General features: G+C 41.0%; 1 protein-coding gene across 1 annotated transcript; it reads left to right on the top strand.

Annotated features, from left to right (window-relative positions):
• The first annotated feature begins 69138 nt into the window (after window positions 1–69138).
• LOC148033687 (E3 ubiquitin protein ligase RIN2-like) lies at window positions 69139–124134 on the top strand. Its single transcript, XM_087681646.1, has 12 exons — window positions 69139–69886; window positions 78612–78689; window positions 79784–79870; window positions 79977–80098; window positions 80222–80318; window positions 80407–80512; window positions 100544–100701; window positions 100960–101097; window positions 101192–101259; window positions 102921–103190; window positions 121320–121635; window positions 123210–124134. Exons 1-12 carry the CDS (start codon window positions 69653–69655, stop codon window positions 123258–123260), a joined length of 1725 nt encoding a protein of 574 aa, XP_087537772.1. The 5' UTR covers window positions 69139–69652; the 3' UTR covers window positions 123261–124134.
• The last annotated feature ends 20045 nt before the right edge of the window (window positions 124135–144179 follow it).

Below are 144179 nucleotides of genomic sequence, written 5' to 3'. Positions count from 1 at the left end.
GCAATTACCCATCAATCGCGCAATCAATGTGATGCACGTGAATATGATTTTCACCATGATAATTATAATCTAAGATTTAATAATAGAGCAACCTGGGTTTGGAGTGATGTCTTGATTCCATGGTATTTACGCCTAATAAACCGTTCGCGGTTGCGGTGCCATCTTGACTCAAACCACCATCCACACTTGCAAGGTTTCCGGCCATTCTTGTGGATCTACGCTTTGGGGCCATACTCGAAGACGCGTATACGAGAGATAGAATTCTCGCACTCTCCTATGTAAAATTCTCACCGCCTCTCCTTGAGTGGAGAAAAGATAATGAAGGGGAGTGTAATTTCAAAAATAATAGAGGGGGCGTATGACCTCTCTTTAAGGGGGAGGGAATAAAAACCCTCCAAAACTTCCCTCTCTCTCTCTCTCTCTCTCTCTCTCTCTCTCTCTCTCTCTCTCTCTCTCTCTCTCTCTCTCTCTCTCTCTCTCTCTCTCTCTCTCTCTCTCTCTCTCTCTCTCTCTCTCTCTCTCTCTCTCTCTCTCTCTTTGTGCAATGATGATGGGGGGGAGGGGTGGTTTATGGCGAGGGAGACGGCCGTTAACAGCCGCCACCCCTCCACCTGGGGGGCTGCATGCCCCCCTCTCTCTCTCTTGCATGATGATGCTCTGCAAGGTGGACGTGTCCTCCACCACCAGCGCGAAGCCATCGCCTATGAGCCTGAACACGCACTCCATCTCTCCCTTACTCCCTCTCTCTCTCTCTCTCTCTCTCTCTCTCTCTCTCTCTCTCTCTCTCTCTCTCTCTCTCTCTCTCTCTCTCTCTCTCTCTCTCTCTCTCTCTCTCTCTCTCTCTCTCTCTCTCTCTCTCTCTCTCTCTCTCTCTCTCTCTCTCTCTCTCTCTCTCTCTCTCTCTCTCCCCCTGACATGCTGTCGGTGGGGAGAGAGAGAGGGAGGTTTAAAAAAATTGTATTAAAATTAAAAAATTTTAAGGGGGGTTCTTATGGGGAAGTTACGGGGGGGAGATATTACATCCTCTCCCCCTTAGAGGAATCGAGATATCCTCATCTCGAGAAGACCTGGGGGTATTGTTGGTTGAGAGTATTTTCATCCATCCAGGTGGCATCCTCTTCTAGATAATCTTTCCACTAGATGAGGTATTCTCTCAAGGTCCTTGATCTCAAATGCCTCTCCTAACATCTAGGATTCTATCAGGCCATAGCTCAAGGACTCCTTGGCTAGGCATTACAATTTGCTGATCATCAAGTACATGACTCAGATTTGGTAGATACTTTTTCAATAGGCTAACGTGGAATACGTTATGAATCCTTAGAGTTGCGGGCAACTGTAGTCTGTAAGCATTAGGCCCTAGGCACTTGATGATCTTATAAGGTCCACAATACCTTGAACTTAGCTTCTTGTACTCTCCCAAGGACAGCAAACTCTTTTTAGGGCGTACACGTATGAAGACCATATCACCTTCAACAAAGGATTTGTCTTGTCATTTTGAGTCAGCATAGGCCTTCTGTCTATCCTTGGCAGCTTGAATGCTTTGTCTTATTGATTTGATTTGATCATCCATGTCTTCCAACATCTGTCTTGAAGAAGGGATACGACAATCATGCCCATACAATGCTTGGAAAGGGGTCATCTAAATACTCTATTGGTACGAAGCATTGTAGGCAAACTCAACCAGTGGTAAGTATTGAATCCACTTTTTGGGTTCGCGACAGCAGTATGTCCTAAGCATATCTTCAATGACTTGATTGACTCGTTCTGTTTGACCATCAGTTTGAGGATGGTAAGCTGTACTAAAATAGAGTTGAGTTCCAATAGTCTCAAAGATAGCCCTCCAGAAGTGTGATGTGAAAAGAGAGTCACGATCACTAATGATTCTTCTAGGTAACCCATGAAGTTTGAATATTTCCTTGATGAATAATCTTGGATGTCTGAAGCTTTATAGTTCGTCTTGACATGGATGAGATGTGCGACCTTGGTGAGCATATCTACTACAACCATAATAGAGTTATATCCTCCTTGAACTTGGGGTAAGCCAACAATGAAGTCCATACTAATGAACTCCCATTTCATTTGTGGAATGTCAAGTGGTTGCAATTTCCCAGGCATTTTAACATGCTCTGCCTTAATGCGTTAACAAGACAAACATTTCGTGACATATTTGAGTATGTCTCCCTTGAGCCTTTCCCAAAAATAGCTCTTTCTGATCGTGTTAAGGGTCTTGGCATAACCAGGATGTCCTGAGAAAGGGGAGTCATGGGCTTCCCAAAGTATCTTCTGCTTGAGAGTTTGGCTTGCAGGGATACATAATCTTGTCCTAAAGTAGACAAGTCCACTACTGATGGAGAATTCTTGATACTTCGTCTTTAGCTTCGGGCCTTGATCCTTGATGGAGATCTCCCTTAGCATTTTCTGATAGAGTGGGTCATGATATGCCCCTTCTTTTGCCAGCTCAAGAATCAGGTTGTTTGGCATTGATACCTTTGTGGCTAGAGACCTTGCTGTTGATGGATCTTGCAAAATAAGAGAATTTAGAAATGCCTTGTGACTGAGTGCATCGGCAACTACATTCTCTTTTCCAGGCCTATATTTGTTTTCAAAATCATATTCTTCCAGCACTTCGATCCATCAACGTTGCCTCATATTGACCTCATTCTGAGTGAAAATCCATTTAAGACTCTTGTGGTCCATTACTAAGAAAAATTTGTATGCAAATAATGTCTCCAAAGTTTGAGAGCATGGATGACAGCCAACAACTCCAGGTCATGGGCAGCATAATTCCTTTCATGGCTCTTTAATTTTCTTGAAGAATATGCTACGGGATGACCTTCTTGCATAAGTACACATCCTAAAGAAAGTGTGCTAGCATCAGTTACCACTTCAAACTCCTTACTAAGATCAGGAAGTTTCAGGATAGGTGTTGATACTAAGCTTTTCTTTAGTATGTCAAAGCTGGTCTGTTCAGCAGGTGACCATACAATTGCTACTTGCTTCTTTAGTAGATCAATCAGAGGTGTTGCAACCAAGGCATAATCTTTGATGAAAATTCTATACCACCCTGTCAACCAGAGAAAACTACGTATTTCTTTGACAGAAGTTGGTGTTGGCCATTCTAGAACGTCTCTGACCTTAGCTGGATCTACTGAAATTCCTTTTAATGATACAATGAATCCTAGATATTCAATCTGTCGCTTGAAAAATGCGCACTTCTTTTTCTTGGCATAAAGCTTGTGTGCTCTCATTGTTTCAAGAACAATGCGAAGCTGGGGTTCATGATCCTTTCCCTGTTTTGAGTAGACTAGGGTATCGTCAAAAAAGATGAGTACAAAGTCATCAAGATAGGGCCTAAAGATATCCTGCATTAACCTGTTGAAGGTAGCAGGAGCATTCGTCAACCCAAATGACATCACTAGGAATTCGAAATGTCCATACCTTGTACTGAATGCGGTCTTCGAGATATCTTCTTCTTTGATCCTTATCTGATAATATCTAGATCTGAGATCTATCTTTGAGAAGATCTTCGCCCCTTAAAGACGGTCAGGTAATTCATCTATTCTTGGAATGGGATATTTATTTTTTATGGTTGCTTGATTTAACCCTCTGTAGTCAATGCATAGGCGAAGTGTTCCATCTTTCTTCTTTTGGAACAACACTGGAGCTCCCATGGTGAACTGCTAGGATGGATGTAGCCTTGATCTAACAGTTCCTTGAGTTGCTCTTTCAGTTCGATAGCTTTTGGAATGGACATCTTATACGGCCTCTTTGCGACTGATGCAGCTTCTGGCACAAGTTTGATTTCGTGGTCGACTTCCCTTTGGGGAGGAAGTTCCATCAAATCTTTAGGGAATACGTCTGCGTATTCCTTTAACCATGAAGATTCTTCTCCAAATTCCTGATTCTGATCTAGCTTATTCAGTTTAATCAGATAGACAGGTAGACCCTTTTGAATACCTTTTATTATCCGTATTGCTTTTGCCAATTGTATTTTTGGCTTACCAGCCTCACCTTGAGTCGTGACTAGTTCCCCTTTAGAACTTCGGGAGGAGACTTGGCCCTTCCCACAGTGGATGTGGACATCATTGGGTATTAGCCAATCCATTCCACCTTAGCAGTTTGCCTAGTACAAGTGACCTCACAACCATTTGTTAATTCCACAAGTAAGGTAGGTGCATCTATTGTGGCTATCCCTAATCTTTTTGTACAGATTAGCGAGATGAAGAAATTTGTACTGCCACAGTCAATCAAGGTTTTGAAGCTTTTACCTCGATATTCTGATGGAGTTTGAATCACCGAGAATTGGCAATTTGGACCCTTCTTGTGAAGAGTGGCGTGAACCATTGCCCTCTCAATGTCAGCATCCATGGATGGATTTTCTTCATTGTCCAGCTCCTTATTGGAAACACTGGAGGTTCTCCCTCTAGCCATAATGGTGGTTCCTTGGCCATGAGCGGCTCTGTTTTGACCTTGCAATTGCCCCTGGCGATGCCCTCTGCCAAACTTGGGACACTCCCTCTTGAAGTGTCCGGGCTCATTGCAATGGAAACAACGTGGGTTGCGATTATTGCTTTGTGTTGGAACAAAGTTGTTGACAGCATTGACCCTAGCTTTCTTTCTTTGGCCCTGATTCTGACCCTGTATTCTCTTAGTTTGAGCCTTAGCCATGCCCTTATTCTGATCTTTGTAAGGCCAAATCCTGTTGTTCCTTGGTTTGGTCTGCACCTCTTGTATTATTGGAGCACCTCGAATGAGTGCATCTTGGGCGCACTGATTCCAATCGAGTGTTTATGGGTGAATTCAATCGAACACAGAATTTTGACACCTATTGTGTCATATCCATTGGAGGTGCACACTTTAGGAGCGAAACGAACTTCGAATAATATGCTTCAAGGGATAATCCTAGCTGCTTCAAGTCATAGAATTCATTCATCTTTTGTGTATGGTAGGCAAGTGGCAGATACCTCTCTCACACAACTTCCTTAAGCTTATCCCAAGTGGCTGTCCCCTCCAAGATTGCTTGGTCTCTACACCATTGTTTCCACCAAAGTCTCGCTTCGCCTGTAAGCTTAAGTTTGGCGAGCATGGCTTGGTTAGCAGGTGCAATTCCTGTTGCCTCAAAATAGTCCTCCATGGACTCAATCTAGATCTCGGCATCAACTTGAAGAGTCCTTTCCTTGCCATCAAACTCGGGTGGCTTAATTTGTTTGAGAAGGAATTTCTTCTCTTGAGCCGCAGCTGGACTTAGTGCAAGAGTCGGACTTGGAACATGCACTTGGGGTTGCATCTGAATAATAAGATTCTTTATGTTAACATCTTATCATACGTTCCCATATCACGTTAATATGAATAGCACAGCTTTTTAGCTAAGTGATTTAATCACTTAACACCTCAGTTAACATTTATGATCAAGATAGATAATTGTAAAAAGTCTTATTTATTCATGAAGACATAACCCCTTGAGTACATTTATTTTGGATAAGTAGGACAGGCTGATTGATACATTAGTTTGGGAAAAATAGGACTGTGTTACAATCGGCTACAGGGACAGAATAATAATATGGAGTGGGGTCATGGATTTTTAGGAAACGGTAAGTCATAGGAAGCTTGGGGTATCCCTTCCTTTGATACCCGTTCTTCTCATAGCGCCCTAACACTTTGATTCTGTCAGTAGAGACCACCCAAGTTACTTCTTCATAGACATACTTGTTCTGCTTGACTTTTCGACCGCTAACATGCAAGGTTGCGTTTACGCGAGCTTCGACAAAGATGAACAGCTTCACGATCCATCCACTTGATTCTCTTCAAGTTGGTTTGAAGGTACGCGAGTCGGTGGACTGCTATGTAATATATTCCTGAGTCTCTCGTCCATCTCCGCTAAGCATATAAGGGTGAAGGATTATAGATGCGGTCTAGAATATTCATCATGCCAAGCCTCTGACGATAATTTGAAGCATGCATTGCAGTCATGTACATGACCTGGAACACCAAGAACTTGCTCTATGCTTTGTGACTCTGCAACCCAACATCCATAAGTGAGTAAAGAAATGTTTTCAACTCCTCTATTCTACTCACCTTATCCCCTTATTCCCTTTATTTTCCTCCATTAAGTTCCCTTGTGGAGGGGAGCTACGGAGCTCTACCCTGAGACCCACGGACCACTTATTGTTTCAAGCGTTCCAAGCCAAGTACTAATGGCTACCTCTCACATAGCCGATGTGCCATCCATATCTATGAGTGTAGTGAGCTTACCTCCATGCTGATCAAGTTACCTTCTCTCCCGCGCACTCCGATAGCTCCACGATCCAAGTGCAAGCTTCAAGCAAGCTCCATCCTCAAGCTCCACGCTCCAAGCTCCATAGCTGCGAGTATGACAAGAGAAGAGAAGAGAAGAGAAGAAGAGAGGAGAAGATGGAGAGCTTCTCCTCCCCAGTCCCTCACCCTCACACACTCTCACACTCCCTCACTCAAGCACAAGCTCAAGCAAGCAAGAAGAAGAAGAAGAAGAAGAGGAGGAGGAGAGCCACTTTTGGCCACACACAAGAATGAGCTTCTCATTCACTTTTCAAATTTATATACAAAACCCTAAATCCCTTTTGGGCGGACATCCCCTTATCCTCTTTTTTATATGGCCGGCCATGGCCTAGGCCCTTTTTCCCATTGTCCTCCTATCTTCCTAGCCTCCTTCCTACTGCCCATCTACCTTTACAAATTGCACGGGTGAGAGCCCGGCACTCCTTAAATTAAATCACGATGCGCTTGCGCTCTTTTACAAAAGTATTGACTTGCATTTTTCCTTGTGCGTCTTTTTCCCTTATTTAGGACTTTTCTGCACTTCTTGTGTTTCTAGATTTTTCTTGGCACGCCTTCGTCTTCCGTTTCACTTTTGCCTTGGCCTTGTCTTCTGCTTTATCTTTTCTGGATTTTCCACCTTTGTTCGTTTGAGGATTAACATTACCCCCCTCCTAGATGAGTGCCAGTCCCATGGCACTCGTCTCACTGTCATAGGTAGAAGGCTTTGGCATGCATTGAAGACATGGGTGGAAGGGACATCGGTGGTTGCCGTGGAGGAGTGTTGGTGGTGGTGTGGAGGAAGGTCGTTGGGGGCATATTGGTGGCCTACGTGGCTGGTGTAGGGTTGTTGGAGTTGGTGGTGTTAGATATGATCAATGCCCCACCCTCATTAGGTGCTACCAATGATCCATGGTGCTCAAAGTTGTAAGGCCCCCATTATGAGGAGAAGCCAAGTGTGAGCCCGGACATTAGTGGAGTCCTGACTTGTATATCAGATGAGGTCTATGTGACCGGATGGCAAAAAGGTGACCATTGTGGGTCTAATCTTTGGGTTAGACGAAGAGGTTAAGTTGGTAGCAACTTGAGGCACATTGCATTGAGTTGTGTGGTAAGGGAGTTAAAAGGGGCCCCTATTGTGGGGTCCGGGGGCCGTGGAAGCGGCCCCTGGCTGGGGGGTCCCAAGGGGGCCAGCGGCCCCCCTGGCGGGGGTCCGGGGACAGCGCCCCCGACCCGATGGTAAAGGGAATATTCCCTGGAATATTCCCTGGCCGACTAGTGGAGGCTCATATGGTAGGTCGGGACCTAACGACCTTCGTAGGCTATAAAAGCTAAACCCCTTCGTAGCCATCATACACTCATCTTTCACCCAGTCAGAGTTATTGTTCCAGCTAGCCTTAAGCTCTTCACCTATCTTCTGTCTAGATCGCCATCTAAGCTTCACACAGAGGAAGCGCACGGGTGGACAGAGCCATCTTTGTATCAGTTGTTTGAAGTTAAAGAATTTACTGATTCTCCTCTTATCTGTTGTGTACTCTCTATCTCTTTCTCAGATTCTGTTCGTTGCGCCGTGTAATATTTTACATGGTATCAGAGCCCAGGGGGCTCTAGAGATCGGAGAGCGTGCAAGAGGAAAAGGCTTCAACAGTAAAGAGAAACTATGTCGACTTCCGGAAGCGGTGCAGCAAGTGGTGTTGCTGTACCGGCTATTCAAACACTGAGGATTCGTCCACCAACCTTCAGCGAAGGCAAGTTAGATGGTACAAACTACACCTTGTGGAAGTTCAAAATTACAACTATCCTTGATTCTTATGAGCTTCTGGAGACTGTGCTGGGGACTGACGCAGAACCACAGCCTACCCCCGACCCATCAAATCCTAGTGTGATGATTCCTCCGAATGCAGATCTTCTATGAGCTTGGAAACAAAGGAATGCAGATGCATTATGTGCCTTAGTTACAAGCTGTTCTGACAGTGTTTTTGACTCTGATTCATCATACAACCAAAGCGTCAGAGGCTTGGAATGTACTAAGGAGCCAGTATGAAACACGAAACCAAACAAGGATTCAAAACTTGGAGAATCAACTACCAGCAGAGAAGTTTGCTGAAGGAGAGACGGTTGAAGCATTCATCACTCGGATTAAGAATCTGCGCGACCAGATGGCTGGCGCTGGGATACAAAAGACTAGCGAAGAGCTAGCTCGGAGGTGTCTTCGGATTTGTCCACAAAAGTTTGATGGACTAGTAACTACCCTTAATACTCAGGTGAGACCTCAAGCTTTGACTTTTGAGGAGTTTTGTGCATTATTAATGGAGGAGGAGTTGAGGCTGAAAGCCCGAGAAGGAAGCAACAATGGAGATGCTGCATTCTCTGCCAATGCAAAAGGCAAAGGTGTTTCCTCCACCAAAAATGATGGTGACAAAAAGAAGAAGGGCGGCAAGAAGAAGTTTCAAGGAGAGTGCTTCTACTGCAAGAAGAAAGGACATGCAATTGCAGATTGTCGTGTCAAGAAGGCAGATGAAAAGAATGGTACCCTTAAAAGTAAAGGGAAAGAGACAGCCAATACGGCTAAAGCGGAGTTGGAATTATTCATGGCAACCATTGAGGAAGTGTGCTCCTCGGCGCAAGAAGAATCTACCACTGACTCATGGGTGTTGGATAGTGGGGCCTCCCGTCACATGACCAACAAGAAAGGTCTATACAGTTCTATGCAGCCTCTACAAGAATCCATCACTATGACGGTTGGAAATGATGCTAAATGCCCTGCTGCGGGCACAGGTACTATTTCTTTTGTTGCTGCAAATGGTGAAGTCAAAAAGCTTTCAAATGTGTTGTATGTTCCCGAAATTAGGAGAAATCTCTTATCAGTTTGCTGCCATAACTGATCTTGGTCATGAAGTGAGGTTCAAGAAGACAGGTGCAGAAATTATTGATAGTGCTGGCACAATTGTTGGCAAAGGAGAAAGAAGGAACAACCTGTATGAGCTAAGTGCTCTTACAGCCACCGCTGGAGTGGGCACAAGTAAGCTTTGGCATGAAAGGTTTGGACACATCGAATTTGCAGTATTGAAGGATATGTAAAAGCAAGGTATGGTTGCTCACCTACCTACAATAACTGAATTGAAGGAACCATGTGAAGCTTGTATGATGGCCAAGCAACAGAGAAAGGCATTTCCACAAGAAAGCAAGAATAGAGTACAGGCTCCTCTAGAGTTGGTGCATGCTGACTTGTGTGGTAAGATGCCTACACAGGCCTTGGGGGGATCTTCTTATTTTATGTTGATTGTCGACGACTACAGTAGGAAGATGTGGGTGTACTTCCTTCGTGATAAGGCTCAAGCTTTTGGTAAGTTTAAAGAATGGCTAATACTTGTTGAGAATGAAACAGGGAAAAGTGTGAAGAAATTTAGAACAGATGATGGTGGTGAGTTCAACTCAAAGGAGTTTGAAAGCTTTTGCAAGAGCAAAGGGATCAAGCATCAATTGACGACGCCTCACACACCTCAGCAGAATGGTGTTGTGGAACGCAGGAATCGTACCATTGTGGAGATGGCAAGATGCATGCTAAAGAGCAAGGGATTGCCTAACCATTTTTGGGCTGAAGCTGTTAATACTGCAGTCTACATTCTAAATCGGAGCTACACAAAGGCTCTCAAGGGAAAAACACCTCATGAGGCTTACACTGGTAAGAAACCATCTGTTTCACATTTCAGAATTTTTGGATGTGAATGTTATGCACATATTCCAGATGAGAAGAGAAACAAGTTACAACCAAAAAGCAGAAAATGTATCTTCTTGGGTTATAGTGATGAGCAGAAGGCTTACAAGTTATATGACCAAGAGACAAAGAATATCATCGTGAGTCGTGATGTGGTGTTCAAGGAGGAGCCGCATACAGTGGAGGAGGAGAAGGCAAGTTCTTCCACTTTATCATCAAGCGAAGAAGTAGTCCATTATGAACCTGTCCCGAGAGCTATCCCTATCCTTAAGGAGGAGGAAGCATCATCTTCAGATGATGAGGAAAAAGTTCACCAACCTGACATCACCCCACCGGAAAAGCCATTGCCGCGCTGGGTGAAGTAGCTCTATGACCACAATAATCCTATGCCTGCATCTGTTGAGGAGAAGGCAGACGGACCAAGGAGGTCTCAGAGAATAGAGGAGCAAAGGAGGGCTTCTGCTCACATAGTCAATATGGCCTTGATGGTTGAGATTATGAGAGAAGTAAAGGAGCCAACTGACTTAGAAGAAGCACTTGCAAATCCATCATGGAAGGATGCTATGCAGGCGGAGTATGACAGCATAATGAAGAATGACACTTGGGAGCTAGTGGATCGACCAGCAAAGCGGAAGGTTATTGGCACTAAGTGGATCTAGAAGGTAAAGTACAAGGCTTATGGTACCTTAGAAAAGTACAAAGCTAGACTGGTTGCCCAAGGATTTTCACAAGTTGAAGGGTTTGATTTTCAAGAGTCATTTGCCCCAACTGCCAGAATGACCACTATTCGCACGGTACTTGCAGTGGCTGCCCACAAGAAGTGGCCAGTGTACCAAATGGATGTTAAGTCAGCGTTCTTAAATGGTGACCTCAAGGAGGAGGTGTACGTGGCTTAGCCACCAGGGTTTGAGGCCCCCCATTCTGAGAACAAAGTGTGTAAACTGAAGAAGACATTGTATGGGCTGAAACAAGCCCCCAGAGCATGGTACCAGCGGATAGATAGGTTCTTTTTAAACCTAAACTTCAAAAGATGTGCCTCAGATGCTAACTTGTATGTTTACAGGGATGGTAAAAAGTCTGTAGTGATTGTCCTATATGTGGATGACCTTCTTATTACAGGTGACTATGAAGATATGATCAACCAAACTCGAAAGGCTTTGAGTTCTGAGTTTGAAATGACAGACTTGGGCTTGCTGCACTATTGTTTGGGGATTGAAGTCTGGCAAGAGCCAGGAAAGATATTCATCTCTCAGAAGAAGTATGCATGGGAGATCTTGAAGGCATTTGGCATGACCGAGTGCAAGGAGATAGCTACACCTATGGAGGTGAATGCAAAGTTATCCGTCGAGGATACATCAGCACTAGCAGACATTGGGAGGTATAGGAGGTTGGCTGATCTACTTGTGTAACACCAGACCAGATATCAGTTTTGCTGTTGGTGTTTTGAGCAGGTTCTCAAACAAACCTCATGAGAGTCATTGGAAGGCTGGGATGCGGGTGCTCAAATACTTGAAGAAAACTCTTGACTATGGTATCACATACAGTTTCGGAACTTCTCTTGTGGGGAACTGTGACTCAGATTAGGCAGGAGACATTGATTCCAGGAAGTCAGTTTCTGGTTATTGTTTCTCTTTGGGTTCAGGAATTTTCTCTTGGATTAGTAAGAAGCAACCAACAGTGGCATTGTCTTCTACCGAAGCAGAGTACAAGGCAGCTTGTTTTGCTGCATGTGAGGCCGTATGGTTGAGAAGGATTCTATGGCATATGGGAGTGCAGGATGAAGAACCAACTGTGCTGAGATGTGACAATCAGAGTTGCATCGCCATTGCCAAAAATCTAGTGTTTCATGCACGCACCAAACATATAGAGATCCAGTATCACTATGTGCGTGATTTGATGGAGGATGGGATAGTGGAATTGATCTACTGTCCAACAGAGGAGAATGGAGCAGATATCTTCACCAAAGCACTTACGAAGGATCTGCTTCAAGTTCATCTTCAGAGACTCGGCATTGGGCCGAGGAGATAGTTCACCTATGGGTGGACATTGAGGGGGGGTGTTAGATATGATCAATGCCCCACCCTCATTAGGTGCTACCAATGATCCATGGTGCTCAAAGTTGTAAGGCCCCCATTATGAGGAGAAGCTAAGTGTGAGCCCGAACATTAGTGGAGTCCTGACTTGTATATCAGATGAGGTCTATGTGACCGGATGGCAAAAAGGTGACCATTGTGGGTCTAATCTTTAGGTTAGATGGAGAGGTTAAGTTGGTAGCAACTCGAGGCACATTGCATTGAGTTGCGTGGTAAGGGAGTTAAAAGGGGCCCCTATTGTGGGGTCCGGGGGCCGTGGAAGCGGCCCTTAGCTGGGGGGTCCCAAGGGGGCCAGTGGCCCCCCTGGCGGGGGTCCGGGGGCAGCGCCCTCGGCCCGATGGTAAAGGGAATATTCCCTGGAATATTCCCTGGCCGACTAGTGGAGGCTCATATGGTAGGTCGTCAGCAGGCCGACCTAATGACCTTCGCAGTCTATAAAAGCTAAACCCCTTCGTAGCCATCATACACTCATCTTTCACCCAGTCAGAGTTGTTCCAGCTAGCCTTAAGCTCTTCACCTATCTTCTGTCTAGATCGCCATCTAAGCTTCACACAGTGGAAGCGCACGGGTGGACAGAGCCATCTTTGTATCAGTTGTTTGAAGTTAAAGAATTTACTGATTCTCCTCTTATCTGTTGTGTACTCTCTATCTCTTTCTCAGATTCTGTTAGCTTACAAGTGGTAGGGTTGTTCTTTGTTGGGGATTGCACTGATGGCCAGCACAAGTATTGGTTTGTTGGAGATTCTGTACATGACGATTCTTGCTGGGCTTGCAGGATAATAAAGGATAAGAATTCAGAGTTGGATGTCAATGAAGAGTTTTGACACTTTCGTTGGAGTCTTCAATACCTGCAATTGAAAACCTCTCATAGGTGGTCTCTCCCTAGGGGTAGTGCTAGTCTTCTCTATCGTGCACAAGACATAATTCAATTAGTTTGGGAGACAGGTCGAACTCTAAGTGAGATAAGAATATTGTCCTGCACTTGAGGACCCAAAGTGTGTATATATTTCGATGCAGATATTATGTGAGTGCTCGTGCATACTTAGATATTACATAGTTAGAAGACCGCGGGATGGTTTCTCGTAACAATGTGTGGATGAAGCAAAGTTGTCCATGTTGAGAAGAAGTACACATGAAGGTGTATGAGACATCATTTGCATTGTGACTGCATGACATAGCATAATTGAACACAGGGACATTGTGCTTTTGGTAGTGGGAGCTAGTGGACTTGCTTGATGAGGACGGTGTACTTTTCATGGCCATTCATGCGGTGCTTACCACAATTAAATGCAATGGTATTAAGGCAAAGTGCAAGAGGGAATCGTGCGAATGGGTCAGGGTGACAAGTCTAACCATAGGCGAGACAAGCTCCCTAGGTATGTCCTACCCTTGATGTGCCCTGAACAATTGTGGGTGATGCTAAAGGGCTAGGGGACTAGGGACGAAGCCAGCTGACCAAGGTCACTCGACGAACCTACTTTGAGGACCCCTAGGTATTGTGCTGTGATCGTGGGTGCTTCGTATATTTTCTTCTTCTTTTTTGCTTTTCCGTTTTCTTTTTCTTGTGCTTTTTTTCTTCTTTCTTTTTTTTTTTTTGGACTTGCCTGAGTACAATCATTGCAATATGTTGAGGCTATCAGCCTTTCAATGGGTTGGGGAATGTCAAGCTTCGAAGGCTCAAGAAATGGATATTATAGTGATGATTGTGCCCTAGCCTCGTTGTTAGAGAAGCAGTTGTTGAGATGGGGAGATACACTTGAGATAGTGCAACCCTCTTTGGAACGTGCGATGTTGGTATAATTGGGGTATCAGCTGTCGTGAGTTCCCGGTAGAAAGTGGAACCCAGAAAGTGGAAGTGGTTAAGATCATGCTTTGGGCCATGCAATGTGGGCACTCGCTTGGGTGATTTTTGCTTTCGGCAGCGTGGCTTTGTCGTGGCTCTTTGTGGGGTCTGTGCTCTCGCAGCGACTTGGGCATTGAACACTTTCGCACAAAGATCTATGTCATCATGCATATCCACTTGTCACTTCATGAGAGTACATGCACGGCTCATGCCACAACTATAATAAACCAGTGCAACACAAGGAGCATCACTTATCTGAATTCCATGGTGTTGACTTAGATACTTATCACATGCGCTTGATTATCTTTTTCTTTTGCTAAAGACGTGAAACATAGTAAACACAAATATGAAAAGTTTGTACAATTGGGGAATATGTCAGTACGTAACCCTTTTAGAGACAAAAAGTCATGGCTAGGTAGCATTTGATAACCCTTTTACATAACATGGGGCTACTCTATTTGTACGACGCGGGGCGAGTCCGAGTGATCGGGCGACTGAGGTTGTGCTAATGAGGGGCTCTTGTGAGGCTGGGCGGGGAAAATGTCGGCTGGGACCTGAATGGTGTAGTCCCTGGCTGCAACTATTTCCAAAATGCTTTTATACAATGCGTCAAATTCCTGCTGGACTCGAGCTGCCCTCTCCTCTTTTGAGCACCTGGTGCTCGAGCGTCTGGTGGGAGCCTGCACGATCGGTATTGCCATGCCCCCTGTGCTCCGTTGAGCTTCCATTATCTTGGCTTGGGGATTTTTTGGCCTACATCCAGGGCGGTGTTGCTCCTTGGGGCCTCATTTCTTTGCATACCTTTTAAGGCTAGGTACGCAGCATTCCGGCAGAGGAGCTTGTGCTACATGCTTCCTTCGACAGCCGATAGCATCTTTGCAAGCCAACTACACTGGGTGCTCCATGTCTGCTACCGTAGGGGGACCTGCAAAATGCGAACCAAGGATTAGGCCTTGGGACAAGACAAAACTATTCGCATGGAAGGGATTATACAGTGGGTTATCAAGCGCATATGACGAGGAGGGGAAAGGTGAGGCATGCAGTGTTTGTAGTAAAGGGATGGCCCCTATGATGATGTTCATTTGGCCTCCAGCCATTAGCAGATCTTGGCTTATGCTAAGTTGCGTGGTCTGGTGGTCATGGAGTGGGGCAGGGCTCATCCTCGGAAGGATAGACCAGAAAGGGGGGAAAGGTGTATAGAAAGGGATGGTACCTTGTCTACACCCTCAGAGATGTTGGTCAGAGCTTCCTATGGTGGTGATGAGGGTTGCATGCCCTCCATCTAGAGGCAGGAATGGTCACACAACTTCTAAATGTGTGGTGAGAGGAGGACCTGAGGAGCTTAGTGTAAAAATTACACGGTGTAGCGAACAGAATCTGAGAAAGAGATAGAGAGTATACAACAAATAAGAGGAGAATCAGTAAATTCTTTAACTCCAAACAACTGATACAAAGATGGCTCTGTCCACCCATGTGCTTCCACTGTGTGAAGCTTAGATAGTGATCTAGATAGAAGATAGGTGAAGAGCTTAAGGCTAGCTAGAACAACAACTCTAACTGAGTGAAAGATGAGTGATCGATGGCTGTGAAGGGGTTTAGCTTCTATAGCCTCCGAAGGCCGTTAGGTTGGCCTGACCGACCTACCATATAAGCCTCCACTAGTCGGCTAGGGAATATTCCCTTTACCATCGGGCCGGGGGCGCTGCCCCCGGACCCCCGCCAGGGGGGTCGCTGGCCCCCCTAGGACCCCCCAGCCAGGGGTCGCTTCCACGGCCCCCGGACCCCAAAATAGGGGCCCCTTTTAACTCCCTTACCCTGCAACTCAATGCAATGCGCCTCGAGTTGCTACCAACTTAACCACTCCGTCTAACCCAAAGATTAGACCCACAACGGTCACCTTTTTGCCATCCGATCACATAGATCTCATCTGATATACAAGTCAAGACTCAACCAATGTTCGGGCTCACATTTGGCTTCTCCTCATAATGGGGGCCTTACAACTTTGAGCACCATAGATCATTGGTAGCACCTAATGACGGTGGGGCATTGATCATATCTAACACTTAGCCTGCTAAACCCAACTCTTCTCCCTGCGCTTGACTATCATTGCTTGTGTGTGTTGACATTGTCTATGCAGGGTCACAAAATTCATTGTTTATTTATGTACATATTTACGAATTATAAAATCCATGTCAACGCTAGGATTTCTTATGCTCTTGGGGTTTCTATGTTTCTCCTGAGGCTTTGTTATTGCGTCATGGTTCTCCTTGGATGTGACTGGTATAGATTTGTCACCCTGTTGTGACAACCTTGTATCCACTCTTGATTGGTCAATGTGAGTTCTATTGTCGGTGGATTGAGTATTGCAAGCAGCCGTTGATGGTAACGACTGCTTTGACTTTTCAGAGCACACGGATGTGTTTGAGGTTTCACCGCTATTAGGAGAGGCATCAATGGGTTCCTTGGTGGATGGACTTGATGCTTTATTCCTCAGCTCTCCAGCGCTCTTGGTCTCGATGTTCTTGGGGTCCACAACCACCTATAAACTGTTGTTGTTTTCTCTGTTTTCTCCTCTTTTTCTTGGTCAGTGAAGGTGCATCTCTCAACGACTCAAGACCCTAGACTAGGTTAACCGTTGAATAGCCTCGCTAGATTGTGAGGGTACAACTGCCTCCCTTTTCGGAGAGTCTAGCTCTTCCCTTCTGTTTAACTCCTCCAACCTAGACTTCAGGCTCTTTGGAAGTGTTGGAGTTGTCAATGAAGTTGGTTGCGACACCTCCTCCACAGGTGAACTACTAAGGACACATTCCGCAAGGGGCATTGTCACGGCCAAGGGTTGTAACTGCTGTGATCCCTGATTGGAAGTAGTAGCAGCTAATTCAGTGGAATTGCTATTATTGGTAGATTGCAGTGTCCAGTCCTTAGGTCAATTGGAAGTGATTATGTATTTTATTACCCTTAAAGCATTCACTTGTGTAGATCGAGCATCAGTTGAGGTAGCCCCAGTGGATTGCACAGGCATATCCTTAGGGTGAGAGCTAAGGGTGGTGTCATGTCTTGCCTCTTGGACATTTGGAAGCTCAGATGTATGTAGAGATTTGGATTGAGTAGCCGCACTTGATGATTGTTGTGCTTCCTGTGTCTGTTTAGGGGAAGAGGGTGTATGACACTTGGGACTCCTAAGTGGCTTTGACACTGGATGGGAGATTTGCTCATGGCTGTTAGATGATTTTGCTATTTGCTTGTTAAGCATTTAACCTTGCCATGAGCAATGTTGTGCCTATGATGCATATTATCCTCGTGGGAAATCAAAGGCTTTTTGGACACTAATGGCTTTTTCATATCCTCAATGATTACATCTGATATTTGCTTGTCAAGCACGCTAGGCTGAGGATCTACTCTCCGATTGGTCCCATTTGGTTTCTTGATCTCGACCATGAGGGGCTCGGTCACTCCACTATTGTTGACTCGAGACTTGATTTTTCGTTTATTCTCCGCCTACACTTCTTTGCTCTTGATACAATCTGGCCTTCAGTCCCGACAAGGGAGGTTTACCGGGGGTTTTGGCACCCAAATCCATCGGTTACCTGCGTAATACCCTTGATCACGTAGCAATGCTTTGGATATCCATCTCTGTGTTGTATTGGCTCTCCATCGATGCCTTCGTCTATAAGGCTTGGGCTTCTTTTGGGGTCTTCTACGATATTTATAAGTCCAAAGCCCGTCCTTGGCATTCTCTTGACCTTCTTGTTTCAGGCATGGCCTCACTTACTGGTTCTCGTTGTTCGACCTGTGCTTGTATCAACTCTTTCAACAAGTCCTTGCTCTCGTTAACAGGCTTGAGTGTTATGTCAGCACCCTCCTTGACTTTCCCTCGAGGTTCGATGAGGTCACCCTTGCTAAAGGTTGTGGCTATCCTCACACCCAGTAGTGTCACGTGTATCCTCTGTGCTACATACTTGGCCTCACACTTGGTTGCCCTTTTGAAGGGTCTTCCAACAAGGAGGGTTTCCTTCCCGTAATTAGCACTATTTGGAGGAACATGAAATAGGATAGGCAAGCTTTCAGTTTCAATTGTCACAAGGATTTTGCACTTCCCTATGAGTGCTTGTGAGTGTCCCCCATAAGGGCTAAGAGTTGCATTAGTCGGTGTGAGCTCTGGTTGGCCTAGTAGGGTCCATGATTTATAGGTCAAGATATTAAAATATGCTCCTTCATCAATTAGAGCATCGATAGTATACTCTCTTTTCGCGATGAGTTTGACCCTAAGATAAGCAGGTGGTACTATGTCTTCGTCTTCCCGGTCTTGGCTTGTAAATTTAAGCCTTCTGACAAATGCCCTTGAGTTCCCAACTGCACGACCAGATGTGAATTCTCCAGTGATGTCTTGGATCGTCAGTGCAGTGCTATTCAAGGAGCATCTATCATCAAGACTATCATATCTAGTCATTCTCGCTATTGTAGCTTGATGTTGTTGCTTTCTGGTTTGACTAGATGCAGTCTGAATGCAACACGCATGTGTTTCTGTAGTGTGGTCTTTTTGCCCTTGTTGGCTAGATTGGCCCATTGATGTTCTAGGGTCTCTGTTTCTCTCTGTTCGGGTAGGGGCTTTTGGTTGCTCTTTTGTAAGTGAGAATCCATGCTCATGTAGAGCCATTACTACACTTGGGTCCAATTTGGAGGACCTGTCACGACGCATGTTTTCTCTCCAACCTACTTGGGGGAGGTGCAGAGGGGGTAGAGCCCCCTCTACAGGGGTCCCAAGGGGGGGGGGAGACAGTCCCCCCCGACCCGTAGGGCCATTATGGTAAACACCATGCGCAATTTGGAGGACAGTTTATAGCCAAATTTTGAACTACTTACTCTACATTTCAGCCTAGTGATGGATCTGTGATGTGCCTTTAGCTCTACATAGCCTTTGGAGTCAATTTCGAGGTTTAGATGTGTCAAAATTTCTGTTCTAGATACATGTCCGATTTTGACAGTTTTCTGTCCGATTCTCAGATGTCCGATTTACAGGAGTCCAATTATCAGAATCGGATGTCCAATTTCGGGTTGGTCCAATCAGTCCAGTGGTCCGATTTTGGTCACGTATGATTTCTGGGATCGGACGTCCAATTTTGACAGCTATCTGATTCTGATCTCGTCCGATTCCTTGCGTCCGATTTTCGTGTGTCCGATTTTGAAGTTTGATTTTCAGTGTGTCCGATTTTCAGGGTCCGAGTGTCCTATTTTGAGACTGGGTCCGATTCTCACAGTGGTTCGATTCTGGGAATCGGATCAAACAAGATGGTCCGATTCTAGCAGTCGGACGGTCCGACCCCAAAATTGAATGGTCCAATTTTGGGAATCGGATAGACTAGTTCAATGGCACGAACGATGGCCCGCGGGTTGCGTGCGATGCCGCAAGGTCAACGCCTACTCCATGGAATTGTGTCGTGCCTTCCAAATAGGTACAAAACAATAGAAGGAACTACCATGCATACCTTGAAGCGATGTGGTGCTCGAATCGATCAGCACTTCGCGATCTCCCCACAGCTCTCTCTCTCTCTCGCTCGCTCTCTCCTGGCTCTCAAGCTCACTGTGGTCTTTCCTGGTTCCCTGGGCCTCTTATTGCCCCATCCTAGCCTGCTGTAACCTCAAAAATTAATCCCTCATACTCTTCCAGTCAGAAATCTGAATCTGTGCCCCTATTTCCCTATTTCAGCCTGTTATACAGCAATAGAAAACCCTACTATTTGCTCCAATTTTTTGCTCCTATCCTTCCTAAATGCAAGAAAAAATTATACAAAAAATACCTACACTACTTCATCATGCTTTCCCAAGTCCAAAACAACAAAAACCTACTTGCTAAGGAGATCGAATACCTCTTCAAACTCCCTCGCTTCCTACCTATCTACCTCAAGCACCGGTTCGGGGAAAATCCTACTTCAATGCTTGATTCGAAGTGCACAAGCGCTCAAGGCTTGAGTCCATTGGTCCCGGCAACGGAACCAAAATGGAGGGGAGCTACGGAGCTCTACCCTGAGACCCACAGACCGCTTATTGTTTCAAGCGTTCCAAGCCGAGCACTAATGGCTACCTCTCACATAGCCGACGCGCCATCCATATCTACGGGTGTAGTGAGCTTACCTCCATGCCGATCAAGTTACCTCCTCTCCCACGCACTCCGGTAGCTCCACAATCCAAGTGCAAGCTTCAAGCAAGCTCCATCCTCAAGCTCCATAGCCACGAGCAAGACAAGAGAAGAGAATAGAAGAGAAGAAGAGAGGAGAAGATGGAGAGCTTCTCCTCCCTGGTCTCTCACCCTCACACACTCACTCCCTCACACTCTCACACTCCCTCTCTCAAGCACAAGCTCAAGCAAGCAAGCAAGAAGAAGACGAGAGCCACTTTTGGCCACACACAAGAATGAGCTTCTCATTCACTTTTCAACTTTATATACAAAACCCTAAATCCCTTTTGAGCGGTCATCCCCTTATTCCCTTTTTTACATGGCCGACCGTGGCCTAGGCCCTTTTTCCCATTGTCCTCCTATCTTCCTAGCCTCCTTCCTACCGCCCATCTACCTTTACAAATTGCACGGGTGAGAGCCTGGAGCTCCTTAAATTAAATCACGATGCGCTTGTGCTCTTTTACAAAAGTATTGACTTGCGATTTTCCTTGTGTGCCTTTTTTCCTTATTTAGGACTTTTCTGCGCTTCTTATGTTTCTAGATTTTTCTTGGCGTGCCTTCGTCTTCTATTTCACTTTTGCCTTGACCTTGTCTTCTACTTCAGCTTTTCTGGATTTTCCACCTTTGTTCATTGGAGGGTTAACACCTTGTAATCTTTAGATTTTGTTGGTTCGCTCTGATACCAACTGTAACGTGTCTGCTTGACCAGTTGTGGGACACGTCTTAGCAGTCCATCAGGAGGGGAGTCTAGAAAGCGCCACCTGGCACTCACAAGGAATTTCACAGGGTTTGCGATCTAGGGCTTCCCGAGTCTGCCCCGAAGCGGAAGTATCCAGCCTTTCCCACGTAGGATCAACCTGAAGTCAAGGTTTCTTTCCTATCAGCCAAGTCTCTAGGGAGTAGCTAGCGTCGAGCTCAGATGAACCACCTTGCGTAGGAACAACAGAGTCCAAGCGGATTTATGCTGCACTTGGTTCATGGAGAATGGGAAACGAGAGGGATGCGAAGCTCAACCTTTCTGCCCATAAGGCATAGTCCCATTCCGCTCCCCTAAAACAGCATAAATCGGGATTCTAACTCTACTGACTCTAGATCTTCGCATCATCATTATCACGTCTTTTGAGAAAAGTTCCCAGCTCACCGGGACCACCCTTCCGTAGGATGAACCCAAGTCACATCCACCGCACTTTCCTCAGTTTGCTTAGTTATCTAATTACCTACCACATTATGTTTGACATGCAAAGGCAGCTTTCTTAATTGATCAATTTAAACACGGATCCATTCACGTAACTTAGGCACTGACACAAAAACAATGTCAAGCAAGTTCCTTTTTCAAATATCTGATCTGTATTTATCATAGTCTTGGAATACATCAAGTATCATGCCCGAAGGCTATCCCAGTAATCAACAGGATTGCTGCTCCAAGTTTCACCCGTAGACTAGTACACGGGCCTCAAGATCCCATCTCAAGTCACGTCAGCCTCTTGTGCGGGATCCAGAGGCAAGGAATTTACAGCCAGAGCCTCCCCTGGCACCCAAGCATCCTCCTACCTCCAAGCATCACCCACGAAGAGACCTCTCTCAGCGGGTTCGGTCTATATACCTGGTGTGGCTAGCAACCCCCTTGGATAGGGCCATGCAAGTAGTCGGAGGTAACTGAACATGCCTCTCCCTCCAGGCTTTTAACCTAAAGTATTAAGTGTTTGGTCTTGAATTAGTTCCTTGAGCAAAGAAGTTTAAACAATGTACCTAAGTGTACAATCACGATCATTTCAGAGGTCGTTCATATGACCAACTGCTAAGGTGTGATTCCTTCTTCCCGAATGCTCCCAGCATTCGGTCTTGGATCATTCGCAACGACTAGGCGAGATTCCAAGGGCTTGGCAAGCTAAGTTGCTTGTTTCCCCTTTTTCTTTGGGTTAGGGTTTGTACCCTACCGACCCTAATTGTCCTTACCTTAGGTCTCCTTGTAAAATAGATCATGGATGACCCCGTCGTCCTCGGTTGGTCAACTTGCTGGTTATCTCCTAGATCCCTTGAAGTACCTATGTACCTTTATCTTTGATCTTAATTGATTAAGATTGTCTATCCCCTTGACCATGGTTGGTCAAGATGGTTTTGTTTAGAACAGTTCCTACTCTGTCTTAAGTATAATCTTCTTAAGCCCTCTTAATAATGCTCACATGCACTAAGCTTTTACCTATCCCTCTTGAAGTCACCAAGGACTTTGACATGGGACTCATGGATCTCAATCCCATTTGGTAAATTACAAACAATGTTAAATTTTTTCAACAACTTTAATGCACGCAACGTAATGCCATGCCTTCATTTCAATGCTTACAATTTTGATATAATCCACACGATATTTTATGCCACACATGTAAAGGTATTTTCTATGCATGCAATCTTAACATTATCCTCTATGTAATTATTTACATGATCCATAACCTTCTTGAAATAATTTGATCTTTATAACTTTATGTGATTATTGTATGAGTCTAGTTGCACTTTAATCTTTTCTACAGTACCTTAGAATCCATCTTGCGATATGGAGATGCACTTTGCTTCTTTCAATGTCCTCTGAAATGTATTTTTGCAAGAACTTGTGCAAGGAGCAATGCACTTTATGCAAGAATTTTTTTTGGGTAATTTATGATGCAATTACCTAATCAATTTCACCTATTATGATGTCATCTTACAACAAAATTTATCTTGTTTGTTACAAAGATCACAACTAAATTCATACCAAGGCAATTACCCGCATCAATCGCGCAATCAATATGATGCACGTGAATATGATTTTCACCATGATAATTATAATTTAAGATTTAATAATAGAGCAACCTAGGTTTGGATTGATGTCTTGATTCCAGTGGTATTTACATCTAATAAACCGTTCGCAGTTGCGGTGCCGTCTTGACTCGAACCACCATCCACACTTACAGCGTTTCCAGCCATCTTTTTGGATCTATGCTTCGGAGCCATACTCGAAGACGTGTGTACGAGAGATAGAATTCTCGCACTCTCCTATGTAAAATTATCACCGCCTCTCCTTGAGTGGAGAAAATATAATGAAGGGGAGTGTAATTTCAGAAATAATAGAGGGGGCGTATGACCTCTCTTTAAGGGGGGGAAGAAGAACCCTCCAAAGCCCCCTCTCTCTCTCTCTCTCTCTCTCTCTCTCTCTCTCTCTCTCTCTCTCTCTCTCTCTCTCTCTCTCTCTCTCTCTCTCTCTCTCTCTCTCTCTCTCTCTCTCTCTCTCTCTCTCTTTGTGTGCAATGATGATGGGGGGGGGAGGGGTGGTTTATGGGGAGACGGCCGTTAACGGTTGCCACCCCTCCACCTGGGGGGCTACATGCCCCCCTCGCTCTCTCTTGCACGATGATGCTGTGCAGGGCCGACGTGTCCTCCACCACCTGCGCGAAGCCATCGCCTACAAGCCCGAACACACACTCCATCTCTCCCTCTCTCTCTCTCTCTCTCTCTCTCTCTCTCTCTCTCTCTCTCTCTCTCTCTCTCTCTCTCTCTCTCTCTCTCTCTCTCTCTCTCTCTCTCTCTCTCTCTCTCTCCCTCCCTCCCTCCCTCCCCCGACATGTTGTAGATGGGGAGAGAGAGAGAGGGAGGTAAAAAAAAATTGTATTAAAATTAAAATTTTTTAAGGGGGGTTCTTATGGGGAAGTTACCGGGGGAAGATATTACATACAGGGTCCCAAGTATCGGGCATAACACTTGAAACTAGCTAGTCCGTGACACTTAGCATCAAAGCCTCCTTTTCTTGACTGTGATCTTTGAGGGTGGAGATTGGGAGTGAACCATAGTAGTGAGCTAGTCTTGAGTAAATCTTTCAGTGGTGTACCTTGGATGAGATCTACAAGCATGATCAATGCCATTGGTTTGGTGAGAGTGGCGTGTCCCACTAGTAACTTAACTATGATTGCCTCTCATTGGTGGCAAAAAGCCAATATTCCATGCCAACACTAGCATGTCCCACTAGCGACTAACTATTAAAAAGGCTTGTGAAGCTTGTAGACTCGAGAGTTGCTTTTGCCTCCTTGTCTTCAAGAGACTTCAAAAGGACCAACACAACCCTCTCACAACAAGAGGATAGAGATTTGTTGCACTTCAGCATGTTGGCATGTGGTGCCATCACACTTCGATGGACCCCTATTCACCAAAGTGTGGGAAGCAGAGGTGGAAAGCATGCACAGAGGTGGAAAGTAGGCTCAAAGGACCCTACCAAGGAGTGAAGAACCTTATGTGGGAGAATGCCACCCCATGTGAGTTGAAGCACTTCTTCAAATCCAATCACCCATGAGACAGTGATACTCATCTCTCAACCATGGGGTTCCTCTAGTGGATGGAATAAGTGGATTGACCCAACTGGAAGTGTCATGAACTAACCACTCGTGTTTTCTAAAGGAAGGTGATATGTGCAATTTTTGGAATGTGGGACACCCATGAGGAAGGTGGTGTTGACCTCTCATTTCTATTGAGCCTCTAGAATGGGAAAGTTAGTCTCATCATAAGAGGCTTGGACCTTGCATGCATATTTGATGTGCATGCAATGTGCCCTTCACCTATAGGGGAATAATAGGTGGTACCAATAAAGTTCATGTCCAAGCATGGAAGCTGGTGTGAGAGGGATTCAGCAAGATGTCCTAACCTACCAAGTGGTGGTGGGGTATCTAGTTATGTGGTCCATGATAAATAACGCTTACCCCTTTGCAGGGACCCCTCTATGTATTGTGCCTTAACGAAATGTTATGGTTTCAATGCCAGTGTGCATAATACTCACGAACTTGGAGTGTGACTAAAGAAATTGGGCCCAAGACAACTCTCCATTTTGATTCAAAGAAGCCTAGTCAAAGGAGATGAGGTGAGGAAACAATAGGATGGGAGTTTAGAGTTGGGGTATGCCCCTCACTTCTTTGGAGGTCATGCAATATGTCAAGGGAAAGCAATTCAAATTACAAGCCTGGGCAATGGTAGCTTCAACAGACCAAATCAAAAGCTAGGAGCAAGTTGCTCTAATCACACCTTAAGTGGAAGCCACTTTAAAGCTCGTTAGAAATCTCATCATAGGGAGTTTGGCCCTTGGTGATATGAAGGAAAGGACCAAGAGAAATATTTGGAATCATGTGACTTGGACTGGGACCAAGAAGCATGCTATCAAGCCCTCCTTTCCAAAGAAAAAGGGAAAGTCTAGAGGTTAAGCAATAGGAGATGCTGCCTTTGCAACAACCCTCTATGTAGTTGATAGGCTTGTAAATCTGGGAGACTTGACAAGTTGCCTTTGACTCCTTGTCTCCTAGTCACCTTTTGCTAGAGTTGGTTTCAAACTGACTCCCTCTCACAAAAATAGGCCAAATAGTTGTTGCACTTCAACAAGCAAGCATGCGGTGCCATTAGAATGATGGGTAGGTCTAAACATCAAACAGCTAGAGATGTAGCCTTTCCTAGGACTCTCTATGTAGTAAAATGGCTTGTGAAGCTTGAAGGCTCAAGGGTTGCCTTTTCCTCGTCTTCAAGTCAACTTAGAAGAGTTGGTCCCAACATGACCCCCTCTCATAACAAGAGGATAGAGAGTCATTATGCTTCAACAAGTTGACATGCAATGCCATTACACTTCAATGGGCCCCTCTTCACCAAGTGTGGGAAGCAGAGGTGGAAAATAGGTTCAAAGGAACCCTACCACAAGAGTGAAGAACCTTATGTGAGAAAATCAGTGAGTTGGAGCACTTCTCCAAATCCAATCACCCATGAGGCAATGTTAGTCATCTCTCGGCCATGGAGTTCCTATAGTGGACAGAATAAGTGGATTGACCCAACTAGCATCAACATGAACTGGCCACTCATGTTTTCTAAAGAAAGGTGATACGTGTGAGTTCTAACATGTGGAGGCGCCCATGAGGAAGGTGGCCTTAATCTCTCATTCTTGCAAAACCTCTACATTGGGAATGTTAAGCTTGCCTTAAGAGGCTTGGAGATCACCGGCCTATCTAATGTGCAGGTAGTGTGCCCTTCACCTATAGGGGAACAATACATGTCTGGGTAAAGTACATGTCACAAGCATGGAAGCTAGTGTGAGAGGGATTCAATAGACATTCTAACCAACCAAGTGGAGGTTGGGTGCATGATTATGTGGTCCACGATGAATTAACATTTACCCCTTCACACTGACCCCTCTACATATATATCATGCCTTGAAGGGATGCTATGGTTTGAATAGTGGTGTGTGTAATGCTCATGAACTTGGAATGAACCTAAAAAAATCAAGCCCAAGAAAACTCTTCATTCCAACTTGAAGAAACCTAGGTGAAGGAGCTCAGGGCAAGGGATTAGTAGGATGGGAGTTCACAATGGGGATGCACTGCTTACTTCTTTGGAGGCCATGTAGTATGTTGGGGGAAAGCAATTTAGATTACACACCCAAGCAATGGTGGCTTCAACAAGCTAGATCATAAGCCAAGATAAAGAGGCTCTAATCACATGCTCAAGTAGAAGCTAGTTTAGAGTCCACCAGAAATATCATCACAAGGAGCTAGCCCTTTGGTGAGATGAAGGAAGGATGAAGACAAGGATTTGGAATCATGTGACTTGGATTGGGACTTGAAAGCATGCTACCAAGCCCTCCTCTCTAAAGAAAATGGGAAAGTCTAGAGGTCAAGCAAGAGGAGATGCTAGCTTTGTAGAGATCCACTGTGTAGCTCACAAGCTTGTAAAGCTAGGAGACTTGACGATTTGCCTTGCCTCCTTGTATCCTAGTCACCTTTTGTTAGAGCTACTTTTAGAGTGACTCTCTCACACAACAAGCGGCTAAAGAGTAGTTGTACTTTGGCAGGCCTACATGTGGTGCCATTGGAAAGAAGGTAGTCTAGACTTGAAGTAGCTAGAGATGTAGCCTTCGTTGGGACTCATTATGTAGTGGAAAGGCTTGTGAAGTGTGAAACACGATATTAGGAAAATTGGGAATTCTCATATAGTTTGGAAATTCCCAATATAGTTATTATTTGGCCACATGGTCAAATCTTGCCCCCTTACTTAAAAGTGGAGCCTACCCTAATTACTATATATATTGTCTTTCCAAGTTCCACTTTGAAGCATGGTTAAGATTTAGCCACACGGCCAAATCTTTACCCCTTATTTGAAAGTGGGACTTGGGAGATTCCCAAATTCTCTAACATGGGGTTATGAAGACTAGAGAGTTGCCTTTGTCTCCTTATCTTCAAACCAGCTCAGAATAGTTGTTTCCAACCCAACTCCATCATGCAGTGACATCACAATCTGAGGGCCCATCTTCACCATAGTGTGGAAAGCGAAGGTGGAAAGCAAGTTCAAAGGACCCTACCAAGGAGTAAAGAACCTTATGTGGAGAATTAGATGCTATGTGAGTTGAAATACTTCTTTAGACCCAATCATCCATGAGGCATTGATGGTTGTTGTTGGGGGTAAAGGCACCTCCGCCTAGCCACCCATGTATTACTACACTGACAGTACCCACCACTGCACACTGCAGGTGGTGGGTGCCCATCACAGTCACTTATTATTTATTCTTTTAGTGACAATTTGAATAAAGGAAGGCCTGACCACACATTGGGGTTGTTGGAGTTCCCATTTCTTGTCTCTCTCTTTCTTGCTCTTGCTCTCTCGCCATAGCTCTCACGTGCAAGCTTCGATCATTCTCACCTTTCAACTGGTATCAGAGTCGGTCCTTCACGAGCGCTTCCCGGCCTTCCCCGGCATCTATACACAAGGTACGAGAGCTTGCTTCTCACTCAATTCTCAACCATTCTGACATGAACAGCAGGGTTTCATGAATAGGCTACCATAGCTTCCATCATTGAAGCTTGTTCTCTTCACCTCTTGCTTGGACTTATCCTAGGCTTGTGTAGGCCTATTGTAGGCCTTCATTGGTCTCTTGCTTATCCCCTACCCACCCTAATTTGGCCCCTCAAGTACAGCAGCATGCTCACGTTTTATTTGCACATGTTTGCAAAAATGACTCAAAAATCACTCTTTTTGTCATATCTCGGGCATTTGGAACCCGATTCAGGCAAGGTAAGAGTCTAAGTTGGGGTTTTGGCATGCTCCAGATGCAATGATGATGTCAGGTTTACCAAATTCTGATGATAGAATATTCTGCAATAGATTTCAGGTCTGAGACAACATGTATTTGTATTCCTATGGCTTATGTAATGCTTCTACTGATGTCTATTGATATCGTATCACCTGTGGATGTTATGCCTCTTATGTGAGATGCATTTGGAGCTGATTTAGCTCAACCATTGACTGTTTTGAACAGTCCCAAATCTGGCCAAAACAGGGCATCACTTATCTCTTGAAGTCTATGCTTACCAGGATTGATCATTTGATGCATATTGATGCCCGGATGATGTCTACATGTATGGAGATGCTATGTTAATGGATTGCTATCATTTTTTACTAATTTGAGGCCTGAAATACTCAATCTGGAGCAGTGAATGTCTACTGTAAACAGTTGGGCTGAAGCTATTCTACTCATGTATGCTTATGCATATGCTATTTGGGTCATGTCTTGGAGATGTACATTGATGTATTGACCATCGGGGATTGGAAAAGAGTTCGAAGTTGCTTCTTAATCATTGGTTGAGCTTGAGCTCTGCTTTCCATAGCATTTGGATATTTATCTTGGATGTATCTTGGCACTTATCTTTCTATGCTTGACTGCTTTGGACATGCACTTATGCTCATGTCACCTACCTATGTCAATTACATTGTTTGAGCTTGGATGCTATTGGAGCTTTACTTGGGCTTGACATTCAATTGTCTGGAGCATATTTTGGAGATTTATTGGCTTGCGAGAGTTTATTTTGGGATATACTTGATGTCTATGGATGCTACATATGGATGTCACACCGCCTCCATGTCTGGGATGTCTCATTGATGCTTGATCTTGGACACTTGTCACTGGTGCTTGTACATGCTTTGTTCGAGCTTTTTTGCTTGATATTTACGGCCTTTGTGCCAGTGGGAGCATCTTTGGGCTTGACAGACATTGAGCAGGCGGTCTATGCTATTTGAGCTTTTGAGACTATTTGGGATTTCTTACCCTTTGGGATGATGCATGGTTCATATGTCTTGGTTCCTTCCGATGCTTATGAGCTAACTCTTTGACTTGGGTCCCTTTCCTTGTGAGCTAACACCTACTTGTGTCAAGTCTTGGTAGTGGCATGCACACTTTGCTTCATTGACGGGGGGTGTGCCTACTCAGTGGCAGATATTTCATGACATGTTTGGGTGTTGGATTCATGCTTATCTACTGTCATATGCCTATGTTATGCCCGCATGATGTTGGTTATGGTCTTGGCAGTATATGATTGACTTGGGATCCGCTTCTGGCACAGTTAGCTCTCATTTACTAAAATCTATCATTTATTACAGCAAGCTAAAATCTGCAGATTTTGAGCACTTCTCTGAGGGTAATGCTTACTATTTGATGTTATCTTGGTCTTCTCTTGGTAAAATCCACTCTTTCAGCTAGTTTTAGCAGTGGTTTTAGTGCATTTTTTGCTAATTACAGCAACCTACAATTTTGCCTTTTTTGCATTGATTTGGGACAATATGGCTGGTCATCTGAAAGACACAGCTCTCTTTAACATTGCCAAGTTGGATGGTACCAACTATGGGTATTAGAAGTCCCAAATATGGCAGGTTTTGGTGCACAAGTTGTAGATTAAACCCTTGCGTTTCAAAGGTGTCAAACCTAAGGATATGGATGATGATGTTTGGATGGAAGTTGATGAGCTATGCAAGTCTACCATTATTTTGTCACTCTCAGAAGAGGTCCATCATAATGTTATTGAAGATGAGAATCACAGTGCATGGGATTTATGGGAGAAGATTCAGGAGCTCTATGCACAGCAGAGTCCTGCATCACAGATGTATTGGCCGAAGCAGTTAATGAACCTTCGCATGAAGGAGAGGTCATCCCTGTCATCTCATTTCAGTCAGTTTCATGCTATCATGAAGAATCTGTTGTCATAGGGTATTGAGTCCAACAATAACTTGCACCCGTTATTTATGCTTGGCACCCTTCCTGAATCATGGGATGTATTTCGTACTACCATATGCACGAACAAGCTTGATGGGCTGAAAATCAAAGATGTTGAGAGTGCTTTATTGACTGAGGAAATCAACAGGAGAAACAATGATACTTCCTGCTCTTCACATGCATTGACTATTAGAGGTGGCAGAAATGGCATGCATGATAATGATCATAAGGGCAAGCACTCTCAGAAGTCCAGGTCCAAGTCACATGGTCGTAGCAAGTCCCATGGACGGAAGTCTGATCTTACCTGTCATTATTGTGGGAAAGCATGACATATTAGGCCACAGTGCCATAAAATGTTTGATGATAAGCGCAAGGAAAAGGGAAAAGAAAAAGTGCAAGTCAATTCTTCTAAGCGCAGTATTGTACCTGCAAAGTCTAGTGTGAAGATAGAGAGGTTAATGTCATGCATGCCACCGATTCAGGTGATGATTACATACTTGCAACTTCTTCATGCAATGCCTTGCAGACTTTTGAGATACATTCTATGTATGCGTAGTGCTGGCTCTTGGATTCGGGTGCGTCCTTTCATGTGACACCCTATCGAGATTGGTTTCATACATATTGTACCATGTCTAGCTCTGTACGTCTTGGTTATGATAGGTCTCTTGACATTGTGGGCATTGGAGATGTTCGATTGCAGTTTCCTTCTGGCAGCTCTTTTGTTTTACATGATGTACGCCATGTACCTGTGTTGACACGCGGCCTTATGTCAGCTGGACAGCTTGATGATGTAGGGTATTTTGTGTCTTTTGGAGACTCTACATGGAAGATTACTCGTGCAGGCTTGTACTTGCAAGAGGTGCCAAGTCTAGCAGCCTCTATCCCTTATTTGTATCAGAAGCTACATTGGATCATGTTTTGTCTATGGGTTCTATTCCCCATGTATCCCTTTGGCATGCTCGTTTGGGGAATATGTCTCTTAAAGGAATAAAAATGCTCCATGCTGTGTAGTATCTTCCGCCTTTTGACTCTTCGCATTTTGATTCTTGTGATCATTGTTTGTATGGAATACAGACTAGAAATATGCATAAAAAGTCTAGTAAGAAACTCATGGGTGAGCCCTTGGCTCTTATGCACTCAGATGTATGTGGGCCCATGCCCTGTCAGTCACTTTTGGTAGGGCAAAGTACTTTGTTACTTTCATAGATGATTACTCACGTAAGGTTTGGGCTTATCCCATAAAGAGAAAATCCGATGTCTTAGACACATTTCAGCATTGGCTTGCATTGGTAGAAAACCAATCTGGGAAAAGGATAAAATGCCTAAGATCAGATAATGGGGGTGAGTATGTATCACGTGCTTTTGAGCAGTTTTGTGATGAGCGGGGTATTAAGCGTCAGTTGACCGCCCCTTACACCCCACCCCAGAATGGTATAGTTGAACGCATGAATAGGACCATTCAGGAAAGGGTCCGTAGCATGCTTAGCCAGGCTGGCTTACTGCAGCACTTTTGGGCTGAGGCAGTTACTACTGCAGTCCATCTCATTAACAGATCACCTAGCAACAATGGCATAGACTTTCAGGTTGCAGAGGGGGTATGGGCAGGCAAACCTCTTATGATCATTTTCATGTCTTTGCTTGTGAGGCATTCTGCCATGTGCCCAAGGACAAACACAATAAGCTAGATCCTAAGAGTGTCAAATGCATTTTCATTGGCTATGGAGATGCAAAAGAGATGGGTTACCGTCTATGGGATCTGCAAGCGCGGAAAGTGATCCGCAGCCATGATGTCATATTTCATGAGGACAAAATGCATATGCAACCTGAGAAAGTGGTTGAGGTACGCAGAGTTATCTTTTAGGGAGCCACCTACTCCCATTCAGCCCGCTCCATGGCCAGCTAGACAGCATGCAGCATCACCTGATGCTCATGGCCCAGATGTTAGACATGCTGATGTTAGGCTGGATGTCGGTCAAGCAGCAGAGCCTAGGTTGAGGCATTCTACTAGAGATAGGCGACCTCCTGACCGTTTTGCGCCCTCTATGGATTATGTATTGGTTACAGATGCAGAGAGCCTCTTACTTATGATGAGGCTATGCGCAGGGGTCATTGTCACTCTTGGGAGAGGGCTATGCAGTCTTTGATCTTGACTCATTGCATAAGAATAAGGCTTGGGATTTGGTTTCCTTGCGCAGGGTAAGAAGGCTTTGCCATGCAAGTGGGTGTACAAGCTGAAAAGTACCCCTGGACACCCCAAGCCGACAAACAAGGCTCGATTGGTTGCTAAGGGTTTTAAGCAGGAGCATGGTGTTGACTTTGATGAAGTCTTTTCTCCTGTGGTTAAGATGACCACCCTATGCTTAGTCTTGGCCTTGGTAACACATCTTGACCTGGACATGTACCAAATGGATGTCAAAGACGGCTTTTCTCCATGGGGACTTGCATGATGAGATTTACATGGAGCAACCTAAGGGCTTTGCAGACCCTATCACGGAACACCTAGTGTGCAAGCTAAAGAAGAGTCTATATGGCTTAAAGTAAGCACCTAGGGAATGGTACCATAAGTTTGATGCATTCATGCAGTCACAGGGCTACAGCCGCAATGCTATGGATCCATGCTTGTACACGAAGAAAGCCCCTGACGATTCTTTACTGATTTTGGTACTGTGGGTATCACTTCATTTGCGAGGTCGTTGAGGACAATTCTATTGACCTTATCAAGATTCCGACTGAGCAGGATCCTGCAGACTTGCTCAGAAAAGCCTCACTACCGAGCGCTTTGCCTTCCTCTCAAGAGATTGATGGGAATTGGATGAGATGACATCTTTTTCCTCATCCTGTTGTACATGTGCACATGTTGTACTATCTTTTCTTTTTTCTCTCTCACTGGGGCAGATTCACCTTTAAGCGGGAGGTTGTTGGGGGTAAAGGCACCTCTGCCTAGCCACCCGTGTATTACTACACTGACAGTACTCACCATTGCACACTACAGGTGGCAGGCGCACGTCACAATTACTTATTCTTTATTCTCTTAGTGATAGTTTGAATAAAGGAAGGCCCAGACACACATTGTGGTTGTTGGAGTTCCCATTTCTTGTCTCTCTCTTTCTGGCTCTTGCTCTCCCGCCATAGCTCTCGCATGTAAGCTTCAATCCTTCTCACCTTTCAGTTGTCTCTTAGCCACGAATTTCATGTAGTGGAAAAAATAAGTTGATTGGCCCAACTAGTGTTGACATGAGCTAGCCACTCATGTTTTCTAAAGAAAGCTGATACTACCAGCAAGTTTTGGAATGTGGATCCAAGAGGATTCACAAGCCCATTTGCCAAATTCTCAGCTACCACCCTGGCAAAGTGTTGAGCAATAAGAAAATCATCTTCAACACCTACCAAAACTTCACCGATACCCAATAGAGAAAGGAAATCTACAACCACATGCCAGACTCTGGGCTTGTAAACAACTCAAAACTTAAACTCTTGAAGCAGTACAATCCATCAAGCCATACAAGTAATAAAATTATGTTGCTTTAGCAAGTAAACTAATGTTGAATAATCCACATGAAAGACAAAGGGATGATCCAAAAAATAATGTCAAAACTTCTTAATACAATAGACCATCCTTAAGCATTCTTATTCTATGATGGAATAATTATTTTCAGCTTGCAAACTAGCATTGTTAACCGTCAGATGAACAAGGTGGAAAATCTAGAAAAGTTAAAGCAAAAGAAAAAGGCCAAGGAAAAGTGAAACGAAAGACAAAGGCATACAAGGAAAAGCACAAGTCAATACTTTTGTAAAAGAGCTCAAGCGCATCGCGATTTAATTTAAGGAGTGTTGGGCTCTCACCCATGCAATTTGTAAATGTAGATGGGCGGTGGAAAGGAAGCTAGGAAGATAGAAGGATAATGGGAAAAAGGGCCTAGGCCACGATCGACCATGTAAGGGGATAAGGGGATGACCGCCCAAAAGGGATTTAGGTTTTTGTATATAAAGTTGAAAAGTGAATGAGAAGCTCATTGCATGGTTTTAAGTTGTGAGTTGTGTGGCCATAGTTGAAAAAACGTGTTTGTATTTCTAGTCCTAAATATTGAGTTGAATACTCCTTGAAATAAGCTCAATGTAGGCTCAAGATTGCCTTGAGATAGCCCTAATAGGTCCTGAGAAGTCCTAGAGCAATGGGAGCTCAATATGAACCTCAAGAGGTGGAGCTATGGCTACCAATGGTGAAACCCTATTGTAGGTAACTCAAAAGAGAGCTGAAGCAATGCCGGATTAAGCTCAAGCTCATGGAGAATGCAGCTCTAATACCAGTTGAAGGAAGAAGCTCAAGTGGAAGCATAAGCAAGTGGAAGTAAGAGAGGTGTGAGCTATGGCTGATGGAGCAAGAGAGTAAGGGAGAGAGACTCAAGATATGGGAACTCCAACACTCACAATGTGTGACCGGCCTTCCCTTTATTCAAATGTCACTGAAAGAATAAAGAATGAAGTCAGAGTGATGGGTGCATGTTGCCTGCAGTGTGCATGTGCAGGTACTATTAGCGTAGTAATAAATGGACAGCTAGACACATGCGCCTTTATCCCCAACACTTGGTTCTTTAAAGACAATGGGAGTCTCTTGCCCAACTATATTGTTTGTAGCTTCACTTATAAAGCATGGGAATACCAACCTACCCATAAACATTTTTCTTTAAAAAAAGAACTCCACATTTTATCAAGTATATTTCAAATACATGAACATAAGGCTAACCATCTAAGACTAGCTAGGTAAGAGAAAGAAAATATTTTTGCTCAAAGTAAATTTCACAAGGTGCAATGAATTTTTTTGTGAGGTAAGCCATACAATGAAAAATATTCACTTGACCAATGTTTAAAGTTGTATCGAAGATCCCCTCTTAAGTTGAAGCTAAGTGGTAAAATGTGAGTGAAATATTGAGTAGAAGAGTCTTTGAGAATGTACTTCATTCTTCAAAATGGACACAAGGTAGAGTAAGCATCTGATGAAATCAAACTCTCAAAAGATAGCATTAATTTAAACCAAGTAGGGAAAGAGCGAGCAAAGGTAGAAATCAAGTAATTGGTTTTCATTTCAATGCCATGGATAGACAAAAGGATGAAGAAATCTAGTAGTATTAGAACAACACAAAGAGAAATACAAGGTGGGTTGCCAAGTATTATTTGTTGTAAAGCTTATAACATATCCAATTTTTTTTGTAATGTAGCTTAACACAATACCTTTCTTCACAAGCCCACTAACAAAAGCAATCCTCCTTGCTCTCATCATCTATACAATTTTGGCCTAGTTTGTGTCACAACTTCTAGATGTCTATTTGACTATGTCATAGCATGCGTCCATGCTTGTCATGGTTGCAACTAGCTTAGCATAGCATGGCAATGGACTACATTAATATTGGTAAAGTTTCCAAGCTATAAACCTTATGTAGAGATGTAAGAAAAGTGATTGTTGCAAGAACAACAAGCATGCCAATGCATCCATGGATGAGAAAATACATTTTCACACTAACAAGAAATGATGCAGTGGAGCTATGAAAAGCCAACTACATACCAAACAACTACCATGTGCATTGCATGAACAACACTAACTAGCAACCATCCAGCTCTACTATGAGAAAAATAAGCATTCAAAAAGATAGGTCATACTAATCAAAAGGACAATCATAGGCCTCATCCTCCTTATAACTCAGATCAGGATCACAATCAAATGAGTAGCATGGATGCCTAGAAGCCATGCATGCACATATCAATGGGGCTATACCACAACATATATCAAGAGCTAATCCCTAAGGAGGACACAACACATCCAAAAACTCCATACAAAGATGACATCATGCTACACATCTCTATCTGATGATGTATCTATAGGGACAATCCAAGAGAATGAAGTCAACAAATCAAGGCATGACAACCCTCCTCTTCTTATACTCAATCCCAAGCTTATCTATGTTTAAAAGGAAGGCATGGATCTTTCCAACTCTTTCTAGTGGAAGATGTGAAATCCCTACCCACGGTCATGTAATCACTAATTTGAAAAAAGTAGAGAGAAAGATCACCATCATGATCCACATGTTGTAGAGAGTATGATACAAGCACATGGTGAAACATGTAAGGATATATGGATTGGTGCTCTACAAAAGTAAAAGAGAATAGACTAATCCAAAAGCTTGATTTTGGGAGTGTTGCACATAAGCAATAAAAAGGAAACTTGAGAAGCATACCTCTATCACTACTCTTACATGAAGGAAACTCCATCAAGGTATCAATGAAATCATCATGCACTCCTGCTATGAATTGAAAATGTAACTACGAAATGATAACCTTGAATCGTTATCTAGGGCTAACCTACCTTGCACTACATGTTGGTTGTATGTTGTTTTGTTTATCAAACAACTTGGCTACTATTTTCCTATTATTGGTTGTTTATTTTCTTATTTATTGTATTTACTTGGTTTTGAGGCATGTTCTTTTATGAGTTTGATAAGGCACATGTTTGTGCCATGTTTTACTTAAATTAATACATAAGTGTTATTATAATTGTTGGACTATCTCTTTCTCACTTTAGATGTTAGCAGCATTAGAAACATGAATGGGCTCCTCTAGTTTTAGCATATCACATGAAAATATGATTTTCCAAAGCACATAGGTATACAAAGCTTTTGCAACACTATTTGTAACTATTTGGCTCATTGCAACAAGTTTCCCCCATTCATTAGTTGCACACTATCCTATTTCCAGTCTCTATATATCAACAGCTTTACATTACACCCTATCTTCTTACACACACAAGATAGGGTCCTTGTTAGCCTTTATGCTAATGACCTTTTGATGAAGTTGAAAGATGTACTCAAGGGCAACAATGGACTAGCAATGGTGAGAAATGTAGCAATGGAGAATCATCTTGCAATCTTAGCTTTGTCCATATCTTTTGATGTCTCTTAGTCATTTTTATATTCTTTAGGGTATATGCTTTGTTTCATCCTTTGTGATGTTATCCTGATGATGAAGCTTACTTTTCAACTATTCCATAAATCTAGATATATAATTTCATATAGAGATAGATCCATCTATTTATTTTGAGTCCAAGCATGCCTCTTCCAATGTAGCCTCTTCATAAAGTCCCAACCTCACTAAAACATCCATTCATCCTAGTTTTAAATATGTTTGCGTATGTGCTCATGCATGCCCATGCATATATGCATGTGTATGCATTTGTTGAGTGATTCCATATTTTTTGGGGCGTTCTTAGATATAGTTGTCGAGCACTGTGAATCTAGACAATGCTAGACATGCCATACCTTGGTTCTCTTTTTTGATTGGATTGTACCCTATCATACGATACATATCCATGCTGATTCATACCCAAAAAAGCCTATTTTTTGCCTATGCAGTAGCACAAGTAGATGAGTGCCATTAAACAATTAAATGTTGGGAACAGGGAAGATCAAGCACTATCACTTGCCATGGAGCACACATAATCTCAACCACTAGTGCTTGCCATGGATCACAACCATACCATCACCCTCCCCAACTCTAATTGCAAAAATAGCCTCCTTAACTTGTACATAATCTCAAGTGTTGGCCCTTACCATGGAGCACATAGATCACACAAGTAGCACTGCATTAGTGCTTACCATGGAGTACACATGGATCACAACTTTACAATCACACCCCCCAAATCTAGTTGCAAAAATCACCTCATTAGCTTGCGCATAACCTTGCCCACATAATCTCAAGCACTAGTGCTTTCCATGGAGCACATATATCACACGAGTAGTTCAAGTGTTGTTGCTTGCCATAGAGCACACACAGATCACAACTCTACCATCACACTCCCCAACTCTAGTTGCAAAAATGGTCTCAGCTTGTGCATAATCTCACCCATGACCTCTCTCATTTGGACCACAATCAATTGATATAAACACTAAAAACCCCTCCAGCACATCACTATGTGTACACTCATTCTCGACCTATCAGCCAAAATCACTAATTATGCCACCGCTCATCTAATGTTTTAATGGTTCGCTTCAATAAATAGCACGTCTAATGTCCAAATTGAGGCACTCTATTAAAAATGGTTGAGGTTGAGTTAAGTGTAAATATTAAAAACCATCTCTTATCTTTAAATCTATGTAGGGTGAGACAAGGAAGATGGAGCAAAACACTAAGAGAAATATGAATAGAACCAAGGATCTACAAAGAACAAAAGCATCATCTCGATTTAGATCATATTGCAAACTTGGAGACAGCCAAAGGACTTATGAGAAAAAAATCACTTGGAAAATATTGCAAATTTGAGAACACCAACCCTAGAAATGTGATTTGTTGGTTGGATACCATGATGCAAAAAACGTTTGAATTGACATGCACAAATAGAACTTTCTTCTTGCATCTAGGTAAGAAAGATGAAGATGGAGAGAGCCAAAGGATTTATGAACAAAAATGCCATCTCAATTTTGAGTATATTGCAAACATGGACTTGTGAAAAAAAATACACTTGGAAAATATTGCAAACTTGAACGTACTCCAAAAATGTGTAGTAGCACTAGGATATGCCCTCATGGCTTGGAATGCCCCCTAATTATGATGAAGATGGTACTCCAGCTAGACTCATGTACATAACAAGCAAACTATATACCTTGATGCATAGCTCCAAAATATAAGAAGCTCTTCCAACACATTGATTAACACGGCATTTCCAACTCCAAGTGCTAGTGCTTCTATGGACCTACATGTGTGATGTTTTGAGTAATCCTTGCTAAGTGAACTACACTCAAGGGAAAAATTAGAACACTTGGCCAACTCTCCTTATCCTTGTGTTGTCTTCAACCCTTGAAGCATTGTGCAAGCACACCCTTAATCCTTCAACAATTGTGTTTCCAATGTGTTTCGAATGCACTGGAGGGAATAGCTCCTTATGTTTCTCTCAAAATTGTGGTTTAGTACATTGTTTTGTATGCTCCAACATACTCCTCTTGATGGAAGGAGCATGACCTCTCCATCTAGTGCATCACATTTCTCTTTCCTTTGTTGAAAATAGTGGGCATTGCCAACAAATTTTCTTGAGCCTCATCAACCATGAATCCGATATATTGGGCATTTGGAAACCTACATTGAGTCATCGTCTCATTCAACAAAATACAAAAAAGCATTAGTATTTTTTATCGTCAATCAAAACAATTTTCAACTCTCTAACATATGGTTGATGCACATGAGCACTCATGGTGGTCCACCCATAAGTACAATGAATGTAATCAAAATGCATGAATTTCCACTCTAATGGGCCTCCATGTCTCATTTGATTAACTAGGTCCACTCAACTTCTAGGACTTATAGTAGATGTTTTCAACATATTAGAGGAGCCACACATGTTGAAAATATCATTGGAAACACATTGGAAACACAATTGTTGAAGGATTAAGGGTCTGCTTGCACCATGCTTCAAGGGTTGAAGGCAACACAAGGATAAGGAGAGTTGGCCAAGTGTTCTAATTTTTCCCTTGAGTGTAGTTCACTCAGCAAGGATTGATAAGTAGATCATGCATTCTAGCATCACTTATGTGAAAGGTAGCCAAGGGGACATGGTTAATTGTAGAGGAAACATCTAACCTAATTTTCTTAGGGTTTCATTTAGAGGGTATGAACATAATGTGCCAAATGTTTAGATAAGGCCTTGGAATGTGAACCCAACAAGTAGAGAAGATGATCATGTTATTAGGTGGAGAGAGAAATTAAACGAGGTAAATAATGAGTGCATTGATGGTCATAGTATTAGGTGGAGAGAGAAATTAAACAAGGTAAATAATGAGTGCATTGATGATCATATTATTAGATAAAGATAGAAATTAAACAAGGTAAATAATGAGTACATTGAATATTCTTATCTTTTGTAAGAAAAAGTTACCGGTGAGACTAAAACACCCATGGTGAGTCCCACATTTTTTGGGTTGCCACATTGGAATCAAAGAAGACTTTGTTGATGAATCTATGTGAGTTTCAAGGTGCTCTTGTCCGAATTCAGCTCTATGGGAATTGAAGGAGTCCTATATGCCTTGCACGAATTTAGATGTTGTGTTTATTAGGGTTCTTGGATTGGATCTCTTAGTTCACAAACTTATGCATCAAGTAGCTTTGACAAAGTTGGAGATCACCTTAGCATTCTCGAGGTGTCATAATGTAGCCTTTATGGGGTAGTGTTTAGGTGATGGTTTGTGTTTGGTAGTGAATTTTGGACAATTAGTCCACATTTTAGTTTTATTGGGCTCATTGATTGATTTTGAGAGGAAAGCCTACAATATCTTGTTTTTTCTTTCATTTATTCATAAATGCACACTTCTTTAAAAAGTCGAGTATGAAAAGAGTCAATATTGCATCATATCCATGTGCACAAAGCGTTTGGATGTGAGTTTGGATTGGTAGAGCTAGAATAGACTCTACCTTATTTTTGGCCATGATAGTGTCCTCGTAATTGTGGCCAAAATGTTCACTAGCTAGTTTGGTGTAATGAGTTTGGTCTTGGAAGGTATAGGAGAGTGAATACACTCTTTTTGATAAAAGGACAATATGAAAATAGTTTATCTTCCATCAATTTTTGTATATGCTCAGTCCATTCATGCTCACTTTCTTACATTGCTTGCTCTAGCTTTGCTCAATTTATAGTAATCCTCACTCATTTTAGTAGCATATATTAATACTCATTAAAGTGCTAGAATGTTGCTAATTAGTTAGTGTATATATCACATAAAAGAATCATCTCAAGTGACTTGGAACTAGTAGATTATATACTTAGTTTATTATTTCAGCTTTATATTAGCCTCATAAACTTGTCATAGCCTAAAATTGTTTTGCATATGGAAATGACAAAAACATCTTAACTTCTTGAACCTGAAATTGTTTTGCATATGGAAATGACAAATACATCTTAACTCCTTGAACCTTATATATTAAAAAAAGGTGCATTGATTATTAGATGGATATGATAGTCATTAAAGTTTGATAGTTAAATCTTACAAGATAGAAAACTCTCAATTTTCAAGGTTAGGATACCTTCTACTTGGTCTTGTGGTTTATTTATTCATTGGCCATTTCAAAGCCTTTATTAGTGGAAGTTGACACCATTACTCTCACATGTTGATGTCCCTAGCATAAAATAGTTGAGTATGCAATTATGTATTCAAAGGTTCATATTTTTGGCTTGAAATAATTGAGTATGCAATTATGATATACTTCAAAAGAAACATATGAGTCAAAATGTGTCATAAAGTATAACTCACATAAATGATCAAAAGCTATGTAAACCTAACATGGAAGTGTAATAGCCCACAAGTCCCCACAAAGTATCTTTGTGTTTATGATACTGCAAATCACCACACCTATTGAACTCAATGAGTCATTGTTACATATCCAATCAACTCATGATCCCAAATTATAACACATTCTCAAGAATCTCAAGTATATTTTTGTTTAAAGAAAAGTTTTTGAGAGTGTTTCTTCAACATTGATAAGCATGAATCCTTTTCTAGAGCATCTAATAAAAGGAGCAATCTCTCTTGAGAATTCTTGTATAGAGATAATTATGTGCAACTTGCAAGAATCTATTCCATATATTATTTATGGCTTTGCCTTAGGGATCCAAAACTAACTAGAAAGCTTATAAGCCTATGTGGCACAAGGAGGAGAAGTTTGCATTCAAGAAATAAAGAGGGTTTTTTCTTGAAGGGTTAGTGGGGGTTATAATCTCTCTCTCTCTCTCTCTCTCTCTCTCTCTCTCTCTCTCTCTCTCTCTCTCTCTCTCTCTCTCTCTCTCTCTCTCTCTCTCTCTCTCTCTCTCTCTCTCTCTCTCTCTCTCTCTCTCTCTCTCTCTCTCTCTCTCTCTCTCCCCTTCATCCAGTATAATTAGAAGCCTTGATTTTTTTAAATTACACACACACATGGCCACCACTACTACCCGCTTTCAACACTACCTCCCACATGGTATTAAAGACCCTAGAGAGTTGGAATCTACAGCCCAAATAGCAACCAAACAAGGCAAGTAATCATGATCATTACTTTTTTAAAAAGTAAACTCAATCCAATAAGTACACCCAGCCAAAAATGTAAGCCTAGCATTCTTGAAAGTGGTTACTGGGAAATTATTACCCAAAAATGGGCTAAAAAGTAGTTGCTTCAAAATACCTTAGAACTCATTATTTCAAACATATGTATAATATATGAAGCAATGGTTAGAAGCTTTGCTCTTATGTAAGAGGTTATGGGTGAAAACCCTTGAAATTTTTCTCTTTGTTATTTATTTAAGGTTTTTATTTTTTCCTAAGACTTTAAATCTTTAAATTTTGCCTTTTACAAGTTTGCATTTTTTTCATGAAGCCCTCTTTTGAACTTTCAAATCTTAAATCTCTTCCAACATATTAATTTTATTTTTTTAAGTAGCTTGTTTCTTATGATAAAAACTTATAGAAAGAAATGAAAAACTTAAAGAGATAAGAAAAAAAGAAAGAGAGAAAACGTTAAACAATTTGAACCCATTACCTCTTGCTAGAAAATCAAGCTCTTCACCATTACTCCATATACTATACACATGTTTGAAGTGATGGCTTTTAAGAAATTTTCAAGCAACTACTTTTTGGTAGGCCATTTTTTGGCAATAACTTTCCAATAACCATTATCTGACGAGTTGGGTTTACTCTTTTGGTTTGATTTACTTATTGGGCTGAGTTTACTTTTTTTTTAAAGCAATGATCACAATCACTAGCTTCTTTTGAGTGCGGTTTGGACTATAGATCCTAACTCTCCGGGGTCTCTAAGACCGCATGGGAGATAATATTGAGGGTGGCCTACCATCTAAACGTTGTCATGGGCCCACCCATCCACTACTACTACCACTACCATCAGATACCCACTATTAAAGCCTGCTCACCATTCTGTCCCCTACTTTCCACTGCAATCACTATTGCTTAGCGCTTGCCTAAGCCACATGACCACTATGTCATTCCCACATTCCCAACTAGGCTCACTATGCAAACCATTAGGCCAAGGTCTTCGTTGTCCCCAGTAGCATGGCCACATGAGAGAGAGAGAGAGAGAGAGAGAGAGAGAGAGAGAGAGAGAGAGAGAGAGAGAGAGAGAGAGAGAGAGAGAGAGAGAGAGAGTGAGTGAGTGAGAGAGAGAGTGAGAGAGAGAGAGAGAGAGAGAGATGTGTTGCACACGCACACACACACACACATACAAAGAGAGAGAGAGAGAGAGAGAGAGAGAGAGAGAGAGAGAGAGAGAGAGAGAGAGAGAGAGAGCTATTGTGCACATAGAGACAAACACAAAGAGAGAGAGAGAGGGGGAAGCACATTGTGAGAGGAGAGAGAGGAGGCCCTCAATAAAAAAATAGAGAGAGAAGCTGAAAAAACGGAGGGAATTTTTTGAAATGATAGGTTTGGATGATGGCGTAGGTTCGAGAGGGCCCCTGGAGATTTGAAGCCTCTTAGCTACAACGAAATGATATAGTATAAAGGATCATAGAAAGGGAAAATATGAGTCTTTGAAAAAATTATATGCGCCCTTCTCTCTCCCTTTCTCCTAGTGAGAGAGAGAAAGAGAGAGAAAGATATGATTTTTTTTATAATTAGACATATGAAATGATATGATATTTTTCTCTTCTCTTTTTTTCCTCTCACTTGTCTATCTCCTTTCCCTTTCTCTTCTTCTTCTTCTTCTTCTTCTTCTCAATGTGTGTGTATGCATACATATATATGTGTGTATATATATGTATACATGTGTATTTATCCTATATGTATATATGTATGTTTAATATATGTGTGTATTTGTATGGTCTTGTAAAAGCGTGTCCTCTCTCTCCCTCTCATCATTTTTATTCTCTCTTTTCTTTTTCCTCTTGTATTTTATCTTTCTTAACCTCGTGTGTGTGTGTGTGTGTGTGTGTGTGTGTGTGTGTGTGTGTGTGTGTGTGTGTGTGTGTGTGTGTGTGTGTGTGTGTGTGTGTGTGTGTGTGTGTGTGTGTGTGTGTGTGTGTGTGTGTGTGTGTGTGTGTGTGTGTGTGTGTGTGTGTGTGTGTGTGTGTGTGTGTGTAAAATAAATATATTAGTGTATAGATATATTATGTATTATGTATATAATTAATATATAGCTATAATCTATACAATGTTAATTAATGTATTATTATGTATATAATTAATATATAGCTATAATCTATAATGTTAATTAATGTATTATTATTTTAACTAAATATTATTATTCTTAATTATTTTTATATTAATAAAAATTAAAATATACATACTATAATTATTAATACTTTGATGCACTTGATTACATGTATAATAATTTATATTTATACTTATATGATAATGTAATTGATTAGGTATTAATCATTAATTATTAATACATCAATTAATTATTAATAAAGTGCGCACAATATATGTCAATTAGCATGCTATACATATATAAATTTGCACATATATTATTAGTTATTAATTTTGTGTGTGTGTGTGTGTGTGTGTGTGTGTGTGTGTGTGTGTGTGTGTGTGTGTGTGTGTGTGTGACGGTTGGGGACGGTTGGGGGGGAGAAGAAGAAATCATTCTCAATATAATTTATGGGTTGTGATTTATGTAATGTTGATGTAGGCTTAGTGTGTGAGGACAATATGCATGCCATGATAGGCTCAATGTGAATACAAATTACCATTAACTTTGAGAAATAGACATAAGGGTTATTTGGAGATCTAGTTTAAGCTTGATCCTATTAATGTTGGTCTTCCACACCTTATATGATAGTGAGCACTGCATTACCATATATTGCATTTTCATGCATTCAACATTGTAATAGTCTAAGATGCCAAAGCTTTTGAAGTTCCAATTATGTTCCTCATATCAACCTCCCATGAACCCTCTTACCACATGAAGCATGCTTTTGAACCCTAGTGCAAAGCATCGAGTCAACACTTCGTGCCGAGAGAATTTCACCTCATAAAACATTTAAGGAATCATGTCAATAGTTACATGAACCCATCTCACTACTAGTAGTAAACTCAAGAAAAGTGTGTGTAATTTGCATGTTAGCAAAGATTATATATGCATGTAATGTTGTAGGCTTAGTGTGTGAGGATAATATGTATGCCATGATAGGCTCAATGTGATAGAAATTACCCTTAATTGTGTTTAACATTGAGAAACTTGAGAAATAGACAAGGGTTATTTGGAGATCTAGTTTAAGCTTGATCCTATTAATGTTGGTCTTCCACACCCTATATGATAGCGACTACCACATTCCCATATATTGCGTTTTCATGCATTCAACATTGTAATAGTCTAAGTTGCCAAAGCTTTTGAAGTTCCAATTGTGTTCCTTGTATCAACCTCCCATGAACCCTCTTACCACATGAAACATGCTTTTGAACCCTTAGTCAACACCATGCCGAGAGAATCGCACCTCATAAAACATTTAAGGAATTATGTCAATAGTTACATGAACCCATTTCACTAATAGTAAACTCAAGGAAAGTGTGTGTAATTTGCATGTTAGCAAAGATTATATAGAGTGCATGTTCCCTACAATGGAATCACATAAGTAGTTACACAAACCCATTTCACTGATAATGGTGCAATCAATATTTTGTATTGAAAATCCAAGCAAATGAAAGCATAAATAAAGCCTTTTCCTAAAAGCAAAATGATGGTATAAAAAGGATGAGTGCCACAAACAAACTTAGCACAAAAGACTAAGGATAGAGATGGTTATGTCTATGAAAAAAACACAATCCAACAAGCCATTGTCTTGATTTGACATCCTAGTCACATTTGTATTACAAACAAAGTGAAAGAACCTAGTTTCTTTGCTCAAACCTTTTAAGGTACATAAAGATATCAACATAGGAAAATAGTGGAAATTTTTCATGTAGACAAAAGCTACAATACTTTTAAACTAATACTTGAAAGCATCTAAAAGAAAAGCATTAAATGAAATGTGAGTTTAGCAAAATCAAACTTTACATATAAGGTAGGATTTCGATGAAGTATTCACACAAAGGGTGTCTTTATTGAGACACTATCAAATATTTAGTGGCTTTTAAGACTATTTAGTTTCTTGACATACGACATGTCCTTCCTCTTGCATGCATGTAGGAGGGAGCTCACCACAAGCACCCTTCTAAAGGGGTGAAGGATGTTGAAAGCCATGAAGGGAAGGCATAGAAGAATAAAGAGAGGATGGAAAAGAGCTATGCATTTTCTCTTCTAGATGGTATGGAGCATGTGAAGTTGGAGAAGCTCTTTCATGAAACCAAAGAGATCTTACGAGAGGAAACAAGCTCCAATGACACACCCAATAAGTAGATCCTAAAAGTGCAAATGGCTTTCTTATTGCCTAGAATCAATCTAATTTTCTTTTTTGAGACTTTATGTGTATTTCACTAGGTGTCCTCCTTTAGAGGATGATTTCTCCAAATGGTTGTTACAATATCAAAGTTGCAACATAGAGGAGTGTGCACAAGAGGGAGAAGAGATCTCACAAAGTACAAGAAGAATATCTTAATTATTTAGTTGCTCAAGAAGTACAATTGGTACACTCTCTCTTCTCTATTGAGAGTGACCTTTTGGCCATGTATATATAACCTTACAAGAGCTAGGATTAGGGTTTCCCATGTCCTCTAGTCCATTTACACCTCACCTTCCCTCATGTGCCCTTGCTTACACAAGGTTCCCATGCTATACTTCTAACACCCCCCTAAATGCCAAGGTACCATTGGATTACGTAGCATGGAAATGGTTCCCTTCCTCAATGAATCAGTGCAATGCCTTTATAAATCAGGCTACAATGATGTTTATGGAAAGATGATACGTGGCATCAATAGATTTTGGAGTGTAACTTCTCTGACTCAAGAGATGAGATCATCTGACTACATTACTGATGTCTCTTATTCAGTGATATGCATAAGCACTTAATGATAATGTGCTTACTCTTCCACTTAAAGTAGAACTTGGGATGATGTCTCACATATCTTATTGTCACCTTGGCTCTTTTGCCACAAGAGCCTTTACAAGATTGCCACTTTTGCTTGTTATAGTGACTTGATAGGTAAGTTCTAGTTGCATTGACCATGTGGATTAGAAATCTTTTCCATCAGAAATGATAAGGTGAAACAACAGAGGGTCTTACCTCTTACCTTATATCACTGTAACAAGGGCAATGTCTACTCCATGTTTACAAAAGATTTTAGTCATGAGATTTACTTGTATCATCATGATTAATAAACCTAATGTGGATAGCTCATTTGTATACCTATGCTTTTCACAGTTGTCCATTATAGGAAGGTCTTACCAATTAATGGCAATGTCTATTCCTTTACAAAGTGGGCACTTAAGAGCAGAAGTAAACTGATATTTAAACCAATAGATATTAGGCTAAATGTGATTTAAGAGATAAAGTGGTCTATGTGTTTATAGCTTATACATAGCCTTATAAAAGGAAGATAATGCTTTAGTAGTGAATGTGCTTCAAGACTTAAAAACCTTTAGATTTTTGAATAACTAGCTAGCAAATAATGCTTTGGATTACCCTATGATTATACTTTTGCATAGCTTTTACAATGGTATAGAAAAATTGATGAGATGTAGGTTTAGATGTTGACAATACCTTTGAAACAAATGCTTGTCCACTTGTGCTTCTTTAAGATCTTCTTCCAAGTGCTAAAAAGTATTTATTTGAATAGCAACCAATAGTGGCTCCATGTGCAAACACGCTCTTGATGCTTAGAAGCACCACTCAACCAATCTTATTAGATACTCGTTGAAGAAAGGTGATTGAAGCTAAAGTAAAACCATCTGTGCTCTCCATTGCTTAAGAAAGACCTTCACAAATGAGTCTTTAGACTTGCAATGGGATCATGAGATTGCTTGACATTGATTATAATCACTGATAGTGACATCAGGGAGAAAGAACCTCAAAAAACCAAGCTTTCACCTACTTGGCTACGGCTGCCATGAAGACTAATGGTTATGGTTTTGCTCTGTGTGAGCAATAGAAAGAAATTTATGCCCAACCCTTTTAGGTTGGGATAGCCCACTTGGGAGGCTGCCAATGCCCCATGGAAGCTTCCAACATTATGCCTCCTACAACACATGGCCAGTTGTAGTCTGATGAGATGTTATCCAAATCTGCACTTTGTCTTGAGAAATGACCAATGCCAAGCCCTAACATCCATAATGTTGAGGTTTATCATGCTAGGATGGAATGCCTTGAGTTGAGGAAGATATCTCTAGAAGGAGGCTAGGGCTAATATGACCTCCTTTGGCCACACTAAGTCCTCCAAGTTTAGTGGATTGCAGATAGCTATGCAGGTTGAGAAGATAAGATGAAGAAATAAAGGTCACTTGTGCACTTAGCTCAAGATGTGATTGTGGAAAGCTCAATGGATCACTGTGTTGAAAACATGAATCTAGAGCATGGTAGCTATGGAGGTTGGAAAGTGAAGACTAGGTTCATACTGACATGGACAATGACCAAACCAAATGTTACACAAGTGAATTAGGTTCCAAGATGGAAGCTTGGACTCATAAACACAACCTTGTGCAAGAGACTGATAATGACAATGACACTAACTGAAAGTACAAAGCATCATGATATTGCATTACTCATCTTGAAAGTAATAGTCAAGTACAATGCTTTATAATAGTTGGGTTGTTTCATTCTCCTCATTGTGCATTTGGGATTCAGGATATCTCTTCCTGGAGCATACATCATTTGTCATTTCTCAACACCCCCCTTCAAATGATGAGTTCTGACACTTGCTAGCTTTCCCCCCCCCCTACGTGATGACATGGCTTGGGAGACTAGCTCATAGGCAGCCTAGTCAAGTAAAAGCTTGAAACTTTACATCTTTGGCAAGGGTTTTATTTTACAAAGTAAATCCACTAAGGGAAACAAAATCCACTATGGAAAAATATAATATCCACTATGGGAAAGATAATTTCTTCAAAACAATCTATTGGAGTTGTTGTTGATGGCGAAAGTATCTTCTTCTTCTTCTCTTTCATTCATGAACTGATTTTGGTGGTTACCATTTTGCACCTGTTGTGCTCTTTTACAGTGGAAACATTCACTGGCTATATGGCCAATCTTACCACAATAATGACACATCGTTTGATCTTTGTTGTCGGAGTTGAATCCTCACAGTCTCGGCCTTTTGCTCCAGCAACTCCTTTGGTGTATAAGAGATTTTCCCTAGATGGTGGGACACCATCTTTTGCATTCTTGTTCTTCTGTTTATTCTCTTCATCAAGAAGAGAGTGCTCAATATCTTTATGTGCAAATTAGGTACATTGCTGAGAGTAGAGACAAGATTTTCATAAGGATCCTAGTTTACACTAGCAAGGAGTACAGCAATGGCTTCATCTTCATCTATTGTTTTTTCAAAGTGGCAAGTTGGATTTTTAGAATTTTGAATTTGTTAATATGCATAGTCATTGAACTGTTGTTTTTTATGTCACGCTTATAGAACCACATTAACAACTTGACCTTAGAGTTTTTGGCTTGACTTTCAAAGATCCTGTCAAGCTCATCCCAAGCATTTTTAGCATCTCTGATGCCAGAGATATGGTGCAATACATTGTCAGATAGTCCTTAGGCAATGATGCCTAGAGCCTTGTTATTCATATTTTTCCACTCCTTTGTCTTGAGCTAGTCTTCTTCAACAAACACTCTTCATCATCTTCCTTCTTGCTATCTGCATCATCCTCAAACAGGTCCCACAAGTCCTTCTGCATAAGGTGGTAATACATGGTCTTCTCATTCCAATCATGAAAGCCTTCTCCATTGAACTTGGCTATTTTCTCAAGTTTTGCCATGTTGATAAGCTTCAAATAGCTAAGATAATACCAGAAAGTGAGTTGCCCAAGAACATAAGCAGATTAGTGCCAAATAACACTAGCTGAGTATCAATAGATACTATGCTTGAAGATTTGAAGATCTTTATGTTGAGCTTGATGTTGCTGATGATTTCTCCCCTTCTTTCTAATTTGATGGGAAGGAACTTGTTGAAAACTGAGTGAATCACCAAATCAGAGTTGCAAGAACTTCATTGAGCTAAGAGAGGTGTGAAAATGAAGTGAAAAGACAGCTTGAGGTGAAATGGGTATGGAGTCGTGGTCTTCTCTTGAATCTTTGAGGATGACTTCTAGGCTTACTTGGGCACTTCCAAATCTATAGTGAGCTTCAAAGAGTATAGCTCAATGATTAAAATCATTGTCGATAGCTTCAGTGAGAAGAAATAGTGAAAATGTCAAGCTTTGAAACTTTGGGCTATGGCTTCCACAATTAGGGTTGCAGATAGGCGACTGATTTTTCTTCAGGTGCAGCTCATACAGGTGATCATCTGGGGAACCCTTTGAGTGGGAGAGAGCTCAGGTGTGAAGCTTCAAATACCCCATGATAATCATCATCATCACAAAATATAGGCATGGCACAGGCTATATGAATAGGCACAAGCACCGATTGGGCAATGATTGAGATTTTTCAAAATGTCGGGTCCTACTGCAAGACACAATGTTGAGCTTTGATGTAGCATGAAGGAGCGCCTCAAGCTAGGCAACAATCTCTTGAAGAGAGCATGAATAAATATGCTCTAGTTTGAGAGATCTAAGTGCTCAACCAGAGATGGGTGCAAGCTAGCTATGGCAGACACAAGGTCAAGATGAAGGTAAAGTTGAAAAATGGAATCATGAGCTAGGTGTGAGCTAGATAGAGATGACCAGAGATGAAGAGAGACTAGAGAAGTAGTGTATGGATTTGTGCCATGCTCAACTAAGATAGAGATGACCAAAGATGAAGAGAGACTAGAGAAGCAGTGTATGGAGCTATGCCATGCTCAGCTGAGCTCTGATACCATGTTGAAAACACGAATCTAGAGCATGGCAGCTATGGAGGTTGGAAAGTGAAGACTAGGTTCATAGTGACATGGACAATGACTAAACCAAATGTTACACAAGTGAATTAGGTTCCAAAATGAAAGCTTGGACTCATAAACACAATCTTGTGTAAGAGACCGATAATGACAATGACACTAACTGAAAGTACAAAGCATCATGATATTGCATTACTCATCTTGAAAGTGATAGTCAAGTACAATGCTTTATAATAGTTGGGTTATTCCACTCTCCTCTTGTGCATATGGGATTCAAGACATCTCTTCCTGGAGCATATATCATTTTTCATTTCTCAACACAAAGATGGCTCTAATACCATGTTAGAATATCAAACTTGCAGTATAGAGGAGTGTGCACAAGAGGGAGAAGAGAGCTCACAAAGTATAAGAATAATATTTTGCTTATTCAATTGCTCAAGAAGTACAATTGGTATACTCTCTCTTCTCTATTGAGAACGACCTTTGGCCATGTATATATAGCATTACTAGAGCTAGGATTAGGGGTTCCCCTATCCTCTAGTCCATTCACACCTCACCTTCCCTCGTGCTGCTTACATTGGGTTCCCATGCTATACTTCTAACAATGGTTGTATCATCCATTTAGTACAAAATCATCTCTCAAGAAATACATATTTGTATGAAGAAGCTTCTTCCTAGCACTTCTACCTACACCCTTAAATCACTAAAAGAAGTCCTCCTACTTGAGTGCCTCCTATGGGTACCATTTCTTAGCCTTCCTGTAATGCTAGATAGGGAAGTCACTATCTAGATAAGACCATGGATACAATCTTATAGGTGCATGTTCTCACAACTAATATTGGCATTATCAAGCCATAAATATGTGCTTGCATACTTTGGGATTGTCATAAGGATTTGCTTCTAAAACTTGAAGTTTTTTATGTAGATGGCATTGAGTTGTTCATTGAAATTGAATTCCTAATGTTCCCAGATTCCTCCTTCATCTACAAATAAGGGGATCATTTTGCAAAGGATGTCCAAAGAAAAACCCAACTAAGGACAATCGAATGCATGACGCTTTATGTGGCATAATTAACATTAAAGTATTACATTGGGAGGGGGGGCTAGACTAGACTAGCATCTACTTTAATCATGGGGTTGGTGAGTGTCTTTGTACTACATAATAAGTTGTTTTCTAATGTGGCCATTTGACCACACACCTCTATTATGTACTTTTTGAATAATTCAAGATGGAAGTACAATGAGTACATTGCTTCCTTTTTGCTTCAACGCCTCCTTTAAAGAAGACACAAATAACTTCCAAAGCTGACCATGTCTCAGATTTCACTATCATTTCATTTGCAATAGCATGGCAGTAAGCATTTATTAGTGAAAAGATTATGTCTAATGCTCATTAATGCTTTATGGATACTCAGTGGATGTACCACTACTTTGGTTGTTATGTATACTTCTCGATATGCTATGGCATGCTTTTGAGCTGAGATTTGAGCTCCAATTACATTGACCTTAGATGTAGTTACATGACTTCATTACTTTAATGGCTTATCTAGTTACAAACTTGAAGAATCTATTAGGTTTCATGCTCGTGACTTATGCTTCATGTATCTTGGATAGTCAGATGTCATGTGCTTGATGTTTTGAGCTTGCATTTCTCATTTGGAATTCAATTTTGTTCCAATGGGAATTACTTGTGCTACTTTGGATGTTACATAGAGCTTGGATTTATGTAATTGGGCTTGAGTTTACTTTCACCGAGATTGTGGGACACTTACTTCATGTATATGCTCCCTTGATATGTATTAGATGCAGTTACTCTACAATAGATTGACTTGATCACTTGCTTTGGACCTCGCACTTATGTATGTAAATGTGTTGTCAGTAATATTTATAAGCTTCAAGGTTATGTATTGAGCTTTGCTCAATGGGCTATGGATTTGACAACTCTCCTCTCATTACCTTGAGATCTTCTATGTGCTGGATATCTATGCCTAACACATGTATGGTTGCTAGCACACTATAATTGTGACAACCTTCAATGCTGGCTGTTCTTGGTTGCTCATGCCTAGTTGTTGGCATATTGTTGTAGTTTATTACAATAGTCATTTCAATTTTATGCATTCTATCTAAGGGCAGTCACTTAGATTTGATAGTTACTTGATTAGAGTTAGTGGATGGCTTATCCTTTTGGCAGTTTCTCTTACTTAGCCCTTGATTTGGTTATGATTTTGAGACTGTTTTGCTATCATTTACAGTAGCACGTTTATCTTGGATTATACATTCATCTCTTGGATTATGGGGGACTAGTGGATCTAATGACAATGTTATCTTTAACTTTGAGAAGTTAGATGGCACAAATTACAGCCATTGGAATGCACAAATCTAGCATGTTCTAGTGCAAAAATTGTAGATTAAGCCATTGAGACATGAGGGTGTAAAGCCCAAATGCTTTGAAGTAGAGGATTGGGCTAAATTGAATTAGTTATGTAAATCTATGATCATTTTGACACTCTCTAAGCAAGTCTACTATAATGTTGTCTCTAACAAGTAGACTGCATGGGAGTTATGGGATAAGATTTGAAACGTTAATGACAAGCAAAGCCATACCTCTTAGATGTATTGGCTAAAGCAACTCATGAACCTTTGTATAGAAGGGACCTCCATGTTCGCCTACTTGAATGAGTTTCATTCTATGTTTAGCCACTTGTCTTTGCAAGGGAATTAATTTTAATGGCAATCTTCCTCCTTTATTCTTGATGATTATATTGTTTGAGTCATGGGACACATTCCATACTATTATGTGTGCAAATATGCCTACTGATGGACTGAAATTGCAAGATATAGAGGGTGCACTCTTGAACGAAGAGGTTAATAGAAAGAATATTCATGCTTCCCACACCTCTCATGCTTTGACAATCAGAGGTAATAATGAAAGGAACGATAATGACTGCCATGGGAGAGACTCTCAAAAGTCTCATTCTTAGTCATGTGGACAGGTCTCGCATAAGTCCTTTGAACAAAAGTCCTCATTAACTTGTCACTATTGTAGAAAGCAAGGTCATGTTTGGCCATACTACCATAAAATGCATGATGACAAGTGCAAAAAAAAGGAAAAGGATAAAGCATAAGAAAAAAATGATGATCATAGCATTATGCCTAGCAAGTCCAGTGTCAAGATCGAAAAGATTAATATCATGTAAACTAATTTTGATTATGACTACATATTTAAAACTTCTTCTCTTAATGCTTCACAATTGAGTGATACCTCATCTACCTATGCTCAGTGTTGGCTACTTAATTCCGAGGCTTCATTTCATGTCATCCCTCATTGTGAGTGGTTTCACTCCTATCACAACATGACATTATCTATCAGATTGGGTAATGACCTGGGCCTTGGATATTATTGGTATTGGAGATGTCCAGCAGTAGTTTTCTTCAAGTAGTATATTTACTTTGCATGATGTACACCATACGGGCACTGCCCTTTATCCCAACAACCTCCCCCTAAAGGCAATGTGCCCAAAGGTGGAGGAAAAGAATCAGCTAAGTCTAAGTATGTACAAAGCTGAAGAGACTATACCTATCCCATACCCATCATCTGATGCAGCAATGGGCAAACCTCTCTGCTAGAAGACCTTTCCTGAGAAGGTCTACAGGGTTATCATCAGTGTGCACATAGTAGATAGTGCAACACACTTTTGTAGCCTGGATATCCAAGAGACAGATCCCCCTGTGAAGTTAAACACATACCCTATGATGGACTTCCTGCAATCCGTATGTCCAGCATAGTCTGTATCCATAAAGCCAACAACAGATGTCTTATGCTTACCAAAGTAGATGCACAAATCCTTTGTGCTTTTGAGGTATCTCATAATACATTTCACTACTTCCAACGCTTCTTGCCAAGTTTTGCCATGTACCCGCTAAACACTCACACTGTAAAGGCAATGTCAAGACATGTAGCAACCATAGCATACATCAAACTGCCAATGGTTGAAGCATATGGAATCTTGGTCATTTCAGCCTTCTCATCATCAAATGTAGGGATGTCCTCTACACTAAGTTTCACATATGGAGGCAATGGAACTCCAATTGCTTTCCCCCCCCTCCATATTGAAACACTGCAAAATTTTGGATACATAATCCTGCTGAGATAGATAGAGTAACCCTTTGATCTTTCTTTGAGTATATGCATCCCAAGAATGTGATTGGCATCACCAAGATCCTTCATGTCAAAGCTACCATGAAGACTTTGCTTCAATGAATCCAAGCCATTAGTAACCCTGTCAACAATCAACATGTCATCAACATACAGAACCAATATAATCAACATACAAGTAGTGATCAACTTGACTTCTTTGAAAGCCCTAAGATTGCATGAAACTATCAAACTTATGATACCATTCCGTCGGTGCTTGTTTCAACCCATACAAACTCCGTTTGAGCTTACAAACCATCTTCTCTTTGCCCTTAGCAACAAAACCCTCAGGCTGGTGCATATATATGTCCTCATGCAGATCACCATGTAAGAATGCAATCTTTACATCCATCTATATGAGCTCCATATCTTTGATTGCAACCAAGCCCAAAATGGTTCTTAGAGTAGTCATCTTGACTATGGGAGAGAAGATCTCGTCAAAGTCAATTCCATGTTCCTGCTTGTACCCCATTGCAACCAACCATGCTTTGTACTTTAGCGAAGAACCAGAAGTGACCTTCATCTTGTAGACCCACTTGCATGAAAGAGTTTTCTGCCCTTTAGGCAGCTGCACCAAGTCCCAAGTACCATTCTTATCAAGTTATTCCATTGTTGATAGCATAGCCTTGAACCACTTCTTGCTGTCTGGTCTAGTTATTGCTTCCTTAAAGCATGATGTCTCACCGCAGTCAGTAACCATGGCAATCTATAGCATACTACACACCAGGAATAAACCTATTTGGCTACCTTGAAGGTCAGGTTGACCTATGTAGCGAAGGTTCTACATTTTCTAGGTGATGGGCCTACAAATCTGCATTTACAGAATGTGGTCCTGAACTACGAGCCTGTAATTCTGGATGTACAGGTTGATGTTTTGAAATACGAGCCTATAATTCTACATGTACAGGTTGCTATCTTGAAATTCCAGCATGTTGTCTTAATAGTTCAAGCTATCCTAATTCAATGTTTTCAAGCTGAAATTGTGGTGTATCATAGGCAATACCTTGTTAGTCATTTCCAGTACCATTTTTTACATTTTCACGAGTATTTACAGCAGGTATATATTGTTGTCCATTGGGCACAAAGGGTTGTCTAAAAGGTACATCCTCCCTGAAAACAACCCTCTTGACTTCCTCAATCTTCTCGGGCTACTTATGCATGCGATCTTTAAGAAAGATGATGTCATTATTGCATACTATCTTTTAAGTCTATACCCCATCTCACCCTTGTCACCATATCCTAGGAATATGCATTTACAGGACTTTGGTTCCAGTTTGCTACGTTCTTCTTTCCGTATGTGTACAAAAGCCTTGTAGCCAAACACTCGCAAATGCGCATAAGAAGGTGCCTTGCCTCGACCACTCTTCTTGAGGGACTCTCCCTCCCAAAGACCTGTTCAGTGACCTATTAATCATATGAACGACTGTTATAACAGCCTCTATCCAAAAGCCATGGGGTAATGTAGCATGAGATAGCATCGTACGGACCTTGTCCTGTATGGTCCGATTCATGTGCTCTGCAACTCCATTTTGGGGTGGATTATGAGGGGCAGTGAGCTCCCTCTTTATCCCCTTGCTGTCACAAAATGCCTGAAAGACTTTGGACACATACTTCCCACCATTATCAGAGCGAAGACACTTAAGCGTCTTATCAATCTGGTTCTCAACCAATGCCAAGAATTTTTTAAACTTGTCAAGCACTTCGTCCTTGCTACGAATAGGGTAAACCCATACCTTCCGAGTAGTATCATCGACAAATGTGACAAAGTATTTCTTTCCTCCTAGAGATAACCTTGGCATCTAACATATACATCAGAATGTACTAACTCTAGAGGCAAAGATTTTAGTGAAAGTGACTTTTTATGAGATATCTACGCATGCTTACCATAAACACAGTGCTCAAAATTAGCATAACGAAGACAAGGCAAGTAACCCAAACGAGAAACTACTTTCATTCATGTTTGACTCATGTGTCCCAATTGGCTATGCCACAAGGAAACACTTGGCGGCTCGGACATGACGACAACATGGTCACGCACACTAAATACATGAAGTGGATACAATGTATCACTCTTGCAACCTCTGGCAATAACCATAGATCCCTTATAGATCTTCCATTTCCCATCACCAAAGGTGGTATGAAACCATCATCATCTAGTTGACCAGTACTAATTAAGCTCTTCTTGAGCTGCGGTACGTACCTTACATTTTGAAGAGTGAAGACAGTGCAATTGCATACTGCCAATGTCTACAATGTCACGTGCATAATTGTCCCTAAGATGGACAACACCATGTCAACCCCTATGTAGTCTTAAACCACTCACGATGAGGGGTGACATGAAAAGAGGCACCTGAATCCAAAATCCAAGTGTGCATGTCATCATCCATATCGACTATCAAAGCATGTGCACTCGAGACAAAGAGTATATCATTCCCACTATCGCTCTCATGGCTAACTACATTCACCTCTTCGATATTTACACTACTCTTCTTAGTAGGCTGACTCTCTTTCTTCTCTTCCTTGCTATCATCCATCTTCTTGCCCTTCCCTTTCTCTTTCTTCCATTTATAGTAGTCACATTTGAAGTGATCCTTCTTACCACGGTGATGGAATTCAACATCCTTACTACATGATTTAGTATGTCCCTTGCTATTAGATTTGCCTTTCTACTGTGATATGCCTCTAGCATGCAAAGCACTGGAAGACTTACTAGATGCATTGTTCTACCGATTCATTTCTTCCACGAGTAGAGGACTCTCTACATTAGCATACAAAAGCATAGCATTAGAATTGCTCATTAGCAGTTCTGAAGGTATCCCAGCTCTCTGGAATAGTGCAAAGCAAGAACGTAGCTTTGAACTCATCATCAATATTGAACTTCAGAGCGGCAAGTTAAACTCACTAAGGTGGCTATCCTGCAATTAAAGAGTGCAGTTCTAACATTCAGGAAAAATCTATTCTAAAAAATGAGAATTGAAATAACCTCTCAAACTGATTGAGATTGAGCTCCAAAGATCATGTAAAGTTGCTCAAAACATCACCATAATGTTATAGCATAAAAACATATCAAATTTCATGACAGTGAGCTATGTTGTCTTAAATATGCAGAAAACTATCCTGAATGTATAGCAGTAGACCTATAGGTAAAGCTTATCCAAAAATGAGCTTTAATCACCGCTCAAATGCATTCCGGAATAAAATACAAGCATGTAACATCAACCATAAGCATGAATACATGGTTTAGAATGCCCGATACCAAGTCTAGAAGCAAGACATAATGCATACGCAATCAAAATGTCATTCAACCCTATTATTCTAGCAGCTAAATCTCTATCAAAACCCAGCAAAATGATGACTCTAATCACCCCAGAATGATCTCTAATCATGGTCATAACATCTCCAAGTCATGTAGCACCAAATAGACATCAGATAGTCATCACATAAGTGAATCATAAGCATTATTCACTCAAGAAATAGTTGATGCTATGTTTCCAACCACAAATATATCTGCAAAATGAGCCAAATCCTTGCCAAAATTAGCTCAAAATGGCCTCAAGACAATGCCACATGGTTCCCAAAGCATCCAATATCAAGATACATCCAAATAGCTATGATATGAGCATCAATCTCAAGAGAGCAAGTGTTGCCGTGTTTATTACAGATCTGAATATTGTCTATTTCAGACTTGAAACTGAATGTATATCTGTCCCAAGTGTAACACTACACTTCAATGCTCAATGCTAAGCATTATATGCAAAATATGGAGCACAACCATGATGCCAAATGAAGAGGACCAAGTGTTGTAGGTCCTGAGCATGTTGAAAACCAAATGTGCACACCCACGCTATTGGCGCCTTCAGCCCTAAAGAGATTAGAATGCTGGTCGAAGTGTTGGAGATGATGGGGAGGGTCCCCAAGTGGCCAATGATGGCTACCAACAAGCTTAAATGAAGAGGGAAGCTTCAAGCTTCAAGAAGAAGCTTCAAACCTTGCTGCCATGCTTGCAAACTCTTCATAGTGCACTCTTCTTCAACTTCAAGCTCCTGCACACCAAAAGAAATGCCAAGCTCTTGATTGCCTGAACCAAGCTGCTCTAACACCACTTTGTTGAGTTAGCTGCAATAAATCTTATGTGTAGAGATGCATGTTCTAAGATATCCATTGTGATTTATATTAGAGTATGTTATGCATTATACACAAATATTTTTGGATATTTATCTATTGACATCTTATACTATTGTGGTTTATTGTGTAGATAGAAATTGAAGATGCAAACAACTTTCTTGGAAGAACCAAGGGCTCGAGGCCATTGAAGCTTGGAAAAAGTCAAGGCCTCGGTCATTATATTGGAAACTTAAGTAATCAAACAATTGCAATTTATCATAGCAGGTTGCCAAGCTCTCCAAACTTACCAATAATGGCTTTGAAAGCTATCTCCAAGGTGGTTGGATCCCAAGCTTTCAATAGAGGTTTAGACAAGATAATTTTGGTGGAGAAAGAGTAAGCTGTAAGAGTTTTTGGCTTCATGCCTGGATACAGTGGATCTAGGGCAGGATACTTTGGAGTTCTTGCCTCTTATTTGGTCTCCCATGTAGGAGATGCCAAGAATTTGAAGCTCCTTCTAGGCTATAGGAAACAAGAGTTCCTGGAATGTAGAGGTCTCATCAAGTGGGATGAAACAAAAGATTCTTTTAGAGGACCTAGTGAATTCCTGAAACTAAAGACTTGAGAGAAGAGATAGAGACACACAATTTGTGGTACTAAAGAGTATACCTCAATAATGATTTTAGATAGGTATATGTACTATGTATAGCCTGGCCCTTACGGATGGACATGGGCACTGCCCTTTATCCCAACATCTTTTGGTGATTCCTCATGGAAGCTTACCTATGGGAATCTTATCCTAGCATGAGATGCCAAGTTTAGCACTCTTTATTCTTTACTTATATTTGGTTCTATCAACCATGTTTTGGTAATGATTGTCGTATCACATGTATCGTTATGGCATCGTCGCCTTATGCACATGTCATTAAAGTGAATGAAAATGATTACCCATTGATAGTATCTTCTGCCCCTCGCTTATAAGTGTTTTTATTATTGTAATCATTGTCTTTATGGCAGGCAAACTCATAACTTGCATAAGAAGCCTGGCATTACGTACATGGGCAAGCCACTCATTCTAATGTTTGTGAACCTATGCCCTGCAAGTCGTTAAGGTGGTGTGCAATATTTCATTACTTTCATTGATGCTTACTTGCATAAGGTTTGGGCATACCTCATAACACAAAAATTGGAACTTGGCTACCTTTCAGTGTTGGCTTGCTTTTGTTGAGAACCAGTCTGGGTATAAGCTGAAATGCCTATGATCTGACAATGGGAGCAAGTATATATCTAAAGCCTTTGAGTAGTTTTGTGATGGGAGGGGTATTAAGAATCAATTGACCACCCCATATACCCCACCCTATAATGGTATGGTTGAGCGTATAATTAGGACGATTCGAGAGCAAGTTTGTAATATGTTTAGCTAGGTAGACTTACCACAACACTTTTGGGTTGAGGCAGTTACTACTGTTATACATTTGATTAATCAATCCTCATGCATTACTCTTGATTATCAAGTTATAGAGAAGATATGGTCTGGAAAACTTCCATCATATGCTCATTTGCACATCTTTGGTTGTGAGGTTTTCTACCATATTCCCAAGGACAAGTGCAATAAGTTGGATCCTGTCTATGAAATGAATATTTCTTAGTTATGGGGATACAAGTGAGATGGGCTATTGCTTATGAGATTCATAGGCTTAGAAGATCATCTATAGCCATGATGTTATTTTCCATGAGGAGAAAATGCATAAGCTGCCTAAGCAAGTAGTTGAGATACGTAGAGTGATATTTCAAGAGAAGCCTCTTATTACTATATAGCAAGCTAGATAGCCTACAGTACCTAATGCTCTTGCGGCCAAGGACCTTGATGTTAGACAAGATGTATAGGCCCCCACATCCTATTTTGTGATGGTCTAATAGAGATAGACATTAGCCTAATCGATTTGCATCCCCTATGGATTATGTTATGGTGACAGATGCTAGTGACTCTCTTACCTATGATGAGGCCATGCACAGAGGTGATAGTCACCTTGGGAAAGGGCTATGTAGTCAGAGGTTGACTCATTGCTAAAAAATCATACATGTGATTTAGTTCCTTTGCCTAGTGGAAAGTGTGCTTTGCCATGTAAGTGTGTGTACAAGTTAACAAGTACCCCTGGATGTCCCAAGCTAGCATATAAGGCTAGATTGGTTTCTAAGGGTTTTAAGCAAGAGCATGGTATTGACTTCAATGAAGTTTTCTCTCCTATCATCATGATGACAACCCTACGCTTGGTATTGTCTTTAGTTGCACACCTAGATATAGGCCTCTATTAGATGGATGTCATGACAGCTTTCTTACATGAGGACTTACATGATGAGCTTTTATAGCCTAAGGGCTTTGAGGAAAAGGGTAGGGAACACCTAGTGTGCAAGGTGAGAAAGAGCCTTTATGGCCTTAAGTAGGTACCTAGGGAATGGTACCACAAGTTTGATGCCTTTATACACTCGCAAGGATATACCTGCAGCAATATGGATCTATGTTTATACATAAAGAAGGCCCATGATGGTAGCCTTATGATTTTGGTACTTTATGTGAATGATATATTAATTGCTAGGAGTGCCCATGATGGGTTGGATGCCTTGAAAAGTCAACTCAAGAAGAGCTTTGAGATGAAGGACATGAGACATGCCTTGCATATTCTTGGGATATGAATCACACATGATCACTCTAAGGGTCTCCATTACTTATCACAGAGAAGGAGTACATCCAAAAGGTTCTTGAGCAGTTTCATATACAAGATGTTAAGCCTATGGTTGTCCTTTGCCTTCTCATGTGAAGGCTAATTAGAACCATCATCTATAGTATGATGAGCAAAAGGCCAAGATGGCCAAGATTCCCTATACATTCACTACCTATGAGCAATTTGATGTATACCATGATAGCCACTCATCCTAACATAGCATTTGGAGTGGGAGTTGTGGTACACTATATGGCCATACCTGGCAAGCAGTATTGGGATTTCGTAAAGGGTATCATGAGGTACCTTAGGGGCATTGCAGATATGTGCATATGTTATGGTGGCCAGGGTACAAGAGTCATGATGTACACTTACTCTAATTATGCAAGACATGTAGACAATAGGAAATCCACCTATGGGTATGTATCCGCCTTTTCTAGAGATGCTATTTCTTGGATGTCTAGGGTGTAGAAATGCATGGCCCTATCCATCAGAGGCAGAGTATATTGCAACCATGGAGGCTTGCAAGGAGGCTCTCTAGTTAGGCCATTTTGTGTTGTAGACCTTGGTATTTCTGATGTGGTCCCTACCCTGCATTCTATGAGTGCTATTTAGTTGGCTAAGAATCTAGTCTTCCATGTGAAGATAAAGCACGTTGAGGTGTGTCACTACTTTATCCGAGAGGTCGTTGAGGACATGACCAGTCGCATATTATGACTATTGGAATTCCCATATATGGTGTCAGTCTCTATTACTTTCTTGCTATATCCACCATAGCTCTTGCTTTGCTCTTATTTTTGCTTGTGTGCTTCCACTCGAGCTCTACCTTTCAGGAAGGTAAAGGTGGGCAAGTTGTCAAGACTAGACAAGGTCCCAATGGAGATATCGTAACGTCTTTAGAATGAGTGTTTTTTAGACCTTTGTAAGCTTCTTTAATAGAATTATGGAAGAAGGGGAAATGTAGAAGAGCATTAATATAGGAATTATTAAGTTGGTCTCCAAGTCCTTGGATAGAAGAAAGCTTTCACAAGGGAGACCATTGTTAATGCTCAATCCTTACGAGATAATTATTAAATTAATGATATTTAAAATAATATTTCTATTTGATTAAAGTGATTCATGGACCATGCTTGCAATATAGAAAATGACATTGTGGTTATAAAATATGGACTTTGATAAGACATACAATAGGATTGGATGGAAGTTTAGAGTCAAGGTTAGGAAGGTGTTTGGATATGGAGTTGGTTTCATTGGCATGGTAAAGAATTTGTTCTCAAATGCAAGCCTAAATGGATCGACCACCACTTCCTTTCATTTGGAGATGTCATTGTGGTAAGGATGCCCCTTTGGCACCCTTTTTTGTGGTGATTATCAATTTCCTACTTAGAAATCTAGGGAAAAAAAAGGCAATAAGGGACAATCAATGGTGTTTTTTAACCTTAAGAGAGTAGGTTTCAGACTAAATTCTTCTCGAATAATAATTCCAATATAGTGAAAGTGGAGAAGATTTAATGGAGGTGTATGAACAATTCTTTGAACTATATGAATCAATTGTTAGATAGAAAAAAAATTTGGTTTACTTAGGTTGGAGTTAAAAAGAAGAATGATTAATTCAACTTGACTTTAAGTGGATTCACCTAGCCTGAGAATTGGTACTTAGGGTGTCCATTGGGAGTAGGAATCGTGATGAAATGGCAAGCAAATCGGATGGAATCAAGGACTTAAATAGAGGCAAGAAATGGAAGAATTATCCTCTCAGTTTTGCATGTATACTATTGGTAATGAGAATGATGCCAATATCAATGCTGGCATACATGCCCATGGTTTTCGATTTTAGTGCTACAATGTGGTGCAGAATGACGTTGATGTCAATGCTTATATACATGCCCATGTGTTTTAATTTTAGTGCTGTAACGTGGTGGACATTTAATAAGAAACTTGTGGAATCAAGAAGGCAAAAAAGGATGGAACTTGATCTCACAGGCCTTGGTCTCAGTAAAAAAGAGAAGGATTGATTGGGCATGTAATAATTGAAAGATAAATCATAGGGCTTGATCTTTGTATACTTCAAAAGAGTTGACAATAATAAGCAGCCATGGTTATTGCTAATCAAAGAGTGGTTCACCAAGGTTAAGATACATTAAAAATGCATGTGGGGATTGGAATGGTTTGATATGCTTATCTCCAATTGAGAAATCAGAATCTCAATTTCAAAGCTGCACAAGCAATAGTGGAGTCTTGGAAGGGCATCCTTAACTCTATAGAGTGGACATAGGCAAATAATAAAAGGGAAGATATATCTCTACTTCAGTCTATCTAGATCTTTAGACATGCATATGACCCATCTTTTCTCCTTTCAAGGAGAATCTAGGGATAGCCAATAAGATCATTATTAAAGGGGTTGGGAGATGGTAGGACTTTTGAGATGGTCAAAATAAGAGCTTTGGACTAGAGAGAGAATAAGGATGAATAATGATGCACTTTCAACTCTTTAGCAACAAAGCCCAATGGCTTGAGATAGTCTTGGAAAGTAGGAATGTAGACTCACCAATAATTGTAAGGATATTGGTAGATAACATCACTAGGCATCTCATCTCCCAAACTAGAAAAGGTGACCTGGAAGTGTAAGAGGATAAGATATTTCTAGGTTGAAAGGAAAAAATGTGTGTATATCATGTGGATGTAGAAAGAAACACCATCTCTATGGTTGAACTTGGTACTATGGAAGATGACAATAAACAAGTTTTTGAGAAAAGATAGGATTAGCATATCAATGGCAATATGCTTGTTATGCCCTCTTTACAAAAGGGAGGAAGAGAATTTCCCTCACCTTTTTGGAGGATATCCATTTAGCCAGTCGGTTTCTCAAGTGAATCTAAAAATTTGAGCAAAACTTTCAAAACTGCCTCAAAAAAGATGTGTGTTGCTATTATAATGCTAATTAACATGGTGGGAGTTACATTACTAAATCTTGAAAAGGGCCTAATAACTCTAAAAGGTTGGAGTTTTATAAACACTTCTCACTAAGGTCCTACACAACATAATAGTAACCTCACATCCTTCACAACACGTGACATAGAACATGGCTTGTCATTAGCAATTCTATCCCATCTTCAAAGGCTCTACCACCACCAAATAGAGAATCCTTACACCTACTCCCCTAACTTATAATCTTGCTCATGACAACCTCATTTATTGCTTTGCCTTCCATATCTTCAACTCTCCCTACAAAACTATATGATCCAAATATCTCCTTGTACTTATCAAATTTGGAACCTTTCTAGAAATCATTCTAAGATTGAAATGATTTATAACCATTGTACAATCTCTCTCTCTCTCTCTCTCTCTCTCTCTCTCTCTCTCTCTCTCTCTCTCTCTCTCTCTCTCTCTCTCTCTCTCTCTCTCTCTCTCTCTCTCTCTCTCTTTATGGTGTGTTCTCCTACCCCCTCTCTCTCTACTCACATACGCATTCTCAAGTAGGTGTGTTTCCAAAGGCCCACCTATTTTTTTCATAAGAACTTAGGCTAAGTACACATTCATTCAAATGGAAGCCTTCCTTTAGGTGGTATTGGGTGGGATTTTTTCACACAAAATGGAGGGGCCTAGTAAGTAAGGTTGTATAGTCACAACCTCACATTCTCATTTGTTTATTGGAAACTCATTTCACTAAGGCCATTGCTAAGGAGCTCTAGACGTAAATATCCCTAATACCTGTTTTGTTATTTTTGTCTTACAATAGTTTCTCACTTTCATCCCTATTTGCAAAGATCTCATACACCATGTTCTTACTTTTTGTTTGTGAAAGCAATCTCACTCTTATCCCTAGATATGGAAGGTCTCATGTACGCATTATGTTTTCATGTGCCAATGACAAAAATAAGTACCCGAAACAAATATATCACTAAGGAGATGCATTGCAGTTTTGTCTCAAAAAGCACAAAATATGTTCCCTCTTTTAAGAAGATTATAGGTATAACTAGGTGGAAGGAGAGCATGAAGGCTTTGATAGTTCCAAAAGGCATGAATCTCTCAAGGCTTGTTCTTATAGTACAAAGCCAAACATGTGTCGCGAGTTGTAAGAATCATTTAAGGTCCACATATAACCTTGGCAAGGCATGAAGCTCTCAAGGCTTGTTTTTATATTACAAAGCCAAATGTGTGTCCTGAGTTGTAAGGATCATTTAAGGTCCGCATATAACCTTGGCAAGTGTGGCAAAGATGGTTTTCACATAAATGGATTGTAGAAAAGAAAGACCTTAGGGAAAATATGGTCTCCACATGAATGTATCTCCCTAAAAGAGAAAACAAAGCTCTTACAAAGGAACTCTAATTGATGATTAATTAATAAGAGAGGCACAAAATGGCTTTCCCAAAAATGATATTTTTTGAGTTGTTGCTTGATTTTTTGGGCTTCCTTGAAAACACACTACTAAAAAGTAAACCTCCTTGTTTTGAAAGTGGAGGGATGTTAGAAGTATTTAGAAGCTCTCTCAAGCTTAGATGGAAGAGTAGGTCTTTTTGATGACATTATTTTGAAATTAATAGTGTTTGGAGATGAGGGCATTAGAATGAAGAATCTTTCAAGATGAGGGATTTAATATAGGAAGTGGCCATTAGGTTTGTTTAGAAAACAAGGAACAATAAGATATATAGGAGAATCCTAGCATTCAAAAACTCTTAAAGAGTTGTGGCCCTATGTGAGGGAGGAGGTATTTGTAGCATTTAGGAGAGCTACTTAAGGGGGGGGAGGTATTGGTAGGATTTAGGGGAGCTAGGAGGAAGAGTTGGATCTATAAAATAGTTCATAAAAGGCTTTGTGAGTGTAATGCCCCAAATTTGGAAAGAATGGGGCAATTTTGAGATCCTTTTCCAAATTACACCTTTTGTGAGGGGTTGTAAATATTCTTATTTCATAATTTACTTGCATAATATAAAAGACTCTACATACAAAATTGAAACTTAGCCCCCTTCCAAGTTGAATGTCTATTATGACATGCAAACAAGGGATGAGATCTTATAGCTAATGATGCGATGTTCCAATCACCAAGGAGTAGAGCATTCCTTTGTTGATTCAAGAAATCATGTTTTATGGGACCTTGATTCCTTCTACATGTATCAACACAAAAAACATATGTTGACATTTTCCTAGTATTAGATAGCCTTTTGGATTACCATAATGCATATTTTTTTACCATCTTTCCTATTTCACTTTAATGCATCACACATGATAAAAGTCACATAACAACATTACTAGAGATAAGGCTCTTTACATATAAAATACGATCATCCAATCAAATAGTTAGGAAAATGACAAAATCAAAAATGAAAAACCCATCAAAGGAGGACCTAAAATATAAGGAATGTGAATCTATATCATAGTCAACAGATTCTGTGTAGTGTAAGCATTAAAATGTTAATCAATATTGCCTTTATGGATTTGGCTAAATAAGTGACATGCATTATGTCTAGCTATGAGTCATAAAAAAAGGTCCTAGCTCATGGGTCTACCCATAAAAATAAGAACCTATAGAAATATAAATTCCCACAGAATGTTCAATAAGGGCAGTTACACACTTGCCTTAGATGGTTGGGACAATGAGAAAAAACTCCACAAAAATGTTTACACATTATCCATTACCAACCATGACACAAAGGAGCACTTGGCCTATTGGTTAAGGTTGGTTACACACAGTGGCATACATATGGATTTCGATTTAAAAAAAGTTCAACATGTCAAAATATCATATTTCTCATTTCATGGATGTTGGATCCCCATTGAGAAATCTCTCCATTCCTAACTTGCTAGAGCACAATATATACATTAAAATAAAAGGTTTGCACACTCGATAAAAGGACACACCCAGTCCTATGTGGACATGCGGTGCAATGCTTCCCCTTTTTTTGACATTGCCTCATTAGTTCAAGGTAATGTGTAATTGATCTTAGAGAATCTCTAAACACATCAAAGTTTTTGTTATCATATGACAAAAGCTTAAATCTATAGCAACACAAATGTTTAAGCCAAACAATCAAACATAACAAAGATGATGTACATACTTACTCGATGATATAATACATAACCTTTTCACATTTAAAAATAAAATCAAACATAACTTGCTACTCAAGCAAGTAGCGCCACATGTATTTGAGCAAGTAAATGAAGATATCAATCCCCTCTTAATGAGATATTCCACTAAGGGTTTTGCTTTATCAACAATTTGATGGTACATTTGGCACATGAGAAACCTTGGTAAGTCAAGAATTTCATAGTGCATTGTGTGTTTGGAGGAGGCCTTTCTAGAAAATTTTTAGTCTACATGCTTTTGTTTAGGATCATAAAATTTCTATTTAGCTTGCTTAAACGTAGTAAGAAAATGTGAGGGTATTGTGGAGTAATGTATGTTGATGTCACATGAAGGACTATTAAAGAAAAAGGAAAAGGGAGAAAAGGAGTGCATCATTAATTCTCTCTTCCTTTAAGCATGGTTTTTGAATGATCATGCAAGCCTTACATTCCAACTTTCCACACACACACACACACACTCTTGGTAGGGTCATGCCATGCCCAACTCTTACTAGATGTGGTGGGACTCTTGAATGTAAAGTGAACACTGGTGGCATGTTCTTTTGCCTCCTTACTTACTATAAATGTACTACCTTTTACTTGCTAAACTTTTGAAAGTCTAGTAAAGTACATGGGAATGACACTACACCCCCCTTTTGCATTTTGCTTTGGCACTTCAGATGACCCTTGTGTTAGTAGAATGATGTGTCAAACCTAGCTATTAGCTAGATCTAGGACTTCACCAATTTTTTGTTGGCAACAATATTACAACATGTGATTTGGAAATTAGTGGTGAGAAAAAGGGCTAGAAGAAGGCAATGGGGACAATACCATTGCAAAAAAGAACGTGTTAAACAGAAATTTGTAAAGGAAAAAAGTTTGCCTTGGGATTAGGCTTTCTGTCCTTGTTTTCCACTGTATTGCCTGTTTTTAGATTTTATGGTGGGGTATTCCAAGACATGTTGAAAGGCCTAAAGCCTTCTGGTAAAGAAAAAGCCAAGTCTCCCATCATCATTCTTTGTTTTTGATTGTTGTTGATCTGCAGTTCATCAAATCCAGTCTTCTTGAAGACAAAGTATCTCTCTCTCTCTCTCTCCTCTTCTGCTTCTTCTTCTGCTGCTGTGCTTCTTCTTCTTCTATAATTCTATATCTACTATCTATCTTTTCTCTCTCTTCTTTTTGGCCTGACAGCTTCTTACCCAGCTCTCTATCTTTGTCAATGCGGACATCAGAGCTACTGATAGGCTAGATGCCATTCCCCTTCTGTCTCTCTCTGTGTTTGTGGCTTTCTGTGTCGTCACTCAATCTCAATTTCTTAGAGACAATTAGATTCTTTTAATTTTAGTTTTTTTTTCTTTCTCGGGCTTCCTCCAGCTGTTTTTCATCGGTCAATATTATACCTCATCATAGGCCTTTTGACCCTTCGCCTTCCCCCGTTTTCCAATTTGATCTGACAAGGTCCAGAGAGAGAGAGAGAGAGAGAGAGAGAGAGAGAGAGAGAGAGATTATGGGCAGAGGTTATGGCCCCCTTGTTGTCCTGTACACTGCCATCAGTGTATGTGGGCTTGCCTGGAGAATGAAGCCCACCTTGCTCAAGGTCCGCACCAATCAAGCTGCCGGCTTCCGAGAGCAGGCTCTACCTGCTGGTTTGCTCCAGTCGCTCTTCCAATCCACCCTCACCACCGCATTGCTGGTTAACCTTCTGCTCAACTTCCTTATCCTGGTGACTCTCTGCACAAAGGTATGGCTCTGTTTTGCCCACTCACCTCTACTTGTCTCGATTCGATGCAGCTAATTAGGAAATGCGCTTCTTTGCTTTTTGTGGGTTTTCTTCTGCATCCAAACGAATGGTTGGTGAGTGTGTTTTCCGATTCGGTGTACGACTGCAGTTGATGTCCTTATGGTTATCGTTGGCTTTGATAATAACTATCTATTGAGGGACTGCTGTTTCATGGGTGCATTGATGAATTTTCAAAATATCTATTGATACGCTGGACTACTGTCCATGGATGCATTGGTGAGTTTTTTGGATGAAATGGAAAATCTATTCCAGGACATGCTGAAATCAGTCAGTATAATGTTCTGATTGCTGTGTTTAGTACATTGCTCTGAAACTCAGAATGAATAGTTCAAAGTGGGTATCTCTAGCTTTTTCTGGCAAAGATCAGCAAAAGTTCCATTTCCGACCTGTTTGTTTATGTTTCAAGTGCATAAGTTACAAAACAATTTACCAGCATTTAGATGTTGGCTCGTCTGTCATGGCTTCAGCAGAGCGTTTCATGTGGGGACACAAGACTTCTAGTGGTTGGGCTGGCAAGACTGACATGTCTGAGGTGGTTCTGTCACAATTTAGCTCAAATAATTGCAGCTGAATTATGAGGGGAGTTCCGTTCCTCTTTATGGTTTGTGTCGAAAGCTAGACAAGATCCAAAGTGAGCTCTTTCCCATGTGAGAATATCTTACAAGGGTCAAAATGTTAGATGATTTGCATGGTAAACATCTTGAGACACTTGCATACCCTGTGCCAGTCTTTCTCCAGTCTTTTTGGTGCCAACCTGTCTAAGATGCTTGCATGACATGTTGTTTCTGCACTTCTGATAATTCAGCCAGCTGAGTGTACTTGAGCAGTTATAAATGCTTGTGTTGATGTTGAATCTGCAATTTGTTGCTATTTTTTGGGTTTCGAGAGGTCCCAATCTATCATTTGGTAAGTGCAAGGTAGTGGTAGGTAGCCAAAAGCATCTAGTGAAGGCCATTTTGTAGTAGTTGGAGCAAGAATTGGAATCAAAAAAAAGTTCAATTGTGAAATGTGAACAGATTGAACCATGCAAGACTAGAAATTCTTACTCTAGCAAGGCTCGCAAATGTGCCTTATAAGGGATTGACTCCAATATCTACATTGGGTGCATCTTATTTTCTCTTTAAACCTTTCTCCACAGTTTGTGCTTTTAATGGTGGCCAAATAGAATGAGGAGCTAACCATAGGTCTCACTTAATTAATTTGGGGTCTTACCCATAAGAATAGACAACTTGAAAGATGCATCATGCCAATATGGGGGACTCAACCTGCCAAGTATGGCACACACATTACTAGCAGTTTGTGAAGGAGGTCCAGCACAGATTGCTTTACTGCAAGTGGCAGAGTGAGGGCTTCAAGAGTTTGCACCAGTCTTAGCAGAGATTTTGTTTTGAGCTGGTTCATTGTAGGAAGACTTCATAATGAGACAACATGATTTCATAGTAGAATGACATGAATGCAAATTTACAGGCTTGCTAAATACAATTTGCTTTGCTACTATGTACTTCTTCAAGCCTCTCACATATCCTATTGATATGATCAAAATATCTTGAGCATAGTCTTATTGATACCATAACATAGAAAATTAGGACCTTTGTTTGATTATTTGTGGAAGTGGGAAAGCTAGACAAACTTGCCTTTGTATCCTAGGGTGGTTTTGTAAGTTAGAAATTCCTTCCTCTTGAATGTATAATAATCTATGGGTATTTAAGGTTCTTGACTACATGAACAAGAACTATTCTTTACCCATCATTGTTACAAGTAGTAATAATAGCCAAATAGTTATAAGCTAATCAATCAATCAATAAGTAAATTCGACTTGAGGAAAGTCTATCTAAGGTACCTAAATAGAAGTTGGTACGGGTGAGGCTTCATTCACACGTGCAACCTCTTGTCTCGCTCTAGTTCTCCACTGCTTTGGGGCCAATGTTGTCAGTACTTCCTCTATTCCTCCTTTTTTTGATCTAGGAACATAGAGAATGCTACATTCTTCTTGTCCTTGCTTTTGTCTTGTGTGGCTATATGGTCATTGGAAATAACGATTTCTGTTCATTCCACGGTTCCCTATCTGTATTTCTCGCCCTATGTATTTTTATATCGCTCATATATAAAGTTTTGGCCAATGATCCAAGTCATTTACAATAAACTTAACTTTGAGATCTATTTTTCAAGGTGTATGGGTAGCAAGATTTGACCCTTAGTCAATGTGAATTGGTGAAATGAACATAGTGTAGAATTGGGAGAAATTAATGTTGCTGGTTGTTCAATACCGATGTTTCCACCTTCTGTGAAGATATGATAGGTTTTGCACAGAGGAAACATAGAATGTATGAATATGAACAGAAACTCAACACAACTCTGAAGTAAATGAATAAATGCTGTGAGTGAATGTGTGCACAACATGCTCAAAGGCAGAGTTTTGCAACAGCTAATGGCTCGTGGTTGTGGGCTGAGGGAGTAGCTGGAGAGTGACATCCATGGGAGACTGATCTCGAGGGCTGTAACCACCAGTTGAAGTGTGTGATACGCTGATGGAGGCCTCTGGGAGTAGGGCAGCAGTAACGTGAACAGAGCTGCAGCAAAAATGCAGCTGTACCAGCACCAATCTAGTCAGGGCAGCAGCAGAGAAGGGCAGATCAGTTGCTACAGACGACGTGTTGTGAAGTCTGTCCGATGTGAGGAGAAGAGGCTACAGCCTGTGACCTGGCAATAGGGGGCTGTAGCCTGTAACACAGCCTGCAGATAGGTGGCTGATTCTGAGGTTAGCAGTGAGCTGGAAACACAGCAGTAAACAGGCTGCCAGGTGGCTGGTGGCAGCGGGTCACCAGGGGCTGGAGGACATGGGGCAGCAGTCGTCAGTAGTGGTGGCAGCTGCAAGGTGTAGAGGGCCGAGGCTTGGAATGAGTGGGATATTGAATGGTTGAACAAACTATCAATTTATAGATGAGGAACCAAACAAATTGAGGAAGTTTGCTTGTGGGACACAAAAACTCCTTAGCATTAGAGTTTGATTTTTTGGGCTGTTTAAATAAGCTAATTAAGGATTATTGAGAAATGTTACTTTTATAGCTTAACACCCCATTTTAGGCCCAAAACTAGAACCAAAAAGGGACTGCAAGCTCACCTTGCGTTTACTTGGAGATATCCCACTGCAAAGCAGCCAGGGCATTGGCCAACGGGTGCATGTTGGCTACCCAAGAAACTACCAAGACTACAGAGGTGATGGTTAACCTTCCTTGGGAGTCTAGAGGGCCACTCCAAAGAGGCCAAGGCATCGGACAAAGGGTACTTTCAATAGCCTACTAGGACTTGCAAAGGTGCTGTTAAATCACTTTGAACCCTTTAAAAGAATTCTTTTAGTAACCATGCTCATACAAGGAGGTAAAAGGATGGTTGATTCACAAATCACAAAACAAATAGTATGTTCTTAGCCACCTGCAAGCATGTCAATGATGAAGGGAACAAGGGAAGAGATCCGCTAAAGTGTAGCTCTGCATAATGAGATGCATAGACGAATGCTACATAATGAGAATACGCATGCAACAAGGTGCCACTTGGATATCATGCTTCTTGGGGAAAATTGTTAACTTACCCAAGTGCCCTTTTACAAGGATGATAACGGTCATGCAATGCAAAGGGTGAGTCATAGGGAAGGGAGGTTGATGTCGAAGACAAATGTCAAAAATCGATCATACTAGCTTTTGAAAATAGAGAAGAGTCATAACAGATCTTTGTGTTCGTCAACAATGTCTTGCAAAAGCATACAAGACCATCCTCTCAAAAATCCCTTTGAACATATGTGATCATGGATTCTCCGCTTTTGGCCAAGACCGCCAAAGTGTCCCCTCATGTGAACTCGGACTAGGAGCCAATCCTGCTCTTTGTCAAATAAGAGCCCATCACGAACTTGGATGACAATTCCAACTCAAGGATTTGAACATCCCAGACTTTGGTTGATACGTTAGGGATGTCCCTCTCTGTGGAACCTATGCACTTGTATACCTGTATAGATGAGGTTCATGACTCCATATCACTACCCTCTCACACTCCCTCTTTGGCACTGGAGAGTCACGAGGGATGACTATATCATTTGGACTAGAAAACATCAAAGGAAGGGGTAGTCAAGCCCTTCCCTTGATTTGAAGAAATGGATCTCCTCCGTGCCTTGGACTTCTCCTTGGTCGGAGGATTGGACTTAGAGTTTGAGGAAGAGAATGACTCGTCGGAGGAGCTTGCATCCTGCTCCTTCTTCTCCTTCTTTTTTCGTGAGGTTGCTAACTCCTTGCAATGCTTCTGCAAGTGGCTCTTCTTATCACAATGATAACATTGAGCCTTCGACTTCTTTCTATCACCCCTCTTTGAAGCTGGAAAGGCCTCACTGGAACCTCCACAATGAGATAGAAGCCTCCCCTGTAAACGCAAAGATGCCTCATGCTCAAGCAACATTGAGGATGTATGTGTAAAGCTCATAAGTGTAGATGATGTTTGCGCAGGTAAAGCATTGGCCATTCCGTCAAACTCCGGGGGAAGCTTGTAGAGTACTGTTCCCACGAGATGTGTCTCTAGAAGGGTAGCCTGCATGTGTTAAAGCTGGTCTTGTACTTGTGTAACGTGGAGCAAAAACGACTGAATGGTGTCCTTCGGCTCAAACTTCATTTGTTGAAGCTGTCCATAAAGATCACTCCATGCATGGTGGAAGGTGTCTCGTATAACATTTGAAGTTTTGACCATATTTATGGGGACATTTTGGAGGAGGTAATTGCTGGTAGAATTTATTTAGAAATACACCAAAGCCTTGCAGAATCTGCACGTGCATTGTCCGAATCCCATGTAAGCATAGCTTTCTCATGGTTGTTCTCATCAAAATCTTGGGGAAGAGGAAAAGGAAACCGAGGCCAAGGAAGAGCTCCACATACAATGTACCAAATCCACTTTTGCACAAACTAGCCTTTCATCATAGCACTCCATGTAAGATAGTCAAGTCCATGTAGCTTATCATTTGCAGAAGTGCACGGAGGAGCTATCTAGAGAGGATAAGAAGAGAAGATAGAGAATAGAAGGTATATATAGAGAGAATACAACTCAACCAATAGCAAAGATGTCACAAAATGAGAGTTCACATGCAGTGTAACAAAAAATCTGATAAAAAACAAAGGGCAACTATTGCAAATAAAAAAAAACCGAGTCAAAAATTGCCAGAAATAACAAAAATGACCCATACAAACAGATGCCCAGCCATGGTTAGGGACAGAAAGCCAAAAACCCAGGTTGGTTGAGCATTTAATGCAGGCAAGTGCGCCTCATCTATATAGGTATATAGGTGCACAGGTTCCAGAGAAGGACATCCTTGATGCATCGACTAAAGTTTGGCAGGCTCAAATCTTGGGGCTGGGATTGACATCTAGGTTCATGATGGGCTGTTATTTGACACAGAGTAGAATTGGCTCCTTATTGGAGTTCTCATGATGGGACACTTTGGTGGTCTTGGCCAAGGGCAGGGAATCCATGGTCACGCATGTTCAAAGACATTTTTGATAGGATGGTCTTGTGTGCTATTGCGAGACATTGTTGATAGACAGAGAGATCTGTTATGACTCCTCTCTATTTTTTGAAGCTGGTATGATCGACATCAACATTAGGCTCTCTTAGAGGCACCTTAGTGGTGGTTTGATTATCCACTACTTGGGTATCCATTGTTCTAGCTTGGTGATTCTTTGTTGTATAGACTATTCTTAGACTATATCATTGTATTAGATCACCCATGATTTGAGAGAGGGTGTCAGCAGTCCAGATAACTCATGTGCGAGTTTGAGTTATGTCGGGCATAGCTAGGTATTTTAGGGTTTTTATTGGGGCATTTATGATACTTATTTGGAGCATTTTATGCTGGCCGACCAATTTTGGCATTGTTTTCCCCTATTTATACTGGGCTTCCTCATGCAGTCACATCATCACCTTTAAGTTTGTGGAGAGATGGAGCTGGTGCCAGTGCCTACGAGCGAGGGACTCATTGTTGTATGTGTCATTCTCATGTTCGGTATTCCACTTCTTAAGCATTCTTTTGAGTTCTTTTCTTTGCAATGTTTTTCAGTGTATTTCTATTCTATCCTTGTATTTAGTAGTTTATTATAGCATTTGTTTATGCTTCCGTTGCTGCATCCACTTCTGACAGTTCTTCTGGTAGTCACCTCCTGCAAGACAGCTTCAATGATTTGGGCGAAGCTTTAGATGTTGTACGAGGCTTCCTCAACCATGCATGCAATCGCCCTCTATGGATAGCTTCAATATATGAAGTTTGAGCTTAAGGATACTATCTAGTCATTCTTGCTTCGTGCTACACTGGTACAAGATTAGCTTCGTCACACACAGTTCTTGCTTTTAGAGGCCCATCGTGTGGGGATTGTGGTCTACAAGTTCCCTTTGGAGTTTGATGGAGTAGCCAATGCTTTATAGGCCCAGACGTCATCGATGCAATTGAGCTTTACACATATGTCCTTTATGTTGCTTGAGCATGACTCACGAGGTCTCTTTGCAGTTACAAGGGAGGCTTTCATCTCAGTATGGTGGCTTCAATGAGGTATTTGCAGCTTTAAAGAGGGGTGATAGGAAGAAGAAGCCGAAGGCCTAGTGTTATCATTGTGGTAAGAAGAGACATTTACACAAGGATTGCAACGAGTTAGTGGCTTTGAGGAAGAAAGAGAAGAAGAAGGAGCATGATATGGACTTCTCTACCGAGTCATCCACCTCCTTTGACTCTAACTCGAATCCTCCGGCCAAGGCCATGGCCCAAGCATGGAAGGGGTATTCTTCCTTAGATTGAGCGAAGGGCTTGGCAGCTCCTCTTGCTGTTGCTTTCTAGTGTAGGTGATGTGGTCATTCCTCACGACTCTCTTGTGCTAGAGAGGGAGTGTGTGAGGGTGGTGAGGTGGGGCTAGTGAGTCTCATCTAGACGAGTAAGTAGGTGCATAAGTTCTAGAGAGGGACTTCCCTAACACATTGACCAAGGTTTGGCAGGATTAGGAATCTTGGATTTGGGATTGACTTACAGGTTCACGATGGGCTGTTGCTTGATAGAGGGTGGGATTGGTTTCTAGTTTGAGCTCACATGAGGAGACACTTTGGCGGTCTTGGCCAAAGGCGGGGAATCCATGTTCACGTACGCTTAGAGGCATTTTTGACAAGATGATCATGTATGTTACTTTGAGGCATTGTTGATAGACATAGAGAGCTGTTATGGTTCTTCTCTACGTGCAGGAGTTGGTACAATCGACATCGACATTAGGTTCTTCGAGGCACTTTGGTGTTGGCTTGATCACCCATTGCTTGGGTATCCATGGTTCTATTTTGGTGGTCTTTGTTGTATGGGCTATGATGAGTCATTATCATTGTATCTTTGTATTGTATTAGATCACCTGTGAATTGAGAGAGGGTGTTAGCAGTATAGTTAGCTCATGATTGAGTTTGGGATGTGATTCAGCAGATCAGACATTTTAGTTGTTTTCTGGCATTTTTTAGTGGTCATTATTATGAGATTTATGGCATTTATTGCCGGCCGACCTGATGCATTTGTTGCATAATTTTTGGCCTATTTATTTGGCTCCCTCCTCCATAGTCTGGTCATTCATCACTTGCAGATTCTAGTGCATGCCTTGTTGGAGAGAGGGAGCTGGTGCTAGTGCCCACGCAGCCAGTGACTCATTGTTGTACGTTACTGTCTTGTATTTGGTATATAGATTCCATTTCCTGAGCATATGTTTGAGTTCTCCTTTGTAGTGTTCTTGTGTTTTCTCTTCTCTCTTTTGTCTTGTGTTCAGTAGTTTATTTCAGCATTCTTCTATGCTTGCATTCCTACATCCAATTTTGACACCAATAGCTCCCTCTCAAGGATTGAATGATGGAGGAACATTACACCCAAATAGCAGCTCATCAATATCTGTTCAAAAGGTATTGTTGAGTGGAGAGTTGAGACGTCCTTCAAGGAAATAGTGCCAACTTGAAATCTTCCAAACAAGTTGATAGTCTACTTCAATATGCTTATAGGGAGCAGTGTGTCTCCAGTTGAAGCCGCTTTGATACATTGTGGCAGACATCTTGAGTCTCCCATACTCATCTGTTCACGAGTAAGGTGAGGTGACCAAGAATAATTGGGCCACACTACCCCATGTGCTGTAGTGGTGATCTGTTATCTTGACATATGTTTGCTGTCAAGTTTTTGGGTGCCTGTCCAAGTTGTTCATCACCTTCCTGGTTAGAATAGGCACGTTAGAATTGAGCTTTTTGGATTAAGCAAAGAGTGATAAGCCAGATTTTTCCTTATCTGGTTGATAGTGGGGTCCAGTAATTATATGCAGAGCATCTTCTGTTTTGTTCATAGTGCTGCTAATTCTTTATTCTTTAAAGTGGAGATACATTTAATTGTCTCAAGCTGCATATGTACTGCAGTGTTAATATGGTGAGAGACACTATCATTGAATGCTCAGCTTTCCATAATTTTCTGTTGCAGGCACTTTTCTTTGGTCAATTATCTGTTTGTTCATAGTGCTGCTAATTCTTTATTCCTTAAAGTGGAGACACATTTAATCGTCTCAAGCTGCATATGTACTGCCGTGTTAATATGGTGAGAGACACTATCATTGAATGCTCAGCTTTCCATAATTTTCTGTTGCAGGCACTTTTCTTTGGTCGATTATCATTGCTGGAGACACAAAAGTTGGTGGAGAGATTGATCAATTATGTAATCTTCAAGGTTGGCTGTTACTTGATTGGTCTTCCCATATGCTAAAAGTTTTTTACTGTTCTGATGATTTTTGTATAAACTTTCTGGTACCAGAAAATAGCTAGCTCTTTAGTTACAATTTAAGGAAGTTGTATGACAATGACAGTACTGGTCGAGAAGTTAGACTGCATGCTTTTACCATGACTTGATTCCATTTTTCAGAAAGTAAAAAATTATATTGAGCTTTTTTTTTGGGCTGAAAGAGTAGCAGCTTACTACCTTTAAAGCCAAAATAATAGTTAAAAACTGACAGCCTTCAATTGTTGAATTGCTCAAGGGTACAGTGGATGATCTGGATTTTGTCTATTCTGGCTGTCTTTTGCAGCTGGTTGAACCTTCCCCATGTTTAGAGTCAAGGTTTGGGGCTTTTGAGTGTATGACTAGGGTCAGTAAGAAAGAGAACCTTCAGGAACAACTTAGCATGCAAATGCATGCATGTTGCCTCTACTGATCTAACTGAATCATTGCAACAAGCCAATGCAAAGTTGCTTGTTGCCTTGTAGAACCATCACAAAATTCAGGAGTGTGTGATGCCCCCTTGTGCAACCCTCACATTGCAATCTAGGTAGACTTCTTTGTGGGAATTTTAGTTAGGATCCATCCAAAGGATAGGGTGATGATGGCTTGGCTAGTTGGTTAGCAAACAGTCATGCTGCTCTTGAGTCATGTAGACAATCACTCATTTTCCTGATCCCCAAAACTTTCAAACTCTTCACCTGCCTTTGCTTGCTGAAGCTTCTTCGTGACTTCCTTGCACTTGAAAATAAAGTGGCTGGGAAATTGGAGCTGCATTTTGTTAGGCAATCAGTTTTTTTGAGTTGATAGCTCACATTCTATGCTGCATGTCTGTCCTTAGCATTGGAGCTATGATTCTCCTTCAGGTATTCTTGCAAGGAGTAGTTGCTTTCATATTTGGCATTGTAATGTCAAATATGAAAGCAGCTGGTTCTATCAATACTGTTGTGACTTTTGTAAAATGTGTACGTTGGTTGTGTATTTGCATTGCATTAATCAGGGGGAAAACAACAGTTCACTGTCTTAACTTTTGGTTATTGTTTTATCAGGGTGTCTTTTTGGTGCTTATCGCGCAACCAGATATGGTACAGATATTATTATGGCTTGTTTGGTTTGGTGCTCTTGGTTTCCTGAAGGTACACATCTACATGCTATATTGTGACTAATGGGTCAGGTGCTTTTTTCGTTTGTTGTTTGTGAAATTTATCCTGATACTGATACTTAAGATGAATGAATTCACAGATGTTTCAGGGTTTGGCAAAGGACCGCCTTGAGCGGCTGAATGCATCTCCTACTGCAACTCTGTCTTCTCATGTACGTGTTTTTGCAGTGTTGGTGCTAGTTTTGCTCTCAGACTTGATCTGGTAAGCTGCTCGGAACCTTGTAGTTTCTTCCTTAATCTTTCTTTAAGGTTTTCATAAGAGTTGCAGAGCCTCCGATTAAATCTCAGAGAAACTGGCTTAACAAATGAATCACTCTGACTACAGGATTCAACTTTGCCTTCTGGTTTTCAAGGAGAGTGGAATCAGTACTTTGTTATTGCTGCTTTTTGAACCTCTCAGCATTGCCTTTGATACACTACAGGTTAGTTGCCTGAATCTATAGACTGGAGTTTTTCGACCTACACAGTTCACTTGTACTGTTGCTTACATTAATATCTTGTTATTTTTAGGCGGTATTAGTCCATGGGATGCATCTTTTTGAGACTTGGCACCAATTCAGCAGTGATTTGGCTCCTCAGTGCTCAGAGCTCCAATCTTCCAAGAGATCAGCTGCAGGCAAGGCGGATCTCTCTAATTGTAGAGTACATTATGTTGTATATGACTGACTGTGAGAACCGACTTGTCTTCAAAGCCTAAATACTGGTTGGGAGTAGCAGTTTCTATTCTTGTTTTCTTCTGGATTAAGTCTGTAAGATAGCTGCTAAGATTTATGATGGCATTATCCTGGGTTTGTTGCTGAAGGCATGGGCTAGATTCTGGAACTATCTGTGAGACACTTCGGAAACAGCCACCTCATCGTGTGTCCGAGTCATGTTTTAATGCCAAAAACTTGTATGTTCTTGTTTCATGCCTTGAATGGATATGGTCCAATTTCATTTGATTTGGGTCAAAACTCCATGTAAGTCAAGCTTTAATATCAGATGGAGACCTTTGCGTGTTTTGTTGATTCAATGTCCCATCTTTGGGGTGAAGAATAATGTTCTTTCGGGTGGTGCTCCATGTTTGTACCTACAAATAGTGATGGAAATAGTACACAAGTTAACAATATGCTAGTAGGGTGGTAGATAAAGTACTATGGATGTCACATGAGAGCTATTTTTATGAGCCTTCTTTGGAAGTGCTGTTGAAGTGTTTGTCAAAGTGTATTTGCCTTGTTAGAAGACCAAGTATGATCAACACAAGTCATCAGCACTGCTGCAGCCATTGATTGTGTGCATATAAGGCTGAGATTTTTTTTTCCTCCCAAAGCAAAGAGAATTGTATGGATTGAATATTTCATTGCCCTAGGTGCACACTAGGGGTGACCTACAAGATATAGTGTAAAAGCGCTCCTGGAATAAGAGATTAGGGAGAAGGAAAAAATGAAGTTTGGATAGTAATTGGAGAAATTCGAATTTGCTTTTCCACAGAAATAGAGGAAGCTAAAAACAAGGCAAAGATGGGGCATACTTTTAGGAAGGCACACTTGATGAAGTATCTTTAAAAAAGGAAATGTCAAGAAAAGCAAGGGGAAAGCTAACAGTATGTGGCTCATCCTCTTCCCTCTTCTATATAAACCCTCCTGTTTAGGACAAAAACCATGGATTCCATTCCCTTCGAATCACACCAAGCCCCTTGAGCACCCTCACCTTCTTAATGTGAGGATTAAAGATCCATTGACTGTTTGGAGGATTCTGCACTGTGCTAATTGCAATCTCCCAAGCAGATGGCATCTTCATGCTGATCTCTTTCTTTTTCATGCTTGCAAACATCAAAATTTACATTATTTAAAGTCTGTTTACACTGTCCTACACCAAGAAACACTTATTATAAGTCCTGTTTCTGTGCGTCAAGCCCCTGAAAGGTCCAAATGATGTTGAATTGAGCCAAGAAAATTTGTGGAGTTTGTTGTAGCCCTGCTGTACCACTGGGTAACAGCAGACTTGGGTTTGAAGATACGTTCACCATTCTCTTCCTTTTTCATGCTTGCAAACAGATCCAGACTCACTTAGTATAAGCCCTATTTTTGTGCATCAAGCCCTAGGAAGGTCCAAACGATGTTGAATCGAGCCAAGAAAATTTGTGGAGTTTGCTGTAGCCTTGCTCTACCCTTGGGTAATAGCAGACTTGGATTTTAAGATCTGTTCACGTGTGCTCGTAAATATTGTACCCAAAAGATTATTTCTATGGCCTTGAAGTGACATAGAGCGGTTGTACGTGCTCCATATATTTGTGGAAAGAAATGTTGCTACTTGGACTATTGTGGACAGAGTTATCAAATTAGGTCATCTTACTTCAGGGAGGAAAACATTTAAGGCAAAGTGTATGGTATGGTTATTCTCATTATGCATTTTTTCAAACATGATCGATTGCTGAAGGCTATCATTAGTAGATTGCAACCTTGGGATGGCTGGGATTTTGGAGAGCTTTACTAATAATATGAATACAGAACTTAAAGACTTTATGTTATCATCCTTATAACATTTTATGTTAATATCCTGAGGTAAGAGTGCTCATTATGCATTTCTTCAAGTATTTTAGGTTGCCAAAGGTTATTTTCAGTAGATTGTGACCTTAGGATGCTTGAGATTTTGGAAAAGCTTCAATGCATAAGATAAATACAAAACTGAAGATTTTGTCGGTTATGATCTTGAACTTGATGTGGGCTGAGTGAAATTGTTAGTTTAAGATTGCTTAATATATTGAATCAGTGTGTTGCTGATGGAAATGAGGATTCCAGATAAATAACAAAGAAGCAGCAACAATAAAAGACACCGACTCTGGTTGAGTTTTCCTGTAACACCATGATGTACTCATTCAAAGTGAAAGATCTTTCTCAGAAGGTATAATAATGTGCCAAGGAACTTGGGTTATGATCATCTTAGGGCCTCCTGCTGTGTAGAGGAGTTCGGGTACTTGAGACTTTGTCCCTCCTTGACAGCTTCACTTAGAATATCCATGGGCTATTGTGTTTGTGTGGGGGAACTGGCCTACGCCCCTTGCACATCAAGCTGTCTGTCTCTCTAGCTATGCACTATGAGTTAAAAGTAGTCTCTTCCACATATATGCTATAGTAATTATTCTGCCTTGTGAGGACAAGGAATGAAATCTTCAGTGCTGAGACCTGTTTGTTGCTGATATCCGAGTTGCATTTGATGAGGTGAAGCAAGCTGTTATTAGGACACAAGCCGACAAGAATAGGCCCCAAATGAACTTGAAAAGAGGTGATTTGTTACTCGTATTTTAAAATATTAGACTTAAAGAGCACCTTGACAAGAAGGCTAGGTCTAATGCATTTTGTATGAGTTTACTGAAAGCCTCAAGTGTGTAGTGCACTTGGTAACCTAGACTGCTGGTGGTGCAGGAGATCACTTATATAGTCCCATTTGGTCACTATGGCAATAGGTAATTCAAAAGTGGGTTGTTGTCACAGGGATGTGAAATTTTGAGATGCTTTAATCTTGCTGATAACATTTGATTAAGTTATTAATCAAATGTGTAAGATTGTTTAGCACCTGTGATTCACATGGCAATTATTTCACGGTAATAGGCCAAGGACCCCAAGGATGCAATGGGTGTCAAACGTAAAAGTTGTGATAAGTTATGCAAGCTAGGCTTTGGTGGTCAATTGTGGCAATTTTGACCCTAGGATAGTTGTTTGGCCAATACATATCAATGGTTACACTAGGGATTAGCATTAATTAATTAATTAATGCTAGTCTAAGGGTCAACAAAAGTTGGGGACTACCCCAGGTTGCAAGTGGCCTAGTCTCAACCTAGGAGAGAGAGAGAGAGAGAGAGAGAGAGAGAGAGAGAGAGAGAGAGAGAGAGAGCTGTTGGTCCATTTTTTGATCAAAGAACTGCAGTTTGCTATAGAAGACAGCCATCTGAGGGTCTTAACAAGCAGGGGACAGCAAGGAGACGCCTTCTAAGGGTTGGCAGTAGCATTGTTGATCAGATGACAACATTTTGGAGGTGCCTGGTAGTAGGTGGCTGCATTAAATGCAGGCTGGACAGGCAACATGTAGATTTTAGTGTTTTCTTGCGAAGAAAATTGGGTTTTTCTCTCATCTTGGCTCTCTCTCACATTCTCCAATAATTTCTTAAAAAATCTCAGCACTTCTCAACCATTCTTAGCAGATCTCAGCCAAGGTGTACACTAGGAGGATTTCTGTTGTACACCCTAAATTTATTCAAAATTAAGGTTTGACAACCACCTTGGGACCCGTGTCAACAAGAGAAGGCATTGTACATTGAAATCAACACTTGAAATTCGTGGAATCGGTAGGGATTTTAGATGCTAGCCCATCCATTGTAAATTGGGGCAGCATTTGGCCAGTTGGTGGTTCCATTTGTGTAAGTCCTAGTTGAAAATCAAGGGGCAATCGGCCCAAATTGCTTGCTGATTGTATGTGCAACAAGGGGCTTTTGGATCAGCAAAGGAGATTGTAGAATCTCAACTTGTACATTGTCCATTAGCAATCAAAGTTAGAGAAATATCAAAAGGGGTGCCAGTTTTGGGGTCAACTAGGTGTCTATTGTCCAACATTGTTAAGGTAATGTGTGATTTTAGTTTATGCTTAGTTATTAATTGCTGTAATTAAGTGCTTGATCAGGTTTTACCACCCGATTTGAAGAGGAAGTTTGGTTTCAGTTGTCATATTTTTGATGATGTGGTAAGTAATATTTTGGATTGAAACATTGTATGGTCAGGCTGTTTTTAAAACTTGGATATGATGACTATTTCAGTCATGGCTGGGGGGTAGTGCTCTCATCATGGTAATTGGGTTGTGGATTGTCACTATTGTGGTGGCTGTTTTTTAGCTAAAAATGCATATTATGTGCTGATTAGCCATTTATAATGGCCCCAAAACATGCTTGATATAATCAAATTACCAAACTTTTATAAAAAAGAAATGTGATTGGAGAGTGTTTGTGTCCCATAAGCACAAACCCTAAATGGGAAGAATCCAAACATTCTATAAATACATTGGCTGCCCTCCACTTAGTTCAATATTGTTTTTGTAGTTTCTAGGTGCCATCTCTCTACTGTCCTCACCCCATTCCCAAAGGATATTTCAGTTTGAGCTGCTGCCCACACTGCTGTTCATCATCAGGCACCTGCTGTCCAGCCCTTTGCTGCTGCTGGCGATTGTTCTCAGCCTGCTTGTGTTGCTGTCCAGCTGGTGATTGTTGTTTGCATTCATCCTAGTGTATTGCCTGCTGCCATGCGCATTGCTACTTGTGTTTGGAGCTGTACGATCAGTTGGAGTCTGCATCTATGCTAGTAGCACCTGTTTGACATCTCTAGAAGTTGCTTGCTATGTTTCGGGATTTGTCAAAGTACGGCACACTCTTCAACTCATGCTCTTCGCCTTGGTCCCTAAGACATAGGAGTTTGAGGTGAGTGTGCTTATTATATTGAGCATCATATTTATTCATTACTTAGATTTTTTCATCTTTTGTGTTTATTGTCTTTGTGTTACCCTAATCCTAACCATGTTTTTATCAGTATATGTGTTTGTCATATGATTATATTTGTATTTTGTAGTTGAGTTATGGGTATTTCTTTACATCTATCATTGTGAGGAGACATTGGCATCATGTTCTCTTCTCTTCTCTTTAGCCTAGTGGCTCATATATAATGACTGAGTTTCTTTCCCAGCCGATGGATTCAAGAGCTTAGAGTTTCAGCACTTCCAGGCTTTAGCCATTACATAAGAGCCTTGAACAATTAGCATTTTTGGGATTATCGCTTCAAACATCTTGGGTATTATTTCTTTTTTTAAAAAGTTGTCAAGTCGTCAAATGGTTGAGGACCTTCCTTGCTTGAAACTATTTAGAGATATTTGTAAAGCGTGTCAGCCAAAAAAATAGCATTGTACTTATTTCCTCAGTAGATCACACATCGAGTTGAGGCACCCTTGAGATTGATTCATGTTGATCTTTGTGGATTGACATCCATTGTTGCCCTTGATGGTACACTTTTTTTTTTTGGGATAGTTGATAAATTTTCAAGATTCATGTGGATGTATTTTCTAAAGTATAAATTTGATGCATTCACATACTTCTTATGATGGGTGCTTGTGGTGAATAACCACATGGGTCATCGTGTAGGTTGTATGAGGAGTGATAGTGATTGTGAGTTAATCTTCCACAAGTTCATTGAGTTTCTATAGGAGCATGACGTTTCTCGCCAGCTCACCTCTAGCAACTCCCCCTTTCAAAATGCAATCATAGAACGTAGAAACAGGATTGTGATGAACATGATATGCTTTATGTTGTTTGTAGTAGAGCTCCTTGAGTGCCTTTGAGTTGAGGTTGGGTTTATATTAGTGTACATTCTCAACTAGTACTTGATAGTGAATAGTCCATCAAAAGACCCCCTTTGAGGCATTTTTTGATGCTTAACCAGTGATTTTTCTTTTAGAGTCTTTGGGTGTCGTGCTTGCATACATACTCCTAGAGATAAGATAGATAAGCTTACTCTCCAAGTTGATCTCTTGATTTTTGTTGGATATTTCTTGAAGGCAAATGCCTATTACTTGTTTGATCCTCGGACAAACAAAGTGATTGTTCAGAGAGAGATTGTTTTTTATGAGAGAGATATTGTGCAACCCATCGCATGCTACTAGCTCATAATCCACTCGTAGAAATTTCATAATCCAAGCCCCCTTCACGAGACCCATTACCTTGCTGGTACGACTAGTCTATGCAGAATTTAGGGATCCTTCCATCAGATTCCACTCCTAAGGGCCCTTGAAGATTCACTTGAAATGTACCTCATGCCACATTTGTATCTATCTTATGGCAGATTACATGGTGTCAAAAGATGACGTACCAGCGAGACAGTAGGGTTTGCGGGGAGGAACACGGAGTGAACTCCGCAAACATGGAGAAGAGAAGAGAAGAGAGAAGAAACTCTGATAAATGGAATGATGAAGTTCTAAATTATGGAGTGAATGTGGTACAAGGGAACAAGGGTGCCGTAGCACAAGGAAGATGATGAAGACAACCACGAACCACAAACCACAATGTCCTCCTGAAGGGGTGTGAGAGTAGTGGAGAGGTTGGAGAGAAGAGGTGACGGACTGAATGAATCAACTGTAAAGAATGAGTGAGTAAGTGGCCTATAAATAGGCACAGTCAGTCTAGGGTGGTGTCCCTTTTTGGGGCTGCAAACCCTAAACGCAAAACGTAGAAATGCAAAAACGCAAACTGTGGGTGAAGGGTTTCTCAACACCCACTCTCAGGTCCCAAAAGGGAAAGAAGAGAAGAGCGAGGTGGAGATTGAATGCTACATGCTGAAGAATGCCCATGCAGCAGGTGCCACTTGGACAGTGTCCCTCGTGGGGAAATTGTTCACTTGCCCAAGTGCCCTAGTACAAAGATGATAAAAACATGCAATGCATAGGAGGAATGCTAGACTTTGTGTGGTGTCGAGAACCATAAGGATATACCCGTACTCGATCTGAAGAGTTGGCTCCATACTGACCAAGTGACCAAGGTAAGAAGAAGAGGAGGAAGAAGATGTAGAGGATCCCTAAGATCCAAGATTTCCACCTGAAAGGTAACCTACAGTAAAGAATAGTAGATAGAGTGAACTGGAGAACCCGAACTCAATCTCGAGAGAGAAGCCACTAGCTTCAGGCATCCATGCAAGAAGGAATACAAAGGTCTCGTTACCAAGTTGCGGTTGAACTCCAAGGTCCCAATCTGGGTAGATCCTCGAGATCCTGGGTATCAATAGTTGAGATGACCACTGGAAGGAAGCCATCCCATCCAAGGGTAGAAGAAGGTAAAAGGCCTTTGCCAAGGTGGAGGAAGGACTGAGGAGTGGGTGGGGACTCCCTGTGAAACTGGAGGAATAGGAGCTCCCTCTGAAGTCGCAACAGATGTAGATGCCCCTTCGGAGGGCAAAGAAAGATCAGCCCCCTTTGAATCCCCCTCTGAGATAGATAGGGAATCCAAAAACTCATGGATCAGAGACTCTGAAATGTCTGAGGATGAAGGAAGTGCCGCCGGTCGTGCCGAAGAAGATATTTGGGTTGGTGAAGAATTCCTAGAGGTGGCCTCTCGAACCTAAGTAGGTGAGGGTGAAGGGTGGGGCTGAGACTGAGCAATGAGTGGGCAATAATCACTGCTTCTCAATGGAGCGGACTAGGAAGCCAAAGAAGAGGGAGGAGTCGAGCAGCCACTATCTCTTAAAGGAGCGGACTGATGAGGAGACGATATCAAACAATCACTGCCTCTCGATGGAGCGGACTGCAGAACTGCGGACCGTCGTAGCCACTGTACCCGAAAATAGGTGGGAGAAGATTGCCGCTGGCATGGTGTAATGCCGATCGATCCTCCATGTGCTCGAAATAACTTAGTACGCATCGGATGCGTATCATTGCCTTGAGCATAGTACTCTGATAGCCGATGCAGAACGATCTTTGTGGCCCAGAAAGGAGAGGTGGCATAAGGAGTGCCTAGTGGGAGATGCATATACTTTGGGGGAGTGAGAAGGAAAGGTTGAAGTCGGCCAGCATCAGTGGTGTGTCCGGTGATGCCACAATAGAAGCACCCAGTAGTCTGGTCATTTGTTGGTAAAGAAGCCATGGGTACCAGTGTGCCTTGTTGAAGAAGGAAGAGGTCAGCCACGAACCACGAACCGCAATGTCCATCTCAAGGGGTGTGAGGGCAGTGTGAAGCACAAACCGCAATGTCCACCACAAGGGGTGGGAGGGCAGTGGAAGGGTTGGACGTGAACTGCTAGTGGGAGGAGAATGCTACCAGCAGTAAGAGGTTGCAACCAGTAGAAAAACGCAGGTGAGGAAAGAGAGACTAAAAACGTAGGAAAAACCAGTAGTAGCAGTCAATATGCTGAAATTAGCTTTGAATAGTGTGTGGTAGGTTGGAAACAGGTGCCAGATTGTTGTAGATAGCAATGGCCATCTTGGATCATGATGTCCTCTGCGTTCGGGGTGTGGGTAGCAAGTTGAAATACTTGAAATCTTAAAAAACGAGATTGTTTTCTGAATGGAGGATGATCAGCAATAGTCGCTCTGCCTGTAAACAGTTGCAAACTGCGGGTGGAAGGTTGGAAATAGACACTAGACTGTAGATGACAGCAAGGGACAGTTGAGATTGCGATGTCCTCCTCGAAAGAGGTGTGGGCAGCAATCTGAAAACACCTAAAACCTGCAAAAATGAGATTTTGATGCAGTAGAAGAAAAAGAGAAGTGGATGCTACCCTTGGTAAGATAACCATTGCCTTTGTCGTCTTTGTAGGCCATTGGGCAGCTAAGGTACACACTTTCTTTGATGCCTTCATTGCTTTGGGGCAAGATGCCTCGAGGTAAACCAAACATATGGATTTGGGCTAGTCTAGTCTCTTTTTAGTTTCTAGTTTTGGGCTTGAGAGGGGGTGTTGGGCTACAAAATGTATTACATGTTGATTAGCCATTTGAAACAGCTCCAAAACATACTTAATCAAATTAGCAAATTCTCAATATAAAGAAATGAGATTTGGGAGAGGATCCAAACTTTCCATAAATAGGTAGACCAGCCTCCACGCAGTTCAATCTCATTTTTGCAGTTTGCAAGTGCCATCTCTTTGATTTCTATACTCCATTCATGGAGGATATCTCAATTCGAGTTGCCGTCCATTGGTATCCATCATCAAGCGCTTGTTGTCTAGTCCTTTGTTACTATTAGCGGCTATTTTCCAACATGTTCGTGGTGGTGTGTTTGCTTTTTGTTTTGTTTCTTTTGTTTGCTTTTTGTCTTTTTAATTGGAGGGATTTTGAGTGTTTTGAATAAATTTAACTTTAAGAGAGAATTTTCAATCAGTTTTCGTCCTATTGAGTAATTTGTGCTCTTTTGGGGAGAATAAAGTAATGGCTAGACCTAAGATCTTCATAAAACAAGCAAGCTATCCCAACCAGCACTGGGTCTTGATGATGAAGAAATTTATGGAGGGTATGTGGGGGGGAAGCAAGGGAAGCACAAAAGGAGGTGGAAGCAAGGTAGGCAAGCTGAGCAAGCAAAGCAACCAAGGGAGACTTCTCTAGGAGATTGCCATGTGAGTTGCCATGAATATGTTAGGTTCAAAGTTGACCACTTCAAAAGATTGAAAAGGGATAATTGTGCACAAATGCATGTTTACAAGAACATAATGTCAATGCACTAGAGTTATGCAAGAGGCAATGCAGAACATCATGCTCATGTGAAATGCCATGCAACGGTGCTACTTGAACAATGCTCTCGCAAGGAAATCGTTCAGCCCAAGCACCCTTTTACAATCATAGTCATCTTGAGAATGTAGATGATGATACAAAGCACAAAATAATAAATGTGTGTGAAGCACTTAATGAATTAAAATTGTGTCACCCTCAAGGAGAAACAACCCCCCCTCTCAATGTGGAAGGGAAAGCCAGAGGGAATCACCCTCTCTGCGTTAGTCCAAAATAGTAGGGAAGGGTGCATCCATACTGATCCTGGGTAGCAAGTATGAAAAAGCGGTTAGTTGACTGTGTGAAGTGAAGAAATGCTCAGAACACAGAAAACACAAGACAATCATATGACGAAGCACAAATAGAACATAGAATATAATTAGGGTTAGTGTAACTCAGAGATAGTGAGTACAATGAATGTAAGAAGTGAATGACTATTGAATATACAATGCTTATGCCGTAAACAAATTGTGTAGGTAATGAACACTGAACTTTAAACTCTCATGTCTCAAGGATTAAGGCAGAGATAATGAGTTGGAGAGTGTCGTATTCTTGAACGGATCTTGAAACGTAGTCGATGGTCTCTGAAGGTGTTAGACACCAACAAATGATTAGTAGGTAAATTTGTATTTTCAGTTTTGCGATAAATGCTTTGTGCTGTAAGTAAGTTATAATTAGGGAATTACCACCCATCTATTGAAGGAAGGCTAGTTTCTCTCTCTCTCTCTCTCTATATGTGTGAGAGAGAGAGAGAGAGAGAGAGAGAGAGAGAGAGAGAGAGAGGGGGGAGAGAGAGTTGGATGTGCCCTTTTGATTGGGTTTTTGTGCGGCCCAAATACCCCACACCGGCATAGTCGCATATGAAGATCTTGTTTCACTTTCTCAGATACTGGGGCTGTTGGCACAATTGGACCATTCGGAATGCTTTTCTTTTTGATTCAGCCTCTAATGTTCAGGGACATATTGCTAGGCTTAAAGGTCTCTTGCATTGGCAGATAGATCTCATTCGGCGCTCTGACTTACTCCCTCGGGAGGACTTACTTCCCTAGCATATGGCAATTTCCTTTGCGTCTTTGCCATGACTTTTGTAACTCTTTTGTCGTTTAGTACTTTATAAATATAACATCCATTACGAAAAAAAAGAGAGTTGGATGTGATGCTAAACATGCAAAAGAGAGAGTCTGGTGAAAACACAGCTGTTAGGAGAAAGAAGATAGCAAAGGTGGGCAACTGAGATGATAGTGACATTTGGAGGAGAGAGAAAGTCAGGAAATGCAGCAATTGGAGTGATGGTGACAGCTGGGAGAGTGATGCTCATGGCTGGGCAGCAGCTAGAACCTGCAAATTCAGTAGTAGGGCTGACATGGATGATGGCAAGCTGTATGGCATTAGTGGTGATCAGCAGCAATCGCCTGGCTGACAATAGCAAAGAGGGCTGAAAACAATCATGAATAGTGTGGCATGGCTGGACAACAAGTGCCTAATGATGGATAGATTTGGATGAGATATCCTCCACGATCGGGGTGTGGATAGTAAAGCTCTATCGCATGCAATTCACAAAAATGAGATTAAGGCTGAATGGAGAGTAGCATGCCTATTTATAGAAAGTTTGAGTCCTCAATAGTCTTGAACATCTCCTCATTTTAACTCTCTCAAACCGCTCCTCGATTTAGGGTTTTTATACTAATTAAGGATTTTTGGGGTTGTTTGAGAGATAAATCAGTATGTAATGCATATTTTAGCCCAACACAGCCTTGGTCAAAATGTTAGCAAAATTATTCAATGGAGGCACTAACTCTAGGCATATAGTGCCTAGCTCAACTTGCTCTTTGGTGAAATGAAAGTAGGCTCCAACATGTTGTGTTTGTGGCGTGATGATCCGGGGTACCAGCAAGTGCTATGGCACTTTGGTTGTCATAGTAGATGACAGTTGGAGAGTTGCATGGGAAATGAAGAACTGCTAGTAGTCCCCTAAAAAGGACAGCCTTTGTGGGGCTCAATACTTTGCCTTAGCTATGGAAGTAGCCACCATTTCTTGCTTACGGCTTGACCAAGAAATGGGAGCTGTACGCAAGGAAAAGAGGTGGTCTCTGTGAGACTGGGATCTCTAGCCTAGTCGGAATCAGTGTACCCTTGCAAAAGCAAATCGTGATTATATGTCGGACCATAAGAAAAAGTACACCAACTCAACACATGCATACAAGCAATCTAGAATCAATGATGACTTAGTGGATCTCTTTACGAAAGCTCTTTCTTAGGCAATGTTACATTAGCATTCTAGTTCCTTGATTCTTATGCCTCATCCAATATTTGAGAGGGGATGTTAGAGACACCTCTTGGATAGGGCTATATAGGTGGGTAGCCTTCAGGCAGTTGAGCAAGGGTAGTGGATTAGTTCCTTGTAGCACATAGGGCAGTTGGACATTGTGTAGAGTAGTCAGGCTGATACATCCCCTTAGAATCCAACTTGCACATGAGACATGATGCAAGCCAAACTCATCATAAAAGGGATTGGACATCAGACTCAACTTCTAGGTGTAGGGCCAAATGGGCTCACCTCTAAGGCTTGGAGCTAGCAACACTTTGGGTCACGACTACATGCCAAGGGTTGGCATCCCATACGACCAATCCACACTATCCTGGTGTAAAAATTGTGTCGACTAAGGGGCTAAGAGTCCAAGAGTGGTGATCACACAATGAATGTGCTCAATAGAGCCTTGAGTCCTAGAAATAGGACTTGGCTACCCTAGACCTGAAGTGCCCATTGGCACTACGTTACTTCATGACCACTGTGACCAATATCACTAGCACCCATCCGGATGTCCAAGGACATAACACTTTCCTCTTTATGAATGATTGCTATCCTTAGCAATATGCTCGAGAATGAAGTGAGGACTAAATACTCCGGATAATCGGTCTGATAGAATCATTTAGTTCTAAGGTCAAGAATGAATTTGGGTTCGAGTGGAACATAACAAGTAGTATCCTCAAGCTGCAAGACTTTCTCAATCAAGACATTTTGCTCACCTTGTCCCAACAGTTCTTTCAAACGACTTACGTGGAATAGAAGGTGAACACAGATTTTCGAAGGTAAGTCAAACTCATTGGATATGTTACTCATCTTCTTGATAATTTGGAAAGGATTGCAATACCTTGAAGACAATTTATAGCACTTGTTGGTAGTCATTGAATTAGAGTCTTTTGGGACTTTAAGGTAAACCCACGTCTCCCTGGAGCTCCCTAGGAGGAAGATGTTGGTTAGCATAAAACATGGCACAATCATGGGCCATTTTAATGCTTTTTAAAACCGGCCTTTGAAAGCCGAAAGGGCAACAAAACATATTTTAGCAAACACTTAGTTCAGCTTACTAGTAAATTCAGCATGAAAACTCCACACATAATTGGAGCTAGAGTACTCCTGTATCACACATTGATACTTGTTGGCCCCAAAGCTTGGCGTTCCTTTTAGTACTTCTTTAGATTACTGAGATATGCTTGAAATCAGTTACAAATGGCTATATTTCAATGATTTTTCGTGACATAACCGATCCATGGGTACACAATGGCCTTGATACCTTTATCGTTGGCCTTCAACTAGTTGTAGAGTGTTTAAAACTACGAATGATCTCTTCAGCTTGCCAAACCCTCAAAATGATAGTAAGCATTTGAATCCAATTTCGCAGAGCATTTGCTAAGATGACTCTCCTGCATAGTCCCGATGTAGTCCCATGTTGTTCCTTTCACAAACAAGGGGGGTTTCTTGTGATGAAACTATAAGAATGTTGCTTTATTTGCAACAAAATTACTGAGAAAGTACAATAGGCTTAAGATCTCGAAGAAGAGAAAATTATCTCAGCCCATAGTGCTGTTATAACCAGTTTTTCTGATATTTAGCTAAAAAATAGGAGCATACCTTGCTATATATGGAGTTATTGTGAGAGGGCACAATGGAAGAAGGAACTCGAATATAGAGGAAGAGAGAGAGAGACAATGTGTAAGAGAAGAATAAGAGAAATCTACATTGAATAAGGAACAAATGTTGATTACAAAAGGACCGATCAATCCTTGCACGCAACCCATAGTCTCAGTGAGGGCACCAGATCAGGTTGATGATGACGGCAACACCAGAGATGGAGGAAGATGATGGTGTCGGAGTATGCACCTGCCAGAAAGAAGATGATGATTTGCCAAGTGTGGGATAAGCAACTTATAAATAGCCATAAATGCCCTAAATTGATTTACTTGTTGTAATAAATGCCATAAATATTGGTCTACCAGCATTAAAGGACAAGTATTTAATGCTGGTCGCATTGAAAAAATGTAAAAAAAAAAACATAGGTAGCCACAAAAATCCGATTGGCAAGAACAATGTCCAGTAGGTGTGGACAGCCTAGGAAATGCAAAAACTGCCCATGAAAAACACACTGGAGTCTGACAAACGAAATAAATGCACCCAGATAGCTACTCTAGAATGAGTAGCCTTTCCCATCAAAACACATGACAGACTTGTCAGAGCTCCAAAGTCCTTATTTGACTGAGACTAAGCTCACAAGTAGGAGATGACAAGGCATAACAAACATGACTACTAACAGACGAGGTTGCCCAATGGAATCCTCATGCCAAGAGGAGAAAAATTGGTTGCTTTCTATACTCCATCTATGCTATAAGCTCATTTCATGATTGAAATATGCAATTTTCTGCAGCAAGAAAGATCAGAGTGGTTGTCTCCAAACTTGGGTTCCTCAAAAAATGAGAGAGAAGAAGCCCCAAATAGCCAATATAAGCTTTCCAATTGAGTAACCAATTGCTCTTAAATCATATCACCTTGATTAAGGGCTAATTAATGACTTAGCCATTTATCATAGATGAGTCGCTCATTGGGCAAAACTTTAGCTTAAGGCTTGCTTAATAACTTAAGTGTTCCAAGTGAGCTGCTTACTAGGTGAAACTTTCAATATAACTCAATTCTAAGTTGCAAAATTTTTAATTTAATGAAAGTTTCACATTGCACTTTGTTCCTTTAGCCTTGGACATGTACCACATGGCCTGCGCACTTATCCATTGCATGACACAGTGTCAAATCCTTTAGTACTGGTGCAATGGTCACCATGCCAAGAGCTAGGGGTACTAGAATTAAAATTTATTTTAATTAAAAATCTCAGTGAAGTGTAATTTATCATTAAGTTTATAAGTTTGTTTTTCATTTTGGTAACATACCCTCTCTTGAAACATCGCAAGCGAGCTCGATTGCACGGTGTTAAGATCTAAACATCACATACTAAATGACTAATACATGTTTTCTAGCAACCAAGCATACAACCATTATTGCATGTGTCATGGGGATGTGAAATTTTGAGATGCTTTGATGTTGCTGATAACATTTGATTAAGTTATTAATCAAATGTGCAAGGTTGTTTAAGCACATGTGATGCACATGGCAGATATTTCATAGTAGTAGACCAAGGACCTTGAGGACGTAGTGGGTGTCAAAGTCGAAAGTTGTGATAAGTTATGTTGACTAGGTTTTGTTGGTCAGTTGGAATCAGATTTGATCCTAGGATAGTGGTTTCGCTAATAAGTGTTAGTGGTGACACTAGGGACTAGCATTAATCAATTAAATAATTTGAGACTAAGGATCAACAGAGGTTAGGGACCACTTTAGGTTGCAAATGGCTTTGCCAATTTAATTATGGATGGGTACATTTAACTTTGGGTAGAGTCAAAAGGGCTGAATTTAATTTTTAGAATTATTTAAATTTGAAAATTAATTAAATGGCTGGATAATATTGGAAAATGGGTTTTAAAGGTTACCAATTGGCAAAGATGCCTATGCAAGACTGAAAAACGTTTTTGGAGGCTGGAGAGAGAAATTCAATGCATTCAAGTTGAGGAAAAGAGAGAGAACATGCTGCTGGTTTGAATTTTCTGTTGTGGAGGAGCTTCTAGAGGCTGGAGCGGCAAGAATCAAGCCATCTGATGCAGCCAATAGCAAATCTTGGACCTTTAGGAGTTGGTGATAGGTGATTGGGGCAGGTGACAGCAGTTTGAGACCTCTTGGAAGCTGGCGACAGCATTAAATGTTGTCTGGTACAGGGAACAATCAGATTTCAGGCCTTTCTCACATGAGAATCAGGAATTTCTCTCTCTTCTAGCATTCTTTCACCTTCTCCAGCTTATGCTCAGCCATTCTCAGCATTTCCCAACCTTTTGGATCAAATTTCAGTCAAATTTGGTAGGCATCAGAGAGATCTCTGCTGGAAACCCTAATTTTTTGCAGAAATTAGGGTTTGACAGCCACCTTGAGACTCGTGCCTATTGGAGAAGGCATCGTACACTGAATTCAACACCTGAAATTTATGTAATTGTCAGGGAATTCAGATGCCAGCCCATTCATTGTAAATTGGGGCAGCATTTGGCCAGTTGGTGGTTCCATTGGAGCAAGTCCTGGGTGAAAAATCAAGGGGCAATTGGCCCGAATTGATTGCTGATTGTTGCTACAGCAAGGGGCTTTTGGAACAACAAAGGAGATTGTGGAATCTCATCTTATTCTCATTCCATTAGCAATCAAAGTAAAGAAATATCGAAAAGGGTGCTAGTTTTAGGGCGAATAGGATGTATGGTAAAGTGTGCATTTCAGTTTTCTGAATTTGTTAATTGTTGTAATTAGTGCTTAATCAAGTTATTTACCACCTTGATCGAAGAGGAAGGCTGGTTTCAGCATGTATTGTCATTGTACAGTTGTTTATACATGTTTCCAAGTAACCAAGCACACTACTGTTACTCCACATATTGCCAATGCCCAATTATCCATACATATTTGAATGTAACAAAACATGTTGCTATTACATCATGTTCTGGCAATGTACATTTTTAAAAAAAGATGGCAGTTACTGCACTAGTATACAACCAATCAGAACTATACAAATCCATAGCAATGAAAATAGTACTCAGTGTATTAGTAAATAACCAAACAGAACTGTAGAAACACGTGTTTAGTAGGCTGATCATAGAAGTACTTGTATGGAATTTGAAAGATCTCCAAACAGCCTCTAGATATGTGAGTATATTTGTACCAAGGAAGTAGAAGCAACACCCTCCTCTTTAGCATCATGCAATGCTCCAGATATACACTTTGCTGAGCCTAGACTAAAGTTGACTCTAATTGAAAAGCATCAAGGTAAAGGCAAAAAGAGGCTACTGATGTCAAATGAGCGTCGATTGATGCGGAGGTATCGAAACTGTTATAGTTCCAAACAATACTATAGGTGGAGATGGAGGCATTGGGACATGATAGCCCCGTCCAAATGTCGGATGGGGCACAACATAATGATCGGATGGCCCACTAGATAAAGCCAGAGAGGCAAATTGCGGTATCAAATGATCCACACTCGGGTATGTCTAGGAGGCAACTCCCAAAGGGATAACTCGAAAGTATGTGTGTGGAGGTTGAGCCTCCATCAGAGGTACATCACCTGAAAACATGTATATAGAGGTCCTAAAGGCCGTGCCTAAGTGTGCAGAATCCTTTGGTGTGGTGTGGTGGTAAATATGGTGCACTTAATGGAAGCAGAAAGAAAGGTAGAACAAAAGATAAGAGAGGATGGGTGGGAGCTCAACTGGATTAGTGATAGATGTTGTGGAAAACATGGTTGGTTTCTTTTGTCCATTAGATGTATCGGATGAAGATGCACCTACTCTAGAAAGATAAAAATGCAGGTACTTGAGGAGAGAGAAAATCTGGGCAATAGCTGAAAACAATAGATGATTGTGTAGGAAGTCTAGGCAACAACTAGAGGAGAGAGAAACTTAGCAAACACAGATTTTAGATGATGGTGATAATGTCTAATTGATGGCAACAGGTCCAGTTGATGATGTTAGCAATAAATGCAAGCTTTAGATAGTAGATGACAGCTCCAGGTTACTAGGTAACAACTCCTAGATGCAAGTGATAGTCTGGGCTGCAAGCAACAACTCACAGATGGAGACAAAGGTTAGAATCAAGTGCCAGATGATAGCATTCAACAAGAGGAAGGTTCGTACCGTGATGTCCTCCATGAACGGTGTGTGGGCAGTAGAGATATGGCTCTTGAAACTTGCAAAAATGAGATTGAGAGAGAGTGGTGGGATGCATGCCTATTTATAAAAAGTTTGGGCACACAAATCAGGGTTTGGCATGTTACATTGATAATCGGTTGATTAAACTTTTTCAACGAAACAAATATAAGTAGTAAGAGTTGGATCGGAAAAAATTTGAGTAAATTCCATTGTTGAAATATATTACAATCTTTGCGAAAATGACCCATTTGATGGCAAGTGAAAAAATGGTCCTTCGAGTGATCCTCGTTGCGAGTGAGCTAAATGCTTGCTCTCCTTTTTCTTATGAAACCCCAAAGTAAGTTGACGAGTTGCTATCGGATAGACAATTTCTTTGACTTAAAGATTGGGGTGGCTCGATAAGAACCCCTAGTTGACTAGCTGCCCCTACTTGTAGGCAAAGTATTATCAAAATCCTTTGCATACTTGTAGATGCTCTCTAGCGAGTAAAGAGGATTGCGGGGCACCTCATTCTGATAGTTTGGTGGTAATTCAAAGAGGCTATGCATGTAGAGCAACGCTTGAGGATCGTCTAATGCCTTTGTTTTATGCAATAAATCTTTAAATTTCTGAGAGTATGGATCTAAGCTCTTCTTCCCTATATGAAGCTTAAATAAATTTTGGAAACTTTCAATCCGACCATTAGCCATGAATAGTTTTTGAAAAATGGATTGAAAAGTAGTCCATGTCACCATATTAGGGCGTAGGCCTTGCCCACCAAGCATATGCCTTCCCCTATAATGCGATTTGTATTTGCCCTATGCGTTGGGTATCATTGAACAGATTCAAATCAAAATACGTTGTCCATTTGGCCAGCCATGAATCGATATTCGTCTCATCACATTCCTTCTCCTCCCCTCTAAAGGGATCAAGTTGGAATTGAAGAGGCAACGTATCCATAGCTGCGGGCACAAATGGAAAATGGGCAGTGCGTACCTCGGTCAATTGTTGCTACAATTTCTTTTACTTGAGCTTGGAGAATCGCCACAAGGGACGAATCTCCATCAGATTTGAAAGAAGGTTCAGAATGCTATTTGTGTGTGGATTCGGGTTTGGAAGAAGCCAAACGGGCTTCCTCCATGTGTTGAGGTTTGGTGGGAATAGGTAGGGATAGAGATATATAACTTGGAGATGAGGGAACACGAGAGAGAAGAGCAGATGATAGGAGAGACAATCTGCAAAAAAAAAGGGTCTATATTTAATGCAAATCTGAAGGTTTTTTTTTTGTTTTTTTGGGGTTTGGGGCAAGGAGGGGGCACAGCTTTAGTCAACCGTTTATGTCCTGGTTAAGGCTTTTTTAAAAATGATACTTTCTTCTTTCAAAGAAAATGGTCGATCATTCTCTTCAAAAAAAGAAGTGTGTGCGTGGCTTTAAAAAAATTCGCCATGCTTCTACAACGGATTGTCCTCCACGTCCCAGCACTCGAGAAGGGAATCTATCCGTCAAGCCCTCCTCCTCGATAAATTTCCTTCAAGGAGACTGTCTTGTCCATCTCCACTTGGACGTTTGTCCAGGAACCCATCTCCTCTCTCCTCCTTCATTCATCATAAATGTCTCCTTCCCTCAAATGCTAACATTGAATGCTAAAGTAAGGATAGCATTTAATGTTACTGTTGCATTAAATTAAATAATAACATTAACATTACATATTGAATCGACAGAAATTACTGTCAATCAAAACTCTGGTGCTTACTTGGGCCACAAGCTTTTAGCTCCCGACGTCCACCATAGCCCTTGAGTGGCAGCTCCCTAGACTCTGATCATCATAACAACTGAAAAACTCTTGGCACACAAGTGTCATCATCCCAACACAAAACCTGAGCCCAACCTGGTGGTGTTGATATTTTTGTACTCTTTGTTTTCTCAATGATCCTGATACATTTGTTGATGGCATTTGACTGCCTTGATATAATCACCCTTTCAAAATCAACTGAATTAGAATGTCTTTTTCACCAGAAAGGAAGTGTCTGTTTTCTTTATGATGACAAATGATTTTTATCAAAGAGATGCCTGCCACCAATTGACTTTGTGGGCAACTTGATCACATGACCTGCTTGTCGCAATGGCCATTGTGTCATTTTTTGAGTTGGATGTTTACCTTGTTTGCCACCCATCGGATAGTCTAACACCGAAGTTAATTTGATGATTTCTTTGCACTTGTAGCATCAAATGGATGAAGTATAAAGTATAAGCATAACTGGTGCTTATAGAGACATGCTTACATTTATCAATAGCATATGCAGGAATGCCACTTCGTGGTTTTACAAAGCAGTGTTTCTACATGGTTGCCAGGTGCCGCATGGGAGTGGAGGGGCACAATGGTGCATAACTGTAGCTTTGCCATGGATGTTGTCAGCTTGTTGTTAGCACTTGGCCATTGCTTGCATATATGGTGGTTGCGAGGCCTGGCTTTCCAAGTGGTCGACGGTGTACTTTTTCTAAATTTACGGGTAAGTCTAAAGATCCTTTTTGTTGCTTGAAAACAATACAAAGGTTTTCCGCTTGCATGCCTTTTTTATTGCAAAAGTGTGATATGTGCAGTCAGCAGAATTTTCTTCTGATTTCTGTAGTGATTTTTGGTTGCTGTGCGAATCGATGGTAGTTTGCATGATTAAACGCAGATATCATTGTGAGAAACCAATCTGTGCTTTCCTACTCTGGTCAGTTCATCTTATATGATTTTCAAAATATTTGTGCTGAATCTGCAGGCTCTTTTGAGTGCAATTTTGAAAAGAATAAAAGGGTTCATGAAGGTCAGAACAGCAATGAATACTCTTCAAGGGGCACTCCCTGATGCTACAGAAGACGAATTACTGGCCTATGAAGATGATTGTGCAATTTGCAAGGCATGCTATCACACTGTATAAAGTTTAAATCACCATGTTAGTATTGACATGCCATTGTATTTGTGTGTGTTCAAATTTTTCCAATTATATGCAGGAACCAATGGCAAGGGCAAAACGGCTTCCTTGCATGCACTTGTTCCATTTGCCATGCTTGCGATCATGGTAAACAATTACCTAAAACATCTTTTTCACATCCTTGTCCTTTCTATTTCCTTCGTTTTCAATCTGGAGAAGTTCCTGTTTGTGTATCAGGTTGTGAATACAAGAACTTTAGCATTACTTAAGTTACAGGGGAATGAGGTGTGAATTATAAAGACATTTTATCCTGAATAGCTTTTTTTGGCCTTCTTTCTAGAATTGATTTTTGTTTTCAAAAGGGATGAGAGAGTAGGAGAGTATAAAGAGGATGAGAGACCACCAACAACATGTAAGGAATAGCCACCCAACTATGTTTGTAACTTTAAAGGTAGTTGTACTTCTGGCAGACCAAATTTGCTGAATTGCAAGAAGCCTCAAAATGTGAACAAAAAGATGCAACTTTTTAAATGCAAATGTTGCCAGTACATGCTCTTGACATTAACATTCTGCTTCTAAACTGTGAAGAGTTTGTGTCACACAAGCTGAATGACTGATTTGCCCAACCAAACTTGGGCAGCCAGATGATTCTGCTCAATCAACAAAGCTAGTAAAAAAGGTGTTCTGCAGTGCAGTTCTGCTTCCCAGGGCCAGCATTGCAGAAAACAAAACTGAAACAAAATGGCCCACTCTTTGAAAGCAGTCAAATCCTGTCCACACAGAAAACAAAAGTAAAACAAAACTGCTCATTTTCAATCAAACCCTGTCAACAGCTCTTTATAAACTGTACTTGAGCAGGTAGTTTTGAAATTGAGCATTAAGAGCTATCCACTCATCTACCCTGCAGCTTAGAGGAAGATGCAATAACCAAAGTTTTAATATCAGCGCATCAGATCTTTTTGAAAGAGGCCAAATATATATATCTATCATAGAGATTGTCGAATTAAATGTTTTTGATATGTAGAAGCGGTCATCTGGCCATCAAAACTGACTGCCAGCAAACGACATAACACGCCACAAGGCTACTAACAAAAGGAAGACCCATCATGGAGGAAGAATAGTAAGAGTGTAACTGATAATGCCCAGCCATGGAGCAGCATCCTCTTGAAACACAATACCAACATAGACCGTAGAATCAACTTGCCACAACAACAATCTCTATACATGACCTATATGGCCCAAACCTTTTATCTTCTGGCATATCTAAAAATTTCAATATCTTCATTTCATAACAAGCTGATCAGATCTGACATCTTTCAGATTTATCAATTGATCCTCATGTATAGGATCTTTGAATATATAAGGGAACTGAAAATCTTCCAAAGCCTGTGAATTTCCTGTTATCCTACTTCCCGTCCAATGCATTAAGTGCACAAGCTGCTTGGCCAGAGGCTGAATTTTAATGAAAAGCAAGAATTCTGCATTTCAAAATTTGTCAATGGAACTGGAAGGAACTTTCGAGCCACATCCCAACCCTTTTGTGATCTCTCTGTCCTCGTTCCCTGACCTGCAAGTAATGCCTCGGCTAGCAATGACTCTAGGAAGGAAGATGCACATTGAAATAAGAATGGTCTTTCCTTTCTCATTGCTTTTTAAATCAAGATGGTATCAGTGGCTCCAAATGTGAGTTTGCCACTTTAACCACTATCAAACACCCAGGCTCCGCAGCTGCAGAGAGATTGTTAGCATTTCTAGTTATGCATCTTCTTTTCCTGTGTCTACTGAAAAGAAAAATTTCCATGTCACAGGCTTGATCAGGGACTGGCTGACACTTACTCATGCCCAACTTGCCGGCGGCCCTTATTCATGCGAAGTGCAAGGACTGCATCATCCAGCTTACATGTTGGTCGTCAATTTGGTGATGCCAATCAAGCAAGAAGAACAACTCAGGGCTTGGGACGTACAGGGCAAGGTGATTCTCAAATGCTGGGTAATGTTTCTGAGCGATCCAGAGCCAGCCCAGTCAGGAGTCCATTTTCAAGTCAGCCATGGAATGCAGCTCTCAACAGCACTTGGAGGTTTGTCATTAAATACATATTTATGCTGTTTTTTATAGTTTCATGTTTTTTGGGAGCAGGATTGACTTTAGATGTGCACATGTTTATGTACTAACCGGACATTTTTAAACGACATTTGCACTTTAGAACATTAGTTTTTTGGGGGGAAGTATTGTCATAATAAGACTAACCAGGCAATCATCTCCTTTTGTGCTAACCATCATACATTGTCTAGAAGGGAATGTTATCTAAAATGGAAAACAATGGTTAATCCTTGTATCAGAAGTTGCTCTATTCACAGAAAGATTATTTGTGAAATGAAGGCACGCGGAGAGTAAGAGCAGTCAAATCTTTGCTGTATCCTTGTGTGAGATTTATGCATGCATGGAAACATGTTAGAAAGGATAGGGCGTCCACCAGAAGTTGTTTTGGTCAAGCAAGGCTATGCACTATTCAAGGATTGGTATGTATGCGGTTGCTTCATACTAAACAGAGCTACAATTTCCCACAAATGAAAATTTCTCTGTCAAATAAATGCTCATGCCCTACTCAAGGATTGGTATGCATGCAGTTGCCTCGTGCTAAAACTAAGGATTTACTCCTGGGATAATGTTTATCTGGACCCTGAATCTTCTTTATATGGTCATATGGAGTACAAAGCTACTACCCATTTAGCAGCAGATCACATGCTGTATGCATTATTTATTTGATTCTACATGCCTGTAGGGGAAAGGGATTGATTTTCTCATCTTGTGCTTTGTCAGTGGTCACTGCAAGATTAGGTCACCTTTTGGGGCTGTTTTGGGACTCCGAGATCTTGTTTAGTATGTTTTAGTATGTTTTGCACAGCTTATAAGAGTCTGTGTACATCATTTCTACATCTGATGGGAACTGATTCAGCCCAACCTATCAAGATAAACAAATGTGTCAGTAGGAAAATTGAATGTCTCTTAGCACACTCAGCTATCCTTGTGTACTGTTATGAACTTATAACGGAATCTTTTATTTTTCTACTCCTCAATGTTGCACAACCTGTAAAAAGACAAGCCATTAATAGCCTGTATTCTGAGACATCATGAAACTTGAAACTTAGAAATGACAGGTTGTGTTGAGCAATCAAAACTTTCCTTTACATTATCCTATTTTTCTGGCATTTTTTAGCTCATTAAAGCAGCCCTAAGAAGGCATTGATGCCAATTTGGTTGACACTCTAGAAAGTTTATGACACATGAGACTTTTTGTGGCTGCAGCTGTTCTTATAAAAGGGACTTAGTACTCACCGTCATCAGTCTATTTGGCCAGCTGCTATTTCTAGGCTTCCACAGATAGGTTACTTATTTTACTGCAGCCGTAATCTGTGTTTCTGGTCATTCTCATAAGCTGCTACTTGTCTACAGCAAAGTGACCTCTTCCAAGCTGTGTTCTGGTCAAGGACAGCTGTGTTTTCATCATCACACCTCAGGCTGACCTACACTTTGCATCTACAGCAGGTCCTCTTTTCAGTTTTATAGCATTCTACTTCGAATTTTTAGTTATATTCTACCCTAAGTGGCCCTTGGCTGCTGCATTTAATCACCCTCACCTCCAAATGGCTGCATCATCATAAAATTTGGTGGTATTGTTGCATTTGCAATCCATACTTGGAAGACAGCACTCTCCAGCACTCTCCCTCAGCCCCACAAGAGCTAGTGGTTTTTGGACATCTTTTTCCTAGAGCATCATAGTGTATCATCTAGTATCTACTTTGTTCGTTCATTATTCAGCAGCATACAATATTCATTAGATTCTACTTATCTCCCCTAGTTTTGTATTTTGCAGTTTTGTTTGAGTTATTGTGTTTTAGTCATGTTTGCACATTTTGTGTTTTGTCGGTGCAAACCCTAGGATATTTTCACAAGTTGGATGGTAGGAGATGCAGGCAACTTGTAAAACAAATTTGGTATGCGTCTACAAGACACAAGCATAACTAGAGTGTTGTTAGTTGTTAAAGTTATTAAAGAAAGACTATAGCCTTCTAGAATCACAATGAAAAGAGAATTTGATGACAACATGGAAAATCAAACTTATTTATAAGGTGTCTACCAGCTAAATGCACAAGTTAGGGCAGAATAAGAAGTACAAGGGCAGAATACAACCCCCAAACTCTGCATAGACAGCAATAGATAACTATACAAGGAGGCATATGTGAGAAAATAAATATTAATAATAGCACCATAGAGCTATATAGGTACTAGGTGGCCTTACCCAATGCCCACCATATGACTACATAAAAATCCATGCCTTTATCTTGTAAAATTGCAAGATATTCTTGTGGAGAATCACTTGAGTAGATATTATTGAAGGGATGCTGAGGTTTCTTCATAAATTCTCATTTATAGGATATTTTAGGGGAGTCACATGCTATTTACACAATTATAGTTTTGTCGGTCCATCTTTCTTTGTTTATCCATGACAAGATGTACTGTGGATTAGTTGTACTCCTAATTTGGTCACACAAGTCAGTTTAGACTTGAGCAAATGTCAATAACATACATTGTCACGAGGACGTGAAATTTTCAGATGCTTTAATCTTGTTGATAAAATTTGATTAAGTGATCAATCAAATGTGCAGGGTTGTTTAAGCACATGTAATGCACATGGCGATATTCCATAGTAATAGGCCAAGGACCCTGAGGATGCAATGGGTATCAAAGGCAAAAGTTGTGATAAGTTATGCCAATTGGGTTTTGTTGGTTAGTTGGAATCAGATTTGACCCTAGGCCAGTGGTTTGGCCAATAAGTGTCAGTGGTGACACTGGGGACTAGCATTAATCAATTAAATAATACTAGTCTAAGGATCAACAAAGGTTGGGAACCACTTTAGGTTGCAAATGGCTCTGCCAATTTAATTACGGATGGGTGCATTTTATTTTGGGCAGAGTCAGAAGGGCTAAATTTAATTTTCAAAATTATTTAATTTTAAAAATTAATTAAATGACTGGATAATATTGGAAAATGGGTTTAAAAGGTTGCCACTTGGCTAAAATGCCCATGCAAGACTAGAAACGTTTTTGGAGGTTGGAGAGAGATTCAGTGCATTCAAGCTGAGGAAAAGAGAGAGAATAGGCTGCTGGTTTGAATTTTTTGTTGTGGAGCTGCTTCTGGAGGCTGGAGCGGCAAGAATCAGGCCATCTCATGCAGGCGACAACAATTCTTGGACCTTTAGGAGCTGGCGACAGCAGTTTGAGACCTCTTGGCAGTTGGTGACAGCATTAAATGCTGTTTGGTATAGGCAGCAATCAGATTTCAGGCCTTTCTTGCATGAAAATCAAGAATTTCTCTCTTCTGGCATTCTCTTATCTTCTCCAGTTTATGCTCAGTCATTCTCAGCATTTCCCAGCCTTTTGGATCAAATTTAAGTCAAATTTGGTAGGTAGCAGAGAGATCTCTATTGTAAACCCCAAATTGCTATAGAAATTAGGGTTTGACAGCCACCTTGGGACTCGTGCCTATTGGGAAAGACATCGTACACTGGATTCAGCACCTGAAATTAGTTAATTGTTAGGGAATTCAAATGCCAGCCCATTAATTGTAAATTGGGGCAACATTTGGCCAGTTGGTGGCTCCATTGGAGTAAGTCTTGGGTAAAAAATCAAGGGTCAATTGGCTAGAATTGATCGCCGATTATTGCTACAGCAAGGGGCTTTGGGAACAACAATGGAGATTGTGAATCTCAACTTGTACTCAATGCTCATTCCATTAGCAATCAAGTTAAAGAAATACCGAAAGGGGTGTCAATTTTAGGGCCAACAGGGTGTCCAATGTCCAAGATTATTTAGGTAATTTGTGCATTTCAAGTTACGTTTATTTGCTGATTGCTGTAATTAAGTGCTTAATTAGGGAATTACCATCCTTTCCAAGAAGGAAGGTTGGTCTCATACGCGCACACATGCACGCGTGCACGCACACACAAAGGTATGGTCTTATTCAGTTGGGTGCTAGGACATGGGTGACACTAGTACACAAGTTGGGGATGAAGATGGATTTCTACTAAGAGTATTCTCTCTACGCTAGAGATGATGGCTTTATTGTTTGCCTGAGATATATGGACACTCGTGTTTCTCATGCGATCAGGTGTGCTATTGGCTAGCTATATACTTGTTTGGATAAACTAGAGATTGAGATTGATGAATGTAGATTCATATCTCCCGAGAAGCGCTTATGCCAAATTTGTTAGTTGGAGCGAGAGACAAAGGGGCACTACATTTGTCGCATTGTTTAGCCTAATATGAGATTTGGGGACATTTTCATTCTTTTTAGAGATGGGTTTGGGTTAGTGTAGAAAGTCATGGATTACATTGATCGACAATGTCTTGGCCTCTTTCTGTATAAGATACACCTACTTAGAGAGACTCTCCTTGGGAGTACAACACTAGTGCATTGAGGGCCTATCCAGAGGCAGTTCACAAATTTCATTCCGAATACCTAAGTGGCTTTAGACTCCAAAATAGTCTTAATATGCACCGAGGAAGAGAACTAAGAGACCCTAGCATAACTCTAGTCTACATATGTTTAGGATGTATCAATTGATTAAAGATGTCGAGGCTACGACAGTTTCGGTTCGGTTTTGGTTTTAGATTTTACTTATTGTTTTTTCCCTAGACAAACTTATCATTCTACATATGGTTGTAATTCATGGTCTCATAGGTCATCTTGGCCTTTCAGGCCTACATTTTGTTGTTGGTGATTGTTTTAGAGCTACTGCACTTGCGTTTACAATCATGACAAGCTACCTTGCTGATTGCCTATCTATCGGTGGTCATCTGAGTTGTAGATGCCATCAGATCAACATATGCGTTTTCAGTCAAACAGCTTCCTACACTATTGCCATCTCCGTCACATACCTACAAACATTTTTAGACTATTGTTGCTACGTTTGGGATTCATTTGAGTATGACATAGTTTGATACCTCCATTAGTCACCTCTGCAGCAGTCCTAGAGAAATGGAGGTTTGAGGTCCCTTTATTGTATCGTGACTCGTCTTCATTGTCATTCATACATTCTATAGTTTCTATTCTTTGTGCTGTTGTACAATGCATTTTTTGTGTTTGCCATACCAATTCTTTCCAAGAATGAGCAATTTGGGGGTAGCAATAATATGGTAGGGCTAGAAAGGATGAGAATGATGGGGATATTGGCAATGAGAGCTAGTTGAAGTGAAGATTATGAGATGGAGTCTCTCCCCTTAGCTCCCTTTAACAGAGTTGAGCAGGCAATATGAAGAACATTTTTTGCGCTTTTAGAGCTGCATGAGAGCCAAATAAAGATGCTAATAATCGAGGATTGGTGTTGACAAAATTCTTCATAGCTTAACACTCCCTCTTAGATCGAAAAAGGGAGACCAAGAGGAAATTACAAGTAATGCCCTTTGCCCTTTGATTTTAAAAAGTAGAAACTTAATGGAAGGTGAGGAGATGATCATCCTCAAGGGTGTCAATGATGGGGATTGCTATACTGACTAAGAGCCATGATTCATGCTCGATGGGTAGAAGGAAAAATGAAAATGCTGTCACGTATATAAGGGTTGGAAGGCAGCTTATTTGGGTTTTGCACTAGCTAGGTGTCGAAATCACAAAATGCTGTGATTTAGGCATATGGTAGTGAGCTTAGAATGTGCAAAGAGGGAAAAATTGCTTCTCACCATCAATTCAATGATGAAGGGGAAGGCAAGAGTGTAGCATTTAGTGATGACGGTGTGGAGAACTTGATGAAAAATGGAGTGAGCATCTCAGCTGGACACCTATGGAAGGAATTGGCCTCCATGGTAGCATCTAAGAGTACTTGGAACTTGGCTCTAGGAGAGGAGGCAACAATAGTCACTACTCCATGTTGACCCAAAAAAGCATAGCTGAACCAAAGTAGAACATGGGGCCACCATGGGAGTGCCAAATTTTTTTGTCTTTGGCCTAATTAGGATCAATAGATCCCTGGAATGTTAGCTTATGATTGAATTGTAAGCCAAGAATGTAAGTACTTGAGAGATAACCCACATAGATGTTTTTGGTTCAACGCTAAGGATTTTTCTTTTATTTTGAGCAAAAGAGGTATAAGTGCTCAATGATCTAGCTAGAGTTGAATGCAAATCAGATCACATATATACAAGGCCTTTGAAGGTGCTTTAGGGGGATGGGGGAAAGAAGCCATGGTGGAGTGTAACACTTGCAAGGAAATACTTGGTCACAAAAGATAAGCAAAAATGTACAACAAAGCACAAAATGATAATAGAACTCAAAGATAAAGAGTAACCTAGAGACTCAACACAAAAGAATGAATAATTAATAATACAATGCTCAATGCAATAACCACACGAGTGAATAGAAAACCTTGAGCTCCTGTGTCTTCAAAGGACCGGGGTAAAGAGACGAGTTGGAGAGTGTGTTGTACTTTGTACGAACCTCGAATCACAGCAAATAGTCTCTGTATGTGATCAGCGACAGCAAACACAGATTAGGGTAATGTATCTGTATGGATGAGGCTGATCAATTGCAGCAGTGAGGTGGTGTGAGCAGAGTGTAGTTGGGCAGGGCAGCAGCAACAACACAGGTCTGGCTGCAAAGGCAGATCAACCTGCAGTGGCAGCTGCTCTTGAGGAGAGAGAAGATGCTGGATGGCAGTAGACAACTGCAAACATGGCCTTCTGGCTGCAAAATGTGATGGCTTTTCGTGACAAGTACCTCCAGGCTGAACAGGGTAGTATGCAGCAATAAACACAGATCTGGGACAGCTGGAGTGTTGAGCTAAAATTGCATTAGCTTATTTAAAACAGCCCCAAAACGTGCTTATTAATGAATGTAACCAAACTTTATTAGAAGAAATGGGATCCTAGAGAGTTTTTGTGTCCCACATGCAAATCCTAATTTGGGAGGCCCCAAACTATCTATAAATAGGCAAGCTACCCTTCATTCGGCCCAATCTCGCTTTTGTAGATTGTAGGGGCTAGAGCTTTGCTGTCCACACCCCCTTTGTGGAGGAGATCTCAGTTGGAACTGCTCACCATTGCTGCCATCAATTGGTGCTTGTTGTTTAGCCTCCTCTCATCATTTCTTTCTTCCCAGCCATTCTCTCACTGCTGTATAGTAGGGCGATTGCTGGCTACTGGTGTACCAGCTGCCGTCTATTGCCTCTAGCCCTAGAAGGTTGCATTTATTGTTGTTTGCCCCCGTCTAGCCTCCGTTCACTGCAAAGCAGGCTGAGTTTGATGATGATATCACTTCCCAACTCAGTGTTTTACTGTTTTTGACACTGCCAATACTGCCAAGCCATCACCACATCTGCATTTTGTTGATTTTGCTGATTTTGCCTTGATTTCCCGTCACAGATCGAGCCACACTTGAGTTGTGTTTGCTTCTGCTAGACAACTTCGAAGGCTGCCTGTTGTGTTTTGGGATCCATCAAGAGTATGTCGCTCTCTCTAGATGATTCTTTTTGCTCTTGTCCCTAAGAAACAAGAGTTTGAGGTTCGGTATCCATCATTGCATAGTGTGTTTGTTGCATTGAGTGCATTCTATTTAGATTCGTTAATTTCATTATTCATTGTGTTCGTGATGCAAGGTCTCCTCCTTGAATTCCACTTTCAAATCCAACACTTTGACCTTGCCTCTGAGCATTGGGCTCATCTCATTGATTGATATGTGGCTTGGGATCGGGCCTGTTGTATCACACGTGATTGTAAGCTTCAAAGATGAACTTACGGTCAAGTTGGCTGGATATTGGTGTCGTCTCCTTGAGTTGTCCACTATGGGGGCTCTTAAGTCCTCTGATGACCAAGTCAAATTGTTTCTAAATAAGCTATCAAAGAAATATTTTCATTTTGCGTAGAATGTGGTCTCACAGCCCACCATGCCCACCTTCTATGAATTTGAATGTCGACCACTACGTTATGTTCAGTAGTTCAATCGATTTCATAGTCCATTCTCTTTTGGGGGGACTTTTGTTGCATCTTCTCAGAAGGGTAGTAAGGAAAGGGCAAGTGAAGTTAAATTTCACATCAAAATCCAAACCCGAATTAAGCTAGTGAGTCATAAGGAACTTTAAATCTTCTCTTAGACTCTGGTGTTAGAATGTACTAAAGAAAGACAGATATTGATAGTGCTGTCAAAGACTAGCCACTTTGACGACGAGTGTCACTCAAAGCCCAAGGAAAGTCCACCCAAAACTCGTGTCTCAAGCACATTTGGTGAGGTCCCTTCAGCCCCACCTCCACAGGTGAGACAATAGGGTAGAGTCTAGAGTGATTGCATACATGGCACTTGGACCTTCTACTCCCTCTTCACCCAAGGAGTTATCAGAAATGTCTACCCATGTTGTTGTTTTGGACTTTAATCCTCAAGCTCTCCTTGTCTCCCTCGAGGATAGACTTGATGAGTCCCCTTTTCTTTTTGAGTTGCACTCTCCATTGAGTGTGCAACTAGAAGCACTTGAGTCCACCCACATATCTATTAATTCTTGCAGCGCAAACTCTAGTTTGTCTTCTCTCTTCTGCTACACATTCCTACTCTTACTTTCCTACATCTTTAGTGTGCCTACCTTTCGGTAGTAGGAATCCCTTCACATTTCACTCATATCACCCCCTTGCACTTTACATGGAAGTTGAGGTATACATGTTGTATGGTCTTATATCGTTGTTTTTACTTCTCTTTTGCAAGTTGATATTACCTTCTATAGGACCTATTGCTTTGATTGGAGCGAAGTCTTGGATTGTTCAACACTCCTCCCTTGGTCATACTTCTTTGGTGGAGCTTTCCACGCCGTTCGAGCAAGGAGCCTTCTTTTCTAGAGGATGAGTCATTGCCTTTCTTGAGTCCATGTTGGAGACCATTCTTTTCATAGGCTTTCAACTGGACATATATCTCTCTCTTTTTCTTTGGATGCTTCTCCTTTCCTTTGTGGACTTCAACATTTTGGGGAGAGAGGGAGTGTCTATTGCTCCCTTTGCCATTCGATGGTGATAGGCGGCGGTACTCTAGCTTTCCCTTTTATTTTGAGAGGGGCGGCTTTCTTCTCTTGATGGTGATATGATTTTGGTTATAGTTTGATTTGGACATTATGTATTATCCTATACTTCGTATCATCATCATCATCATCATTATTATTTGGATGACCATGATTGCAAAATGTTGCTTGGGTAAGTGAACAATTCCCCTGTAAGGACATTACGCAGTATTGCATCACATTTTGTAAGTTTGATGACTTGCATTGCCTCTTGCATAACTCTAGTGCATGGGCATTTTGTTCTTGTAAACATGCATGCGTGCATATTTATCCCTTTTCAATCTTTGGAGTGTTTGACTCTAGATCCACCATATTCATGGCATCTACGGTGGCAGTCTCTCTTGCTTGTTATGCTTACTTAGCTCACTTTCACCTCTCCTTTTTGCCTCTACCACATACTCCCCACATTTTATTATTTCTTGTTGTTGACACCCAATAGTGGTAGGGCTAGCTTGTTGTTTTGTGAAGGTTTTGGGATTGACTATCCCTTTTTATACTTGGGGCACAGATACTCAATATGACGAAAACTCATTGAAAATACTCATTTAATGCTAAATCTTGAAAAAAAAAAAGTCCACTTATGTTTCCATTTGTCTTTGTAAGACTTAGTAGGCCATTGGGCAGTTGACGTGCACCCTTGGTTTGATTCTCTAGCCTCTTTGGAGTAAACACTTTGGCTCTATAGTCTTGGTAGGTCATTGGGCAACTGACATGCACCTTTTGCTCGATGCCCTGGTTGTTTCAGGGTGGGATGCCTTGGGTTAAAAAGAAAAGTACAGTGGCTTAGGCTTGTTTGTAGTCCCTCATGGTACTAGTTTTGGGCTTGAGAGAGGGTGTTGAGCTAAAATTGCATTAGCTCCTTTAAAACAGCCCCAAAACATGCTTACTCAGTGAATTTAACCAAAATTTATTAAAAGAAACGTGATGCGAGAGAGTATTTGTGTCCCACATGTAAGCCCTAATTCAGGAGGCCCCAAACTTTCTATAAATAGATAGGTTGCCCTCCATTCAGCCCAATCTTATATTTGTAGATTGCAGGTGCTAGAGGTTTTTTGTCCACATCCCATTGACGCAAGAGATCTCAGTTGGAGCTCCCACCATTGCTATCCATCAATTGGTGCTGGTTGTTCAGTCTTCTCTCATCATTCCTCTTTCTTTCCATCCATTCTCTCATTGTTGTACAAGAGGATGATTGCTGTCTACTGCTGTACTAGTTACTGCCTGCTGTCTCCAGCCCTAGAAGGCTGCGTTTAGTGTTGTCCGCCCTTGTGCAGCCTGCACTCTCTACAAAGCAGGGTGTGTTTGATATTGATGTCACTTGCTAGTTGAGTGTTTTGCTGTTTTTGACACTGCTAGTGTTGCCACATCATCACCACATATGTGTGTGCTGATTTTGGCATGCTTAGCCAATTTGTGATCCAACCATACTTGAGCCGTGTTTGCTGTTGCTAGACACCTTCAGAGGCTGCCTGCTGCATTTTGGAATTTGTTAGGAGTACCACAAACTGTCTAGCTCATTCACTTTGCCTTGGTCCTTGAGAGACAAGAGTTTGAGGTTCGGTATTTGTCATTGCATAGCATGTTTCATAGTTTCCATGCATTTCAAAAACAAGAGTTAATGAAAACTGGACGAAATAGAGTTTTGGCCATTTGAAATCTTGGTGGAAATGGCGTTTTGAAAAATACCAGTAAACTATAATATAAATAATAATATATGTGTTTATGCATATAAATAAACATATATATACACATACTAAGCATACTAGAGACTAAAGTCATTGAACAATCTTAGCTTTTAAGACAAGAATCTAAGATCCATGATTTGCATTGTGCAATTTCACATCGTTATCAATTTTATAGGTTGCAATCTAAAGTAACTTATAATATTTTGAAACAAAACAACTCATAGGTGACATATCAAAGTGTAATATCATATCATAATATGTATTATTTGAGAATGATGACTCAACTTAAAAGTCAAGCTCATGAGTGTCATGAGGACATGTATTTTTGAAACCTCACTTAATATGTGGATTAATTTTTAATCACATGTTAAGTGAATGTTGCACATGTGAGGTGTAACTGGGGTTAGAGTAAATTTATGAGCTTGGGATCCGAGCAAATCACGGGATGTCAAAGGCAAAAGTTGCTATAAGTTACGCAGCACATATACTTAGTGGTATCCGATGTCAGTTGTTGACCTAGGTTATTCATTTGGCCATAAGTGTTAGTTGTTGGTGACATTAGGGAAGTGGCGTTTAATGGTATCTAACGTCAATTTGAAGGTCAAAGATGACGTAGAGACACTCAAGAATGGAAGTTGCCTAGTCAATTTAATTATTTTCCAGTCATATTTTTTTTAGGATACCGAAATAATTATTAGATTAATTTTCAACATTTAAAGACTGAAAATTAATATTTAATTATGGATAATGTCGAAAAAACCATTTGGGAAGGCTGCTACTTGTCAAAAATGCCCATTATGCAAGACTGAAAAACGTCTTTAGTGGTTGGAGAGAGGTATTTTTAGTGTATTTAGTGCTCAAGAGAGAGGGAGGAGATGCTGATGGTCTGATTTGCAACCATTGGAGGACCTTCTGAGGTAGCTAGGGACAGGAGAAGACCAATCAACAACAATTGATGGTATCTATAGGCTATTGAGACGAGACAGTAGCAATAAATGACAAATTTTCTTCAGTTCTTTGCATCTACAAGCTGTTGAGATAGGACAACAGCAATAAATGACTGATTTTCTTGAGTTCTTCGTGAAGAAAGTCTGAAATTTCTCTCTCCTCAACATTCTCTCTCATCTCCCAGCCTTTCTACAGCCTTACTTCGAAGATTACAATATTGAGATCATGAGAGATTGAGAAATTTCAGATTTCTCAGCTGTAAACCCTAATATGCAGTAGAAATTAGGGTTTAGTAGCAGCCTCGAGAAGCATGCCAGAAATTGGAAGCTCCAAGACTTGGATTCAATAATAGGGTTGAAGTTGTTTTTAGCCTATTCAAGTTGAGGGGCCAGCAAATCATTGAATTTGCAAATTAGATTGAAGACTTGCTTGTCATTTTAGATAGCAAGGGGAGTTGGAATACCGAAAGGGATTGGGAGAATCCCATTGTACATCAACTTCTTCTTTAATTAAGTTAAATAAATACCGAAAGGGGGCGCCAATTTTGGGGCCAACAGGGTGTCCAATGTCCAAGATTATATGGTGAAGTGTGTATTTCAGTTTTGTGAATTTGTTAATTGCTGTAAATAGTGCTTAATCAGGTTATTTACCACCCTATATGAGGAGGAAGGCTGGTTACAATGAGTCTCATAACAATTTGAGCAGCAATAGATCATAGTAGATGCATGATACATTAAAAAAAGGTAATCTAAAGACTCCAGAGTCAAGGCTAAATATTAAAATGATAAGGAGACACTGGTCAGCCATGGGAAAAAACATTAGCAAAGTGCAATCAAGCATTCACAGAAGCATCATCTACACCAATGTAGGTGTCGCCATCTTGATTTTTCTCTGGCTCATCGCTATTCATATAAATTGATGATCTAGAAGCATTAGAAGTTCTTGAATCTCCTAGAACAAATGAGTGCTAGCTCCATCTATGGCTCTCATGTGCTATGAAGTAGTCGTGTTGCGCGTGCTATGGTTGAAGGCTATCATCTTTTCATAGAGTATGGTATATATGTCGTGCTCCTGTGGTGTGATATGTGGAATAAAATTCATCTTCTTTATATCAATCTTGTTAATATTTACTTGTGTTTTATTTAATGTAGAGAGAAAAAAAAATGTCATCTTTAGAATTGGCATTCAAGTGTTAAAGACCCTAAGCTATTAGAAAATTATAATATCATTACCTGTGTTGGCTTGGGATGAATAGCGTTTCTCTCAAGCAGTTGGAGATTGCAATGATAAAGATCAACCTCTCTAATCGAGTAGTGGTAAGCTTATTCCTTTTCCTTGTATGGAAAGGATTCAAAAATTGCAATTGTTGTTAGCAGTCATGTTTGTTATGCCTTGTCATCTCTTGCATGCGAGTCTTAGTCTAAAGTCAGATAAGGACTTTAGGAGCTCTAACTTGTCTGTTACTTGTTTTGATAGAGGAGGTAGCTCATTCTAGAGCACTCAGTTTATTGCCTTTCAGTGCATTTTCTCTTCTAGTCGGGATTTTGTGTGGATTTCCCAAGTAGTTACTGCTTTCCACAGTTTGCCTACACGTACTGGATATTGTTCACCATTTTCATGATTTTTTAAAAGCATTTTTGGCATTTTTACCAATTGCTGGTCGGTCATATTTTTGACCTTAGATTTTAGGTCGGCCATGTTTGGGGATATTTGTCTTTTTATATAGTCTTTCCCACTCAGTTGACACATTCATTCTTTCATCTTTCTCCTTCCTTGGCAGATGTACACTCCGGCTTCGTTATCTTCCTTTGTTTTCAATGCTGCAGTCATCATCAACCTGATCTGGTGCCCTCATTGATGTTGTGGGCTACGTACAGGGAGTGATTGGTCTCTTGCTTTCTCGTCTGTATTAGCATTCTTTCTTATCTAGTGCAGATTTCATTCTTATTTTCTTGCAGTCTGTCTCTGTTTCTTTGTCTTTGTGTTTTCGTTCCTTTCCATTGCGCACTCTCACAATTCCTCTTACAAGGGCCTGAGCTACAATCTTGTGAGAGCACTCATATGGCAATGCGTTTCTATATATCATCATTCAAATAGAAACACAAATGGAACGATAAGAATCAAACTATGCAGTGCTAATAAATTATATAGACGACATTATGCATAATAAAGGATTATTAGGATTGTAAATTACTAGTGTGGGTGTATCATTTCCATACTTTTCCCTGGGCTAAAGTTGAGTCTCTCTTAACTTGTAAGTCTCTTTACTAAAATGCATGCCCTTATTACGGAATGTTAAGAGATCATCCTCAATCCTTTGAAGTATGGATATATCACCACGTATCACCTTTGTCATATACTCCATGAATCCCTCCTCTAGCTTCTCACTCTCAAATTTCTTATCATCTCGCTAAAGAGGATACAAGATATGGGTCACTGCATGAATTGGTCTATGAGACCAATTCCATCTCCTCTCCCACACAGCTATAATTTGAGCAATCCTAGAGAATCAAGATGTCAATATTGAACAAATATGTGAAATGTCAATTCAAGAATGGTTACTCAAATATAATATAAATTTGCAAAATACAAAGTTACTTGTCCAAGGGTAAAAAGTTGTTCTTTTTGAGAGTTTCTTATCTTATCCATATACTCATAAAGGAGACCCATGGTGCTATCCTCCATATTGGTGATACGTATTACGGGGACGTGAAATTTTAACATGCTTTAATCTTGCCAATAACATTTGATTAAGTTATTAATCAAATGTGAAAGGTTCTTTATCACATGTGCTGCACATGGCAATTATTTCATGGTTTGGTAATAGGCCAAGGACCTTGAGGACATAATAGATGTTAAAGGTAAAAGTTATAATAGGTTATGCTTGATAGGTACTAGGTGGTACAGAGCATTAAATTTTGACCTAGAGCAATCTATTCTCCACTAATTTCGGTGGTAACATTAGAGACGAGGCATTTATTAATAAATTAATGCTGCTCTAAGGGCTAATAATTGCTAAAGGGATACTTGAAAGCCAAATTTAGTCATTAGTTGGTGAAATTTATTTTTTGAGCACTAGAATAATTATTAAATGAATTTTTAAAATTAACAATCTAAAAACTAATTAAATGGATGGATAATACTAAAAAATGGGTTTACAAGGTTGCCACTTGGCAAAAATATCCATGCAAACTGAGAAAACGTTCTTGGTGGTTGGGTCTCAGCCATTGAGTTAGTTTACAACCTTGGGGAGGGGGGAGAGGGAGTGTTGCTGGTCCATTTTTTTATTAGAGAATAGCAATTTGTTGCAGAAGAAAGCCATTTGGGGGCCTTAGTAGGTAGGGGATAGTAGGAAGACATCTTCTATCGGTTGGCAACAACATTGCTGATCAGGTGACAGCATTTTGGAGGTGCCTAGCAGTAGGTGATTGCATTAAATGCAGGCGGGAGTAGGCAACAAGCAGACTTTAGGGTTTTCTCGTGAAGAAAATTGGATTTTTCTTATCTTCTCTAGTAATTTATCAAAAGATTTAAGCACTTCTTAACCATTCTTAGCAGATCTCAGCCAGATTTGGTGGACATAAGGGAAATTTCTGCTGTAAACCTTAAATTTATGCAAAAATTAGGGTATGATAGCCACCTTGGGACCCATGGCAGCAGGAGAAGGCATCGAACACTGAAATCAGCACTTGAAATTCTTGGAATTGACAAGGATTTTAGATGTTAGCCAATCCATTGTAAATTGGGGTAGCATTTGGCTAGTTGGTGATTCTGTTTGTGTGAGTCGTGGGTGAAAATCAAGGGAAAATTGGCCCAAATTGCTTGTTGATTGTATGTGTAGCAAGGGGCTTTTGGATCAACAAACGAGATTGTGAAATCTCAACTTGTACACCGTCCATTAGCAATCAAAGTTAAAGAAATACTAAAAGGGGCGCTAGTTTTGGGGCCAACCGGGTGTCTATTGTTCAAGATTGCTAAGGTAATGTGTGCATTTCAGTTTATGCTCAGTTATTAATTGTTATAATGAAGTGCTTGATTAGGTTTTATCACCCTATCTGAAGAGGAAGGTTGGTTTCAAGGTTCCATCGTTGAGATACTATTAATTCTCTCGAATTGGTGGGTCTGAGGTATGTGATTGAAGGTCATAAGCTTTGCTCTAGTGCTGAAATTGTATTCAGCTGAGCATTACAGCAATAATGTCTTTAGATAGTGAGATGGGATCAAGCAAAGATGATGCCTCTCAATCTGAAAATTCACAGAGTGTTTGGGAAAATGCAATGCTTGATCTTGGACAAGGCGTGCAGCATGGACAGCAAGCTAATAATGTTGGTTTTGACCAAAATGTTGGTCCTTGTAGTCCTTTAGAAGTTGATGATCAGCAAGAGGAAGATAAAATTAAAGACCAGTTTAAAGATCAGCTGAGGACAACAGCTGAAATGTTTATGCAATTGGCAAATGATTCACAGTTTATGCGCTTTTTGAACTCTTAAAGGAGGGTAGCAAAGGCAAGAAGAGGAAATCATCTTTGAGAGCTTAGGGACACAACAAAATGCACCGAAGGAAGAGCCAATACATCAGCATGATGTTCCGAATGTGGGTAGTGAGCTGCCAGTGGGGCAATTGATACATATGCAAGGCCAACTTAAAAGTGCTAATCCAATGGCTTTTTGGACAGTAGGGCATGTTAAAGGTACTTTGGTGATGGCACTAGTTTCCATGCTATGGTGGGCTTGGGACCGCATACGGGGATGTATGGCAAAACTTCTGGTATGTAGTAACCAATGCATGGTGTGCAAGGCCTGGTGCATTCGGGTATGGTTGGTAATATACATAGCCCCATGTATAGCAATATTGGCATGATGCTGGGGCACGAAGTGGCAAGTTTGGCAATGCATATATGTAGTCCACTGTGTTTGGGACTCATGGTATTAATGTTGGTCATGCAAATGCTCCATATAGTGTCGGTTATGAGGAAAAATGCAGCTACTAATGCATGCAATGTATGGGAAAATGTATCTTGGTATGGCTATTAGTATGCAAATTCCCATACATAGTCACATTGCAATGGTCCCAAGTATACAAACAAGAATGTTTCCTAATGCATTTTGTACTTCTAGCATGTCAAGTATACATAAGGGGCTAGTCAGCTGGATGTTGGAATTGCAACAATGTGAAAGTAAAAAGCATTGCAATGCTTTAGGGGAAGAAAGGCTTATAACCTAGTGGAGGTTTCGAGGCAAGTTAAGCTAGAGGTAAAGTTTCCATGTGCTTCTTTGTGAAACTTTAGCATTGTTTCACCAATAGATGCAAAGTGGATGGAAGAGGATGACTTTGGTAGATCATCCTCAATTGTTGCAGCTTTACCTAGATGCCTTTCAGTTACAATCGTTTGGAGTATTACATGATGCTCAAGGGGGAGGTAGCATTTCCACTCCACCAGCTATGGACAGCTCTCGTATGTAGTGGATCTTGGATGTATTCAGCATGCATCCAAGGAACTATGCTGACAGTATATCTGGCATGAGATCACTACTCAGTGTACTAGTCACTATGAGATGTATGCAGATGAGTATGAGTTTCACCCAGGTACTAGAGGGAGCTAATCTCAACTAGAGGATAGTTGCAAAAGGTGTAGTAAATAGTTGTGTCTACATTGCTACACATTGTTGAAGCCTAGAGCTCTGCCACCACATTGTTGTAGTAAACACTCACACACTCTCTCTCTCTCTCTCTCTCTCTCTCTCTCTCTCTCTCTCTCAACTTCCAAGATGAGTATGCAATTCCAAGAGCATCCCCCCCCCCCCCCCAAATTGCCAAGTCTCTCTCTCTCTCTCACACACACACACACACACATACACACAAAAGAATGAAGAGCTTGTTTGTCCATCCACCCTAAATTTTGCTTTGTTCTTTGATGTATTACGTATACACTCCCATCTGTCTTCTAGTAGCGCATTGCACATGTTGTGCATGGGGTTTTTCCTTGTTATCCTCATGTATTCATCGTATTAACTCAAGTGACATTGCTATTTTAGCTCTAAACATGTGTTCTATTATCTATAATCCAAAATAACTAAGTTTTTGTTTTTGTTTTTTTTGTACTAATATTGTACCGTACCTGATAAAATCATAAGGTACCAATTAGTACGGTATTTTATTGTACCATACCGTACCTTTCGTACTTGACAACCCTGGATCTAGGTGGAAGGAAAATTTTTATATTGTGGATCTATTTCTTCCTCTATATCATTAATATATAGTAATTTTAATTATAATGAATAATGAACCTTGAGATAGGCAATGAAATGAAACATGAAAGGGAACTATGAAACCTTGAAACACGAAACAAGACAAAACATTTTTGGTGATGATGTACTGCTTGAATGAGGCTATGAAAGTGAGAATGAAGTATTTTTATATGAGCTGGCATTTACATGGTTGGCGTTTTATTTCCACCTTTTATGTGTCTTAATTTGTTGATTACAGGGGCTCAGAACAAGTTGGTTCATCAGCAGAACCAGGGTCAAGTAGCCTTGTACGAATGCAAACAGTTCTACAGCATCTCACTGGCTCACATGAGTCCAGTGAGGCTAGTTGGAGTTGGTGGCCTTTTGCAGAACAGATTGGAGAAGGCAATTCTGCTCCACTAGGAGCAGGAGCTGAAAACAGTTTCGGTGCCACCGGCCTTCACAATCAAAATGATGGTCCTGAGCTAACAGCGACAAGAGATCCACATATGCGTGCTATGGTGAACATGGTTAGGGAAGTTCTACCAGACATTCCAGAGTATCTCATAGTTCAGGTAATCCCAGTTTTTTATGTCAGTATGACAAGATAGTTGAGTTGAAAATCCAAATGATTTTTTCCTTTCCAATATGAGGAAACTCTATTAAATGGCACCTCTGTGAAAATCAATTAGGAAAAATATCTAGTTGAGGCAAGTCAATAGCCATGACAGAAACGCTGGAAATTTATAATAGATTTCATGTCAGCCTATGCATTGCTTTTGTAATCTTTTTGTAGCAAGGGAAGTTGAGTTAGAAAAGCTATTATCTTCCTGGGAAAATTCTTGTGGCGATAAGGTAGCTATTCTACTTTGAAGGTTCAAAAATGATACTCTTTATTGTTTAGCATCTCAATCATCAGGGTAAATTTGTTCTGAATCTCTTGGTATCATCCTCAGAAATACTTTATGCTTTAACGGCTCTTATAACCATCTATATATGCACATTCAGGTGTGGGAGAGCCAGGTTCGGTTTTTGTGGGGTTGAAACATAACCTTATATATAATGCACATTCAAGTGTGGGAGAGCCAGGTTTGGTTCTTGTGGGGTCGAGGAATAACACCTCAAACATCACAAAACCAAAATTAAGTTCTGTCCTCTTACAGAAGGCTATGGGGAGAGGCAAGGAAGTGCTTGTGTGAGTCTGATGCATGGTCCCTTTGGGCCACCTGGGGGGCAGGCTCGTAGATGGAGCAGAAGTGCTTACTTCTATAAGCTGTTTAGTGGTGATATTAAACTGAATTGGGGATATCAATTATGCAGTTTGATTGGTTGAAGTGGTCTATTTAAAAGTATTGTGAGAATACCTGCACTGTGTCATCCTACATACGTTTCTAAATATGTTAAATATATGAGAAGATGATGTGAAACAGAAAGAAATCTGATTATTTTCCAGAGTATATACATGAAACTTCAAAGAAGAAAAGGAAATTGCAAAAATATAAAATTGAGAATGGATGTTTCCCTCAGTCATGATTTTTACGCCTTGGCACATCACATGGATATGTTAGATAGAACAGAAACACAGAGTGATAAAAAGAGGAGCAAGAATGGAGATTGTTTTTCGACACTCTTTTTCACTCATGGGCTTGCAGGACTCTTAGATCCTTGCCATAGAAGGTGTTGGGGTTGCTGTCCTTACATGTCCCAGTTACAAGCTTATTAGGATAAGATCCCCCCTTACTATCTGCTGAGGTAGAGAGTTCCCACTTTCAATGTAAACAAAGCAGTCAATGTGCATCTGAGCAAACTTTAAAATTTATCAACATGGTGGAGAGTGTCCTCATAGAAGCACTAATAGGTAATGTGATCAAAACAGAGGACATTTGCTTGTCTATGCACGCGTTTGTATGTGTGTTAGTGAGGATTTGAAAATGAAGTAGTCAATGTGCATTTGGTCAAACTTAAATTTATTAACATTTTGCAGAGTGTCCTCATAGAAGCACTAATAGATAATGTGATCGAAACAGAGGACATTTGGTTGTCTGTGCACGTGTTCGTATGTGTGTTACTGAGGATTTTTTCGAAGAACCCATTTATATCCGTTCTTTTATTTCTGTGAGACTAATTAAATTTTTTTTTGTCTTTACAGGACCTTCGTAACACAAATTCTGTCACAACGACCGTGAACAACCTTTTGTGACAAAAAGGGCCCCCCTTAGAACAATTGAAGTGAATGAAATTCAGTTGGGTTCATGCAGTGCCTGTCCAATTTAAGATCTCAGAAAGTCCATTTAAGCATGATTGGGCTTGACATGGAATCGAACTGCAGCGTGAGTCAAATTCAATGGAAGTGGATGAGGTTGACTTTTTCCTACAGCATCTTGTCTCAGATGGCTTTATACAATAGATCTTGTAGCAGATTGCTGTATAGTGTGTGTGTATATATATATGTATATGTTCTGTAAATCCCCTCTGAAGTTCAGGCAGAGGTTGTAGACCAATTTTACCTGTAGGGGACCAAGTGTACAGTGGTCAGTGCTTCTTTATCACTTCCCAAACAAAAATATTGGCAATTTGGTGCTGGGAGCCTACTGAAGTCTCCGAATGATGCTCAAGTGAGTTCAAAAGGATCTGCTGGGTATCTTAATGTTATTTACCAGTGGGGGGGACTTCTAATCGATGGTGGTCAAGTTATATTATGAAGAATAAGTTGCTGCAGCCTTGTCTGCATTGCAGGAAAAATCCCCAAATGATGCTCAAGTGAGTCCAAAAGGATATGCTGGGTATCTTAATGTTATTTACATCAGCGGGGAGGACCTCTAATTGATGGTGATCAAGTTATATTATGAAGAATAAGTTGCTGCAGCCTCATCCACATTGCAGGGAAAATTGCATCTAAAGAGGATATGAGTGTATATGCTTGCATGTGCTTGTGGCACTGATGTGTTAGTAATTGTAAAATGGCCACCATTTTCACTGTGATAGGAATGATGTTATAAGCTCAGTTAATTTGACATTTTTGTTTCTATTGATATTGCCAGCAGCCTCAATAATCAAATGTTCTTTATTACTTACCTCGGCATCTTACAACTGAAGTCTCTCCTTTATGAAGGCTGTTTTTAGTGAGCAAGCTTTCCAGACAAGTAACCTTAAAATGTGCTTCAGTTTTCTTAATTTTCAGCGAATTTAGGCATTGCCATACCCCGCATTTTGAATTAAGATTTGGGGCTGATGTGTGATCGTTGTGCTTTGTAATTGCTTTTAATACATGTAACAAGTGTTTTTATGGTTGGTGGTGCCTTTGATTATTATCTTTGTTTAGATTGGATTCGTGTGTTACTGATTGTGACTCTACAGTACTCTTCATTGATTGATCTTGTCTTTGTGTGCTTAATTGGATTGTGTTTCTAAACTATTGAACCTTTTGATTATTTAGGCTTCTTGACAATGAGTATGTGCGTATCTCTTATCTCTCTATTCTTAGTAATCTTGGATATCATTGATCTTCATTATGACTTTTCTATGTGAGTGGCTTGAGATTTCTTCACCATTGTTGAACCTTGATCTTCTAAGGCTCACTTTCTAAGCTTGGAGGATTCTTAGTCTTTGGTTCACAGTTGTAGATTCTTCATCTTTTGCTTTGACCATAATCCTTGCTTTGTGGATTCACTCCACTTCTTTGATGCTCCTAGCATCTTCTTGGAGGATGGGGGTTTCTAGTAGGCTTCATGAGTTCTCTTGGTGGTTGCTTTCTGGTGGCTTTGGAGGCCCCATCTCTATGCTATCTATGAGATGGTATCATGCTTCCTCAATGTTGATCATGCTGATCAATGGACAGTGGTGACTAATGCAGAGAGGGTTAGTATGTTCTTTGGGGACCTGGTTGGTTGGTGTCATACTTCTTCAGTGTTGATCATGCTGATCGGTGGACGATGGTGATGGATGCAGAGAGAATCACTGTATTCTTTGGGGGTATGGCTGATTTTGTTCAGCTGTTACAGCGACACTCGATCCCTCAGACTGGCTCAGATGGTGGTTTTGTGTCTAAGCAAGAAGTTGACTTCTCTTATGGCATAGCTAGGCTGGATTAGTGCTTGTTGACAGGTTTTCCTAGATGAGTTTGGTATTCCTTGATCTCCTTTACAACCACACTGTTCTTCATTGGTGCATGTCTTTGGACAAAGTGGGGATGTTCCTGTCCTGTAGTAGTGAACTTTCACTCCCCATCTATCCTTGGGCCAAAGAGGAATGATTATGAGAGGGTGATGGGAGGGCATGTTGATGCCTACTATGCATTTGTATGCTGTGGTGGACCTAACAGAGGCTTTCTACATGCATTTACATAATCTTGCAGTTGAAATCCTGGAGCTGGTTTGTCTTTTAGGTCCATAATGGGAGGTTTGGACAATGTGTGGGTTTTGCTCCTAGTCTAATCCCACATGGGAGAAAACTTCAGTGATGTGTCTGAAGGCAAGGAATCCACGGTCATAACGTGCTTTTCACAGTCCTGTTCGTGATAAACATAGAGATTTTCCATTTTCTATGATCAAGGTTTGAGTATGATCATCAACTTGGTGCTTCTGCTTTAGATGTATTTTGGACAGGGAGTTGTGACTTAGAGCTGGAGTCTTGGATTATTTTGAAGGGTGCATTCATGTACTTTGAGCATCACCTGTCATTGTTGTTCTACTACAATAGTTTAGGTTTTTGGCAGATCATTGCCATGGTATGGAACACGGTGATGATTTGTAGGGGCTTGTTGTTCCTCGTTATCATACATTTTGTTTTTCTAACCACCTATGATCTGAGAGGGGGCTTTAGGGGGTGCATTTTCTATGATCAGTGTTTGTCATTGACTTGGTGCTTCTTCTTTAGATATATGTTGGACTGGGAGTCATGACTTAGAGATGGAGTCTTGGAGTATTTCGAATTGTGCATTCATGTACTTCGAGCATCTTCTTTGAACATCACCCATCATTGCTGATCTACTACAATGGTATAGGTTTTTGGCGGATCATTGCTATGGTATGGGACAGGGTGATGATTCCTAGGGGCTTGTTCTTCTTCATTATCATACATTTTATTGTACTAACCACCCATGATTTGAGAGGGGGTCTTAGGGGTGTACATTTCATGGGTTAGGTAAGGCTATTTTTTGGGTGCTTATATGGGCCGTTCAACAACTCATGCAGGGTCAATATATTTGTCTCAAGTCTTGTCTTGTAACCACTTGGAGAGAGAGAAATTGGAGGTACTGCTGGTCACCACATGCATTCACTGGTGTGGCTTGTATGGTACATATTGCATATTGTGTTATGGATTTTATTGCTTGTTTAAGTTACTGTGTTCTCTCTTTCACAATCCATTCCTCTTAGTATTCAATAGTCGTGATCCTTTCGCTTACATGGCTCGTTATTACAAAATGGTAAAAGCTTATAGAACACTAGATGAAAGAGCCTTCATGGTTGCATTGGACTAAAAGAGTGGGGAGAAAGGGATTGGCCTAAAAAGTGGGGACTATCTACTTGGAACTCGGATTATCAAAACTCCCAATGAAAATCATGGAAACAAAAATCTCTCATCAAGAGGGGAGAAGATTAAAACGGGGCTTGTTTGTTACCCTCTCAAGTTTGCATGGCATAGAAAGGATAGCCTATTAGGTGTCCATCACTTGATGCATCCTGTTTAGATATTGGACTATGAAAGCTTGGATGATCTTTTAACATATTGGACAATCCAAAAAAGCCTATGGCATTGCATGTGGGAAGTGTGTAAGTGTCAAAATAGAAGCTTCTCATGATTTAAATGGGGGATTGTTTGTCGCTCCACGAATCATGGAGTTAAAACTAGGTTGTCCTAATTGCTTTATACATTCCACATTGATGTTAGACTTAAAGTTTGTAGACTCTAAAATTGGAGGAATACAGTAGGCTTACAGCCTTTAGGAATAGATCATGAATCTAGAAAAGGTTGAGTTTGTGCTAGATCAAGGTACATTGGAAGGGATAAGGTAAAGAAAATTTATGTTAAGTCGTCCTCTAGAAAAAGAAAGGGCACTTATATGTCAGGGTACTTTGGCAAAGTTGGAAGGGATAAGATAAATAAGATCTATGTTGTGGGCCTCTTGCTAAAAATGGGTGCTTATAAGTAGATATTGATGCAACATTTGAGTGTTATGAATCCTAGGGAGCAAAAGTAAGGAATATAAATATGTAAGGGACTTTTGAGTGCAAAATTCTTTGTAAAGGCAAGTTAGTATTGGCCTGCATGTGCGCGTGCGCACACATATACACACATGTATGTATGTATGTAGAAAAGAAATGATATATTAACATCTACAAAAGGTCAAAATGACCTATGAGACCATGAGTTACAATCATGTGTATGATGGTACAATTGTCTGGACAAAATATGTAGCACGACGCAAAATAAGAAAGGAAACTAACTATGGCTATATGTAAAACATAGAGCTCTATCTAGTAGCAATGAGCTCCAAATGGTACAATCTCATGTGGGTACAGAGGGCCTCTAGCTCTAGCCCGAGCAATAATCCCCCGTATCTGCCTATGAAGGTGTCATTGGTGTCTGTGTTGAGGCCTAGAACGTCTGGGTTGACTAAGCTGAATGGCTCGATCAATCGGTACTCCTTGTTTGTGTGTGGACTATGGTGGTGAGAGAGGCTCTCGTGTGGACTATGGCTGTAATTGTATTGAAGTCTTCTGAGTCTCCTTTGCAAAGAAGTCTGTGAGTTGCCTTTGTGAAGGGCCTTAGTGTCATGGAGCAGTTGTACTCCCGAGGCGCGTGTCACGAAGCCGTCGTATCTCAAGAAGAAAGAGGTCAAGGCATCGTTGATTGGCAAAATCCATCACTCTGGATAGTGATCCAAATCCATCTCTAAAGATTGGAAACGACCACAGACCTCATAATACAATGGGCAATGGTAGATATAATGCTCCTCTGTCTCTGGCTCCAATTGGCATATTTGGCATATGCGCTCCTCTGTTGGGATGAATCTATATTTGCCAGTCTTAATCTCTAGCTGATGTAAGGAGATGCACAACTGGCCAATAGTACATTTGATCCCATGGGAAAGGTGGGTGTCCATGTATCTCCAGCAAATAATAAATCCATCATCTATAGTATGAAGGAAATGCTCGCGGTAGAAAGCCACCTTTGTCCCTAGCTCCTACCTTGGCATCAACCATGTCCGCCTGATATCCAACTGGGTAAGATCCATCCTAATGATCTTGCGAATCTCTAACTTGCTCAGATCAAGAGATGGTGCATCAAGGGAGTAGTGGAAGGGGGGTAACTTGTCCAGGCTAAAGCCATGCAGCTCAAACTAGGTCGACATCTGTGCATACCAACATGAAGTATCACCCTCTTGGGCAAGCTACCTGGAGGACTCAAGGGCCAACTGTGCATATCTGTGTTTGGGTGAGCCCCATAGGCTATGTATGTATAAGACTGATCGAGTGAGGGCCTCTACCACAATCGGTGTAGCTGCTAGCTCGTCTTTGATGATCTCATGTGGCATTGAGGCGTTACATCTGATCATCCTGGATATCATGGACACGAGAGAGAGAGAGAGAGAGAGAGAGAGAGAGAGAGAGAGAGAGAGAGAGAGAGAGAGAGAGAGAGAGAGAGAGAGAGAGAGAGAGAGAGAGAGAGAGAGAGAATCATCTTAATGTCTACTAAAGACCAAAATAACCTATGAGACCAAAAATGGTGACTACAGTTAATCCGTGGTACATCGTGTCATGGATAAAATAAATTAACAAGCGTAAACTAGGCTCATGTACATTTATGAGAGCTCATGGTGCTCTTAATATTTGACATATGGCTACTATGGAAGGATCTTGGTATATGGATGTTGGCATTGCATGAGGTAATGCGTTTTGAGAACGTCTAATGATAGTGGGAAATGATGGCATGTATCCTTGGATAGTGTCGTGGGTGATGTTTAGAGAGTTTATTGAATAGATAGAAGTAGATGAGGTCGAGTAGATGGAAGGTGGTGGATTGGTGTGTATGGGTTTTTAAGAAAAAAAAATTGAATGAGGCATGAGGTTTATATTATGTAAAATGCGTACCACCTTACATGAAGAGCTCAAGCTCTAATTTAACTTTGAAGCTTAGACAAAACTATCTTTCACATTGGCTCTTTAGGTTTGGTCTTTAGGAGATAAAGTGCCCCAAGTACAAAATTTCACAAGCATTAATAGGATCAATTATCACTAATGGCTTCCCAACAAAGCCATATTTCTTTCTTCCCAAATCTTAGCACTTGTAATAACATGCTAGGCTTCAAACACAATTGATGACATCCTACCTTTCTAGCCAAGCAATGCCATCTTCCAAGTAATTATTTCATGCGGTAGTGCACAAGTTAGTCGGTCCTAAAGTTTCCTCTACAATTTCCTAACAACCTTATAGGCCCAAAAGAGGTGGAAGGCATTTATTTCCACCCCTTGCAAAGCAAGCAATGCTTATCCAAGTGCTTCTAGTCACCTATCTTATCTTTGTTGGGTAACATAACCATTAAAACTATCTAAAGTGACAAATCATGCCTAGAGAAAGGAGTGGCTTTCCAAGATCGAAGGTGGTGGATTGTTGTGCAAGTATATGGAAGGTGGTGGATTAGTGTGTGAGTTGGTGCTTTTATAATCTCTTTGAAAGAGGAATGAGGTTTAGATTATGCAAAATATGTACAACCTTACAAGGGATCAAGGGCTCTAATTGAGCTTTGAAGCTTAGACAAAATTATCTTTCACCTTGGCTCTTTAGCTTTGATCTTTAATAGAATGAGTGCACAAGTACCAAATTTCACAAATTATTAGCATAATAACTTGATAGGCTTCAAAGACAATTGACAACATCTTATCTTTTTGGCCAAGCAATGCCAACTTCCATGTTACTACTTTGTGTACTTTTAAGTCAATTGAATTTATCCACAATTTCCTAACAATGTTGTAAGCCCAAAAGAGATGGAAGGTAATCTCTTCGAACTCCTTGGAAAAAACATTTTCCTTTACTAACGACGATGAAATCATCCATTTCGCTCCCAAGGTAGGACACAAGGCAACCTATGGTGATTCTCTAAGTGAAAGATCAAAAGATCCAAGGCCTAAAAATGCACCCACCAAGCTTAAGTTTGAGCAATAGCAAGCCTCGTAAGGTATTGAATGCATAGACATCCTACCACAATAGCCAAGACAAAAGCCATAAGCGACGTGCCAAACACAACTACTTATCCAAGGTCTAAAAATGCACCCACCAAGCTTAAGTTTGAGCAATAGCAAGCCTTGTAAGGTATTGAATGCATAGACACCCTACCACAATAGGCACAAGACAAAAGCCACTAACGATGTGCCAAACACAACTACTTATCCACACCATAAAGTAACCATTTTCAAACTTATTAAGTAGGTATATCAGTAATAGCAATCGATTTGCAAGACAAAAGTCTCACAACCAATCATTATTATGGAAATAGAAGAGAGAAAACACCCCAAAAAGCCATTGGTTGAGTGCAAAGTGCAATATTTGGGATTCATCCTGAAATATCAACCACCACAATAATGCTTCCATTTCATTAAAGTTTTCATAATCCAATGTTCCAAAATCTAAGAAATGTTCAAAATGAATGACAAGAAATCCAAATAAATTCTTGCCTTTAAAGACAAAGTAGAAAGTGCAATTAGTAGTCAAAAAATCGAAGGACAACTAAGAAAATGAAATGATGATGAGGACATGAGGCTCTAGCAGAAGAGCATCTCAAAACTAGCTATGTAGGGTAGGTATGGCCTATCCTTTTTATTCGACATCATGATCATGCACAACAGGCAGATCTTGGGCCACTACGTCATCAACAGTTGCAGTAGGCAGTATAACTGGGGTATGCTATGTTGTAATAGGAGACTCCTTCTAAAAGATCACAATGGGGTCCCATATGCATCTTTTTCTCATGAAATATGACATCATGACTACATATAACCTTTGAAGCCTACAGAACCCAAAGGCGATGGCCCATCTCACCTACATCACCATATTCAAGTAAGAAGCATTTGATAGACTTCAGATTCAGCTTATTGTGTTTGCCTTTGGGAATATGGCAAAAAGCCTTACAACCAAAGACATGCAAGTGTGTATATAAGGGAGGTTTATTAGACCATGCCTCCTTTGCAACTCTAGCACCAAGAGCAATGCATGGGGATCTATCTATCAAATAAATGAAAATAGTAATTGCCTTAGTCTAGAAATACTATGGTAACCATGCCTAACTAAGCATACTGTGGACTCTTTCCTAAAATAATCCTATTCATGTGCTCTGCAACACCATTCTAGGGTAGGGTATATGGGGTGGTCAATTGATGCTTAATATCCCTCCCATCACAAAATTGCTCGAATGCTTTAGAGAGACATATTCACCCCCATCGTTAAACCATAGGCATTTTAGATTATGCCTAAATTGGTTCTCAACCATAGTAAGAAAGCATTGAAATGTAGTTATACCTCTGATTCATGCTTAATAGGATAGCCCAAACTTTATGCAAATAATAATCAATGAACATCACAAAGTGCTTACCACCTTCTTATGATTTATAAGGCATGGGACCACAAGCACGTGAATGAATTAGAGCCAAAGGCTCACCCATGTGCATGGAGCCAAACTTTTTATGAGAGTTGTGTGTCCGCCTGCCATATAAACAATGATCACAAGAGTCAAAACATAAGTAGTCTCAAGAGGTGGCAAATATTGCAAATGAGTGAGTACTTTTATTCCTTTAAGAGACATATACCCAAGACGACCATGCAAAAGTGATACATGAAGAAGATCAATCATGGTGAAAACATGAGCAATGGAGCTAGATACTGGCAAAGGATAGAGCATGCCAACCATGGCACCTTGAGTGAAAACAAGATTTCCATGAGTAATCTTCCATGCAAAATCACCAAAAAAGACATGGTACATATCATAATCCAATTTTCCAATAGAGATAAGGCTTTCAGTCAAAGCCAAGACATGATATATATCATGAAGCACAAATGGAGTACCAATACAAAACTGCAATCTCACATCACCTTTGCCAATAATATCCAATGTAGTGTCATCTCCAGTCTACTTGAACCTTCACTAGTATGGTAGGTATAGAACCGATGGCAATGCGGGGGGTAACATGAAATGAAGGTCCAAATCAAGAAGCCAACATTGAGAGTGAGAAGACAAAGCATCCCTCAATTGAGTAACATCAAGTGATGAAGCAACAAGTATGTAATCATCTAAGTTGTACTCCAAGGCATTTATCTCTTCTATCTTCACACTAGACTTAGAAACAATGTTGTAGTCATCAAAAGGTTTGGTATTATCCTTCACTGTTCCTTTACCTCCTTTATGCCCATTGTGCATTGCAGGGAGGTGAGCCTTGAAGTGGAAGAAATGACCCAACCAAATGGCCTCCTTGCAAGCCTCAGTGGCTACAACATACTCAGCCTCTGTGTAGTAGAAAGGGCTATGCATTTCTGCATCCTGGATATCCATGAAACATCACCTCCAACAAAAGTGAACACATAGCCATAGGTGGACTTCCTACTATTTGCATGTCCTGCATAGTCAGAGTCGGTGTATCCCACGATTCCCGTATCCTGGCTACTATAACATATGCATATATCAGTAGTGCCCTTCATGTACCTCATGATACCCTTCACAACATCCCAATTCCTCTTGTCAAGTACAGCCATATAACGTGCCACAACACCAACTGTAAATGCAATATATGGACGGGTGGCTATCATAGCATACATAAGATTGCCCACCGCAGATGCATAGGGAACCTTGGCCATCTCGACTCTCTACTCATCTGTTTGCAGACAAAACTATTTGCGAACAATTGGCTTGTGATACCTTCACACGAGAAGGTAATGGACATCCAAGAGGCTTCACATCCTGCATACAGAAGCGCTCAAGGACTTTATGGATATACTTCTATGTGATAGATAGAGTAGTCCCTAAGACTTGTCACACATAATGCGTATACCAAGTATATGAAAGGCCTATCCTAGATCTTTCATCTCAAAGATATTCTTGAGCTGAGCTTTAAGAGCATCTAGCTCATCATGAGCTTTCACTGCTAAAAGCATGTCATCCACATAGTACCAAAATTAGTAATGAACCATTACCAACTTTCTTTGTGTGTACAAGCATGGATCCATAGCACTACAGTTGTAGCCCTATGACTGCATGAATACATCAAATTTGTGGTACCATTCTATAAGTGCTTGCTTTGATCCATAAAGACTCTTCCTCAAACTGCACACTAAGTGTTCCTTGCCAGGCTCTCTACAAATCCCTTAGGTTGCTCCATGTATGTCTCATCATGCAAGTCCCCATGTAAGAAAGCTGTCTTGACATCTAACTGATATAAGTCCAAGTCAAGCTAGACAGCTAAAGCCAAGACTAAGCGTAGGGTGGTCATCTTAACCACAGGAGAGAAGACCTCATCAAAGTCAACACCATCCTCATGCTTAAAACCCTTCATGCTTAAAACCCTTTTCTTCCATTCTAGCCTTGTATTCCGGTCTCTGGAGTGTCCAGGGGTACTTTTCAACTTGTACACCCACTTGCAAGGGAAAGCCCTCTTGCCACAAGACAATCTATGGAGGGCCATTAGCGGTCAAGAGGTCGTCTATCTGTAGTAGAACGCCTCAATGCAGGTTGTGCCGCCTGTCCAACGTCCTGTCTAACATCCTGGCCATGAGGATCAACTACTGGTATAGGTTGTCTAGCTAGCTATGTGGGAGTAAGGGGCTCCTCCTGAAAGATAACCTTGTGTAATCACAACAACTTTCTTAGGTTGAATATGCATTTTTTCCTCATGGAACGTAACATCGTGGTGGTTGTAGATCACTTTTTGTGCCTACGGATCTAAAAGGCGATATGCCATCTCACTTGCATCTCCACAGCCAAGAAGAATGCATTTCATACTTTTCAAATCCAGCTTATTGCGTTTGTCCTTGGGCACATGGTAGAAAGCCTCACATTCAAAGACACACAAATGAGCATATGAGGGAGGCTTTCTTGTCCATACCTCCTTTGTAACCTAGAAGTCAATATCATTGCAAGGTGACCTGTTAATGAGATGCATGGCAGTAGAGACTACCTCAGCCCAAAAATGTTGTGGTAAGCATGCTTGGCTAAGCATACTACAGACCCTCTCTTGGATAGTCCCATTCGTACATGCAACCATACCATTCTAGGGAGGGGTGTAAGGGGAAGCCAACTAACACTTAATACCCTGCCCATCACAAAATTGCTCAAAGGCATGTGAGACACTCACCCCCCATTATCAGTCCTTAGGCATATCAACCTATGCCCAGAATAATTCTTGGTATAAGCCCAAAAGTTATGTGAATAATCGTCAATAAATGTGACAAAGGACTTCGCACCTCCTAATGACTGACAGGGAATGGATCCACATACATCTGAATGCACAAGAGCCAAAGCACTTACCCATGCGTGGAATACCGAAATTTTTATGTGAATTCCTAGTTTGCCTGCCATATGTTTGATCACACGACTCAAATGCGAGCAGTAAAGGGCGAAAGATACTGCAAAAGCACTAAGCATTTTCATTCCCTTCAGTGACATATGCCCAAGACAAGCATTCCAGAGAGATATATGTGGGATAGAACCCACTAACAAAACATAGTCAATATAGTACTAAATACAACCAAGGGGTAGAGACTGCTAGACTTGGCACCTCTTCCAAGAATAAACCTGTCCCATGAGTTATCTTCCATGCAGAATCATCAAAGCGTATATGATAACCTACATCATCAACCTACCCAGCATACATAAAGCTTTTAGTCAGGGCAGGTACATGACGTACATAGTGCAGAACAAAAGTGCTACTAAAGAGAATCTATAGAGTGACATTACCAATGCCAACAATAGCAAGAGACCAATCATCACCTAAGCACACAGTACTAGATACACTGTGATAGGTATATGAAACCACTCACTACAAGGGATCACATGAAAAGATGCAACCCAATCTAAGAGCCATCACTGTGCATGCATAGATTGAACCTCGAGGCATCACATGAAGAGACTGCTAAGATGTAGTCACCATCGAACTCCACAGATTGCATGACATTTATCTCTTCAATCTTTACATTGGACTTTGTAGGTATAATGTTGTGATTATTAGATTTTTCCTGCATTTTTTCTTTCCTTTTCTTTGTGCTTGTCATCATGCATCTTATGGCACTGTGGCCGTATGTGTCTTGCTTTCTCACAATAATGGCATGTAAGATCAGACTTATGTCCACGGGACTTGCTGTGTCCACGTGACTTAGACCAGGACTTCTAAGAGTCCTTCTCATGACGATCATTATCTTTCTTGCCACTTCTGCCACCTCTAATAGATAAAGCATGTGAATTGTAGGAAGCATCTTTGTTTTTCCTGCTAATTTCTTTAGTCAAAAGAGCACTCTCTACATCTTTCAATTTCAGCCCATCAAGTTTGTTGGTATAGATTGCATTGCAAAATACATCCCAAGACTCAGGTAAAGTGCCAAGTAGAAACAAAGGATGCAGATTATCTTGAAACTCAATACCCTATTGTAGCAGATTCTGCATGATAGAATGAAAGTGGCTAAAGTGAGAATAGAATGGGGTCCCCTCCTTCATGGGGAGATTCGTCAACTATTTATGCTAATACATTTGCGAAGAAGGGCTCCGCTTTGCATAAAGTTTGTGAATCCTTTCCCATAGATTCCATGCACTTTGATCTTCATCTTCAACAACATTATTTTGGACCTCTTCAGAGAGTGATAAAATGATAGTTGACTTGCATGATGCATCTAAATCAGCCCAGTCATCATCATCCATGTTCTTGGGTTTAATACCTTTGTTTCTTAGTGGCTTAATACACAATTTCTAACAAACACTGTAGTAGCCAAAAACCTTGAGCCAAACACCCAAATCTGTCAGAGCAATCGATGTTAGTAGAAGGATACAAGACCCTGACATCAAGAACTCAGAGAGTAAGCCAAGCTAGGTGTATGCCTAACTAATAGGACCTGACAAAGGTCGGTGTATGCTCAAAGAGAAGACGAATCAAATCAACCCAAAAGCATCCAATGCAAACAAGTATCTATCAAGAGCATAGACATGTAAGAGATTCTAGTCTCATCTACTCAAGAAGCTTAACTACATAAACCACAAGCTTTGCAATATCTAGAGATAGCATGAAGCTCCCACTGGCAAAAAGATCGATGTCGATCGAGAAACCAAGCTCAAAGATAGCAGGTGAATACATAAGGCGTCATGGATCCAAGACCATATATCAATGGAGCATCCAAAGCAAGGGATTGGTTAAGCATCACCCATAACATCCAGTACATCATGTAACAATCAATGTCAAATCTTCGACAACCCAAATAAGCATCCAAGATCTCCAAAATATGCAAATGAAAGCCCAAATAAAGCTCCAAGTGGCAATCAAACATAGACAATGTAAGGAGCATGCATTTTTGACATATGCGTCAAAGCATATATTGAAGGGCAAAGCATGGACCATAGGCATAATGACTGTCACAAAGCATGCCATTGTAGATCAATGTCAATCAAATGCCAACCAAGACGGAGCTCGATTGGAGATAAAAAGGCATTCCGGAGCAATACAAGACATGCGCCAACCTCCGTATACATCCGTGTAGTCATATGAGTCACCCAGGAAGCATGTGACCAATAGGTAGAGCATACACTGACCAAATAGGCTTAAGTCCTGGTTATTGCATCAATAAATTCACTATAACTAAGTAAATCAGTCCTCAAATCAAGCTCAAAGACACCTCAAATCATGGGTATATGATATACCAATGTGCTAGCATCAACGGTACACATCAATAGTGCATATAGAGCACTTGAATCATGGCTAGGAGCAAAATAGGAATATAAAACCCTTGTTAAAAGAGGTTCATCCCTGCTATATACAGCAATACATTGTAAAACCAAGCTATTTTAGTACCAAAATCAGCACCAAATCCAATCCATAACACGGGCATAACATTCCCATAGATATAGACATCACCCTAACATGATCGGGCATCATAAGACCAACAAAGCTAACCATAGAAGCATCAATAGAGTGTTGCCTTGTATATCTAGGCAGCAAACCTTAGCCAAAATAGAGTAAATGAAGTTGTTAAATCAATCCAAAATCAACTCCAAACAATGACATAGCATCCCTAAATATATAAGCATCAACCAGGCACATCCAACCAATGGCAATGAGTGGACATTAAAGATAAGTGCTACTCTATTTTATGACAGTTTGTGGATTGTTATAACAGTCCAAAACTGAAGCTTAGCACTCAAACCAAATGCCAAGAGTAGAAGGATCAATGCCAAGCATAAAAACCAAGTGTATAAGTGTTTGTATAGCTACCCAATGAAGAAGATATGCTATAGGAGATGAAAAACGTGAGCTACTGCTAAAAAAAGGGTTTGTTTCACACAACATGATGCTGTACCAGGAGGGTGAGGGCTATGGGGGGCTGTTCCAACTTGCTCAAGAAGGGTCAAAGAGTACCCAAGAACAATGCCATCGATAGGAAACTTGAACAAGGGAGTGGTTATGGTTGCCAACAAAGAGATGACTGCTACAGGTATTCGAATGGAAGTTGAGAGTGTGGACCAAGCTCGAGCTTGCGAAGAAGAAGGCTCTGATACCAGTTGAAGGAAGATGAGCCGTGAAGTGGAAGCATGAGTGGAAGCAAGAGCTATGGTGGAAGGAGTAAGAGCAAGAGAGAGAGAGAGAGACACACACAATGTGGGAACTTCAACAGTCACAATGTGGGAACTCCAACAGTCACAATGCGTGACCGGATGTTAACCTCAGTTCAAGATGGCAGAAAAATGAAGCAAAAAGTGAAAAAAGAACAGAAAAAGAGCAAAGGTGCAAAGGTGGCCCCTAAAAGCTAAGCTGAGACGAAAGTGCAATTTTAAATAGAAGGTGCCTCAAAAGACTCTGAAAACTCTTGTAAAAGAGCGCCAGGCTCCCTCCTCTGCCATTTGTAAAGGAATAGACTGGTGTAGGCTTAAGGCATGAGGCAAGAAAAGGGAAATAGGAAAAAGGACCTCGCCATAAAGGTTGGTCATGTAAAAAAGGATGGGCGCGCATGGAATTTTAAGGCTTGTATATAAAGTTCAAAAAGTGAATGGAAACTCATTCTTTGGTGTGTGACTAACAAGAGACATCTTTTCTTCCCTTCTTCTCTTCTCTTTGCTTGTGGGTGTGCTTTTGAGAGAGGGAGTGTGAGAGTGTGAGGGAGTGAGTGTGTGGGAGTGAGGGATCAAGAGGGTGAAGCTCTTCACCATCTCTACTTCTCTACTTCTCTACTTCTCTTCTCTTCTCTTTGCTTGCGCATGCAGGGCTATGGTGGATGGAGCTTGATGAAGGAGGCTTGAGGGAGCTTGAGCTAGCATCAAGGATCGTGGAGCTACCGGTGTGTGCGAAGGAAGAGGCAACTCATTTCGGCATCGAGGTAAGCTCACTACATTCGTAGGTTCGAAGGCGCGATGGCTATGTGAGAGGTAACCATTAGAGCTCGCTTGGAACTCTTGAAATAATAAGTGGTCCGTGGGTCTTGGCGGTTAAGCGAGAGCTCCCACATTTTGGTTCCGTTGCCGGGACCAATGGACTCAAGCTTGAGCTCTTGTGCGCCTCATATGGAGTATCGAAGTAAGGGATTCACCCCTCGAAAAGGAGCTTGAGATCGATAGGAAGTTGGGGCTTTTGATTTTTGATACAAGTAAGTATTCTGGTTATTTTGATTGTTTAATGATTGGGAAAAAAGGGGAGATCATTTCAGTTATTTGCTTTTGATTCTTGTTGCATTTAGCATAGGATATGATTACGAAATCAGATTAGAGAAGCATAGGGTTACTTCTGTAGGGTAAAATAGGCACAGATCGAGGTAAATAGAAAAAAAGAGTGGTTGGAATGATTAATGCCGGCAAGGGAGTGATTGGGGATAGCAAAACCGTGCTCGAGAAGGGGTTTAAGGGCCAAGAGACTATAAAAGAGCTCATTTTTCACCCTAGCAGTGAGAGAGAGAGAGAGAGAGAGAGAGAGAGAGAGTTTCCAGCATTGATTCGATTCGACCTTGCCATCAGAGAGTTCTTCGTACGATTTAGGTATATCAGAACCTTCATGCTATGTATTTTGTTGTTTTGGAAGTTGGCGTGTCTAGTGATTACATGGATCATTGGATTCAACGAGATCATCCTTGACCCGTTCTAGCGGCTTAATTTTGGGCCAAGTCCCAGAATTGGACCATTCGGCCCTCGGACCACTAGGATAACTCGGACCACTAGGATAACTCGGACCGCTCGACACGGACACGTACCACTCAGCTTGTCTGAGTCGACCCCTCAGACCACTCGGCGCTCGGACACATCATTCAGTCGTCCAAGCTGCAAGTTTGGCCGGTGCCCTTATTCAACCATTCGGCCCGTCCGAGTCTACCACTCGGCCCCTACAATTTGGATGAGTTGGGCCAAGTCAGACTTTTGCAAATTTTGTGGAAGTTTACACCAGACCTAGCTAGATCTCTACGGCACCAACCTTTTCGAGCCATCCCAACGCCCGAGACTCAATTCTAGCGCAAGGAATAGGCAAATTCGCAAGACATGGCTGCTTAGCAACTAGAGTAGGTTGTCGAGAGAGTCAGTGCCTTAACAGCAGCTAGTGGAGACATAGACCCCAAACGAACCTAAACCGAGTAAAACGTCGTTGGCAAGAAACCCTAAAACCTACCAAGATGGCCAGAAATTGATCGCGAACAAGCCTACCAGGCCTAAGAGAAGGCGAGAGTGTGCAAGTTGCTTAGACTCTTACTCTTCGCACTCACCTTGACTTCCAGTACTTGAAGTACACCTAAGAATAGCCGAAAGCCAGATTGAGCACAAGTGCACAGAAAAGAACACACTCGCTGAGTAGAGGTAACTTGAGGATTATATGCAATAATTGAGGAACTCACTCAGATAAAGGAACGGGAAGGAACCCACCAATAAGAGGAAATCCCTAGACATAGGCGGACAATTGGAGCCCAACATAGGACTAAGCAAATAGCAACAGAAACATAGCTCTACTCGACCTCCTTAACCTTATTGATAGCTTAGTGGAGCAAGAGAATACAACCATGTCGGAGGAAAGCTCAGATCGCACGGAGAATGATAAATTCGACTTGGAAGCTTTTCCAGAAGCAATCCAGCAGTTGGTGAGTAGTTATGACTCTCACGCTCAGTATGAGCACCACCGTAGAGCGGTAGAAGCCATCATAGCTAACCTAGAGGAGGAAAGAAAACTAGCCCACAAAGCACTGCAAGGCATAATGGAATACAACCAAGACCAATAGACTAGGAGCCTAAGGTAGAACATAGAGATGCAAGAGATATAGCGAGTGCTGAACCTAGGAGGTAGAAATAGAATTGACCATGAGAGAGTGCTAGAAGGAGACTTGATGCTAAGTGAGCTTCTCATGAAGCGATTGCTAGACAACACAGTAGTAGAGCAGAGCACTGCAGCATTGGCCATGTCACTACTAGCGGGGTTGGGGGTGAACCAAGGTGAACCAAGGCTGTAAGAGCCAGCCTAAAATACCAGTTGTCGCAAAGCAACTTGATAAGTACTAGCCCTAGGACGATCCATACAGTTTTATATAGCAATTTGAGCAGGTCTGTGAGGCCAACAGTCTCACCAACTTGACTCAACGCTCTCAAGAATTCGGGCTTTGCTTAGGAGACAAGAGTCAGACTTGGTACACAAGTCTAGATGCCCAGAGCCAGTGAGCTTCAATGGATTGAAAAACCTCTTCATTAAGAGATTTTCTGAGCCTGGATACTCAGACAACCTGCTAGTACGACTTATGAATGTAAAGCAAAAGGAAAAAGAGGACATCTGTGACTATGTGACCCATGTAAGGAGTCTCTTCAAGAGAATCCTAACGGCCGGTGATCGAAAGAGAAATGTCGACGGTATTTATCAGTGGGATACGAAGTGAGGAGCTTTATAAAGCCTTGGTGGGCAACTTGAGCTTGTAGCAAGACCTGCTAGCAAGGGTGTTTAAAGAGGCCATTCGGGTCGACGACTGATTGAAGGAGAGGAGATCTGGAAACTCGAACCAAGACGAGACCAACTCAAGAAGTTCAGAGAGAGCTTCAACATCCAGTGAGCAATCAAGCGCAAGTACCCAAGATAAGGGAAAGGCTGCAGACACCAACCAAGAATTGGCTCACATGAAAATGGAAATAGCCAAGATGTAGGAAATGCTAAGATGACCAATGCGACTACATGTCCAATGTGTGTACTATGGCGAGAACCACTTGTCGGCTGAGTGTCAAGACCCAAGGTCATGACCTTGTGCTAATTGCGGTAGGTTTGGTCATGATAGTGTGCATTGTAGATTGCCTAGAAGACTTCCGTACTCACAAACGTACAGTCAATCGTACCTAGCAAGCAGGCCGAACAATTCTTGGAAGGGGAGCACCATTGGCCCTTCCTGCGCCAAACAATGCTAAGCCGATTGTTCCTAGAATGGATATAAATCCTACTAGAATACCCAGACCACCTGGTCCCTATGTGACACATCCACTGAGCGACACTCCAATCCACTACGTGGAAGAGCCAAATGAGGAAGAGCCTTACATATACCCTTATGTCTCGCATGATGATGAGGGCAACACAGTCCTTATGGACCATCGACCAATACCAGTGATGGCGTTAGGTAGGGGATGAGGTAGAGGCCTAGGAGGGTAGACCCAGGATCCAATCATGTGTTTGACTTGTGGCCACCCAAGACATATCTCATCATGCTGTCCCGAAAGGGAGCAACAAAATAGAGACAAGGCTGACCTAAGGTGTCTTGAGTGCAGAATCACTCATCTCTTCATTGAGTGTCCAAAGCAAAAAATGCCCTCAAACTTGGCTAACGTGCTATTCGTTCCATTGGGGCTGTTTGGTATTGAGAATTTGGATGGGGAAGCTACACCTATACCATTGCATGTCATGACCCATGCACAAACAAAGCAGGCCTAGCAATCTTGACGTAGCCTTGACAGGGAAGAAGAGCCATGGGTGGAGGAAGAAGAGACCTGAAGCTAAAATTGCGCTGAAAATTGAGAGTGCCACAATGCTACCTGCTGGAAAGAAAGTCACTCACGCTGAGACAAAGACATCAGCCCCTAAGTCTGCTGAAAAGGGAAGTGCTAAGGTGGGGGAGTACCCCGACCCGAAGCGCCAACTAGAGGCCATTGAGAAGGTGAAGGAGTGGGTAAAGGAGACTCAGGAACACTTGAAAGATGCGGAGCCCATCTTGGAGGATGAGATTGAGGATCTCTCTAGCATCAGCACACCACTCTTACCCCCTCCACCGAAACCGAGAGATGCAGCTGTGCCACAAGCAGTACTACTTAGGCAAAGCCTTAACTCTACGCGCCAGCAACCCAATCAGTGGTGCTGGCCAGGACAATCCAAAACATGAGAAAGACAAGCAGCCAACGACCTCCTTAACACTCTAGTGACCACCCCAATGACGGTAAATCTGGGAGATCTGCTTAGGCAGCATCCGATTCTATGGCAGGACTTGAAGCAGTGGGTTGAAGGGTCACAAGAGCAAGCTGCTGTAGACCTATAAGAATATGATGTAGAGATGCAAATACCGAGTTTGACGTTACACTCCATGCCCAAATCCTTGCACATCAATGCTTTTTGGGAAGGCATCGAGAAGCACGCAGTCTTACCGGTCTCAACCCTAGGCGACACAACAAGGAAAGGGATTGTAGACACAGGGGTGGGAGTCAGTGTACTGAGCCATGCAGTGCTCCTGACTTGCGGCAACCCACCTGTCGAGAAGGCTAGGTTCAATGTCACATTAGCTAATAGAATGAAAGTGAAGCCATTTGGGGTGGTAAAAAATTGGCCTGTAAAAATTACTGGAGTCCAATTCTCGGTTGACTTTATAGTCACGAAGGGAGTGGATGACGATGTCTTATTGGGTCGACCCTGGATGTGCAACACTAGAGTGATAGAAGATTGGGGGAATGGTCTCATCTTCCTAGGCAATAGAATAGATGCCGTGAGGGTAGAAATGGACTCCTGGAAAACTGCACCAGTTGACCTTGATGCCATCTCTGCAACGCTCAAGGGTGATACCCAGATCAAGAAATCCTATGGGCCCCTAACTAAGTATATTCCATGCCCTGAAGATGAGCGAGACTCGATGCATGTCCTTGCTGCCATCGACTTGCCATTCTCAGACGACGAGGAGTACGAACGGGACATTAAGATGAACCCAAGGGTGCACCCTCAGTACCAATGTGCATGATGGTAGAAAATCTCCGCGGAAGACCCAACCCTGTCACCTCAAGGGCCAACCAACTGGAGGGAGCTCCAGGGGGTTTTAGAGTATTTGAGCTGCAAGCTAGCAGGCAATCCAGCAACAAACTTCAAGCCACTCCAAGATCTCTTAAATGAACCAAGGTGGCAATGGGCCAGAGTGCATGACCTAAACCTCAGGTACAATTGGGCCCTCGTTCCCGATCAAACACACGAGACATACCAAGACTTAGGAGACGACGAGCGGTCAAATGAAGATGCTTCCAATGACGAATGCAAGGACTGCCCACTGCTTTAGTGACAAGGGTGAGGACGAGGTAGATACCATAGAATACAACACCAAAGGACGAGTGATAGAACATATACGAGTAGACTCCATGCCGAAGAGAAAGAACACCTTCAGGATAGAGCAAGGGGTCATGCACATGGATTGTGACCGCACTTGGTTGGAATGTATAAGAGCCATAGATCTGGAACAAGCAGGCCTAACCCAACTAGGTAACACACCAATGCTTAGAACGGAGTCACCCTTTGAGCTGCAACCATCGGGGGAGACTACCTCACCTAGCAAAGATGGAGAGTTTGATTCCGAGTCGGAAGTGAGCTTAGAAAGCGACCCGAAAATACCGAGGCATCCCAAGACTAGACGTACCAAGGGGCACCTGGCCGTCCACCTGAGGCGCAAATGCTTAAAAGAAGAAAGGGCAGACCAG

The sequence above is a fragment of the Lygodium microphyllum genome, chromosome 7 (assembly GCF_053477565.2).
Source record: "Lygodium microphyllum isolate KBCC chromosome 7, Lygodium_microphyllum_v1.1.10, whole genome shotgun sequence".
Classification (NCBI taxonomy): Eukaryota; Viridiplantae; Streptophyta; class Polypodiopsida; order Schizaeales; family Lygodiaceae; genus Lygodium; species Lygodium microphyllum.
This window is presented reverse-complemented; position numbering and strand designations above follow the sequence as displayed.

Excerpts from the sequence above, each read along its gene's own strand:
- LOC148033687 (XM_087681646.1), top strand. The coding sequence starts at position 69,653 with ATGGGCAGAGGTTATGGCCCCCTTGTTGTCCTGTACACTGCCATCAGT. Across the intron at positions 78,690-79,783 it reads TCAATTATGTAATCTTCAAG|GGTGTCTTTTTGGTGCTTAT; the intron begins GTTGGCTGTTAC and ends TTGTTTTATCAG. Across the intron at positions 79,871-79,976 it reads GTGCTCTTGGTTTCCTGAAG|ATGTTTCAGGGTTTGGCAAA; the intron begins GTACACATCTAC and ends ATGAATTCACAG.